The sequence below is a fragment of the Macaca mulatta genome, chromosome 15, assembly GCF_049350105.2.
Source record: "Macaca mulatta isolate MMU2019108-1 chromosome 15, T2T-MMU8v2.0, whole genome shotgun sequence".
Classification (NCBI taxonomy): Eukaryota; Metazoa; Chordata; class Mammalia; order Primates; family Cercopithecidae; genus Macaca; species Macaca mulatta.
The window spans coordinates 10,663,808-10,807,986 of NC_133420.1; the positions used below are offsets into that span (position 1 = coordinate 10,663,808).

The 144,179-nt window shown below is 47.6% G+C and overlaps 2 protein-coding genes across 2 annotated transcripts; one reads left to right on the forward strand and one right to left on the reverse strand.

Annotated features, from left to right (window-relative positions):
* Positions 1–45,481: 45,481 nt before the first annotated feature.
* Positions 45,482–86,801, reverse strand: LOC114675726 (SH3 domain and tetratricopeptide repeat-containing protein 1-like). The gene is given in 13 exon segments (XM_077966396.1): positions 45,482–45,807; positions 49,051–49,247; positions 50,211–50,367; positions 51,074–51,196; positions 55,388–55,538; positions 56,744–56,796; positions 56,798–56,925; positions 60,354–60,696; positions 60,698–62,010; positions 63,782–63,823; positions 73,085–73,229; positions 85,576–85,760; positions 86,774–86,801. Coding segments are annotated over 13 exon segments (3,123 nt in total). The 3' UTR covers positions 45,482–45,549.
* A 44,057-nt stretch (positions 86,802–130,858) lies between these two features.
* LOC144334828 (beta-defensin 109-like) lies at positions 130,859–136,314 on the forward strand. Its single transcript, XM_077966590.1, has 2 exons — positions 130,859–131,040; positions 135,966–136,314. Exons 1-2 carry the CDS (start codon positions 130,983–130,985, stop codon positions 136,169–136,171), a joined length of 264 nt encoding a protein of 87 aa, XP_077822716.1. The 5' UTR covers positions 130,859–130,982; the 3' UTR covers positions 136,172–136,314.
* The last annotated feature ends 7,865 nt before the right edge of the window (positions 136,315–144,179 follow it).

The window sequence follows — 144,179 nt, forward strand, 5'->3', positions numbered from 1 at the left end:
AATGAGGGTTAGTGTGCTATAGCCTTGTAGGGTGACTATAGTTTATAATTTATTGTATATTTTCAAGCAGCTAGAAGAGAGGATTTTAAATATTCCCAGCATTAAGAAATGACAAATGTTTGAGAAGACAGACATGCTAATTATCCTGACTTGCTAATTACACATGATAAACATGTATTGAAATATCACACTGTATCCCATGGATATGTACCATAATGTGTCCATTAAAAATAATAATTGTTAAAAACGCAAGGGCCATTTCTCATTTGTCCTATGTCAATGTCGTGGTCCATTGGTGGAGACCTAGCCATTTGCAAGTAAGACTATAGTCAGTTGAGCTGAAAACAAATGAATCGTCACAAAAACTACCACTGGCACCAAGTCTTCTTTCCAGAATTTCCTGGCCACAGCACTGTCACAGTCACTGTGGGCAGGAAAGACACACTATCAACCAAGTTTCAACCCCAGTACAGTTGATGCTTTTATTCCTCTGGTTTGGAAGAAGTGTGTGTTCATAACTTACATTTACTCCAACTGTCCCCTTGCTTAAATAGCTCCTTAAGGATGATTTCCTGTTACTAAATTCCAACAGCTTCTGAGCACCCATTATATTCTCCAAAGTAAATAAAAAGAGAAAATGTGTTGAAAGCCTGATAATGTTCACTGAAGAATCCAGCATGATGTACTGCTTGAAATGGCCACTCCACCTTGTCACTTTACATGACTTTTAAAGTAGCTCCAGTTATTACACATAACTGAAGCCACAATTTCTGCAATACCATTAGGTCCACAAAGGGTGGGGCCAGGGGACTTCAAAGTCTGTCTCTGATTTTTTTTTTTAAAAAGGAAAGCTTATGAGAGTAGGTAATGAAAATAAATATTCACACAACTCAGAACAGGGGATGGTGACACATAAAGCTCCAGCCTGGCACAGGTGTCCAGCCAGTGAGAGTGGGGACACAGACTCATATGGTCCCCACAATCCCCCAGAAGTGCCACAGATAGGTGGATGGCCTGAGGTAGAATCAGGCTCCGAATTCCAGGAGCTGTCTGGCTCATGTGCACCGCTTGTGGTCCACAGTGCACGAGGATGCCCCACGTCAACAGTCCCGATGCAGAGCACAAGAATGCCCCATGTCACGAGCCCCCGCTGCAGAGCATAGCCTGAAGGTGCCAGCCCAGCCTCCTACACACACTGGCCACCAAGGCACTGCCCTCCAGGAAGAAGGACCCCAGAGGTCGTGGCAGGATGAGGTTCTGCTCTTCATCATCCCCGAGCAGAGGGGAAAGTCCCAGCAGACATTTGGAGAGCCTCTACAGGTGGCTCTGGGACTCTGAATGGAGGTTCAAAGTTGTCCCCAGATACGCTAGACTCAAACCTAAAACAGGTCATTCTTCCAGATATGCCCAGACTGGGACCTATATAGGCCATCCTTCCTAGCTTTCCTCTGGAAAAGCAGGCTTAAAAGAGTATCGACTAAACGGGGCCACCAGGAAGAGGGAAGTCCTATCTTTAAAAAAAGAAATAATTTTTCTAAAAAAGAGGCACTGAGGCTCTGACCCATCTGATCACTGAGTACGTGCTCAGCAGCATCTGTCAGAGCAGAGCAAGTACACACATGCTCTCCATACCCTGTGCTCCGGGTCCCCGTGCTCCCCGCTCCCATGCTCCCCGCACCCGAGCTCCCCACACCTGTGCTCCGGGCACCCGTGCTCCCCGCACCCGTCCTCACCACGCCCATGCTCCCCACACCTATCTGTGCTCCCCATGCCTATGTTCCCTGCACCCGTGCTCCCCGCACTGTGTTCCCTGCACCCATGTCTGCTCCTCGAGCTCTCTTCCACTGATTTCCTCTGTACATCCCTCTTGATAGTCACTGTCACCTCGAATAACCTGGCTAAATGGAGGTAAAGCAAAAGTCTAGAGTAGCACATTGGAGGACAGAGTGGAAGTGGCTGTTTACCGAGCAGGGCTATGAGATGAGCGCATCTGATCCCCATTAATCCTGACGGTCAGTTGATTAGCCCTGTTCAACAGCTGGGGACACTGAGGTGTGGAGGGACGGGCTTGCTTACCCTGGACGATGCTGACAGTGTGGGCCCAGCCCGGTCCCACAGTCACCAGGAGGAAGCTCCTGAGTGGGCAGGCACCGAGGTGCAGCGCAGAGAACGCCTGGGACCCTGGCATAGACTCCTCAGGAAGGAAACAGAGAAAGGTCCACAGAGACTCAAGCAGCACAGAAGAAGGTCACCCACAAGTTAAAAGTAGATGTTTGTGCTCTATCGTCCCAGCGTGCTAAACATCCAGCTCGCTCACACGCACGGCCTGACGTGAGCCTGGCCCCCTTCAGCACTTGGCTAAGGGAGAGAGGCACCTGCCCCTCTCCTGACAATAGCAGGCTCGGCAGCTATTCTTCAATGTACTTGACACCCCTCCGTGAGGATTAGGCTACACTCTGTCGACACTGGGTAAGTTTAATCCCGACACAGCTAACCGTGTCGATCTGCAGTGAACAAACAACTTACTTTGGATGACTCTGTCACTGACAAAGACCCTGAATCTCCCAGCAAAGCTTAGTGACACGACTTACCTTTCTGTTTTCATTTCAGGTACACTGGCCCATACGGTCTAGTTTACCTGCTGATAATGCCTTGGAAAGACCACCAGGGGGCCCCATACCATTTTCGGCTTTATAGGGATGTGAATTTCCCTTTGATGACAAAGGTAATGGGGAAATAAAACAAGGATCCAAAACAGATGCCTGTGTGTTTCCTGGGAATGATAAGGTCAGGAACTGCCGCTCTGTGTCAGGTGAGGGAGTAACAGAGAGAATGACACCAACTCCTGAGACAGGACCTGATGCATGGTGCAGCCACCGCCTGTGGCCATGGAAATTCCAGGGAATGCAGGCCCCAGTTGCATGGTACAGCCACCATCTGCGACCACAGAAATTCCAGGGAATGCAGACCCTCAGTCACATGGTACAGTTACCATCTGTGGCCACAAAAATTCCAGGGAAGGCAGACCCTCAGACACATGGTACAGTCACCATCTATAGCCATGGAAATTCCAGGGAACACAGACCCTCATTCACATGGTACAGTCACCACCTTTGGCCACGGAAATTCCAGGGAACATAGACACCAGTTGCATGGTGCAGACACCACCTGCAGCCACAGAAATTCTGGGGAACGCAGACTCCAGTCGCACGGTGCAGCCACCACCTGTGGCCATGGAAATTCCGGGGGATGCAGGCCCCAGTCTCTAAAGTGTTATTTGTTTCAGGAACTTCACCGCAGTGAATGTGGAAGAGTTTCTCTCTGTGCAGAGCTCAGTATCCAGAAGGGAAGTCGGCCCCAGGAATGCCTTCCTCCTCTTCAGAGCTCAGGGCCCAGGGCTGACGCCCTTGGGAGGGGTCCTTGTTCGGCAACTGTGCCTGTGGAGGGTTCCCCAACACTCACCGTGCACCTCCTAGGAGCGGAGGCTACAACAGGGAGCCAGAGACCAAGCTCTGCTCAGACAACAGTGAGCTGATGGCCCTCCACTCTAAGTTCCAACTGCATGGAGTGTGTATTCCATGAATGCTTGCTAAATGAATGATTCATAGAAGGTCGTCTGTGCTGACCTTTGCTGGTCTGCTGACTGTGGGTGTCAGAGCATAGACCTCATTCCTGGAGCAGCCAGTCCTTCCCAGAGTGATGGCTGCTGGAGGACAAAGCCCAGGGCTTCTGTCCTGCAGCAACGCGCTCAGGACCCTGCGCTGTGCACGCTGGGGGCCTCTCCAGCAGGAGATCCCCAGTCCTGACCTTGCAATATCAGTGAACCCCAGGGGAGTCCCAAGTGCTCAAAATCAAGTAAATGTCCATTGTGATTCAATATATCAATTATAGAAGAAAGGGCAGATTGCCGCCTCCCTCCTCAAACTAGGGACCATAAATCGATCCGCGGACCTAACTGAGGTTCTGCCTTAAATCCTGCTAAAACTACCAGCCAAATACTCAAATTTACATTAGAGTTAAAGGGAAAAAAAAAAAAAAAAAAAACCTAAACCAAACACCTGTAAGAAATGATCAAGCAACCTGTGATACATCAACCTAAAGATTAAACATTAAAACAATGAAGTAGCAAGATATTAAAAGAGTATAAACTCTGTGTACATCGTGGTTCACGGTTCTAAAATTACACAGACAAAGACTGGAATGGAAGGGGGATAGGTTTACAGATACATTTTTTATTTTTAGTTTTTTAATTTTAAATATTACTTCTCTAATGTATGATTTGACTATCCAGATAATTCGACCAAAAAAAAAATCAATTATGCCTATAGATAAATATGCACAGAATCCTTCTCTCTGATGCCAATGGAATTAGTTTGGATCTGGCCCACAGTCTTCAATCTTTTAATTAAGACACAAAAACCAGGGCCGGGCGCGGTGACTCAAGCCTGTAATCCCAGCACTTTGGGAGGCCGAGACGGGCGGATCACGAGGTCAGGAGATCGAGACCATCCTGGCTAACACAGTGAAACCCCGTCTCTACTAAAAATTACAAAAAAAATAGCCGGGCGAGGTGGCGGGCGCCTGTAGTCCCAGCTACTCGGGAGACTGAGGCAGGAGAATGGCGTAAACCCGGGAGGCGGAGCTTGCAGTGAGCTGAGATCTGGCCACTGCACTCCAGCCCGGGCGGCAGAGCCAGACTCCGTCTCAAAAAAAAAAAAAAAAAAAAAAAAAAGACACAAAAACCATCTGTCAGGCTAATAGAAAAAAAAAAAAGATTTATAACCAGGAGCCCAGAAGAAAAGGACCTGCTATGTATCACAGCGTCTCTCCACGCCTCTCCACCCCGGACAGTGCTCCCTCTTTCCCCATTTTCATACCTACAGCACAAAGCACTTAGTAAGGAACTATCTCAATTCATGAGTCGCACAGCACAAAGGTCCGATGTCGGTGCCAAACATACCCTGCAGCCCCAAAACGAAGCGGCAACCCCCAGTGAAGGAAGAATGAGAGGCTGCTGGTTGTAATTTTAAATCTCGCAACTCAATGTCTTTGCACTTTCCTGCTTTGTTGGTTTCAAGGGCTTATTAAAATTAACCCCCCTACTGGATATTGAAGAAAGAAAGCAGGATGGTTGTGCAGGCTCTGAAGAGGCAGAGCCCTCGCTCCGCGGCCACCGCTGTCTTTCTACCAGAAGCAGACGGGTTGACCAATTAGTCTCCCTTAGAGGGCACTGTTTATGATCATCGCGAACAAATGGATGCAATTGCTTCTTTTGAGATGTAGCAAGTTCTGGGACCTCCGCAGGAAAAAAAATAAATAAATAAGGGCACTGGCGCAATAGTCGTAACCCCTGCGTGACACACACACAGAAAGAAAATTAAAGCCCTGGAGGCGGAGACGTTTGGAAAGGGAAGGTGGAAGCAGGAAGGACGCCCACAGAATAGAGTGGTCAGAAACGGACCACGTCACTAAAGGGCGCCTTAGACGGTCCAGAGGACAAAATGTCCCTCTTTCCAGGGTAAACACCCATTTGCCAAACAGCCAGTGACGGCAAGCAGGAGTTTGGTTTTTTTTTTTTGAGGCGTCGAAGAGCAAGAAATAAGCTTAATAATGGGACTGACAGGGCCCTGGGCTGCTGACTCAGCTGATGTGCACAGCATCAAAACCCACGTTCCTCAGTGCGCTCCCTCTGCAGTTCAGGACAGCACTACAACTCACCCCATCAATCACTGCTTTAAAAAGCAGTTCTAAAAAAAGAGACGACCCATTTGAAAGCAGCTGGAGGAGGAAGACAGAGAGCGACTCGCAGAATCCAACCGCTTGTAGCTTCGGAACCATAACAAGAATATGAAACTAGCCGGTCCAGTGTGAGGCAGAACGGAGACGCCGTCACGGCTCTCAAGAGGCTGACGCCGTCACGGCTCTCAAGAGGCTGAACGGGAAGCCCACGGCTCAGGCCCCGCAACGCCCTAATGGTGCCTGGAGCAGCCCACAGGTCTGTGTCCTTCGTGTGGGTTCACCTTCCTAGTTTCCTGGGTAAATTCAATGTACAGCATTTATTCGCCAAGAAAAGAACATTCAGATCAAACTACTGTCATAACTCTGAAGGACTCTTAACACTCCAGTCCACACGTTCAAAAGCCCACAAATATCAGTGCTGCCACTGTGCAGGTAACAATGTTTTGGATGCATCATGCACGTAACCAGTAACGATGTTTTCATGTTTTCCGTAGCCATCTCATTCAGGATACATAAATATCTGTGACGACTTGATACTTAGTTATCTGTGACTTTCAGATAGATTTAACAAGGCTACCTGACGGAGAAGGCCTCACCCTCCTGATCCCGGGCACAGGCGCCCCTACGTGCACCGGGGGCCTGGGGAGCGCACTCTCCATCACCTTCCGCTCTTCAATGTTAAATGTCCTCCCGGCGCGCCCGCGTCGTGGGCCCAGGCTCGGGCCCCTCCTGGAGAGTCGCTTCCACATTGCAGGGCAGGGGAAGCCCAGAGCCCGCGCCGCGGCGCCGCTGACGTCCCGGAGTCCCCGCTTCCTGGTCCTTCCGGTCCGCGGAGGCTGGCGGGGAGGGTCTGGGACCCACTTTAGTTTTCAGTTTTGTCACGAGCCGGAAGGCGACAGCACATGCGAGGACAAGAAACCCTTTTTGTAAATCTTCCAGCGGAAACGCGAGGGGCTGCCGGACCGCCTCGGAGACGCCAGGCGGGAACCCAGAGCACCCCCGCCGCGTCCTGCATTGCAGCAGCCGGGACCCCGCCCACACCGCGCGGGACACGAGGCTACAGGAGGCGTGCGGGGACCCGGCCGTTTGTTCCTCGACATGCTGGGTGGTGGCGTGGGGCGGAGTTGGGGGGCGGGGGGCCACTTAGGAAGTGATCGCGCTGTACCCTCGCTTCGGAGGGGAAGCCCGGCCCAGTCCTACAGCTCAGAGGCAGAACGACCCCCAAGGGCGCTCCAGGCGACCGCTCTGCCAGGTTCAATTTAAAACATAAACCGGACGGGATGGAAAGCTCCCTATCTTTCGGATGGAGGTTCCTACTGCCATGTCCCTTCCTCCTCCGCCCCACCCGGCAAGGACCCCGGGGCTGCCTTGACGGTTCACGCTGCCCCGTAGGTACCCCTGCCCTGCCGCTCCCGGGCACCGGCTTCGACCCAGTTCTCCCGATCGCTTCCCCGCTCTTCTCCCCGGTTCTTCCCATCGCTTCCCCATCTTTCCCCGGGTCCTCCCATCGCTCCCCCACTCTTCTGCCCTATCCCCCCATCCCCTTCGCCCTGTTCTCCCTCTCTCCGTCCGTCCCGACCTCGTCGCCTGGAGGGGGGCGCGCACCTTGAGCATCCCCGCCACTGGTCAGCGCGCCGATGGCCTTGCCGGCCCCGGAGAGGTGCTCCAGGAACTTCCGCAAAGAGCCCTTGGGGGCCCGGGAGTCGTCTGCGTCCGTGGAGAGGAGGCCGAGGGTAGTCGCTAGTCCGGGTGCGCTGCAGGCAATGGGGACCCTGCCCGCGCGCGCCGGACTCGGAACTGCTGCCCCGCCCGCGCCCCCGCCTGGCGCCAGCGCCAATGGGCAGTGACGGGCGGGGCCCGATCGCACCGGAGGGCCTGCGGGGGCGGGGGCGCGGCTAGGGGCAGGAGCAGGGAAAGGGGCAGGGAAAGGGCAGGGGCTGGCAGGGAGGGGGCGTGTGTAGGCAGGAGCACCTACGCGGGGGTCGTCGTAGGTAGAGGCCGCGCTAGCGATGGGGGAGGTCGCAGGTGCGGGGGTACCGCCACAGGTGGGCGGGGTCCCTGGGGGTGGGGTCGCGTTGCTGGTGCGCGAGCCTCGCGGGTGGGTTGGAGGACTCTGGTTGGGGGCTTTAGAGATGCCCGGAGAGCCACAGGTGGGGGCAGGGGCAGCGTCCGGGGAGGGGGAGACCGCAGGGGGGCGAGGTCACAACGTTTGCTGGGCGCGCCAAGGAGGGGCGGAATAGAACGCGGGGAGCATCTCCCGGGGGGGCAAGGGAGACCGTGAGTGGGCGCGAACGCCGGGGCGGGTGGAAACCCCGCACTTGCTGGGAGCGCCGATGGCGGGGCGGGATGGAATTGGGGCGCGGAGACCCTACCTGGACGCGGAGGCTCGTGGCAGGCCCGGCCGCTCCTGCTGTTGTCGGCGCCTAGCCCGGCCGCTCGCACAGCTTGTTGTTGCCCGCAGGATTCCTCTGGGGGCTGCGCTGGGAGCCCCGGGGCGCGGCTTCCTCGACCCCCGCCCCCAAGTTTTCTCTGCAGCCTGAGGTCGGGAAGGACGCACGGAGAGTGGATCATTCAGGTGGCGAGAAAAGCTGAGCGCGGCGGGCTTAGCTATGACGAAGCTGCGATTTCCCGGGCCCCCGGGGGCTGTGGCGCTCCTGAGCCACCAGCCCGGCCCTTTGGGAGAAGAAGCCTTGGGGTGGAGGAGGGTATCGGGGCGCGACCCTCAGAGACGCCTGGGCGCGCGGAAGTCAGAGTGGGGCAGTAGGAGGAGCAACAGGACTGGCCTGAAGGGGAGGTGGGACGACCCTTCCTCCCCACGGACACGCGCGCTGCTGTACACTGTGCTGACCTCGGCTGACTTCACTGGCCAACTCCACGTACTGAAATACGCACACCCGATGGGATGTGCGGTTGTCCATCCACAGCTTAACAGCCTGGTGCCGGTTACCCTGCGACGGGAGAGGGGGCAGCCCCCACAAAAGCACGGGCTTATGGGGCCCCGGTTCCTTCAGTGCTCACCCCACGAAGTAGGGCTGCCAAACGGCCCCACTCGAGGGCTTACCGAGGGATGGTCCTGCGCAGTGGGTGTTTGTTGAACAGATAAGAGACAACAAAAGAGACTAAGAAGAGGTTTGTTCTATGAACCGGGGAATACGAAGCAATCGCAAAGGAGACTCTCGCCAAAGGGCAATCCTGGGGAACAGATGGAGAGGCATGGATTTTTCTTGGATGTGTGTCTCATCCTGGGGCTCATCCCGCTGAGCATCAAATATTCATTGCAAAAGAGGAAAAAAAAATATGCTGCGGACAATGCTGGATGGTCTGATCTCTCCCTTGGCCAGAATTAACGGGGAAATTCCTAACCCCTGGTGGTCCTCAGAATCACCTGTCCTATGCACACCCCCACTAAACCACTGAAGTCCAGTTTCTGCCAGCGCAGCCAGGGAATGTATATTTTTAGACAAACCACCTAGGTTACTCTGATGAATGCAAAGTCAGAGAGCGCTGCCCTCATGCACTGAGCCTGAGCATTATTCTATTAATAAAAAAGGAGAGGAGAATCCTGGGTGTCTTAAGGTGGCAGTTGAGTGGCCTTTGCCTTCTGGCGGGCAGAAGAGCAGACCGAGGCTCTGAGCACCTGCACCCACCGCTGGACTCAGGATCTGTGCTGGAGAATAGAAGGGCTAATTTAATTATTCGTGCCTTTTTAGAGCATATTACATGTGGAGAAGGTAGGGCACACTGAATTTTATTTCAGCCAAATACCCCTTATCTCCTTATACAATTGACATTTTTATATTGAACATTAGGGGATGGGTCATTTGTCATCAAATTGTCTATAACACAGAAAACCATAGACACAACCTAACAGTTCAAACATGATGAGTTAAATAAATGATGGTAAAAATAGACGCTGCAATAATATTTAGTTGCTGTTACCGCTACGAAGATAAGTGTCTACTGAAATGGAAATATGTTCAGGACATACAAATAAGTGAAAAGGCAGGCCTAGACACAGTGCGAGCCTGTGTGTGTGTGCGTGCGTGTGTGTGTGTGTGTGTGTGTGTGTGTGTGTCTGCATATATATGTAAATGTTTCTGAGCATTTTATTTCCTTTCTTTTGCTTAGTATAGGTAATGCCATTTTTTCTCTCCGATGAACAGGTATTGCTTAGGGAATAGAAATAGTTAATTAAACATAATAAAATTTAGAGTGTCAAGACCCCCAAGGCTACAGATTATGTTCAAAAGTTTGTCTGTGTATAAGGGCTGGGGTCAGGGTGGTCACTGACGGTCCTCACACATCTGTTCTTATGAGTTTGGCCCATTGCTCAGTCAGTCAGGGAATTAACATATATTAATATATACCTGTAGGTAAGATGGAAAAGAATGGCTATGGCTCTTTTTTTTCTTTTTCTTTTTTTTTTTTTTTGCAAGTCATGTATTTTAATGGTGCTACAATTAGAGGTTCTCTTTTTTAAAAAAATCTTTGGCCTTAACAATGAATCTTCTAATTCAACTGGAAGATATTGTCATGCTCGTCCCTGCGAAGAGACCACCAAAGAGGTTTTGTGTGAGCAACATGGCTGTTTATTTCACCAGGGCGCAGGTGGGCTGAGTCCGAAAAGAGAGTCAGCAAAGGGAGATAAGGGTGGGACCGTTTTATAGGATTTGGGTAAGTAAAGGAAAATTACAGTCAAAGGGGGGTTGTTCTCTGGCTGGCAGGAGTGGGGGTCACAAGGTGCTCAGTGGGGAAGCTTTTTGAACCAGGATGAGCCAGGAAAAGGAATTTCACAAGATAATATCATGGCTTAAGGCAAGGACCGGCCATTTTCACTTCTTTTGTGGTGGAATGTCATCGGTTAAGGCGAGGCAGGCCATTTGCACTTCTTTTGTGATTCTTCAGTTACTTCAGGCCATCTGGGCCTATACCTGCAAGTCACAGGGGATGCGATGGCTTGGCTTGGGCTCAGAGGCCTGACAGATATTACATGCCGTGCTGACCGTACAGCTTCCACCCAGTAGGACCTGAGGTGTGTGTTTGTTCTTCATTGTCCCTTGACAGGTTACTCCAAACTGTGACCCACACCAGCACACAGTTATACCCCAGGAATGATTACTCCTTGGGCAGGGAGTTCAGGCTTCACTGGGCCCTCTGCCCCAGGGGCTCTCCGCGGCTGCAGCAGATGTCTGCCCAGGGCTGCTGTGTCTTCTGAAGGCTCAGGCTCATCAGGGAAGGAGCTGCTTCCACGCTCGCTTCTGTGTTGCTGGCAGGATTCTATTGCTTGCAGGCTGTTGGACTGAAGGCCCCAGTCTCTCCGTGGCATCAGCTTAAGGCCTCCCTCTGCCCTGGGCAGGTGACTGGCTATGCCAGAAGTAGCACCTATGAAGACCCAGGGGGAGAGTACCAGTGGATGGAACCTGCAGCCCTCCCAATCCAATCTCAGGAGAGATCGCCATCTCTTTTGCCTGGTTCTATTCATTAGAAGTGAGCCGCTGAGTCCAGCCCTCTTCTAGGGTCTGGCTGTGAACACTAGAGGCAGGGGCCAAGGTGAGCCACTTGGGAGGGGAGGTGCTGCCTGGGACCTGTCTAGGACCAGGTGAAGGAGAACATGCATAGGGACAGATGTCCTTCCCGCTTCCCCTCTGTGGTGAGCGCAGGAGATGCCGATGTGCTCTAAAGGAGTTGTGGCATCCCAGGAGGGAAGCAGCTCCCAGCCATGAGGGCACCATGACCCAGTGCCCCAGGATGTCGGGCTGCACGTTCCAGGGCTACCTGAGCTGCAGCCTCTTCCCCTTCCCTGCCGTCTCCGCCTGTGCATGGAGTGGGCATGTCAAATCTGCAGGGGCCAAACTGAGCTCAGGCCTCTGCACCCCCGCACAACCCCCCACCACTCAGTCTTCCTCACCTCAGCTCCTGGTGACTCCATCCTCCCAGGGACTCAGGCTGAAGCCTTGCAGTGCTCCTCCGCCCCGGCATCTAAGTCCCTCAGGAAAGTCCCTCTTGGCTCTTCATTGAATCTGGAGCCACTGGGGCCAAGTCACTTCCTCTGACCTGGACCGGAACAGGCTCCCTCCCCATCCCCTGCTCTGCCCTCACATCCACCCCACCTCCATGCCTCGGGTGTGCTCAACTTCAAAGTCATGGTGCACCTATCAGGAGGTAATTCAGGCATCTTCTCTGCTGACTTGGAGTCACAGGCCCCACACATGGCACACTGGCCTGTCCTCTGGTCCCTTCAGATCCTGGTGTTGCCCAGAGGCCGATGCAGGCACCCGACAACCTCAGGCCCAGCCTGCTCTTTCCTCAGCCCAGGCCCTCCTCTCCCTACCCACTCTGCCCACCTTCCTCAAGTCTGTCCTGCAAGGTCTTCTGCAGTGGTGAGGCGTCCCCAGATCACCCTCTTAGAAATTCTGGGCTCCATGCACACTCCTGTTCCCTCCCTGCTTCTCTTAAAACATCCTCATCATTGTCACACATGGGGCATTTCACCTATCTACTGGGCTTCTCCAGAGGTCCCCCTGCTGAACTCTGAATGCCATGGATTCAGAGATCTTTGACTATTCCCTGCTGCAGGCCCGGGGCAACAGCAGAGCCCACGACAGAGTGAACCTGTCATGGATGCTGCTGAATGAATGAATGAAGGAGTGAGTGAGTGAGTGAAGGAGTAAATGAGAGAGTAAATGAGTGGATGGGTGAGTGAGTCAGTCAGTCAGTGAATGAGTGAGTGAGTGGATGAGGGAAGGAGTAAATGAGTGAGTGAGTGGGTACATGAGTGAATGAGTGAACGTGAGTGAGTGAGTGAATTGCTAAGTGAGTGAATGAGTGAAAGAGTGAGTGAGTGAATGGGTGAGTGAATAAGTAAGTGAATGAATGAGCGACTTAGTGAATGAGTGAGTGAATGAGTGAGTGACTGAGGGAATGAGTGATGAGCGAGTGAGTGAGTGAATGAATGACTGAGTGAATGAATGAGTGAGTGAATGGGTGAGTGGGTGAATGAGTGAGTGAACAAACGAGGGGGTGAGTGAGTGAATGGGTGAGGGAAAGAGTGAGTGAATGAGTCAGTGAGTGAACAAGTGAATGAGTGAGTGAAGAAGTGAGTGAGTGAATGAACGAATGAGTGAGTGAATGAGTCAGTAAATGAGTGAGTGTGTGAGTAAAGGGTGAGTGAATGAGTGAGTGAGTGAGTGAATGAATGAAGAGGTGAATGAGTGAGTGAATGATTGAGTGAGTGAATGATTGAGTGAATGAATGAGGAAATGAGTGAGTAAATGAATGAGTGAGCGAATGAGTGAATGGCTGAGTGAGTGAATGAGGGTATGAATGAGTGAGTGAATGGGTGAGTGAATGAGTCAGTGATTGGCTTAGTGAATGAGTGAATGAGTGAGTGAATGGGTTAGTGAATAAGTGAATGAGTGAGTGAATGGGTTAGTTAATGAGCGAGTGAATGGGTGAGTGAGTGAATGGGTGAGTGAGTGAATGGGTGAGTGAGTGAATGGGTGAGTGAGTAAGTGAATGGGTTAGTGAATGGGTGATTGAATGAGTAAATGAATGAGCGAGTGAGTAAAACGGTGAGTGAATGAATAAAGGACTGAGTGAGTGAATGAGTGAGTGAGCGAGTGAAGCAGTGAATGAGTGAGTGAGTGAGTGAATGAGTTAACGAGTGAGTGAATGAGTGAGTGGGTCGCTCAGCGGAGATGAGGACCGGAGCTGCCTTCTGACTGCTACAGTAGACAGGAGCTGAGGGAGGAGTCTGAATGGTGGGATGTGCCCACTCAGTACATATACCCTACTCCACACATCCCCAAGAAACCCAATCTCACCAGAGTGGTCTCTTGAGAATTATTAGTAATAACCTTTTTTCCCAATGTTTCATATATGCAGGATGATTTCTTACTTTCCTTAAAATGCCAATCGTTTTTTGGACTTGGAATTCTCCACTGCTGGTCCATGCCACTGTATTCTCCCAGAGGGGCATCCCCCGAGTTGGAGAAAGAGTCATTCCCAGGAATGGATAAAAGCCAGAAGGGCATCATCAGATGGGGCACCTTCTCCTATCATCCTCTCCTTCCTGCTTGGGTAACCCTGAGTGACTTGGTTTGGAGGTCTACAAAATGCGGACATACCAAATTTGGATAAAAGCCTAAGCAGTTTAAGAGGTTGCAATGCTAGCAGGAAGGTCTTTGGCTCCCGGCACCCTCCTCCCCTCCAGTCTCTGCTGGACCCAGGACCCTGTCTCTACCTTCGGGCTTGGGAATTTCCTTCCTTCTTTCCCAGCCACTGAGCCGCCTTGGGCTAATCTGCAACCTCAGAGGCGCAGCCCTCCTCCTTTCCTCCCGCCTCTTCCTCCCTTCTCACTTGCCTTCTGCTTCTTTCGGGACTTTGGAAAGTCCAAGAATAAGCAAAACCGTAGACCAAAAAACGCTGCCTTCAGCCCATTCCCCTCCCACAAGCTTCCCTTCAGATTCCTTGATCTTTAAACGTTATTTTGCTTTGTATCTGGATGCTAAACTTTATACAGAAAACAGGTGGAGCTGATTTCTTGGCCAGGTACAGTGGCTCACACCTATAATCCCACCGATTTGGAGGCCAAGGCGGAACGATTGCTTGAGGTCACATGTTTGAGACTAGCCTGGGCAACACAGGGAGACCTCGTCTCTACAAAATTAAAAAAAAAAAAAATTAGCCTGGAGCGATGGCACATCTGTAGTCCCAGCTACTTGGGAGGCTGAGGCAGGAGGATCACTTGAACTCAGGAGTTTGAGATTACAGTGAGTTATGCTTATATCACTGCACTCCAGCTTGAGTAAGAGAGTGAGACACTATCTCTTAGAAAATAAAAATAAAAAGTGCTGGAGTTCATATCCAAGCCCACAGTCAATTGCGACATGTGGATCTTTTATTTTTATAATCCGCCTCTCTTGTCTAAGTGCCAAATGACACTCACATGGTGTGTAACTACTTCCACCTTTGTCTGGCTTCTATTTCCTTATGTATTAAGAATCAGGTCGCATAGTTCTGAGAAAATAAATAAATAAATCAGCTGTGTGCCGTGGCTCATGTCTATAATCTCAGCGCATTAGGAGGCTGACATAAGTATTGTTTGAGACCAGGAGTTTGAGACCGGCTTTGGCCACATAACAAGATCCTGACTCTACACAAAATAAAACAATAAAAATAAAACATTAGCAGGACATGGTGGCACACCTGCAGTCCCAGCTGCTCAGGTGGTGGAGGCCTGAGGATTGGCTTGAGCCTGGGAGGTTGAGACTGCAGTGAGCTGTGATCACACCACTACACTTTGGCCTGAGTGACAGTGAGACTGTATTTCTAAATAAATAAAATAAAATAAAATAAAATAAAATAAAAACAGGTGGAAGCTTCCCAAGACTTTGATGCAGAAACAGGTTGCCCTGAACCAATTAATAGTAATATCTAAAAACTGGAAAGAAACGAAAGAAGAAAGTTGCATTATTTCTGTAAAGTATGAGGCCATTACAAGTTTTACTTTCTCTAGGACATTTTCTCAGTGGTGTTAACTGAAGTCCACTTCACAGAATGACTTCATCTCCTGAGCACCTTGGAGAACGATGATTAAAGAGACTTCCTGGCACTCCTGATACTTTTAGTGTCACATGGAAGCAGCAAGAGTCATATGTGTGAAATGGGTGGTATTACAGCGGAAGACATTGGTTTGTTCTTTCACGAACATCATCGGAACATTTCCCTAATGACTAGCGTTATGTCAGAAAATGGAGGAGAGAGATGGTTCTTTATTGGCAAATCAGTTACATAAATTTCCCAGTTAGAAAAACAATCATGATTTTAGCCATGTCAGATGAGGTCAGATATGCCCTATGCTTCAGTTATGGAATGTTACCTCTGAATATTGATTGACAGGCATCTTCCACAGACCTGTGACCTGTCGCTGTGTACAAGCTTGAATTCGTAACTACCAGTCCTTGACGCTCCCTTGCTGCCCACGCTGAACTGAAGTGGCTCCCGACAGAGGCATTCAAGGGAGAACTCACTGAAATATTTGAAACCGCCGCCATGAACAAGAATACTCTTCCTGTGTGCCAGGATGTACACCCACAGTGTTATCTTGTTAGCTGTATATGCCAGCATCCTGCAGGAGCTTTTACCTTTTTTTGGGTGTCAGCATTGAGATTCTCAAGTAAGCCCCACACCTCTTCCTCTGCCTGCAAGCACGCCCACCCACAACCACGTGTTGCCTGGGTTAGAGAACTCCTGAGCCTGTGGCCGCGGCCGCCTACAGGAGGAGGAGTGAAGCCCAGACCAGGGACAGGGTCAGAGCTGCGGTCACTCATCCAGGAATGGACAGCTCTGCATTCTTGGGAGGACCCAGATACCTCTTCTCTTGGAAGGCCAAGCCCAGAGCCTAGGTGATCTTTGAACCCAAATAGACTTTGTGGTCTAGGGAATGAGAGCCCCACTCACCAGGTGAAGAAATTGGGGATCTTGGTCCTGAGTTTGTGGGGCAGACTTTTGCCATTTTCCGCCCCCTTTCCCTGCCATGCCCTATTTGAAAAGAAGTCACTTCCATTTCAGTGAGCCAAGATCAAGCCACTGCAGTCCAACCTGGGCAACAGAGTGAGACTCTGTCTCAAGAAAAAAAAGAGGTCACTTCAAAACTTCCCTGTTCAAACAGTTGACCCTTGAACAACAGGGTTGAAACCGCGTGGGTCACTTACTTACACTTGGACTTTCTTTCACTTCTGTCACCCCTTAGACAGCAAGACCAATCCTTCCTCCTCTCCTGCCACCTCCTCCTCCTCAGCCTACTCAATGCAAAAATGAGGAGAAGAAACTCTATGATGAGCCACTTAATGAATAGTAAACACATTTTTCCTATGATTTCCTCTAGCTTACTTTACTGTAAGAATACACTATACAATACATACAACACACAAAATGTGTGTTAACCGACTCTCTGCGTGATCACTGAGGCTTCCACCCAAGAATAGGCTATTAGTAAATTCCTTTTGGTATAGCCAAAAGTTATTGTAGAAATTTCAACTGTGTGGCGGCTTGGTGCCGGAATCTCTGCATTGTTCACGGGTCAATTGTATTGCTTAAGAGGTGGTCATTGGAACACTCCTTAGGGGCTATTTTTTTTTTTTTTTTTGAGACGGAGTCTGGCTTTGTCGCCCAGGCTGGAGTGCAGTGGCCGGATCTCAGCGCACTGCAAGCTCCGCTCCTGGGTTTACACCATTCTCCTGCCTCAGCCTCCCGAGTAGCAGGGACTACAGGCGCCTGCCACCTCGCCCGGCTAGTTTTTTGTATTTTTTTAGTAGAGACGGGGTTTCACCGTGTTAGCCAGGATGGTCTCGATCTCCTGATCTCGTGATCTGCCCGTCTCGGCCTCCCAAAGTGCTGGGATTACAGGCCTGAGACACCGCGCGTGGCCCAAGGGGCTATATTTTTTTGTTAAAAAAGTTTTTGCCACAATGAGCCACTCATTTAAGGCCCTAGGATTCCTCACTTCTGAGCTCCTGCTGCCATAGACCAAGTGCTGGTCATTTTTGTTGCTCAACATACTTGTCACTTCCATCCATCACAGGACCCACTCTGACCTTCCAGGACTGCTCCTTCCACTGCCTGTGATCCTGAGGGTCAGCACGTCCAGCCAGGCCAAGTAGCGAGATCAGTCCTCTCCTCTGCCCCAGTTCATGGATGGGTACAGGATGCGGGTGGTGGGGGTAGTCCACCCGGTTCCTGCTAATACTACTGGATCATCAGGTGGGGAAAGTCAGCTTGCATAGTGAAACCAAAGAGAGCTGCGAGATGGAGAGTGAGAGTGAGAAACCAAGAGAGTGAGACACACACACACGCAGAGAGAGAAAGAAAGAAAGAAAGAAAGAAAGAAAGAAAGAAAGAAAGAAAGAAAGAAAGAAAGAGAGAGAGAGAGAGAGAGAGAGAAAGAAAGAAAGAAAGAAAGAAAGAAAGAAAGAAAGAAAGAAAGAAAGAAAGAAAGAAAGAAAGGAAGAGAGTGAGAGAGACAGAGAGAGAGAGACAGAAAAAGTCAGAGAAGCAGGGACACAGAGAGACATGGAAAGATGGAGAAAGAAATGAGGGGAAGAGAGAGACCCAGACACACACAGAGTCTTGAAAAGAGACAAAGAGAGACAGAGCAACCAGGAGAGAGGCACAGAGAGGGAGAAACAGAGACAGACAAAGTGAGAGGCATAGAGAGATGGAAAGAGAGATGGGGAGAGGGACAGAAAGAGGGAAGCAAAAGCACAACATTCCTTGAATTGCTTCTGCCTGAAGTCATCATTCTATTTCTGCACTTCCAGTTGCCACCAAGAATCTTTCTAAGTCACCTGTCCTCCTTCCTTGCCCATCTTCCTCACACATTCTTACGAAAGCCTCCTGAAATCTGCCTTCCCAATGACAACTCCTCCTTGAAATGTCACCACTGACTTCCAAACAACCAACAAATAAAAAAGGTTTTTAAAACAATTACTTCCACCAGTTTCTCAGTTTAACTAAAGTTATGGTGCTGTTTCTTAATACCTCTCTCAAAAATCTTTCTCTTTGTTTTTTATTTCTTTGCATAAAGTAACATGAAAATAGAGCACAACATATTATAGTGAATATAGACTATAAATGATGTTTTGTGCATATCTTATTATTAGTGATAAACACTGTCTAAGTAATTTATTTTTGCCATTTCTTTCTTACTATGGCTTGAAAGTGTCCCCCAAATTTCAAGTGTTGGAAACTGAATCCCCCATGCAGTAGTGCTGAGGGGAGGGATGTTTAAGGGGTGATCAGGTCATGAGGGTTTCGCCCTGGTGAGTGGACTAATGTTGTTATTGGGGGAGTGGGTTCCTTATCACAAGAATTGGTCTGTTACAAAGGTGAGTTTGACCCCTCTTACTCCTTCATGCTCTCTTGCCCTTCCACCTTCCTGTGGGATGACACAGCACAAAGGTCCTTGCCAGATGCCCACCACCCCTTCACCTTGTACTTCCCACTTCCAGGACTGTGAGAAGTGAATCTCTGTTTTTGTAAATTACCCAGTCTCAGGCACTCTGCTAAGAGAAGCAGAAAACAGGCTAAGACAAAATGTTTTAGGATTCTCTTCCCTCACAGTTGCAGTGAGAAGTTTATAGCTTTGTTCTGCTTTGTGGAAGATAAAATGCTATATAAATAGCATTTTTATATAGCTTTGAGGAAGCTATAAAATCCTTTGTGGAAGATAAAATCCTATAATAATAGGCATCATTTTGAAGGTTTCTCCTTCCATCCAAATATTTTATTCATTTTAAAATTTCTATTACACTGAGTTGTTGACCTTTGCTTCTGATGCCTCAGAGATGTCTGGAAGAAAACCACGGAGGAAACCTTGAATGCCATGTAATCCGTCTTATCTAAGTGCCCTCTGGACTTCAAGAAGGCTCTTTCTGTGAAGCAGAGAGCTAACAATGTAGCCCAGCTCAAGACAGTTTCCTGGAAACGCTTTCAGAACGCAGCCATTCCTGGGGAGCATCACAGCTTTTAGACTTCACAACAGGCACCAGAGAGCAATCAGAAGACCATGGGATATTTTGTCTGAATTCCTTCCAGCATTTTGTTCCAGGAACCTTGAAACTCCCTCCCTCTGCACTTGGGTCTTAGGTTTCTCTTTCCCAACCCAAACGGACTAGTGTTTAAACAATCCCCAAGAAGACGACGTCTCAGCGTTACATATAATTGAATTGTAAATCTTCTAAATTCAGAAAGAAAAAGTATGGAAATAATTCAGAAGCCCTTGAGTTTTTAGCAAGAAGAATCTGCAGTGAGGGGGAGACTCTTTTTATCCTCCGAATTCCCAGCGTGCTTCTTCCACACACGATCCTTGCTTGTGTCTCTCTCCAAGCCTGTCTGTGAATAATCCACTCATCCTTCCAAGCTCAACTAAAACGCCATGTGACAGAAACAGTTGGTTCAACATCCATTTCTTCCTCCTCTTCTGACCAAGGCTCTGCACTAAATGCTTCGTTTCCCAGCTGTCTTTGTGCACCCATGTGGCCATGTTGGTGCATTCTGGCCCATGTGATATAAGTGGAATTGTTGAGTAAGACATCCAAAAGGACTTAAAAGAAGCCAAACTACTGAGTACGACATTGTTTTATTTTTTCTTTTTCCTGCTGCTTTGAATGCAGCTGTGATTGCAGGAACAAAGCTGCTCTCTTGGGGTGTGAGGTGATCTAGAAGATACAACCACCTTCAGTCAAAGTGCCTGAGGGAATGATAGGAGAAACTGGGCTCTCTGATAAGATCACAGATCCAGTGCACAGGGGAGGACTGCCTGCCTTCAGATTCCTTTCATGTGAAGAGACAGACCTTTCTATGTGTGAGCCTCTGTTAGCTTGTGTCTTCTGTTTTATGCAGCCAAACTTAAGCCTAACTGCCACACACCGTCTACTTCTATTTTAGGATTCTCTCTCTAATCTCTTAGGTAATTGTGTCCCCCCAGAAACCTATGGAGAGCTGAAGGGGTTTTAGGATCATGGAATTCACCCTCCTCCTTTGGTAAAAGAGGACAAAAGCCAGGGAGTTATGTGATGGCTGAGGCATGCGATTGTAAACCAAAAGGTACCTGAGACCAATCTCAATCCATTTAAAAGGTAATTCTGCCAAGGTTAAGGACATGCTTGGAAGAAAAAAACACGGAATCACAGAAACAGTCTGTGGTCTGTGCCTTCCTCCCAAGATGATTTTGAGGGCTCCAGTAGTTAAAGGGGAAGGGTGGGCTGGAGGGAAGGGTGGGCTGGAGGAAAAGGGTGGGCTGGAGGGAAGGGTGGTCTGGAGGGAAGGGTGGGCTGGAGAGGAAGGGTGGGCTGGAGGGAAGGGTGGGCTGGAGGGAAGGGTGGGCTGGAGAGGAAGGGTGGGCTGGAGGGGAAAGAGGGAGCCTGTGGTCGTCCTCAGGTTGCAAGAGAAAGAGAGCAGGTGGGGAATGGTCAGTTATGTCTTCATCTCACATGCAGTAAATCAGTCCTTTACATAAGATAAGGTGAACATAGAACAGCTTCCTGTGGAGATACGTAACCCTTTATCTGTAGCTATCCGCTTAGGAACAAAAGGAAAGGCAGTTTCTTGCATGATTCAGCTTCCAGCTTAATGCTTTTTTCTTTTTGGCTGTGAATTGGGGTCCTGAGGCTTCATTTTTCCCTGCACACTATATTGTATGTGAAAATTGTTGTCCAGGACCTAAAATTGTTTACTTACTCTAGCTACATCCCTTAGCTCAATTTCCATTTGGAGTGGCTTCTGGAAGGCTGGAATTGAAATCCACCAGTGCCCATTTCAAGGTGTTCCCAACACCGCCTGGAAAAAAGGAGCCCAGATACGCTTCCCTGTGGATGCAGGTCAGTCATCATAATGCACAGAAAGAGCATTGACCTCAGCCTGGAGCCATTGTCCTGAAAGGGGATTCTTCCCAGCTCAGGCCTGAGACTGATCCCTGAGAAGCGGCCGCTCCATCCCTGAACCCTTCCTGCTTGTGTCTCCTCACTTCCTAGTGATCACGGCATTCAGGTTCAGAATGCCACAAGCCCATCCCACTGGAAGCTGCCGAGGTACCTCCTACCACACAGGACACCCGGCACGGCAGCAGCATCAAGGGACGAGCAGGGAAGAGGCTGCAGTGATTTTGGGGAACAGCCTGAAAATCACCTGGAGCCTGGTGGCAGGTGGTCCCACCTCCTCCCCAATATTGGTTCCCAGAGAAAATGGCAATATGAGCAGCTCATGTCATCATTATTAGCAGAGTCTTTTTATTCTTTCCTTAAATTTTGCCATTAAATTGAGCTCTATAATAGGCCCATTTTCTTTTCTTTTCTTTTCTTTTTCTTTTTTTCTTTTTAAGACAGAGTTTGTTCTGTTGCCCAGGCTGGAGTGCAGTGAGACAATCTCAGCTCATGGCAAGCTCTGCCTCCTGGGTTCACGCCATTCTCCTGCCTCAGCCTCCTGAGTAGCTGGAACTACAGGCGTCCGCCACCATGCCTGGCTAATTTTTTGTATTTTTAGTAGAGACGGGGTTTCACCGTGTTAGCCAGGATGGTCTCGATCTCCTGACCCCGTGATCCTCCCCCCTCGGCCTCCCAAAGTGCTGGGATTACAGGCGTGAGCCACTCCACCACGCCTATAGGCCCATTTTCTGCTTTTGATGCCACCAATACATGAAATTCCAGAGCTGCTTCTGTAAAAAAAGTTTCATTTTCATTATTTTATAATTCATTACATTAATTATATTCTTTTATTCTCTTTGTTTTTTTTAGAAGAACTTCAGCGAGAGAGGGGCTATCCCTGCTGCCTTGTGGCTGCAGAAGGAGAGAGAAGGAGCCTCTCCAAAAAAGGGTTTCATGAAAGCCCTGAGGCGAGATACTCACTTCAGAGGGTTCAGGACAAGGACACTCACTTTGTTCTGTGCGGTGTGGAGACACGGGTGAGCGTTCCTCAGTGGCACCAACTGGTTCCCTCTCGTCCTCAGCTGCCAGTGCCCTGGGGCATGTCATTTGGACAGAACACTTTTCCATGTCCTGCCATCCATTCCACGGAGGCCGGAGAAAAGGGTCTGGTGGCAGGAACGTAAGGCTGATTCACCCTGACTTCGGAGAACCAAATCAAATGGAAACTCTTGAGCTATGACAGGAAATATCCTCTCCATTTACACAGGACATACACCGAGTACATGTCATTGTAATTGTACTTCCTCCTCTTCATTTACATAGGGTGCACACCAAGTAACCAATGGAAACCTCTAGAGGGGATTCCAACCCCAGAGACTTCAGTAACGGGCTCCCTGTGCTCAGGCGCTCCCACCCTGTGGAGTGTGCTTTCATTTTCTGTCAATCTCTGCTTTGCTGCTTCATTCTTTCCTTGCTCCATTTTTGCGTTGTGTCCAAGTCTTGGTTCAAGGCACCAAGAACCTGGACACCTTCAACCAGTAACATTATCTTAATATCTTGTTTGAAAACTGAATTCTGTTTTTCATCTGTTCACCTAGTTTTCAGAAAATGACAGTGAAATACAATTTGGAACTTACCACAGCTTAATACGAGGGTCACTATGAGCTATACAACAGGTTTGATGTTTAAAAGTTTGCAACATTTTTGTTGCTCTTTCATTTACAAACTACAGTAAATATTTTATTTTTTATGTTTAATTATGAAATATATGACACGTAAGAGTCTATAAAATTTGGGTGGGCACGGTGGCTCATGCCTGTAATCCCAGCACTTTCGGAGGCTGAAGCAGGTGGATCATTTGAGGTCAAGTGTTCAAGACCAGCCTGGCCAACACGGTGAAACCCGTCTCTACTAAAAAAATACAAAAAGTTGGCTGAGCATCATGGCAGGCACCTGTGATCTCAGCTACTCGGGAGGCTGAGGTGGGAGAGTTGTTTGAACCCAGGAGAGAGGAGTTGCAGTGAGCTGAGATCATACCATTACACTCTAGCCTGGGCTACATGAGCAAAACTCTGCCTCAAAAACCAACCAACAAACAAAACTGAATGCATAATACCAAAGATTAATAATTGCACTGATGTCATCATCCATTAGCATCAACTGTCTTGAAAGGCTACAATATGCCCTTCCTTGATCACCTGGGTCTCCCTTCTTCACCCAGACATAGGACTAATGTGTTAATGTTTGTCTTGCTTTTCATAAGGTTTATCATTTCTGTGTATATTATTAAGCAATGTCATATGTTATGGTTTGTGAACTGTATATGGAATAGCAGTGTATTTTTCAGTAATTTCCTTTGTTTACTCTAATTTTTCATTGTTGATGCTTCTAACTGCAGTTCATTCTCATAGCTGTATCATATTCCACAATATGACTATGCCAGCTTTTTTCCTTGATAGAGGTGTGTTTGGATGGCTTTCAGGTGTTTTCTATTTCTACAATCACTGCCTAAATATTCTTGCCCCGTACGTGTCTCTTGGAGAAGACAGTGCAAGGGCATTTCTGGGGCAGACATACTTGAGAAGGCAAGTGTGAGGCCACAGAGGGGCGTGTTTACTTTTTTATGAAATACAGTCTCTTAACAGGAGCAACAGCAGTGGATCCTTTGCCAGCAGTTGATCTTTTCCACCTTTTGGATTTTTGCGGCTCTGCTGAATTTGTTTCTTGAATTATTGGATGTATCCACAGTACTTTGTTGACTTATATTTTGTAACTTTTTGCACACGGACTTATCTTCCTTGGAATTTTATGTGGGGAGATGTTTTGAGGACAAGGTTGGATTGTTTCAGAAAAGATGTTCACTCACATGGGGTAGAGGTGAAGTGAGCAGCCGTCTGGTGCCACGTCGATTTCACCCATGTTCTCCAGGTCTTCCAGCATGAACTCCTGGAGGACTGTTTCTCGTCGGTTCTCAGGGTCAGGGTTTTCCCTCCACCCAACAGCAATGCAGGGACAGCTGCTCTCCTCGCTGCTCCTGCTCTGAGGTGGGATTTTATTTGAAGTCTAAGATGTCAGATTTCTGACCTCATTTTGGAGAGACATACAGTTTTGTTTCTGATACCCCATCCTCTGTGCAACTGTCTAAACAGAAAAAAAAATGCCACTTTGGTTTCTGCCAGTTCTTTATTGACTGCTGTGGATTCCATCCTTCAATGCCAGCTCAGTAATGCACTTACAAAGATTCATTTTGGTAGGTTTTACCCAACATCTCAGTTGTTTTCGTTGGGAAAGCTATTTAGTGTCCCTTATGTTGAAAGTTGGAAGCACCTGGCAACACCATAGGTGAGAGAACTGCTCTTACCCCTTTTCATCATCTTCGTGCTGGGTCCGGGCCTTCTTTTCCTCTGTGATTACGCTGCCACAATGGGCCGGGTACTGTGGCTCATGCCTGTAATCTTAGCACTTTAGGAGGGCAAGGTGGGTGAATCACCCGAGGCCAGGGGTTCAAGACCAACCTTGCCCACGTGGTGACAGTCCGTCTCTACTAAAAGTACACAAAATTAGCCCGGCATGGGGGTGCATGTCTGTAATCTCAGCTATTCGGGAGGCTGAGGAAGGACAATTGCTTGAACCAGGACCCGGCCGGTGGAGGTTGTAGTGAGCCGAGATCATGCCACTGCCCTCCAACGTGAGATACAGAGTGAGACTCTGCCTAAAAAATATATATATATATGTATATGTATATGTATATTTATGTATACATATATATTTGAAGTATTATCCAATGAGAGCAAGTGTTCTGGAAGACCTCATCTAAATACAGAATCTGAATGGGGGCCCATGTCACACATGCCAATTTTTTATCTTTGCAGCTGGGCTCTTCTCCTCTTCTCTGCTGGACTCTGCTGTTTCTCACAAGGTGTTCAGAGAGTCTGCCCTGAATCCTACAACCAGGAGATGAGAAGCACAGAGTGACACCAGCAGGAGAACATCAAGATGTGGTGACAGTTGTCCTCCTCCTGCAGAGTCCAGAGCAGTGCACTCCTACTGCTGGTGACCTAGCTAAGCCTGGGGGCCAACATGCCCGATGATAGTCTGAGAGTGCTGCAGTCAGGGTCCCCAAAATGGGCACCCAGCCTGTGCCCTTGCACTCTGCATGAGCGTGACCATTGTCACCTCAGAGCCCCAGTGTACAGATCAATGCATCCTACCAGAGCTGCATGTGAGGAAGGACCACGTGAGTCCTGGGAGAGAGCTGAGGCCCTGCAGGGGGAGGTGGCCAGGACCGAGACCTGATGCCTGTCTGCAGAATCGTCTGTGGATGTGAGTGGTACTGTGGGGTCAGTGCCCGGGTTCTGCTGCTCCCCCTCCTCAAAGATCAGGACCCAAGCAGGGGCTGGCGTGTGTGTGGCACCTGGAACTGCAGGGCCACCACCCATGTATGAAGCCGTCACGGGGACCTGAACACGGTGTCGCGTGCAGACCCCACCCATCCACTGGCCCCAATTCCTGGCCAGCTTCTGCCAAGGTGAGAGGGTGGAATTTGGAAGGTGGGTGCAAGCTGAAGCCTGTCCCCCGGTGGCTGACGTACAGTGGTGACACTCTCTGTGTGGGGGAAAGAAAGAGAGATCAGACTGTTATTGTGTCTATAGAGAAAGACAAAGACATAAGAAAGTCCATTTTGATCTGTACTGAGAAAAATTCTTCTGCCTTGAGATGCTGTTAATCTGTAACCCTAGCCCCAACCCTGTGCTCACAGAAGCATGTGCTGTATTGACTCAAGGTTGAATGGATTTAGGGCTGTGCAGGACGTGCCTTAGTGAAAATGTGTTTGCACCTCCTGGGCTCCAGGCTGCCAGCTGTCTGCCCAGGGTCTGAATGTCCTACTGTGACCTGTTTCCTCACCTGGCCCAAAGGACAGATAGGGAAGGCTTGTTTTGAGGATTAGGCAGGGTAATCCCAGTCAGTCCTCATTAGCTTGCCTATCCTCCAGGTCTTTTTGATTTCTTTTTTCTCTTCTTTGTTAGGAAACTCTGGAGAACTGTCCGGCAGCCTGTCTTCAGCTGGGGAGGTGGAAAGACTGGACCATGCCCTTGACTTCAGGGCCCCTTCTAGGTGCCCCCTCCTCCTAGGGCTTTTAAAAACATATACTTAGCAACATACGCTATACCTGAGAGAGTTACAGAGAACCTCCTGCGTGTCCAAACCAGAACACTTTGTTCCCTGACCCCAGGCCCTCATCACACCCCAAAGCCCAAATACTTTCAGGTGGCCAACTTCAGACAAGAGTCTGAATTCAATGCTTGTTTTCTGGGGTCTACACAGGCCTGTATGATGGGGCTACCTCCATTCTACCCCTGTGCTTCCCCCAATCCATTAGGGACCTCAACTCCAGTGATCCCTAACTGGGAGCAAGGTTCCCCAGGCAACGAATGCAGCCCTCCCCAGGATGCTGGCCTGGCCATGTCCCAATGGACATCAGTCCTGGAGCAAGAGGTCCAAGACAGGGAGTTTCACCGCCCATTTCACCAGGTGTGGTGACCTTTCTGGGTTCTTAGTCTTCAAGATGGGATTTTTACATTGTGCCACAGTGGGGGAAACCGAGACACAGGGCCGGTGAGCGATAAAGAAAGAAAACCTCTGTGACTAGGAAATGTGTCCCTTGCCCAGCACAGCCACTCCAGGATAGCACCCTTTGGGATGTACCGCTGAGCTGTTCCTGGCACGTGGCATGGCACTGTGGTGGAGGTCAGCAGCTTGTGGAGTTGGGGGTGGGGGTGCTGGCAGGAACAGGTAATTTTGGACCCACCATGGGAAGGAAGGGGACATTGCCCCTTTCCCCACACCTTGCACACAGCAGCAATTTTCTTCTCTGATGTGTGTGGGCACCAATGCCTATGTGGGTGTGGGTGCGTCCTCTCCTTTTATTGATGAAGAACCTTCCTGCAGCCATTGGGGTGGGTATGGGCACCACACATGCCTGGCAGCAGGGTGGTGCCTGTGGAGGCTTGGCTACTCTATGTCTCACTGCCACCTCCCCAGGGGAAGCAGACCCTGTGCCCTAGTGCCCCTCATACCCAGTCCCTCACAGTCTTCACTTGGCATCTCCCTGCCTGATTCTCCCAACTCAGCCCCTGCCAGGTTTCTCCAGGCCCTGTGGGCCCTGGGATGGGATCAAAGGAGGCAGCAACTGTGCTGTCTGCCTTTGCCTGAAGTCAGGGATCCCTGGCCGCTACTGACATCTGGTGGGCAGGGTAGGTGGGGAGGTCAGGGGTCAGCTTTTCCACTCCCCAGCCTGCACTGGCTAAGTCACCAGGTGTAACTGGTCTGGAGGCTGATCTGTGTCCTCCACAGTCCCTTGATGCATTATATGGAAGCCAATCCTTGTGTGAATGACTTTCCCTGTTGTTACCGCCCAGATCAAACCAGAACCGGAAGACTGTTGCACTTGGGCCCGGAGTCTGGGACAGAGACTGCCATGACCGCTCTGTTCTCTTCCTTCTGTTGCGCTTGGGCGCAGAGCCTGGGGCTGAGGCTGCCATGGCCACCCTGTTGTCTTCATTTTGGGGTCCCCAGGAGGCTCCCAGGACTGAATGATTCCCATAAAACACAGTGGCCAGGATGGGAGGGCTAGAGGTCAACACCCCCCCACCCCTGCCACCACAAGCAAGAAAACCCCATGGAGGTTGGCCCCGAGATGTGGGTCCCTGTGGGATGCAGGCTCCCACAGATACTTCAGGGGATGAGCACGGGTCCTCCTGGCTGACAGGAGCCTGGTGGGCACTGGGTGTGTGGGACCTGTTTAGGTGGGTTGGACAGCACTGGGTCTAACCAGGGAGCCAGGGACTGGTGTGGCCAAAGAGGGCAGCAATATGTTGCCAGGACCAAAACTACAGTGCCGCCAGCCCAGCTGGTAGGGAGAAGGAGGCCTGGCTAGCAGGACCACCCACCCCTATCCTGGCCCCAAGCCCAGACTGCCTGCCTGTACTGGACATTGCCTGGTCCAGGAGGCCTGGGCATAAGGGTCAGGTGGTGTGTCCCTGGGTTCCAGGCCTTGGTGGTCCCTTGGGAGCTGAGCATCCTCTGGGCAGGAGGAGGGCCCGAGGTCCACTGTTTGCATCGGCCCCTGGGGGTGTGCCCCCACCCCAGCTTCTCAGCGCACATGGGGACGTAGCCAGGGCTCCTCACCTGCTCTGTGGCTCCAGCTCTGAGCAGCTCACTGGGTGACTCTGACAGCTTCCTCCCCAAAGCTTGGGTCCTCCTCTGTGGGAATGGGGTGTCCCAGGCCCCCTGCAGGCAGGAACCCACCCCCAACGCCTCTGGTGAGCCCTCCTGGGCTTTCTTACCTACTGGCTTGTGAGACCCGGTTGACCAAACTTGGTGTCCTATTTTTATTTTGGCCTTTTTCTTAGTGTGTGTTTTCTGGAACTACTGCTGTGTAGATCTTCTATTTGACTTTTAGGTAGAGAATCTTGCCCACCCAGAGGTCCCCCACCAGAGAGCCTCCACTTCGGTCCCCCGGGCTGGTCCTGCCTGTGCTCCGCTTGGTGTGAATGTTGAGTGTGATGGATCCACATGGCTGCTTGACCCTGCATCTCCTTCCTTCTTGTTGCTGAGGCCGGTTCTGTTCTCTTTCTCCACCTGAACTGCACTTGAAGCCAAGACGAAGGATGAGAAGTGGTTGCTACGAAGGACCCTCCTGCAGCGAATCCCCTGTGAGTAGGCTGCGCTGGCCCAGCCTGTCCATTCCTTCTCTAAGCTCATTCCAGAGGTCGGCAAGGGGCAGCCTGTCCCTGCCTGTTCTTGTGGCCCATGAATCAAGAACAGATTTTCCATTTCCAAATGGTTGAACAAATAAAAAACTAACACTTCATGACACTGAGAAATTTCCATGTCCGTAAGTAAAGTTTGATGGGGGTGCAGTCATGCCCATCTCTTCACAGGCCACCTGCAGAAGGCAGCTGTCGTGCAGCCATGGCAGAGTTGCATCCTGGAGGCAAAGATCAGTTGGCAAAGCTGAAAATACTGACTCCTGGCTCTTTAGGGAAACAGTTTCCAGTCCCTGGTTTAAGGGCTGTGTGGCAGGACCCCAGGATCTTGGTCAGATTGTTCCTCTCTCAGGGCCTGCTGTGGCCTTTGCTAGTATGTCTGCAAAGTCTGCGTGCTATGGTGCCTCTCATGGGGCGTTGAGCTCTGTCGTGCTAGATTTCAGGGTGTCTGCCTCATGGTCATCTGTCTCACCAACAGAGACCCTGTATCCAGATTCAAACTAGCAGGAGCAGTTGGTCTTTGGCAGCAAGGATACCTTTGAGCTGAGCTGCCACCCACCCTGAGGTGGTCCCATGACACCCACTGTCTGGGTCAAGTTTGGGGCAGGGCTGGTGTCCTGAATTGCCCTGCGATGTGGATCGTAAGAGCCAGTGGGGAGAGGGGGTTGATATTACTCCCCATATAGTGAGGAGTTCCTCACCCCTTGCGATGTGGATCGTAATAGCCAATTACTCCCCCCTGCAATGTGTGTCCATTACGAGCAGTTTCTTTTGTTCAGGATATTAGGAAGAATTTCACAGGTTGTGTGTACACAGCCTGCGACAGGAGAACGAATACCATCCTCTACACCTCCGGATATTAGCAACCATATCACACAATGGGTGTACGCTATTTGGGAGATTTGGGGTAATGTCCTCCTGTGTTTCCCTGAATATTCGGAGACATATCACAGGGCGGCTGTACACCCACTACTCTCTTGGCAGGAACATTGTACTTTACCTACTGGAAATTGGGAGCAATATCACAGACTGGGTGTCAAGCCACTGTCATACTGGAAGTAATATCATGCTCTCCCCCAAAGGTTATGAGGAACAATATTACAGGGGGGTATGTACCTCCTCCGGTAGTGGGAGTAGTATCATCATCTCTTCCTTTAGATGACAGGAACAATATCACAAGGTGGGTGTACACCCCGTGAGTTTTTGGAAGCAATGTCATTCTCTCTTCTTCTAGGTTTTACGATTCACATCACAGGCGGGGTGTACACCCCTTGTTACATTGGATGGTATCTCATCCTCCTTCAACCTGTATCTTTAGAACAATATCCCATGGGGGCTGTCCATCCCTTCAATATTGGTAGTAATACCATCTTCTCCTCTCCTGGATATAAAAAACAATATCACAGGAGGGGTGTACACCCCTTGCAATGTTGGTAGTAATATCACCTCTCCCCTGTGCTTATTAAGGACAAAATCCCAGGGTAGCTGTACGGTTCCTACTTTTTTGGGAGTAATATCCATTCACTCCCTGGATATCAGGAACCATATCACGGAAGAAGTGTCCACCCCCTTCGATATTGTCAGCCATGTCATCTTCTTCCCGCTTGGATATTAGGAACGATACCCCGGGGTTGGGGGCGGTGTACACCCACTGCGATATCGAAAGTAAAATCAGCCTCTTTCCCGCTGGATATTAGGAACTCTATCACAGGTGTGTGTGCACCTTCTGGGATATTGGGAGTACTATCAGCCTCTACCCCGCTGCATATGAGGAACAACATACAGGGGGCAGGGTGGTTACACCCCCTGCGATATTGACAGCAATATTCTTCTCTTTCCCCTGTACATTAGGAACTACATCACAGGGGTCTGTACACCTTCAGTGATATTGGGATTCAGGTTATCCTCTCCCCAACTGAATGTCAAAAACGATATCACAGAAGGGTGTTCACCCCCTGCAATATGGCCAGTAACATCATCGTCTCTACCTTTGGATACTAGGAACAACATCACAGAGGGTGTGACACTGCCCCGCGGTATTGGGCATAATGTTATCCTCTCTTCCTCTGGATATTAGGAACGATATACCTGGTGGTGGGAGGTGCAGTACATTAAGAACAATATCAGGCCGGGCGCGGTGGCTCAAGCCTGTAATCCCAGCACTTTGGGAGGCCGAGACGGGCGGATCACGAGGTCAGGAGATCGAGACCATCCTGGCTAACATGGTGAAACCCCGTCTCTACTAAGAAATACAAAAAACTAGCCGGGCGAGGTGGCAGGCGCCTGTAGTCCCAGCTACTCGGGAGGCTGAGGCCGGAGAATGGCGTGAACCCAGGAGGCGGAGCTTGCAGTGAGCTGAGATCCGGCCACTGCACTCCAGCCTGGGCTACAGAGCTAGACGCCGTCTCAAAAAAAAAAAAAAAAAAAGAACAATATCACTGGGTGGGTGTACTCCCCCTGCAATATTGGGTGTAGTATCATCCTCTCGTCCCTAGCATATTAAGAACAGTATCACAGGAGGGGTGTACAGCCACAGTCTCTGCGCTATTGCGAGCAATAGCATCTTCTCCCCCTCTCTATATAAGGGACAATATCCCAGTGTGGGTGTACATCCCCTGAGATATTGGGCATAGTGCCATCGTCTCCCAAAGTGGATATTAGGCATAGTGTCCTGGGGGGTGTATGCCTTCTTCGATATTAGGAGCAATATCATCCCCTCCCCTCAAGATTACAGGCAAAATATCAAAGGGGTTTTACAACTCGAGCGGTATGGGCAGTAATATCATCCTCTCCCCACCCAGATGTTAGGAACTATATCACAGGTGGCTGTACACTTCTTGCGATATTGGGAGTCATATCATCCTCTCCCATCGTGGAAATTAAGAAAAATATTACAAAGTAGGTGTACACCCCCTACGATGTTGAGAGAAATATTATGCTCTCCCCTTCGGGATATTAGGAACAATATCGCAGGAGGTGTGTGCAACCGCTGCCATATTGGCAGTCATATCATCCTCTCCCCCTGAATATAAGAAACAATATCACAGGAAGATGTACACCCCCTGTGATATTGGGAGTCATATCATTTTCTTTCCCTCTGGATATTCGGAACAATATCACAGTGGGTGTGTACACCCCCTGCCATATTGCCACTGGCATCATCGTCTCCCTCCCAGGATATAGGAAACAATATCACAAGGTGGTGTACACCCCCTACAATATTGGGAGTAATGTCTTCCTCTCCCCTGCTGGCTATCAGGAACAATGTCACAGAAGGAGTGAACACCCCCTGCTCTATAGGGGGTGATATCCTCTCCATCCCTGAATATTACGAAAAATATCACCCGGCAGTGTACACCTCCTGCAATATTGAGACAATTTCTCTCGCTGGATGTTAGGAATCATATCACAGGGGTGGTGTACACCCACTGCGAAATGGGAAGAAATATCATCTTCTCCACCTTTGGATGTTAGGGAGAATATCACGGGGGAGGTCTACACCCACTGCGATATTGGGAGTCATATCATCCTCTCCCACTCAGAATATAAGAAACAAGACCACTGAGGGGGTAGACACCCACTGTGATAGTTTCAAAAATGTTATCCTATACCTCCTGGCTATTGGGAATAACATCATAGAGGGGTGTACACTTTCTTCGATGTTGGGAGTAATATCATCTTCTTCCCGCCGGATATCAGGAATAAGTCTATTAATTATTGATATTAATAAATATAAAAATTAATAATAATTATGGATATTAATAATCATAATAAAGATATTAAAAATTAACACTCATCACAAACTTTAATTATTAATATTAATAATTAATACTAATATCATTATTAATAAAATAATGATATCAGCAATTAATGTCGTTGAAATAATTACTAAGAGATGTTGGTAATAAAATAATGATTCTTATTAAGAATTAATAATATTGTTAAATGACATTAATATTAATAATTAATTTTAAGCATGCATAATCATATATATAAAATAGTTATCCATAATTAATAATGGTATCTTATTAATTAATAGTGTCATTGATAATTATTAAAATCGATCATTGAAGTTTAATAATTAACCATATTATTACTGCTAATACCGCAAGGGGTATACACCTACCTGTGATGTCGTTCCTAATATCAAGGGACGGAGATTATGATATTAGTTTTAATATCGCAGTAGGTGTACACTAACGCTGTGATAATAATCCAAATAACTAAGGGGAAAGAGTATGACATGACACCCAACATGACAACGAACGGACAGCCACCTGGTGATATTCATCCTAATATTCATGGAAGAAGCGTATGATATTACTCGCAATAGCACAGGGAGGGTACAACTCTTCTGTGATATGGTTCCTAGTATCCGGAGGGGGAGAAGATGATAATAATTCCAGTATCACAGGCTGTGTTCACCCGACCTGTGATATTGTTATTAATACCCTGGAAGGGAGAGGATGATATGACTCCCGATAGAGCAGGAGGTGTACACCCAGCCTGGGATAGTGTTCTTAATATTCATGGAGAGGAGAAGCTGACATTACTCCCAGTATGGCAGGGGGGTGAGCCACCCCCCGCGAGGTGGGGACCAATAGCCACCCCCTCTCCCCCCTTGGCTATTGGGAGCCACCTCGCAGGGGGGTGAGCCACCCCCCGCGAGGTGGGGACCAATAGCCACCCCCTCTCCCCCCCTTGGCTATTGGGAGCCACCTCGCAGGGGGGTGAGCCACCCCCCGCGAGGTGGGGACCAATAGCCACCCCCTCTCCCCCCTTGGCTATTGGGAGCCACCTCGCAGGGGGGTGAGCCACCCCCCGCGAGGTGGGGACCAATAGCCACCCCCTCTCCCCCCCTTGGCAATTGGGAGCCACCTCGCAGGGGGGTGAGCCACCCCCCGCGAGGTGGGGACCAATAGCCACCCCCTCTCCCCCCCTTGGCTATTGGGAGCCACCTCGCAGGGGGGTGAGCCACCCCCCGCGAGGTGGGGACCAATAGCCACCCCCTCTCCCCCCTTGGCTATTGGGAGCCACCTCGCAGGGGGGTGAGCCACCCCCCGCGAGGTGGGGACCAATAGCCACCCCCTCTCCCCCCTTGGCTATTGGGAGCCACCTCGCAGGGGGGTGAGCCACCCCCCGCGAGGTGGGGACCAATAGCCACCCCCTCTCCCCCCTTGGCTATTGGGAGCCACCTCGCAGGGGGGTGAGCCACCCCCCGCGAGGTGGGGACCAATAGCCACCCCCTCTCCCCCCTTGGCTATTGGGAGCCACCTCGCAGGGGGGTGAGCCACCCCCCGCGAGGTGGGGACCAATAGCCACCCCCTCTCCCCCCCTTGGCTATTGGGAGCCACCTCGCAGGGGGGTGAGCCACCCCCCGCGAGGTGGGGACCAATAGCCACCCCCTCTCCCCCCCTTGGCTATTGGGAGCCACCTCGCAGGGGGGTGAGCCACCCCCCGCGAGGTGGGGACCAATAGCCACCCCCTCTCCCCCCCTTGGCTATTGGGAGCCACCTCGCAGGGGGGTGAGCCACCCCCCGCGAGGTGGGGACCAATAGCCACCCCCTCTCCCCCCTTGGCTATTGGGAGCCACCTCGCAGGGGGGTGAGCCACCCCCCGCGAGGTGGGGACCAATAGCCACCCCCTCTCCCCCCCTTGGCTATTGGGAGCCACCTCGCAGGGGGGTGAGCCACCCCCCGCGAGGTGGGGACCAATAGCCACCCCCTCTCCCCCCCTTGGCTATTGGGAGCCACCTCGCAGGGGGGTGAGCCACCCCCCGCGAGGTGGGGACCAATAGCCACCCCCTCTCCCCCCTTGGCTATTGGGAGCCACCTCGCAGGGGGGTGAGCCACCCCCCGCGAGGTGGGGACCAATAGCCACCCCCCTCCCCCCCTTGGCTATTGGGAGCCACCTCGCAGGGGGGTGAGCCACCCCCCGCGAGGTGGGGACCAATAGCCACCCCCTCTCCCCCCCTTGGCTATTGGGAGCCACCTCGCAGGGGGGTGAGCCACCCCCCGCGAGGTGGGGACCAATAGCCACCCCCTCTCCCCCCCTTGGCTATTGGGAGCCACCTCGCAGGGGGGTGAGCCACCCCCCGCGAGGTGGGGACCAATAGCCACCCCCTCTCCCCCCCTTGGCTATTGGGAGCCACCTCGCAGGGGGGTGAGCCACCCCCCGCGAGGTGGGGACCAATAGCCACCCCCTCTCCCCCCTTGGCTATTGGGAGCCACCTCGCAGGGGGGTGAGCCACCCCCCGCGAGGTGGGGACCAATAGCCACCCCCTCTCCCCCCTTGGCTATTGGGAGCCACCTCGCAGGGGGGTGAGCCACCCCCCGCGAGGTGGGGACCAATAGCCACCCCCTCTCCCCCCTTGGCTATTGGGAGCCACCTCGCAGGGGGGTGAGCCACCCCCCGCGAGGTGGGGACCAATAGCCACCCCCTCTCCCCCCCTTGGCTATTGGGAGCCACCCCCTCTCCCCCCCTTGGCTATTGGGAGCCACCTCGCAGGGGGGTGAGCCACCCCCCGCGAGGTGGGGACCAATAGCCACCCCCTCTCCCCCCTTGGCTATTGGGAGCCACCTCGCAGGGGGGTGAGCCACCCCCCGCGAGGTGGGGACCAATAGCCACCCCCTCTCCCCCCTTGGCTATTGGGAGCCACCTCGCAGGGGGGTGAGCCACCCCCCGCGAGGTGGGGACCAATAGCCACCCCCTCTCCCCCCCTTGGCTATTGGGAGCCACCTCGCAGGGGGGTGAGCCACCCCCCGCGAGGTGGGGACCAATAGCCACCCCCTCTCCCCCCCTTGGCTATTGGGAGCCACCTCGCAGGGGGGTGAGCCACCCCCCGCGAGGTGGGGACCAATAGCCACCCCCTCTCCCCCCCTTGGCTATTGGGAGCCACCTCGCAGGGGGGTGAGCCACCCCCCGCGAGGTGGGGACCAATAGCCACCCCCTCTCCCCCCTTGGCTATTGGGAGCCACCTCGCAGGGGGGTGAGCCACCCCCCGCGAGGTGGGGACCAATAGCCACCCCCTCTCCCCCCCTTGGCTATTGGGAGCCACCTCGCAGGGGGGTGAGCCACCCCCCGCGAGGTGGGGACCAATAGCCACCCCCTCTCCCCCCCTTGGCTATTGGGAGCCACCTCGCAGGGGGGTGAGCCACCCCCCGCGAGGTGGGGACCAATAGCCACCCCCTCTCCCCCCCTTGGCTATTGGGAGCCACCTCGCAGGGGGGTGAGCCACCCCCCGCGAGGTGGGGACCAATAGCCACCCCCTCTCCCCCCCTTGGCTATTGGGAGCCACCTCGCAGGGGGGTGAGCCACCCCCCGCGAGGTGGGGACCAATAGCCACCCCCTCTCCCCCCTTGGCTATTGGGAGCCACCTCGCAGGGGGGTGAGCCACCCCCCGCGAGGTGGGGACCAATAGCCACCCCCTCTCCCCCCCTTGGCTATTGGGAGCCACCTCGCAGGGGGGTGAGCCACCCCCCGCGAGGTGGGGACCAATAGCCACCCCCTCTCCCCCCTTGGCTATTGGGAGCCACCTCGCAGGGGGGTGAGCCACCCCCCGCGAGGTGGGGACCAATAGCCACCCCCTCTCCCCCCCTTGGCTATTGGGAGCCACCTCGCAGGGGGGTGAGCCACCCCCCGCGAGGTGGGGACCAATAGCCACCCCCTCTCCCCCCCTTGGCTATTGGGAGCCACCTCGCAGGGGGGTGAGCCACCCCCCGCGAGGTGGGGACCAATAGCCACCCCCTCTCCCCCCTTGGCTATTGGGAGCCACCTCGCAGGGGGGTGAGCCACCCCCCGCGAGGTGGGGACCAATAGCCACCCCCTCTCCCCCCCTTGGCTATTGGGAGCCACCTCGCAGGGGGGTGAGCCACCCCCCGCGAGGTGGGGACCAATAGCCACCCCCTCTCCCCCCTTGGCTATTGGGAGCCACCTCGCAGGGGGGTGAGCCACCCCCCGCGAGGTGGGGACCAATAGCCACCCCCTCTCCCCCCTTGGCTATTGGGAGCCACCTCGCAGGGGGGTGAGCCACCCCCCGCGAGGTGGGGACCAATAGCCACCCCCTCTCCCCCCTTGGCTATTGGGAGCCACCTCGCAGGGGGGTGAGCCACCCCCCGCGAGGTGGGGACCAATAGCCACCCCCTCTCCCCCCTTGGCTATTGGGAGCCACCTCGCAGGGGGGTGAGCCACCCCCCGCGAGGTGGGGACCAATAGCCACCCCCTCTCCCCCCCTTGGCTATTGGGAGCCACCTCGCAGGGGGGTGAGCCACCCCCCGCGAGGTGGGGACCAATAGCCACCCCCTCTCCCCCCCTTGGCTATTGGGAGCCACCTCGCAGGGGGGTGAGCCACCCCCCGCGAGGTGGGGACCAATAGCCACCCCCTCTCCCCCCCTTGGCTATTGGGAGCCACCTCGCAGGGGGGTGAGCCACCCCCCGCGAGGTGGGGACCAATAGCCACCCCCTCTCCCCCCCTTGGCTATTGGGAGCCACCTCGCAGGGGGGTGAGCCACCCCCCGCGAGGTGGGGACCAATAGCCACCCCCTCTCCCCCCCTTGGCTATTGGGAGCCACCTCGCAGGGGGGTGAGCCACCCCCCGCGAGGTGGGGACCAATAGCCACCCCCTCTCCCCCCCTTGGCTATTGGGAGCCACCTCGCAGGGGGGTGAGCCACCCCCCGCGAGGTGGGGACCAATAGCCACCCCCTCTCCCCCCCTTGGCTATTGGGAGCCACCTCGCAGGGGGGTGAGCCACCCCCCGCGAGGTGGGGACCAATAGCCACCCCCTCTCCCCCCCTTGGCTATTGGGAGCCACCTCGCAGGGGGGTGAGCCACCCCCCGCGAGGTGGGGACCAATAGCCACCCCCTCTCCCCCCTTGGCTATTGGGAGCCACCTCGCAGGGGGGTGAGCCACCCCCCGCGAGGTGGGGACCAATAGCCACCCCCTCTCCCCCCCTTGGCTATTGGGAGCCACCTCGCAGGGGGGTGAGCCACCCCCCGCGAGGTGGGGACCAATAGCCACCCCCTCTCCCCCCCTTGGCTATTGGGAGCCACCTCGCAGGGGGGTGAGCCACCCCCCGCGAGGTGGGGACCAATAGCCACCCCCTCTCCCCCCCTTGGCTATTGGGAGCCACCTCGCAGGGGGGTGAGCCACCCCCCGCGAGGTGGGGACCAATAGCCACCCCCTCTCCCCCCCTTGGCTATTGGGAGCCACCTCGCAGGGGGGTGAGCCACCCCCCGCGAGGTGGGGACCAATAGCCACCCCCTCTCCCCCCCTTGGCTATTGGGAGCCACCTCGCAGGGGGGTGAGCCACCCCCCGCGAGGTGGGGACCAATAGCCACCCCCTCTCCCCCCCTTGGCTATTGGGAGCCACCTCGCAGGGGGGTGAGCCACCCCCCGCGAGGTGGGGACCAATAGCCACCCCCTCTCCCCCCCTTGGCTATTGGGAGCCACCTCGCAGGGGGGTGAGCCACCCCCCGCGAGGTGGGGACCAATAGCCACCCCCTCTCCCCCCCTTGGCTATTGGGAGCCACCTCGCAGGGGGGTGAGCCACCCCCCGCGAGGTGGGGACCAATAGCCACCCCCTCTCCCCCCCTTGGCTATTGGGAGCCACCTCGCAGGGGGGTGAGCCACCCCCCGCGAGGTGGGGACCAATAGCCACCCCCTCTCCCCCCCTTGGCTATTGGGAGCCACCTCGCAGGGGGGTGAGCCACCCCCCGCGAGGTGGGGACCAATAGCCACCCCCTCTCCCCCCCTTGGCTATTGGGAGCCACCTCGCAGGGGGGTGAGCCACCCCCCGCGAGGTGGGGACCAATAGCCACCCCCTCTCCCCCCCTTGGCTATTGGGAGCCACCTCGCAGGGGGGTGAGCCACCCCCCGCGAGGTGGGGACCAATAGCCACCCCCTCTCCCCCCCTTGGCTATTGGGAGCCACCTCGCAGGGGGGTGAGCCACCCCCCGCGAGGTGGGGACCAATAGCCACCCCCTCTCCCCCCCTTGGCTATTGGGAGCCACCTCGCAGGGGGGTGAGCCACCCCCCGCGAGGTGGGGACCAATAGCCACCCCCTCTCCCCCCCTTGGCTATTGGGAGCCACCTCGCAGGGGGGTGAGCCACCCCCCGCGAGGTGGGGACCAATAGCCACCCCCTCTCCCCCCCTTGGCTATTGGGAGCCACCTCGCAGGGGGGTGAGCCACCCCCCGCGAGGTGGGGACCAATAGCCACCCCCTCTCCCCCCCTTGGCTATTGGGAGCCACCTCGCAGGGGGGTGAGCCACCCCCCGCGAGGTGGGGACCAATAGCCACCCCCTCTCCCCCCCTTGGCTATTGGGAGCCACCTCGCAGGGGGGTGAGCCACCCCCCGCGAGGTGGGGACCAATAGCCACCCCCTCTCCCCCCCTTGGCTATTGGGAGCCACCTCGCAGGGGGGTGAGCCACCCCCCGCGAGGTGGGGACCAATAGCCACCCCCTCTCCCCCCTTGGCTATTGGGAGCCACCTCGCAGGGGGGTGAGCCACCCCCCGCGAGGTGGGGACCAATAGCCACCCCCTCTCCCCCCCTTGGCTATTGGGAGCCACCTCGCAGGGGGGTGAGCCACCCCCCGCGAGGTGGGGACCAATAGCCACCCCCTCTCCCCCCCTTGGCTATTGGGAGCCACCTCGCAGGGGGGTGAGCCACCCCCCGCGAGGTGGGGACCAATAGCCACCCCCTCTCCCCCCTTGGCTATTGGGAGCCACCTCGCAGGGGGGTGAGCCACCCCCCGCGAGGTGGGGACCAATAGCCACCCCCTCTCCCCCCCTTGGCTATTGGGAGCCACCTCGCAGGGGGGTGAGCCACCCCCCGCGAGGTGGGGACCAATAGCCACCCCCTCTCCCCCCCTTGGCTATTGGGAGCCACCTCGCAGGGGGGTGAGCCACCCCCCGCGAGGTGGGGACCAATAGCCACCCCCTCTCCCCCCCTTGGCTATTGGGAGCCACCTCGCAGGGGGGTGAGCCACCCCCCGCGAGGTGGGGACCAATAGCCACCCCCTCTCCCCCCCTTGGCTATTGGGAGCCACCTCGCAGGGGGGTGAGCCACCCCCCGCGAGGTGGGGACCAATAGCCACCCCCTCTCCCCCCCTTGGCTATTGGGAGCCACCTCGCAGGGGGGTGAGCCACCCCCCGCGAGGTGGGGACCAATAGCCACCCCCTCTCCCCCCCTTGGCTATTGGGAGCCACCTCGCAGGGGGGTGAGCCACCCCCCGCGAGGTGGGGACCAATAGCCACCCCCTCTCCCCCCCTTGGCTATTGGGAGCCACCTCGCAGGGGGGTGAGCCACCCCCCGCGAGGTGGGGACCAATAGCCACCCCCTCTCCCCCCCTTGGCTATTGGGAGTCATTGTGGTCTCAGAGCCTGTTTTGCATAATGTGAGTAGTATCGTCTCCTCCTGTGGAAATAGTAAACTCTTTCTCAGATGGGTTTGCACCTTCATTGTATTGCTCAGGTAACAATGATATAATTAATTATTAAACATCAAGAGTCGATTGTAATAATTATCAATAATACTGTCAATTAATATTTTCTCATAATATTGATAATTAGTTTAAGTAGATTATGATGTATGGCAAAAATTAATTTTTAATAATTATGTCATTTATTAATATTAATTTTTAATATTAATGATTGCTTTTCTGCCAGCATCAGTTAGTATTGTTTTAAGTAACATTAATTGTTGATATCATTATTTTATTAATAGTGTTATTATTATTTATACTAATCATTAACTTTTTAAAGCAGTGTTTATGTTTAGTATCTGTATTGTCATTGTTAATGTCTATTATTAATATTAATTATTATTATATATATTAATATTAATAATTAATAGACTCATTCCTGATATCCCGTGTGGAGAAAATGATATTCCTCCCAATATAGCAGAAAGTATACGTTCCTCTGTGATGTTATTCCTCATAACCAGGCGGTAGAGGACGACATAATGGAAACTACCGCAGTGTGTGTACATCCTTTCGATCATCTTGTTCCTTCCATCCAAAGTGCGAGAGGATGATATTACTCCCAATATCGCAAGGGGCGTCGACCTCCACTGTGATATTTTCCCTCACATCCAGCCGGGAAGAGGAAGATATTATCCCCAAGATCACAGGGTTGTACATCCCCTTGTGATACTGTTCCTTATATCCTGGGATGGGGAAGATAATACTAGTGGCCACATCGCTGGGGTTTTACACACCCACTGTGCTATTGTTCCAAATAACACGATATGACGCCCAGTATCACAGGGGTGGCACATCCTCCTGTGATATTGTTTCTTATATTCAAGGAGAGAGAATGCTATTACTCCCATTATTTCAGGGGTTGTACACACGTCCTGTGATATTGTTCCTAATATCCCGAAGAGGAGAGCATATTACTCTCAATATCTCAGCGGGTGTACACCTCGTTTCTAATATTTTTCATAATATCCAAGATGGGAGAGGATGATAAGACTCCCAATATGCCAAGATGTGTACAGCCGCCTGTGATATAGTTCCTAACATCCAGGTGGGGATAGGATGATATTACTGCCCATATCGATATTTAGCCTACGATCCTGAGGGGAGTGAATATTACTCCCAATATCGAAGAAGGTGTACACCCCCCTGAGACACTACACCCAATATCCACGTTAGTACTCCCAATATCCCAGAAGGTGCACACACACCTGTGATAGAGTTCCTAATATCCAGCGGGAAAGAGGCTGATTTTACTTTCGATATCGCAGTGGGTGTACACCGCCCCCAACCCTGGGGTATCGTTCCTAATATCCAGGCGGGAAGAAGATGACATGGATGACAATATCGAAGGGGGTGGACAACTCTTCTGTGATATGGTTCCTGATATCCAGGGGGTGAATGGATGTTATTACTCCCAATAACGTAGGAACCGTACAGCCACCCTGGGATTTTGTCCTTAATAACCACAGGGGAGAGGTGAGATTAATACCAACATTGCAAGGGGTGTACACCCTCCTGTGATATTGTTTCTTATATCCAGGAAAGGAGAAGATGGTATTCCTACCAATATTGAATAGATATACAACCCCCATGGGATATTGTTCTAAAGATACAGGTTGAAAGAGGATGAGACTCCATCCAATATAACAAGGGGTGTACATCCCACCTGTGATGTGAATCGTAAAACCTAGAAGAAGAATGACATTGCTTCCAAAAACTCACGGGGTGTACACCCACCCTGTGACATCGTTTCTGTCATCTAAAGGTAGAGATGGTGATACTACTCCCACCACCAGAGAAGGTACACACCCCCCTGTGATATTGTTTCTCATAACTTGGGGGAGAGCATGATATTACTTCCAGTATGACAGTGGCTTGACACCCAGTCTGTGATATTGGTTCTGCACATCAACTCTGTGCCCCTCGTTTCCCATGCGTTCTCCCCACACTTTCGGAACCTCGGGGAAGGCTTTGTCTTTGGGTACAGATGAAGAGACGAAGGGTCTGAGAGGTGAAGCAAGTTTGTTACTGGAAAGTGGTTCCGATCCAGACCCCAAGAGAGGTTTCTTGGATCTCACAGAAGAAAGAATTCGGGGCGAGTCCATAAAGTGAAAGCAAGTTTATTAGGAAAGAAAAGGAATAAAAGCATGGCTACTCTGGCCGGGCGCAGCGGCTCACTCCTGCAATCCTATAACTTTGGGATGCCGAGGCAGGTGGATCACCTGACGTGGTAAGTTCGAGACCAGCCTGGTCCAACATGGCAAAACCGTGTCGCCACTAAAATACAAAAGATTAACTGGGCGTGGTGGCAGGTGTCTGTAATCCCAGCTACTAGGAAGGCTGAGGCAGGAGAATCGCTTGAACCCAGGAGGTGGAGGTTGTAGTGAGCCAAGATCACGCCACTGCATTCCATTTCGGCCAACAGAGCGAGACTCCATCTCAAAAAAAAAAAAAAAAAAAAAAAAGAAAATAAAGAATGGCTGCTCCATAGGCAGAAAGGCACCAAAGGTCGCTGGTTGCCCATTTTCATGGTTATTTCTTGATCATACGCTAAACAAGGGTTGGACTATTCATGAGTGTTCTAGGAAAGGGATGGGCAATTCCCGGAAATGAGAGTTTCTGCCCTCCCTTCTTCTGAGACCATGTAGGGAAACCTCCAGATGTTGCCATGGCATCTGTAAACTGTCGCGGTGCTGGTGGGAGTGTCTTGTAGTAGCTAATTCGTTATAATTAGCACATAATGAGCCGTGAGGACAATCAGAGGTCACTCTCGTGGCCATCTTGGGTTTGGTAGGCTTTGGCTAACTTTACTGCAACCCGCTTTATCAGTAAGGTCTTTAGGACCTGTATCTTGTACCGACCTCCTATCTCATCCTGTGACTAAGAATGCCCAGCCTCCTGGGAATGCGGCCCAGCAGGTCTCAGCCTCCCTTTACCCAGCCCCCATTCAAGATGGAGTCGCTCTGGTTCTCGTGCCTCTGACAAGTTGGCCTGGGTTGAGTGTTCCCTAGTGTGGTGGTTGGAGCTCTTCCTAGGAGTAAGAGGTATTGTCAGTAGGAAACAGGCCTCTGTTAGCCCGGGGGCTGGCACTCTGCCCCATTATATCGGCCTCATTTTAGTGGTGACAAAACTGGGGCTCAGAGATATCAACTCCCTCATCCCGAACCCCCAGACTGTCAGTGGTGGGCTGGGGTTTGAATGTGGGGCTTGAAGACCCATCATCTCCTCTGGTCCCCCAGACTCTGCTGCCCAAGAGGAACAGGATCCCAGGATCCAGGCCCCTCATGGCACCAGCCAGGGTGGGCGTAGATGGGGAGGCAGAGGTCCAAAGCCCCCCGGACTCTGAAGCAGGTCAGGGACCAAGAGCAACCCGGACCTACGGGCCCCACCCCGAGAAGAATGGCTGCAGGCCCGGCCCAGCGGACAGGAGGTCTGTGTCCTCAGTCAACGTGACGGCGCTTCCGGCTGCTCCAGCCAGGCCATGCTGTCTTCACGTTTCCAATCATGCGGCCTCCTCTCCAATTTCAAGCCCAACCCACAGAGACAGCGATCTGGGGTCCACGTGAGGTTTGTCAGCAGCTCTGACCCGCTGCTTCCCGCCAGCCCCGCGGCCAGTTCTGGAAAGCTCTCTGCTGCCCCCTGGTGGGGAGGCTTAGGGTAGGGCTCTGGCTGCAAGCATGGGGTCCCAGAACCTCCTGGCTCTGTCACTTCTGCTGGGTGGAAAACCAACCCAGGGCTGAACCAGTGACACCTGTGGCGCTCCCAGAACCTCCTGGCTCTGTCACCTCTGCTGGGTGGAAAACCAACCCAGGGCTGAAGCAGCAGATGGGTGCCTGATTCCTTATTATCAGAGCTCCGTCCACTGGCAAGTCTCTCTCCGGGCCTCAGCTTCCCCTTCCATTAAACGAGGGGCTTGGGGGATACCAAGGAGGGGTAACTGCTTAGTGAGGATGGGAGGTTTCTTCTGGGGAGATGAATACATTTTGAAACTAGATGGCGGGGGTGGTTGCACAGGACTGTGAATGTACAAATGCCATCACATTATTTGCGTTGAAATAGTTAATTGCATGCGATGTGAAAATCACCTCATTTAAAGTGTTTAAAAGAGGGGTCTGGGAGAGTGCAGTGTATGTGAGAATCACGTGGGACACCCACAGTCTCTGAACGTCAGTTTCCTTGCGTAAACTGGCAAAGAGACTGTGTGAACTGTATTCCCTGGGGCCAAGAGATTCCAAGAAGGAAAACCTGGGATTCCTGGGACTGGAATGACGGCCGGAGGCCGGAAGGGGAGGGGGTTGGTGGGGACAGCTGGGGGGCAGCCCAGATAAGGCTTTCAATACTGGGTAGCAGCGTCTACACAGGCGGAGATCCCTGCATATCCCTTCCCGCAGGGCTGACCAGTGGCCAGAGGTGGGACTGGCCAGGCTCGGCCCAACCAAGTCTGGGAGCAAAGGACACTGAGTGAGGGATCCCCGGGGCCACCCTCACTGGCCTTCGGCTCTCCTGACACCACGAGAGAGCTCCAGGAGCTGACCTTGGGTCCTAATGGGGGACACCTTCCTGGCTCCAGGCTGGCAGGGTGGTGTGGTGGTCAGTGTACTGGGCTCTGCGTGTCCGCCTCTACCTGCTGTGTGACGGTGGGCCAGTCTCCTAACCTCTCTGTGCCTCTATTTCTTCAATGGCGAACAGGGACACGAGCAGCCCCCACATCCGGGCACAGTGGCCTGAGGGTTAAAGGCAAGGGCGGCACGAGATCTACAGCAAGAACTCTGAGCAGGGAGAGCAGGGAGCTGCCCAGAGTTCAATCACCATCTCCCCTTTGGCCGCCAAGAAAACCGAGGCTCATGGTGACCTGGCCCAGGTCTGTTGGACTCACGGTCCTTCTCATCCCCAAGATCAGAGGGCTGCCACCAGGGAAGGAGCTGTCCCCTAGACACAGCCCAGGAAGCACACAGGGAAGGATGCCATGGGGACTTCGGTATGTTTTTGCAAAAAAAAAAAAAAAAAAAAAAAACATTTATTGCTATTTGAACCCTGCTTTTATGCTTCCATTACCCAGAAAATGAGCTACGGGAGACACCAGGAGAGGCAGGAGATCATCCTCCTTGCACAATACCCACTCCCTCGGATACTGTCCTCAGCGAGGGTGGCTGGAGGCCAACCAGGGGGCCCACCCGCAGAGTGGCAGAGGAGGTAGGTTGACCCTGTGGACGCTGAGCTCTGTGGCGAAGGTCCTGGCCTTCTGGTAGAAGAAGAGCCACTTCTCGCAGTCCAGGAGGAAGTTGTGGGAGATGGTGATCGGCCGCGTGTAGATCTTCAGCTGTACCTTCTTGTTGCCCAGGTCCACGGCGGCTGCCAGTGCCAGCTGGTAGTACCCGGCTGCATCAAACGGATCCTGAAGGGGACAGGTCATGGTCAGCAAAAGGGGGACTCGGAGCCCGTCTACCCAGAGGCCGTTCCTGTCTCCAGGTCATTCCACATGTCCATCCGATGCTGGCTCACCCCATGAGCCCCGAAGCCTGTGACACTGCTGTGGTCTCAGCTGCAGGAGGTGGGGACGACCCTGACACCCCTGGAAGCCTTCCTGACTGTCCCTACGCCCCACTCACCCCAAGCCTCCTGACCCAGTGCCACCCTCTCTGCAGGCAGTGGCTGCTTTCCCCATGGGCTGAGGTCAGGGCAGATCCTGCCTGCTCTGAGAGTTCCATGCAGGACCCGTGGCTCCAAGCCACAGCAGGGCCACTGCGTTGAGTGACCCAGGCTCCCTTCTGGCCCCTGTCCATGCTGACCATTTCCAGGCCCTCCACGGGCCAGGCCAGGTACAAAACCATGTCACAGGTGTCCTCTCTGGCAATGTTCCCTGAAATATTGACGGAGTGTGACTCCCCAGACATCCACTCCCATTTTCAATGCGTCTTTGGCTCAAACTCACCATCCCTGGGTTGGGATGCCGCCTCCCAGACCTCCTCCTTGACCCTCCCATCCCCCACCCGGCTTCTCCCCAGGCACCTCCTCCACATGGGGGTCACCCAAGGGACCTCTCTAAGACCCATGCCTGGCCTGTCCCTCTTTACCATCTCAAGATGGCTCCCAGGGCCAATGACAAAGTCCAAGATGCAGCAGTCCATTCCCTCACTGCCCCGTCCCACACACGGAGCAGGGGCGTGAGAAGGCCCCGAGTCACCGCCACCGCTCATCCAATGCCCCCTGGCCCAGCCGAACACTGGACTCTGTACTGGGTGCATGGTTGAGCCTAACGTCCTTGCTTCCAGTCTGAGGGACCTGGGAGTGAACACTGACCACACAGGGTGGCCCGGGCTGTGGCAGAGGGAAGCCCAGGAGGCCCCAGACTCAGCCGGGGGTGGAAGGCAAAGGCTTCCTGAAGGGGTGGGGGCTTCCCAACTAAACAGGAAGGAGCCAGCCAATGCATATGTCTCTGTGTCTGCCTGTGCATGTGAATGTGCGTGTTTGTGTTCCTGTGCGTGCATGTCCCTGTGTGTGTGCCTGTGTGCATGCCTGTGTGTCCATGTCTGTGTGTGCGCGCCTGTGTCTGCGTGTGCCTGTGCCTGTATTTGCGTGTGCATTTCCATGTGCCTGTAGTGAGTGACAGCCTGAGCCAGTAAACACCTAATCCACCCTATTCCAGGGCTCACTCTCATGTGTAGACTAAAGGGGACCCCATTTTAGAGGAAATTGGCAAAGATGCCCATTTACCCCTGCTTCTCTGCCAGCCTTCCAGGTCCCATCCAGCCTGGCTTTTTCTCCCACTCCTCTGGGCCCTGGGTCCAGAGCCTCCTATACGAGGAGGAGGGTGCAGCCTTGCAAAGACAGCCGCCCTTGGGGAATTCCAAGGGGGCCTCCCTGTGGGAAGCTGGCCTGTGCTGACAGCATAGTCACGATGAGGCCCGGAGGCCTGTGCATGGCAAGGAGGACTGTGCATGGGAAGGAGGACTGTGCATGGGAAGGAGGGCTGTGCATGGGAAGGAGGACTGTGCACGGGAAGGAGGACTGTGCACGGGAAGGAGGACTGTGCACGGGAAGCAGGGCTGTGCACGGGAAGGAGGGCTGTGCACGGGAAGGAGGGCTGTGCACGGGAAGGAGGGCTGTGCACGGGAAGGATGACTGTGCACGGGAAGGAGGGCTGTGCACGGGAAGGAGGACTGTGCACGGGAAGCAGGGCTGTGCACGGGAAGGAGGACTGTGCACGGGAAGGAGGACTGTGCACGGGAAGGAGGACTGTGCACGGGAAGGAGGACTGTGCACGGGAAGGAGGACTGTGCACGGGAAGGAGGACTGTGCACGGGAAGCAGGGCTGTGCACGGGAAGGAGGACTGTGCATGGGAAGGAGGACTGTGCATGGGAAGGAGGACTGTGCATGGGAAGGAGGGCTGTGCATGGGAAGGAGGACTGTGCATGGGAAGGAGGTGAAGGAGGCCTCTGCCCCTCGACCCCAACCGTGGACTTTGGCCTCTCGGGTACTATTTGGCGCTTTCCTTTCTCCTGGACAGGCGGAGTGGGCGACAGGCTTGACCAAGAGAGATAAAGGCCTCTTCTGGGAGGCCCGTCCCCCTGGGTCCCAGGCGAACCCCTGAGCGGTGAGCAGCGTCCCCCTGGGCCTGACACCTGGCACCTCCCTGTCTGGCTGGGACTTGGGAGGCCACAGAAACCAAGTCTGACCACCAGGTGTCACCAGTACTGGGCGGGGGCCTCCCGGGCAGCCCCAGGCCTGCGGTGGGGTATACGGGGCAGGGTCTTAGGGCTGCCCCAGCTCCTCATGTTGTTCTAAGGCCCCCAAGATCTCGGCCCCTGGACTGGAGTGCCCTGGCCCCTCAGCCCGTAAGGAGCACTGACACGAGGCTGGTGTGATGCTAAGGAGGGGCGGTGCCCGCTGGGCAGATGGGTGGAGACACCACAGGTCTCAGTCTGCCAATCCCAGCTCTCCACCCCTGCAGGGCTGGGGGCAGAGGGAGCACAGCACCTCCCCTCGAGACACACCCGACCTAACAAGGCCTCAGCCTGGCTGTATGGGGCCCCGCCCCACTGCACCTGCCCTGAGCTGGGGTTTCCCTGTCTGTGAACTCAATGGTAAGACACTGGTCCCACCCCACCCTTCCTGGGTGATGTGAAGATTCAAGGTGTCTCCGGACTCCAGGAAGGAATTGCTCAGTGCAGGCTGGCACCCTGGGCAGGCTTCCTAGAGGAGGCGCCAAGATTTGGGTTGGATCTTGCAACGTGGATTCAATGTGAGGATGATGCCGTCCTCTGAAATGTCACTCTCCCGACCCTGTTTTCTTTGTTAAATGCACCTTGACACTTGACTGTCAAGACTCAGCTTTGGTGTCACCTACTCCAGGAGGGCCCCCTGACTACAATCCCCCTTCTTTACCCAGAGGCCACCATTGCCCACTCATGTGTCAGCCTCCCTGGCTGAGACTGAGTTCTTGAGGGTGGGACCCGGCCATCTGGGGAGCTGGGTTTTACCTGCTAACCTTGCCGGCTCCTCCAGCTGGGTGTAGAGCTCCAGGGAGGCCACTGGGCCATTCCTAAGAAAGGCTGGAACCCAGGCCTCTGGGGTCCGGGTGGAGATCCCACTCCAAGGGGGCCAGGAACACCCCGAGCCCTGTCCCTCCCCACCCACCTTCAGGCCGTAGAAGATGATGTCACCGAGCACCAGGTACACCTTCACGTAGTAGAGGGTGTCCTCGTCGAACTCCAGCGGCGAGTTGCAGAGCTAAACGGCCTTGAGGTAGAAGTGCTCCGCCAGCTTGCCATGGCCCAGCCGGTGGTGCAGGGCGGCCAGCCGGTGGTAGGCCACGCGCTCGTTCAGCCGGTCCCCTGGGGTGCAGGCCAAAGGGGCAGGTGTGAGGATGTGGCTCCCTGGGGCAGGGAGGGAACATGCCCCTCAGGAGCAGGTATACAGACCCCAGACAGCACACCTGGCTTGTCTCCAGGCACCTGTGGTCACCTGGGCAGCTCTGGCCATTCCCTTCCAAGTTCCCAGACTCACTTTCCCATCTGCAAAGCAGAACTAATAAGGCCTGCTCCTGTCTACTGAGAGGCTTTGGCAAAGTCGGACTTGGATGGCCCAGTTCTGTGCCTACACATAGCCACCTGCCTTTGCTCACTGGTTTTAACCAGGGGAGCCCAAAAGCCATGCAGTGCAGGTGCTCCCGGGCTCCCCGGCTCCAGGCAACCCACAGACGTGACATCCGACTCCTCCTGGGTGTGTCAGGATCAGAGCCCCCTACCTTGGGGAGTCAGCTGCACACCTACTGTGTACTGGGCTACGGGGCACAAGGCGCTGGGACATGTGGCCTGCCTAGGGTTCCCTGTCTCTGGAGGGGGACAGACGACCCTGGCACAGCACCAGGGGATGCACGGCCTTAAGGGGCAGACTGCTGGAAGGGGAACTGGGATTTTATCAGCCAGAGAGCCATGTGGTTGGTGAGGGTGGGAAGGGCATAAGAGAAAGGGAATGTGCCACTCAGCCTGACACATACAGGGACCAACGAGATGCCTGGGATGTCTGGAAGGCAGAGGGCACACTGGGCGGCCCTTGTGGTCAGCAGCGGGAACAGGCAGAGGAAGCAGAGCTCAGTCAGGCAGGGAGCTCTGCACTGCGTGAGAGACCTCGGGCTGTGCCCCACAGCCGGACGGGGAAGCCAGTTGGGCAGAGCTGCCTGCCTGGACAGGAGACCAGGAAAATCCAGCAGCTGTTTCAGCTCCTGGCCTGCAGACCTGGAGGCTGGGCTCTGGCAAAGTGTGGGTCCTGGCAGGGCGGGGGCTCAGGGGACTTACCCAGAGTGATGCTGAGTGCTAGGACGATGTGGGCAACCTCCAAGTCCTCCTGGGGCTCCTCCAGTGTGGCCAGCAGTGACACCAGCTTGTGGCACAGCTGTAGCTGCAGCTCCACCTTGCGGTTGCCCGTAGTCACTGCCAGGGGCAGGGCCCGGTCCTACCACACAGGCAGGTGGGGTCAGGTTTCCCGCAGCACCCACCTTGCCCAGCGCCCTCCTCAGAGCTCAAACATGTGCTTGGAGCTTCCCACACCCCAGCTACCCCTGCACCTCGACACAGCTCTGTGCTCTGGGATAACACACAGTTCAGACATCCAAGTTGGGGGCTGAAGAGTCACCTGAGGCCCATCCAGCTACACCCGATAGCCGCAGACCAGCCTCTCCCACCTGGGCACCGGAGGTCTGACTGGGGGGAGCCAGCACTCCTCTCTGCTCTAAAATCCCCACATTGATCTGTGCCCGGGGCTGAGCCACACCGTGAGCTCAGAGGAATGGAGAAGCCATCCCACTTCGGGGTGCATGCAGACCTGGGCCTCCCACTGATATGCTGTGTGTCCTTCGACATGTCCCTGTGCCTCTCTGAGCCTCAGTTTCCTCATCTGGAAGATGGGGACAGGACTTCCCACTCATGGTTGCTTGAGGTCATCAGGTACAAGGGTAGAGCCATTGTCACGTCCAGGCCTCGAGCGTTTGTCCCAGGCAGGGGCATGGTCAATATCATTCCAGGTGAGACCACTTGGAAACTAATCATGTGCATGGGTGGCCCTGCCTCCATTTGGGAGGCCTCTACCCTGCCACACCTGTGCCTCAGCCCTCCAGGTGCCCCACTGAGGCCCACCCACATCAGCCCACAGGCCAGCTCACCCGGTAGAAGGACAGGCCTTCCTCCCGCTCCCAGGCCCCATTGAAGAAGGTGTCTCCAGCTGCCTCAAACAGCTCCAGCCCCAGGTTGGGGTCGCCTGTGTACAGGGCCACATTCTGTGCCACCTGAAAGGAGACAGAAGTTCCCTCAAGGCCCACACCTAGCGAGGTGGCTATGCGCACCTTTGCCAGGCTCCTTCCTCTCACACACTACAGGTACACTTGAGCATTTTTCAGACCCTGTGCATGAGGGCTGCCCCCACCACTGGCATGAGGACAATGAACTGATGCTCCTGAGTGCCAGGAGGTGACTGAGCAGCTGCAGCCCAGGAGCCCGACACCTGTGAATCCTACCAACAGGGCTAGCCCTAGCCCACTCCCCCTGCACTCAAACCAATCTCCGTGGCCCCTAGATTGCTGGGAGCCCAGCCCCTGGCTCCTTTCTGCGTTGCCACATCCCTGCCACATCAGCAGTGTTTGTGGGTGGGCCTGGTCCCCTCTTGGCCATGAGCTCTTCATCCCTCTCCTCAGCTCAAGGAGGTATACAGCAGGTGCTCAATAATGAAAGCTTCATCAGTCTCGTGGGCTTCACAATTTGTTCCAGATCACACTGTGTTTGGAGAAGCCTCTGAAAACAGCCACTATGATAGATTCATTTTATAAGGAGATGTGCCACATGTGGCTTGGAGCAAGTTCTTCTGTGTGTTAATTGAGTGGTCACATTATTTGAGCATGTGGTGTATACCAGCAGGTGCTGTGCACTGTGAGGGGCCGCGCCTCTGCCCTCAGGGAGAAGATGCTGGCCACCGGCGGAGGATGTGAGGGAACCAGTTGGAGGGAGGGAAAAGGCACACAACAGGTGCTCAGCAGTGGCTTAGGAATGAGTGGATGGATGGATGAATGGATGAGGATATGTAGACACATGGATGGATGGAAGGGTATGTGGATAGATGAATGCTTGGATGGATGGATGGATGGATGGATGGATGGATGGATGGATGGATGGATGGATGAGTGGGTGGGTGGGTGGGTGGAATGATGTGTGTATGTCTGTATGTATGTATGCGTTGGTAGATAATGTATGGATGGGTGGAGGGTAGATGATGTATGTACATGTGGATGGATAGATGGTGGATAGACGAATGTATGGATAAACAAATGGACAGAAAGATGAATGGAGGGATGGATTAATAGGTAGATTGGTGGGTAGATGGATGAATGACGGATGGATGGAAGGACGAACAGGTGAATGGATGGATGGGTGAAAGGATGGATGATGGATGGATGGATGATGGATGGATGGATGAATGGATGGGTGGATGGATGATGGATGGGTAGATGAATGGATGGGTGGATGAATGGATGGATGATGGATGGATGGAAGGATAAACAGGTGAATGGATGGATGATGGAAGTATGGATGGATGATGGATGGATGGATAAATGGATGGATGATGGATGAATGGATGGATGTTGGATGGATGGATGGATAAATGGATGGATGATGGATGATGGATGGATGGATAGATGATTGATGGATGGAAGGATGAACAGGTGAATGGACGGATGATGGAAGGATGAATGGACGGATGGATGGATGAACAGATGAATGGATGGATAGACGGGTGAATGGGTGGATGATAAAAGGATGGATGAATGATGGATGGATGAATGGATAGATGGATGAACGACGGATGGATCGAAGGATGAACAGGAGGTGAGTGGATGGATGATGGAAGGAGCGATGGATGATGGCTGAATGGATATATGGATGAATGGATAGATGGATGGATGGAAGGATGAACAGGAGGCAAGTGGATGGATGATGGAAGTATGGATGATGGATGCATGGATAATGGATGGATGGATGGATGGATGGATGGATGGATGAATGGATGGATGGATGGAAGGATGGATGGATGATGGAAGGATGGATGGATGATGGAAGGATGGATGGATGGATGATGGAAGGATGAATGGATAGATGGATGTACAGATGAAAAAGTGAATGGATGGATACACGGGTGAATGGATGGATGATAAAAGGATGGATGAGTGATGGATGGAAGAATGGACACTTGAATGGATGATGGATGATGGATGAATGGATGGATAAATGGATGGATGGATAAATGGATGGATGGATTGATGGAAGGATGAACAGATGAATGCATGGATGATGGAAGAATGGATGGATGGATGGATGATGGAAGGATGGATGGATGGATGGATGAAAAAGTGAATGGATGGATACATGGGTGAATGCATGGATGATAAAAGGATGGATGAATGATGGATGGATGAATGGACAGTTGGATGATGGATGATGGATGGATGGATAAATGGATGGATGGATAAATGGATTTATGGATAAATGGATGGATGGATAAATGGAAGGATGAACAGATGAATGCATGGATGATGGAAGAATGGATGGATGGATGATGGAAGGATGGATGGATGGATGGATGGATGGATGAAAAAGTGAATGGATGGATACACGGGTGAATGGATGTATGATAAAAGGATGGATGAATGATGGATGGATGAATGGACAGTTGGATGATGGATGATGGGTGGATGGATGGATAAATGGATGGATGGATGAATGGATGGATAAATAAATGGATGGATGGATGGATGGAAGGATGAACAGATGAATGCATGGATGATGGAAGAACGGATGGATGGATGATGGAAGGATGGATGGATGGATGGATGGATAAATGGATGGATGGATGAATGATTTATAGATGAATGATGGATGGATGGAAGGATGAACAGGAGGTGAGTAGATGGATGAGGGAAGGATGTATGGATGATAGATTGATGGATATATGGATGAATGGATAAATGGATGGATGAATGATGGATGGATGAATGATGGATGGATGGAAGGACGAACAGGTGAATGGATGGATGATGGAAGGATGGATGGATGAAAGGATGGACGGATGAACAGGTGGATGGATGGAGGCTGAATGGATGAACAATAAAAGAATGGATGAATGATGGATGGATGAATGGATGATGGATGGATGAATGGAAGGATGAACAGGTGAATGGAAGGATGAACAGGTGAATGGATGGATGATAGAAGGATGGATGGATGATGGATGGATGGATGGAAGGATGAGCAGGCAAGTGGATAGATGGTGGAAGGATGGATGGTGGAAGGATGGATGGTGGAAGGATGGATGATGGAAGAATGAACAGGTAAATGGATGGATGAGGGAAGGATGGATGTAGGGATGGATGAACAGGTGAATGGATAGATAATGGAAGGATGGATGGATGATGGATGGATGGATGGAAGGATGAGCAGGCGAGTGGATGGATGATGAAAGGATGGATGGATGGAAGAATGAAGAGGTGAATGGATGGATGATGGAAGGATGGATGGAGGCATGGATGAACAGATGAATGGATGGATGGACGGGTGAATGAATGGATGGATGGATGGGTGAATGGATGGATGATAAAAAGATGAATGATGAATGAATAGATGGACAGGTGAATGGATGGATCATGGATGGATGGAAGATGGTTGGATGGATAGAAGGATGAACAGCTGAATGGATGGATAATGGAAAGATGGATGGAAAGATGGATGAAAGGATGGATGGATGGAAGGATGGAAGGATAGATGGAAGGATGGAAGGATGGATGGATGAATGGATGGACGAACAGGTGAATGGATGGATAAAAAGATGGATGGATGATGGATGATGGATGGATGGATGATGGATGGGTGGAAAGACGAACAGATGGATGGATGATGGAAGGATGGATGGATGGATGGATGGATGGATGGACCCACAGGTGTATGGGAAGATGATGGAAGAATGGATGGATGGATGGATGGAAGGATGAAGAGGTGGATGGATGATGGATGGATGGATGGACAGATGGATGGATGATGGAGGGATGGATGGACGAAGGGATGGATGGATAGATGATGGATGGATGGACGGAAGGATGGATGATGGATGGATGGATGATGGATGGGTGAATGGAAGCACCCACAGGTGTATGGGAAGATGATGGAAGAATGGATGGATGGAAGGATGAACAGGTAAATAGATAGATGATGGAAGCATGAATGGATGGGTGGATGGAGAGGTGAATGGATGGATAGACGGGTGAATGGATGATAAAAGGATGGATGAACGATAGATGGATGGATGATGAATGGATGGATGATGGATGGATGGATGGAAGGATGAACAGGTAAATAGATGATGGAAGGATGAATGGATGGGTGGATGGACAGAGAGTGAACAGCACAGGGGTCCTCCTGCATCCCTTGCCACTCACCTGGATGTACAGGTCCACCAGCTCGCTCTGCTGCAGGATGTAATAGATCTTCCCTGCTTGCAGCCAGGCATGTGCCTCCTTCTCTTTCTTCTGGAGGTCAATGAAAATTCCCAGACTTCGTTTGGTGTAGTCCAGAGCGGATTTGTAGGCCCTGGAATCACTGGAATCAGACACAGGTGTCAGAACAAGGGCTCTCATCCTCCTGGAACCAGTCTGCCTCCTCTCGTGGGTCTGGTGACAGATGAATCTGGAATGTGGGGACTGGGAACGGCCCTCTTGTGTGTGCAGTGTTCTGCCCTTCCCAGGCTGCTGGGAGAGCCAGGGTGAACACACACGGCATGGAAAAGATGAAGGACATCCTTCTGAGGGAATCGAGCATCATGCTGCCCTGTGGCAGGAGGAATGTGCTAGTCCATCTCCCCTGCCTCCCAGACATGGCCGGTGTCTTCTCCAGACGCACCAGGAGCCGTTAGTGTTCAGAGGCTATCTAGGCCGATGGTTCTCAAGGTGTGCAGGCATCACAGTCACCCGGAGGCCTGTCCTTATAGCTTGCTGGCCCTGCCCCCAGAGCTTCTGGCTCCACAGGCCTGGGGCAGACCCTAGAACTCCCACTTGCCACAGGCTCCTAGGTGACATGGATGCTGCTCTACTTGTCCGGGGACTACACTTTGAGAAGCATGGCTCTAGCACACTGGCCCATTTTCCTTCTGTGAACCTGAGGCCAAGACTGGAACCAGTCTCCCGGGTCCCCATGGAATCTGGCTCCTTCCCTGCTCTCTCAGTAAGTCTGACACTTGAGGGGCTGTGACTGCAGAAATGTCACCAGGCCCTGTGGGTGGGGTGGCCAGGGCCATGGTTACCCCACCAGGTCAGCATGCTCGGGGGAAGCCGAGTGGGCCACATATGAGACGTGAGACCTTGAAACCCTGCCCCAGGGAAGCAGGTGACACAATTGGCTCTGTCTTCTGTGGGAGAGAAGCCACAGATGGCTGCTGTGGTCACATTTAAGGGGACAGAGGAAGGCTAGGAGTGAAGACTCGGGGCAGGCACAGGTCAGATGACAAAAGCCACCATAGTAGGAAGAACAGCCCAGAGTGCACGTACTGCCTCTGCTGGGGTTGAGATGACCTTTGACCCAACAAGGGAGGCTCAAGCTGGGACTCACGAGCCAGCAGCAGCCCTGGGACGACCCCAGACCCACCAGCTCAAAGCATCTGATGCCAAGGAACCAAATGATCCAAAGGAAAGGGGCTGAGGAGGCCCCTGGGCCAGCTTCCCTGTGCCCCCCTCCCTACCCTGTCCCCCCAACCTTCTTGCCCCCCTCCACACCCCCACCACTGCAAAGCCAGCCCTCACCGCTCAGTGCCCAGGGACAGGTAGAGCTGACTGGTGGTCTCCAGGAGCTGCCCCCTCCAGCACCTTGTCGGCCACCTTGCGGGCAAGGGAGAGCTGGAACTCGTGGTAGATGACACGCTGGGTCTCGCTTGGCATGACGACACTGTAGAAGTAGCACAGCCGCTGGATGGCCGGCAGCTGGCCTGGGCAGAAGACAAAATGGAAGACGTCAGCCTCCCAGCATCGAAGCGAGTCTGGCTGTGCTCGGAGGCCCCTGCGCCGTGCTTGCCTCTTTCACACCTCTGTGAACCTGGGCCCCGTAGGCGGGGAGCCTGAGCTCAGACAGGCCATGCACCTGTGCAAGGGCAGACGCCGAGCACACCGTGACATGGGCACAGCTTGGTGCACATGCTCATGGTACAGGCCGGCCTTCTTTACAACTCCCAGGGCCGAGGTCCTGGCCAGGCTCGGCCCCTGCACCAGGCCATCTATTTCTGCTTCACAAAGCCCCTCTGGCCAGGACCAGGGCCGCCTTCAGCCTGAGATGATGAGGCCAGGGGCACAAGTAGCCCCTGTCGCAGATGGAACCCTGAGAGAGCAAAGCCAAGCGTCATGTCTGCCACACATGGCATCATGTTGGGGGAATGGGGTTCAAAGCCGGCCCCTGGCATTTCCACACATGCTTCTCTCATGCAACCAGGCTCCAAACCCACAAGCTCGCTGGCCTCTCCCAAAGCCAGGGCGCTGGGAACGGTGGAAAGCTTCTGATTTTCTAGTGTCAGAAACATTCCGAAGATTAACACTGGAAACCAGGTACGCCGAATGGACATCTGTCACACACGCCCCCCAACAACAGCTGAATACACAGTCCTCTTGAGCGCCCATGGGACATTCCCCATGACAGACCATGTGCCAGGCCACAAAATGAGCCTCAGTGAAGGGAGAAGGACTGAGACCAAAGCAGAGGTGTTCTTCAGCTGTACTGGCACGAAACTGGAAATCGACAGTGAAGGAAACGTGGGAAATTCAAAAATATGTGAAAACTACACACTCCTAAACAACCAGTGAGTCAAAGAAGAGACCATCAGGGAAACTGAAAATTAATTTGAAAAGAATACAAACAAATGCACAGCCCGGGCCAGCACGGTGGCTCACGCCTCTCATCCCAGCACTGTGGGAGGCCGAGGCGGGAGGATCGCTTGAGTCCAGGAGTTTGAGATCAGCCTGGGAAACACGGAGAAACCCTGTCTCTATAAAAAAAAAAAATACAAAAATTAGCCGGGTGTGGTGGTGCACATCTGTAATTCCAGCTACTCAGGAGGCTGAGGCATGAGAATGACTTGAACCTGGGTAGAAGTTGCAGTGAGCCAAGATTGCACCACTGCACCCCAGCCTGGGCAATAGAGCAAAACTTAAAAAAAAAAAAATAGCACAGTGTATCAAAAACACCAAGATGTAGCTAAGGCAGTGCTGAAAGGGAAATTTATAACTGTAAATGTCTACATTCAAAGAAAGAAGAAAAATCTCAAATCAAAAGCCTAACTTTCCACCTTGAGAAACTAGAAAATGAACTAAACCCAAAGTGAATAAAAGGAAGAAAATTACAAACATGAGAGTGGAAATGGGAAGTAAAAATACAGAGAATAGAAAGACAAAAGAGATAATCAACAGAACCAAAAGTGGGTTTTTTGAAAATAATAACAAAATTGACAAATCTTTCACCAGACTGACCAAGAAAACAAAGATGGGGCACAAACGACTAAAATCAGAGACTGAGCACCATGGCTCACGCCTGTCATCCCAGCACTTTGTGAGGCCGAGGGGGAAGGATCGCTGAGGCCAGCATTCAAGACCCCCCTGGGAGAACATGATGAGACCCCATCTCTAATAAAAATAAATAAACAATTACAAACCCAAGTTTCTAAAATCAGAAATGAAAGAGGAAACATGATTGCCGACCTGACAGAAATAAAAGGATTCCATGAAAACACTACGAACAATTGTACACCAAGAAGCCAGACCATCTAGACACAACAGCCAAACTCCTAGAAGGACACAAACTACTGAAAGTGACTCAAAAATGACCCCAAGGAAGCATGTGGGGTATCAGCCCCGCCCTCGGTCTCCCGGACCGTTCAGCTCAGGGTGGGGAGACAGGGAAGCATGATCCCCGTTCCCTGGCCTGCATTTCCAAGTCTGAATCCCCCAGCACCCAGGGGAGGGCCTCGTAGGAGGAGGTGCCACAGGCTATTGTGCCAGGAGCCACTGGAGGCTGCAGTGGGGGCTGGGGAGCTGGGTTCCTGGAGGGTCTCCTTCCATTCAGAGAATGTCCCTGGGGAAGAAGCCTGGGTCTGAACCCCCCAACCTTCCTTGGGCAGATGTGTGGGACCGGGGCCCCTTCACACGGTCCTTTCCAAAATCTCATCACTCCTAGGGCCAAGAGTGGGTGCCAGGCCTGTGCTGGGAAATGAGCAGATTCATATTTGGGCACAGCCCCTGGAGCTCTGGTCCAGGCCACAGGAGGCACCTCTGAGTGGTCTCACTATGCCATGACAAAGCACTGTAAGGCAGAGGGGACTCAATAGTATCCTCAACTTCCTCATCTATTCTCTGCGGCCTAGATTTCGGACAGCCCTGCCCAGCTACTGTCCATTCACTGCTCGGTCTGCACTGACTGTTCGATAGCACTCCATGGCTCCCCAGTGCTCTTGGGGAAAAGGCGAAGCCACAGCCTGAGGCCCCAGGCCCTGCTTAGCTCTCCAGAAGAGCTTCTCACCATCCAGCACTCAACCCACCCCCTCCCAACTCTGCACCTCCCTGCATAAGCCCTGTTCACTCACCCCCACTCACACTCCCACTCACTCACCACCACTCACACCCCACCCATCCTCGCTGACTCACCCCCACTCGCTCACCCCTGGGCCTTCACACAGGCTACACCACCAGCCCCTCATCCACACCTATTACTTGACTAAATCCTCTCAACCCTCTGGTCCCAGACTAAAGAGGCTTCCCTAACCCGGGGCCACGTTCTGCCCCGCCATCACGCCACTCACCCTTTTGTGGCTTCTCTGGCCTGAAGCTCACATTCCCACGCTCAGCACCTCCCTCCCGAGGACCCCACAAGCCCCTTTTGTGGGTGGGGCCTGGCACACTCAGCAGGAGGTGCTTTTGCGTGAACTGCTCTGTGGCTTTGGCCAATCACCCGCCCCTGTGTCCTCTGTGAAGTGGGATGACCGGTGCACAGGGTTCCCGAGATACCAAGCAAACACAGGCACAAGAACTGGCATTCAGGGCCTGGCTCATGGAGGGGCCCCAAGTCCTAGCTCAGCACAACATGCCTTGATCCCAGGGTTATGTCTAGGGATTCCCAGCACGCAGGACTTTCCGTGCTCAAGGCAGGATGGTCCCTGGGCAAACCAGGAAGAGCTGCCTGCCTCAGTAGGGTACAGAGGGGCTGGCCCTACATGGGAACGGCCTGTCTCCAGGGCGTTTGCCAACATCTGCTGCTGGCCATAACTCAGCGCTTTCGATGGTGGAAAAACCACCACTTGTTTCCGAATCACAAACCCCAGGTGTGCCCTGACCCAAGTGGCCCCAGAAGGCGCACAGGAGAAACTGGGGCACTCACTCTCCCCGTGGTCCATCTCCACGGCGACCAGAAGGGCCCACTCGTAGTAGCCCTTGCACTGCTGGGCCGGGCCCTGGCGGGTGAAGAGGTAGCCCAGGAGTATGTGGGTGAAGTCTCGGCCACACTCCCCACACGGAAGCCTCGAGAACAGACGTACAGCCTCCAGGAGGTAGTGCTGGGCCAGCCTGCTGGCACCCGCGTGCAGGCACAAGGTCCCAAAGCTGGCCAGCACCACTGCCTGGTTCCTCCGCTGGCCCAGGTGCCAAGCCACCCGTAGGGCGTGGTAGTAGCCCTCGGCTGCCTGCCTCGTCTGGCCCGTCCTCTTCAGAGCCACGGCCACCAATGTTGGCAATCACACCCTCCTGGTCCTCGCTGACCACCACTGCATCCTGGACAGACTGCAGGATGTTCAGGGCCACCAGGCTCTGCCTATGAAGCACATGCAGCCAGGCCAGGGCCACCAGGAAGTCCACGATGGCACGTACTCCGGCAACAGCACTGGCTTCCACCGCCTGCGTCATGAAGGTGATGGCTGGGCCATGGTAGCCATGGTGGCTGTACGGTTGGGCCAGGCTGGCGTGGAGAAGGCCGCGCAGCGCCTGGCCTGTGCCCGGGGTTAGGGAGGCCAGCGCTCGCCTGAGGTAGTGGGAAGTCTGGGTGGGGAGGCTCTGGGGCTGGAGGGCGTTCTGGAGCACCAGCTTCACGTTCCTCAGCGAACCAGCCAGCGAGTCCTGTGTCCTCAATGAGGCCACCTTGACACAGCTCAGCACCAGGTGGGGCAGGCACTCGCGGCTGTAGATGTCAGCCAGGAGTGGGCAGCAGTGTGAGAGCCACGCAGCGTCTGGGGCTCCCAAGTCCCTGTGCAAAAACAACAGCTGCTCTAGGAAGGGCAGGGCCTCCTCAGGCTGCTTGAGGTGCACGTGGTGCCTGGCCAGCAGGAAGCAGGCCCGGGCCTAGGCCTGCTGGCTCTGGCCACCCACCGCCCACTGCAGCACCAGCTGCAGGAGCTCCCCGTCCGCCTCGGTGCTACAGATGTGGCCAGGCGTCCCCAGGAGCAGGGCCATGGCTTTGGGAACCACCTGTGTACACTTCTCCTGGTTCTGCTTCCAGTAAATGCTGGCCAGGTTGGCGTACACAGCCACCACCAGGAACAGGTCCCCGAAGCTGCCCTCCAGGGCCCCCAGTGTTTCCTCCAAGTACACCCGGGCCTGGGACAGCTTGAGCCTCCTGCTGCACAGCCGCCCCAGAAGGAAGCAGAGCCTGGCCAGGGCCATGAGGAGGCCACCTTTCTTGGCCGCCCCTCGGGCCTGTGCCAGGCACCCAGTCAGCTCCTCCTCGTCGCTAAAGCTGCTGAACATGCTGCTCAGCCATGGCAGCGCCAGGTTGTACAGGCCACAGAAGCTGGCCTTGAATCCAGAGGTGTTCAGGAACAGCAGCAGTGAGCTCATGGCCTCTGGATCCTCCCAGTTGTCCTCAGCTTCCAAGCAGAAGGAGGGCTCCTCGGGGTCCTGCAAGCTCACGTTGCTGGATGCTACACAGAGACCCCAGGACGCTGGCTCCTGGGGGCAGCCTGGGCAGGTCTTGCATTGTTCCAGAACATTCTTCACCTTCGGCAGGGTCTCCTGTGGCTCCAGGCCCAGGCAAGGTGGAGGTATTTCTGCAAGTCACAAAAACACCTAGACAGATTAGAGTCCAACAGTGAGTCCTTGGTCCACTTGGGGCAGGATCCCCGCATTCCCGTCCTCTGTGTCCCTGGCGCAGCTTGCCATGAGCCCTTGAGAATTATGCGCAATGCAAACCCAGGGTCTGGAGCACGTATGAACTCCGGGGACACAGAGAACACGCAGGCCCGTGGCCCTGCTACAAAATCACCTACAAAATCACTCTCCTACAAAATTGACTCTCCTACAAAATCACCCTCCTGTCCTGCTTTGTCGCCCACATGATAGCATGGTTTTAGGAGACTATGCCAGCTCAGTGATCCCTCAGAGACGCCTTTCCCTTTAGATACAATCAAAGCCTTCTAACTGGACCCATGTATATGCAGCACTACAACTACAAATGTAACTTTTGTCAGCATATTGGGCCCCCCGGTGGGGTACAGGAATCCATGAAATCCTCAACAGTCAATCAGAGCTATTGATCAGCTCAAACGCTGCTATGCAAAATTGGTAAAGCCACCGACGGCACAGGACAGGGGTGTTGTACCCATGTACCCAGCTCCGTGCAGGGAAACGGACCATCCCTGCAGGAAGGATGGGAAAGCTTCTAGGCCCCTGTGACCACCTTCACCTTGGATGGTCTGAAAACCTGAAGCCCACGGTTCCTAAAGGGTTAACAAAGGCCAGACTGCTCAAGCAGCCCACTGGTGCCTGCTGGCTTTGGTGGATTCCTAGCCAAAGCCCCCTCCCAGAGGTGAGCAAACAAGCGCATTTCCTGTTGGAAAACCTGGGATGAAAGGAGGCATTAATGGGAAGGAAAAAACTAGATTTAAACAGACTCTCTGTTTCAAGCTCACATGTAAAAACTATTTTCAATACAAACTGTCTCCTTATTCAACTGTAAAGCCTTGGAATTAAAAAAATAAATAAATATGATTTAGAGGCTAATGTGACTTGACAACACTAGATTAGCTAAGAAATCTTCCCGACCCGGCAGAGGCACACAGCCCCTCCCAGCCACTACCCTGGCCTCCGGGGCAGCTGGAGAGCCACGTGCCTTTGCTCCAGAGACTTTGGCAGAGGGTGGAACCACCCCCTCCCCAAGGCAGACCTACAACAGCCTTCCCTTCCGCACTGGCTTCCCGGGCCTCCTCTGGGACCTTGTGCCTGCATCCCAAATGTACTGGGATGGATCCCATTCCCCGGGAACTTCCAAGGGCCCTTGGTGCATCCACATCACCAGGCTGTCCACATGCGGACCCTGTGTGAGGGGAAGAGACAGAGCCGCAGAGGGGAGACGGGAGGGCCTCCCTGAATCAGCCCCTCAGGAAGGAGCAGACCCTTCAGGGACCTCAGTTGAGGCCCCTGCAACCTAAGGCTCTGAATTCTGCTACCCGCTGAGGGCTGTGTGGCCTCCCATCTCTGAGGCAGAGCACAGGGTGAACTGCAGCTTCTCCAGGTCATGAAAAAGGAACCCACAGCTACATGTGGGCCCCAGCACTGGAAAGGATGCCCCACCTCGGTCGGGGACCAGGCGGGGGTCAGCACGTTCATTGGAAGAAGTGTGGGACCCCACAGCCTCCAGTGCCAGAGTGGACGGGAGGTTCAGGCCCACCTCAAGCAATGTCCCTCAAGTCCCCGGCCCACACCACAGAGGTGTGACAGCCGCATCCAATGCCCACTGTACTCACCTCTGTCCCCTCCCCCGGCGTTACTCCAAGTCCCAGCTCATAACCAGAGGAAGCCTGAGCCACTGGCAAAACCTACCTTGTTCCTGCGGCTGCTCGGTCTCAGTTTCCTCTACTGAGTCTGCCAAGGGAGAAAAGAGAAGCAATGAACACCCCCAGCCAGCACCTCTGGTCCTATGTCAGGTTGAGCTGGTGTCGGTGTTGCAGGGTGACAGCATTGCAGGGTGCAAGGGTTGAAAGGCATATCATCCTCTTTCCTCCTGGATCATGGGAACAACATCACTGTGTGGTGTACACTTTCTGTGATATTGGGAGTAACATCGTCTTCTGTGTCTTGGAATATTAAGGACAATATCATGGGGGGGGGGCGTGTACATCTTCTGCAATATTGGGAATAATATTATCCTCTCTCTCCCTGCATACTAGGAAAGATATGACAGAGTACATGTTCACCTCCTGCGATATGGGGATTAATACCATCTCCCCTTCCAGATATCAGGAAGAGTATCACACGGCGGTGTACGGTGTCTGCAATACTAGGAGTAATATCAACCTCTCAGCCTTGGAATATTAAGAAGAATATCACAGGGTGGATGTACACCCCCTGCCATATTGGGAGTAATATCAGCCTCTCCTCTCCATGGATATTAAGAACAATATCCCAGGCTGGGTGTAAGCCTCCTGCTCTATGGGGAGTCATATCATCCTCTCCCTTCCAGGATATTAATAACAATATCACAGGGTGGGTGAAGACAGCCTGCGATACTGGAATTATTATCATCCTCTCCCCCTCCAGATACTAGGAACCATATCACAGAAGAGCTGTACCCTCCCTGGGATATTGGGAGTAATATCATATGCTTCTTCTGTGAATATTAGGAGCAATATCACCGGGTGGCTGTCCATTCATTGTTATGTTGGGAGCCACGTCATATTCTACCCCTCTCAATACTAGGATCAGTGTCACAGGGTGAGTGTACACCTACTGTGGTATTAAAACTAAAATGCTCTCTGTCCCTAGATATTAGGAACAACATCACAGGTAGGTGTTCACCCCTGCAGTATTAGAAGCAATAATATGATTAATTAGTAAACATCAATCATCGATTTTAATAATTATCAGGCTAGTCTCGAACTCTTGACCTCAGGTGATCTGCCCGCCTCAGCCTCCCAAAGTGCTGGAATTACAGGCGTGAGCCACGGTGCCCAGCCAACACTTCTTCACATCCCTTTTTGGACCTCAAATTTAGCATGCCGAAAACACACTTTTGATTCCCCCTGCTATAACCCACTCCTCCCATAGTCTTCCCAATCCCAATAACAGCATCTCTAGTCTTCCAGTTACTCAGGCCAAAATCCTTGACATCATCCTTAAAACTTCTTTTTCTCTCTCTTGTCATCCAACCCATTTAAACTCTCCTTTCAAAATATATGCCAGACCTAACCACTTCCCACCTTCCTCATCATTTCCAACCAGGTCCAGCCCTCATCATAGCGCTCTGGGTTACTGCAAAAGCCTCCCAATCGCCAGGCACACTGGCTCACGCCTATAATCCCAGCACTTTGGTAGGCCAAGGCAGGTGGATCATCAGAGGTCAGGAGCTCAAGACCAGCCTGACCAACATGGTGAAACCCCTCTACTAAAAATATAAAAAATTAGCCGAGCATGGTGGTGGGCGCCTGTAATCCCAGCTATCCGGGAGACTGAAGCAGGAGAATCACTTGAACTCAGAAGGCAGAGGTTAGAGTGAGCCGAGATTGTGCCATTGCACTCCAGCTTGGATGACAAGAGCGAAATTCCATCTTAGAAGGTTAAAAAAAATAAAAAGCCTCCCAACCCACCTCTCTCCTTCCGCCTTTCACCCTGCTCTGCATTCTACCTTCCACTCTCAAACATTTCAGAAAAAAAAAAAAAATTATATCCACAGAGAGAGAAAGTACAAATGGGGTGAAATGTTTGGGGAATCTGAGGGAAGAGTATATGGGAATTCTCTATACTATTTTTACAACTTTTCCATAAGTCAGAATTATTTGGAATTCAAGAGTTAAACAAAGAAAAAAAAAACACACTATCTCCCTTTGTGAATCCATCCTGTCTTTCCCCTGGCAACTTAAGGACGCTCTCAACTAACACATCTATTTTTTCATGAACACTAAAAGAACTCTTGCCGAGTTTTGACTTTCTGTGCTTGGCAGTAGAAGTGTGTGTGTGTGTGTGTGTATATATATATATATGTGTATGGTGTGTATGTATAGAGAGGAAGAAATATATATGTGTGTACATATATAAATATATATTGTATATTTAAAATGGTAATGTGTATATATAAATATGTGTGTGTGTGTAGATATATATAATACATACGCCATAGCCTGTCCTTAACCAGTTCTAAACTTAGTCGGAAAAACACATACCTAAGCAGAGAATTTCAAAATAATATGATGAATATTTTGATAGAGGGATGTGTTGCTATGGAACACGCTGCTAAGACACAAAACCTCCTAGATGGGGCAATGAATGAACGAAGTTTTGCACCTATAGGCACCCCCTCTGATATCCCCTCAAATGTTTATAGTTATATGCATTTGCTTCCCCCAGGACCCCTATTTCATAAGGGTTAGTCCTAGAGCCTAGCAAGTTCCTACTACAGCTGGCACACATATGCCATTCAAGAAACAGTGGCGGAGTGAATGACGAGTTAAGAACCATTTGTCAGCCAGTGCTCAGTAATACAACATGCACTGGTATGCAAATTATATTTTTGTTGAAAACAACTGCAGGATCACAAATTATCTTTCCAGAGAAAGCAAACCTCAAAAGCTTCTTTACCCTAGTAAAGCACGTTATAAGAAGCTCCCCTTATATAAAAGAAAACCTCATTCTTTATCAATGGCATGTAAACCTAATAGGCCTCCGACTCTGATGACATCTCTTCCATCCCCAGGAGTAGATAAAGGAGGTTCCGGAAACCCTGGTAGTTGTGAAGGTGGCTCCCAGCTCTTACAGTCTTGAACCCTGCGGGCACGGAGGTCACACAGCAGAAGAACAACCGAGGCAAGCATCATCAGGCTTCGAGTATGTTTGAACCACAGATGACAAATAGGCTGCAGCCAACTGAAAACACCAGAGATTCATGGTGGCCACCTGAGGGGTTGTGCTCTTAAAAAAAATAATAAATAAATAAAAATTAAAAAATTAAAAAAGGAAGGGGTCAAGAATCCATCAGGTCTGACTGAGACGTGTATCAGTGACTAACACCCCGTATGGCAAAAGTACTCCGGTGCGCTTTGGGTACTCACAGCTTCAGCAGTATTCAAAGGCGTGTGCTCCCCTAAGACTAAGCCACGGGAATACCCACAGCAACACTGCCAGGAGAAACGTCTCCCATGGATTTGGCTAGAAACACAGTTATCTTTAACAAATTAACACTGAATAAATCCTGACTTATTAGAGCCTGTGAGAATGACATTCTCAATGATAACAGTTATCACTACAATCTCCAAACATCTGCGATCCTGCAGGGAGGAACTGTGACAGCGCAGGCCACATGTCCAGAATGCTTCCCAAACTGCCTGTTACAGAATAAAAGAAATAAACCCCCCCCCAAGAATGTCTTCACACACATTTAGCCAGTTGTTCCTTTGTGTGCATCTCTGTGCTAAAATGGCCATTCTTCCCCACAGCCTGAAGTCATATGCTAAAATAAATGAGACTCACATGAAGCCAGAACCATGCAGATGCCAAGGAAACCAACACAAATGAAATGGGCTAGAGAGTGTGGCCAGGAGGATGGTAGTTCCCAGGAAGCAATTACTTCATCTCTGCCCATGAAGCGGGCAGTTGTCACTGCCCCCAGGCCCACACCAGACACTCGAAGTAGGTTCTAACCAAGCTACCTCCAACAATCAACGTAAATACACCACACAATTGGCTTCTGAAAGGACACCTTGCAACCAACAAGAAACTGTAAGCACAACTTTGACAAACTGTGCAACTAAAAACCTTGGAAAAGGATAAACACTGCCACATTTTGACTCGTAAATACTGTTACGTGGTAGCACTGCAATAATTCACTGAAACAGAAGAATGAATGAGGAATACGTTTATATAGGAATCAGAGGAAGCATGACTAATCATTTAAAGAAATAGGTCAAGAAACTGTTAGGTTCAAATGCTACCGTGAGACACTGTTAGGGCCTTAGGCAAATTCACTTCTCTTGGTCCTGTTTCTAGGTTCATCAAAAATCAGCTTTGGACTAGGGAATCTGTTGCTTTCCAATGCCTTCCTTCTGCGATTCCAGCCCAGATTTTAGGACTGCTCTCCCACTTGGTATATGAAAGCACTTTCTATGTAGAATAGCAAGAGTACATTTCTGTGTTGAATGTGGTTTGGGACCTACTCTATGAGGCAGAATATCATCATGGAACTTTAAGCATGACGACAAGGCGCACTCTAGATAAGGATAACACATAAGATGTGGCCATACACCTGTGCGTGCCTGGCAGGGAGATGGAGAAGTCTCATTTAATGAAGCCGGGATGCCTGTTGCACCTGAACATCCTCAGTCCACCTCAAGTTCACAACGTCCTTCTGGCATCAAACCACAGGTGTCACATACTTTTCCATACTTTCCACCCAAGATTAAAATATGCAGAGCACCGTGATAAAGACGCCTCCATTCCCAGCATGTTGGCTCTCATTCTGTAGAATTACATACTTTCGGTGCAAAATGGTGACCAGGTTGCAGCGGCAAGCAAGACTGGGCTCCGTGGGAACAGCAGGCCCTGCAGGAGCCACCATGCCTGTCGCCACAGTCTGATGCAGCTGCAGAGAAGCTGTGGCTGAGGCCATTCACTTTGTGAGAGAACCGCACAGGAGGGAAAAGGTAGGGAAGGTCGGGAAGAGGACAATGTCATGCTTCTGAGACCAAGCCAAGCCATCGCATCCCCTGTGACTTGCATGTATACACCCAGATGACCTGAAGTAACTGAAGAATCACAAAAGAAGTGCAAATGCCCTGTCCCACCTTAACTGATGACATTCTACCACAAAAGAAGTGAAAATGACCGGTTCTTGCCTTAAGCGATTATATTATCTTGTGAAATTCCTTTTCCTGGCTCATCCTGGCTCAAAAAGCTCCCCCGCTGAGCACCTTGTGACCCCCACTCCTGCCCACCAAAGAACAACCCTCCTTTGACTGTAATTTTCGTTTACCTTCCCAAATCCTATCACACGGCCCCACCCTTATCTCCCTTCCCTGACTCTCTCGGACTCAGCCCGCCTGCACCCAGGTGATTAAAAAACTTTATTGTTCACACAAAGCCTGTTTGGTGGTCTCCTCACACGGACGTGCATGACAGGCAGGTGCAGAGCCAGGGAAGGACCTGTGATGAGAACAGAAAGGAATGCATCTCCCTGTACACACACTCGGATTTTATGACAATGTGCGCAGGGGGCTGAACTGGATGCCTGAGAACATTCCTCCAAGTCCTTTTGCAGATTTTCTAAATATTGGTGTAAAATCTGAACTCAGACAAAATTTTTTTAAATCACTTCAATCAACATCTTTGTCTAGTGCTCAGCATCATGTCTACAGGATCATCTAGAACACCAACTTCTGTTCTAAGGCTCACATCCTCCTATAAAGTCCCAGGGATTTTACAAGGGAATGCACCTCTCATTCGCATCAAGAACACACACAGCTACCATCCAAGAAATGCTTAATTTGCTTATATAATTTTTTAAACACCCAGATTTGAAATACAATAGAGAAGATAATTTTTTGATAGCTCTGCTTTCCAACTGCGAACTGCGGGTGGAGAAAATAACCTGCCATGATTTCTAACCAGTCAACAACCTGTCTTCCCTGGCTGCAGTAGGAGCAATCTTTCTGAGCTCAGGATGAAAAAGAACCCAGTTGGTTAGGGGACAGACAATCATCAGTTCTCAGCGGGCTTCCCCGGTCCCAAATCCCCATGTGATACGTGGAAGTAAAAAGCTATCCATGACCAAGCATCTGAACACTTATCCCACCTCGCCATCTGATTCTCCTGCCATGCAAATTTAAAATTAATAAGCCTGTTATTGGAGAACAGAGTTGGTGCTGCATCTGTCTTCCTAAAATTATGGATAATTACCAGCCCACAATAGCTTCTAATCAGATTTGAGTAGTCCCTTAGACAGGAAGCTAAAGTGCCTCAGCCCTAAACTGAGAAGAAAACAGAAACTGAAATGCTCTAGGTTTGATTATTTCCCCCTTGTTCTAAAGTTGCTGTTCCCGAATCTCCTTCTAATGTCTTGTTTATAAAATGTATGAGAAACAGGGAAATTTAAAGACATGATAGAAATGGCCACTTTTTCTAAGTACAAACTTTGTGAACATTATTTTCAGCTGCTGGGCTTTTTCTCCACATACTGTGAGCCTGGAGGACATTTTCTCCCTCGTGGTTACACATTCAGAGTCAGGGAAAGTGGCTTTAGCAGTAAAGAGGGGAGTGCAGTGAGAAGTGACCGGACACTGAGAAGGGCAGACAGGGACTCTATCTCGGTGGCCTGCAGCACTCCTGGGCCTTGGCCTTTATTTTTCTATCTGTACAAGGGATCTAAAGGCCCGTGATTCTAGGCCACGACAGCTCTTCATACACACATACGCGAACATCACTGTGAAAAGCTATGACACTTGGCTGATTTTCTGAAGAAATTATCTTGTATCATTTCTACTCAAGTACTCCACCTCTTTCCAGACAAGTATCTGAGGATCATGGGCTATCCCACAGCCATGTGTGTAACCTCTCCTGCTTATGATCCCTGTACACATAGCATTTTCCAAAAGCATTTGGTGTGAAGGGACAGAAGAAAGAAGAATAAGGTTCTTTCAGCCCATTCATTCATTCATTCAACAAATATTGACTATCTATGTGCCAGGCACTGGTGATATAACAGGGAACACATATTTTTCTAGGTAGAGACAGACTACCAAAAAGTATGTTAAAGATTAATACTGTAGAGGAAAATACACCAGGAAACAGGAAAGAAGAATACCCCTAGCCACCCTACACTGGGGTGATGCTAGCGTTACAAAATGGAAACAGCGGCCAGGCGCGGTGGCTAACACCTGTATTCTCAGCTCTTTGGGAGACTGAGACAGGCAGATCACCTGAGTTCAGGAGTTCAAGATCAGCGTGACCAACACGGAGAAACCCTGTCTCTATTAAAAACATAAAAATTAGCTGGACGTGGTGGCACACGCCTGTAATCCCAGTTACTCAGGAAGCTAAGGCACAGAATCACTTGAACCTGGGAGGCAGAGGTTGGAGTGAGCCGAGATCATGCCACTGCACTCCAGCCTGGGTGACAGAGGAAAGATCTGTCTCAAAATAAATAAATAAAAATAAAATGTAAACATAGAATAAGATACCAAAAGAAAGAACATGAACGATTAATTGTAACGAAAGCCTTTGTAAGCTGATACTTTCCTTCCTGGATCCTTGTCCCTTACAAATGGAAAAAAAGGGCAGGCAGGGGGTAGCATCAAAATGATGTTTTAAGATGGCTTCGGGTTTCAGATGTCTGACAGCCATACTCATGTACTTCAAGGAAAAAGTTCTAGCTCTAGAAGCCATCTGGGCGATGGTTTAATGTCTTTTTTCTTTTTTCCAGAGAGTTTTAAAATACAGGAAAACGTGTGTGTTTCTTTGGCTGCTCTGTGCCCGCACACGTGCAAACTGTGCTAACAGGTTTTTCCATGTTTTGCTGAATTTGCCAGCTTGCCATAAACAGGCTTCCATGTCTTAATTGTCTATAAAGAGCACAGACACACAAAAATGCAAATCAAGACTAGGACAGACACGTCCTTTGTTCTTTGAATAAATACTGCCAATGCCCAAAATACTTTCTCCATCACACTATCTATATGGAATTCAAGTTCCTTCCAATACCATGAGTAACGTCAGTGATAGACTATGTTTAGCCATAATGACCCATTAGCATTCTTTTTCCTCTAAAATGTTGAAATAATAACATTGAGTGTGCACTCACGAGGTGCCAGGCTCTGAGTTTGATCTCATTTGGTTCTCGTTGAAATCCTGTAAGATCAGTACCATATTCTCTCATTTTTCATAGATGAGGAAACTAAGGCAGAGAAAGGCTAAGTAAGTTGTCCATGGTCACAGGTATTTAGGAACTCTTCTCCAAACTTTCAAAAGTTAACTACTGCCACTATTACACATGGTTTTTGTTTGTTTTTGCTTTTTTTGAGACAAGGTCTTGCTCTGACCAGGCTGGAGTGCAGTGGCGTGATGATGGTTCACTGCAGCCTTGACTTCCCAGGCTCAAGTGATTCTCGCACCTCAGCCTCTCCAGTAGCTGGGATTACAGGCATGAGCCACCACACTTGGCTAATTTTTTAATTTTTATTTTTTGTAGGGATGGGCTTTCACCATTTGGCCCAGACTGGTTCCAAACTCTGGGCTCAAGAGATTCTCCCAGGTCGGCCTCCCAAAGTGCTGGGATTACAGGTGTAAGCCACTGTGCACAGCCCTACAAATGTGACTTATACAAAGTCAGAGCAGTGAGCAGGAAGAGAACAGAGACTTCAGCGAGTCTCCTGGCTGTGGCAACGCCATATCCCTCCTCCATACCGTAATGTGTCTACACCCACCAAGCTCCTAGACGTTGAAGGCAGGCCAGCTCAGAGACGAAACAGCAGTCAAGAAAGAGAAGATGCAGACATGCGTCTTGATTTCGGCTCGAGCGTGCCTCTCTGCCCTGCAGCTGCACAGGCAGAAACCAGGGGCCGTGAGTCTCAGGCAGTGTGTTTGGTTCCTGGCTGGTAATTTTTTGGGAGACCATCCCATACAATTAGTGTTACACTTCTCAAAAAGGAAGTGTGAGTTTTATAGAAAAATCGATTCCATTTGGGAGAAAGGCCTAATAAAACCACAAAAGGATAACACATTCATACAACAACAAATTCAATTCATCTGTCACAAACTGAAATCCCAAAGCCCTCTGGGCACACAGCTGTTTTTCTGAGCTGAAATTCAACTCCAGTTGAGAAACAGGTCAACTTTTCTAAAAAGATTCTTTTTCACATGCCTTCAATAAAAATTCCTTTCCCTCACTTGTCATTTTCCAGATTTAATGGCTCTGTTGGCCTTTCTCTCATTTAGGCCGTGAACACTGACTGCATGTCTGCTACGGCCAGGACTCCAAGGGAGGCACCCTAGGGAACACAGATGACCGCAGCACAGCGACAACCTCAAGGAGCACACACGGGGAAGGCAAGATGATACAATCGAAGACTTCACACAGAAAAGAACTTGGCATCCATACCCCGTCCCATTTCTAGAAAACAACGATGCTGACTTAGGAACATTTACCGAACAGCCTGCAGTGTGGAGGCAGCACGAGGGGGCTCCATGCGGGGAAGAGCACCTTCAGAAGGGGGCGTGCAAGCAACGTGGAGGCAGGAGACGCCCCCATGCACAAGGGCCAGCCTGGGGGCCTGCAGAAATGGCCATGCATCTGGGAAGAGGGAGAGAGGACAAGATACTTAAATGCTCCAAAACGAATAGAAGCCTCCCAAGAACCTCCCCCGAAATGGGGCAGGGATTTACGAAAGACCAAACCGAGCATGCGCAGTTACCTGACCATAGCGCCACCAGAGCGTGCTATCAAGGAAGAAATAGGGTCACTAGAAGCCTGAGCCTCTACTCCCAGCTCTGCGACTCATTCACCCGATGACCTTGGTGAAGGCTCTTAGCTTCTGTGAGCCACAAGAGAATCACAGGAAAACAGAAGATATGAAAGTGCTCTACCTTTTTCACAGAACTGCTGAGGGAATAAAATCAGATAACGGATTTTAAAATTCTCTGTGAATTACAAAGCAAAATGCAACCGTATGAAATCATTCTTACCATTAATAACAGCACTGTCAAATTAAGAGAAGAGTTAAGACCACAGCATTTTCCATCCCCCGACTCCCGAGAGAAATAGTGAGTCCAGCCAATGTATTTGGGCAACCCCAGTATCTAGGCTTTGAGAGTCTCAAACAGCTCATGAACTCTGACAGTATCACTCCAGCCCAGTGCTCATTAAGTTCTCCAAGACAGCCAACTGACATAAAATACTACAGCTTTTTCAGCTGGACTTGAAGCCCTCCAAGCTCACAGCACAGCTCAACAATGAAGAAGAGGTTTTCTGCCACTAGACTCAAAAGCTGGCTTTTGTAGATTCCCATAGAAAGAACATTCAAGGCCAGGCATGGCGGCGCATGCCTGTAATCCCAGCAATTTGGGAAGCCGAGGCAGGAAGATCACCTGAGGTCAGAAGTTCAAGAACAGCCTGGCCAATATGACAAAGCCCCATCTGTACTAAAAATACAAAAATTAGCCGGGCATGCTGGCGGGCACCTGTAATTCCAGCTACACAGGAGGCTGAGGCAGGAAAATCCCTTGAACTCAGGAGGTCGAGGTTGCAGTGAGCTGAGATCACGCCACTGGACTCCAGCCTGGGTGACAAGAGCGAAAGTCCATCTCAAAGAAAAAAAAAAAGAAAGAGCATTCTTTTTTGCTGATGTTAAATTTCCTGTGCTTAACACAGAGAAATCATACCACACTGAAATCCTGAAAAGCATATCATAAAAAGCATTTAGTGACTGAAAAGACATTCAATATAACCTGTAACAGTGAGTTCCCCTCCTCTTTCTAGCCTGCTCCACTAACGCTGTGACCCTTAACAATGCTTTCACGAACACAGAGGAAAATTAATAGGACCGCTTACCCCTCTCAGCTGACAGCTAAACCACTGTTTCTCCCTGGGCTCACTAAAGATGACCTTTACCCAAAACCAGGCTGCAACGACCCTGTAGATGTTGACTAACAATTTCAAAATTCCCATATTCTTTGTCCACTCCTAAGGAAGATGAACTGAAGCCAGGTGTCTCCAAGTCAGAACTAACAGAGGCCTTAAACATCAGATGGCCCATTCCTTTCTTTGACAACCGGGGGATCTAAAGCTGAGCTTATGGAAGAAAACAGCCTGTTTAGGAACAAAGCGAAAACCAAAGCCTAGTCACCCAACCTCTGGTCCGGAACTCCTGCAACAACCCAGCACCCATACAGGATGAGTCTCCCTAACCAGAAACTCCAAAATCCACAACTTTTGAGTGCCGACGTGACGCTCAACGAAATGTTCATTGGAACAGCTCAGACTGGATTTTTGAATTCAGGATGCTCAACCAGCAAGTATAATACAAATATTCAAAAATCCAAAAATGTAAAGAAATCTGAGACACTTCTGGTTCCAAGCAGTTTGGATGAGGGATATTCAACGTGCATTTTTTTTTTTTTCCTCTAATGAAGGAAATTAAAAACGAGGCCCAAGCAAAGTCATTCAATCCATACTAAAGTCATTCAATAGTTTAATTAGTACCCATTTAAAGTGAAGTTCTACCCGCAGATATTTAAAAGGATGAATACATACATGCCTATAATTCCAGAACTTTGGAAGGCCGAGGTGGGAGGATCACCTGATGTCAGGAGTCCAAGACCAGCCCGGTCAGCATGGTGAAACTCCATTGCTACTATAAATGCAAAAATTAGCCAGGCGTGGTGGCGCACACCTGTTATCCCAGCTACTCGGGAGGCTGAGGCACGAGAATCGCTTGAACCTGGGGGAAGCACGTTGCAGTGAGCCGAGATCACACCACTGTACTCCAGCCTGTACCACAGAGCAAGACTCTGTCTCAAAAAAAAAAAAAAAAAAAAAAAGAAAGAAAATTTAAATTGTGTTTTCACATGAAGCCCATGTTCCCAGAACACAAACCGTGCTCTGTGCTCCAAGGGCATGCAGGGTGCCCCTTTATCTTAATGCTCACCATATTCCATGGCAGCCATTGGCACGTGCCCTCCATCACACTAGACTTCCTGTGCATGAGGCAGGGATCATATATTATTACCTTTCTGTCCCCAATGTCTGGCTTAGAAGACACTCAGTAAATGATTCCTGAACTAAGTCAGTTACTAAGATATGTTAAACTTGTATTAACAAAATTGATTTAATAAGTTTGCCAATGCAGCGTTCATACCACACAGCTTAAATCTCAACCTGCGGATTTATCTTGTGTTCTGCTAGATTATCACCTATTAACATTCAGGAAGCACCTAGTATGTGCTAGGCATTACTAATTGCTGGGGACCTAGCAGTGACAAAACAACATTCCTTGTTCAAAGACAAGTTCTAGTATAAAGAGGAATAGAAGGAACAGGCTAGATTGATGAGAGAGCTAAGAAAAGAACAGGCTGCCATGGGAAGCACCTGGTCTTGTCTGGATGGTACACAGTTAACAAAGTCTGAGTGCTTCGTATAGCGTAAGATCATCTCCTCCAAAGAAGCGAATGAAGCTTTGATTCCCCAGTACCAGAAGTCACCATAAAGGTGTGCACAGCCACATGCTTAGTGTAGGAAGTGAAACCAAACGAACAAACAAAGCTCCAACTTCCAGAGGCAATCGTCCAATTATGAAATCCTCTGGCTACGTTCAATTGAAATTCAAGATATTCAAGAGGCCAATATTTAAGGGATAAATTAACCCAACCACTTAAAACTAAAGTAGTCAAGGGGTAAAGGTATAGTACCTTTTACCAATTTATTAGCTCTTAATATTTACATTTAAATATGACGACGATGGTATAATAACTTTATTAACTAGTTATTATGTGTTAGGCACGAAACTAAGCACTTTACACACACATTTGCACGATCCTGTGAGATGATAATGACCTTTTGTCATCCCATTTCATAGATGAAAGTTAGTTTTATATAAGCTTAAAAACTTGCCCCAAATGACACAACTACTTAGCAAAACCCAGGCAGCCTGGCTCCATAGGCCTTGTTTAAAGAAGTAATATTTATAAACTGTCCAGCACAGCAGTGGTACAAACAAGAGTTCAATAAATGCCTAAAGGGTACTTCATACCCAAAATCATTTCCCGCCAGTCAAACTAGACTTACTCTGGTTCTGCATAACCAACTGTCAAATTATTGTTCCATGAAGAAAAGGTGGAATCGGTAGAGATCAGGAAAGAGTGAATAACTGCTAAATATACTTGATGGCAGGTAGTAACAGGAGGTGGCATTTAGGCTGTTTCCACATTTGTTTGGGTAACGCTTTTTTTTCACAGTTCTAAAGCACAAGACCCATTCTAAGCTGGTGAAAGCGTAAGGCATGTCTATGATCCAGGCCTCCAATTCACTGTGGATCAGTGGATCTCAACCATTACGGTATATCAGAACCATCTGGGGGTTTTTAACAGCACTAGAGCTGCCCAGGCTCCATTCCTACAGATTCTATTTCAACTGGTCTGGAGTAAGCAAGCATGCTTTTTTCACAGCCCCCAGGAGCAGCTAGGTTTGCAAACCACTGTCCAAGATGCTCTCACACTTCCACTCAGTTCAACACACACTCACTGAGATTCTAAGCACTATGAATCGGGCTAAGTTAACAAGTCAGGCTCCACTCCCTAATAATATTGGCAAGGAAACCAACATCAGAGATATATTCCAGTCCAAACCAAACAAATTGCCGGGTGAAAAAAATGCCCTGGCATAGTTTGCCATACAGAGCAGCTTCCTGTATCTTCCCGGTCAGTAGCCTAGAGACTGACTCTGAGCCATGAGAATTCAGAGTCAGAGAAAAATGCCAGTCTGAGGCATCTGCCATACTTCTATCACACCCCCAAAAGCGCCCAGCTACATTTCACATCCACTGTCCTAACAGGGGTCGAAACAGGGAAGAGCAGTGCAATACAGAAAACAGAGCCTGCTGGGCATCAAAAGGCTGCAGAATTCCAGTCCTAGCCCTGCTATCAATCGGTCTGGTCACTTGTCTCTGGTCCTGGTGTGGCCAACAGTTACGTGAGAGGGTGAGGCATAAAAACAGATGTCAGGCAAGCTCCAGCATCCAAAATACATCGAAATTAAAAAGCATTAAGGTGATATCAAGGAATGTATGCCATCAACCAGAAAAGTAACGGAAATATTCCTTTTCACATTCTTAAGAAATCAAAAGTGGAAGCAGAAAATTGAGCAATCAGCCTACTAAGTTGACTGCGGCAACAGAATACACTCACGGATTCTGTTCACAAAAGGAGGGGTGACAGACCAAAGGAGAACGGCAGAGCGTCCCTCTCTCCTCTGTCCACCCATGACACCAGCACGTGAGTGCGTCCACACGCAGCGCCCAGTCTCCTGTCCCACTGGCGCCAGAGTCCACTTACCGCAAGCCTACTAAGTGCCACATGTGCTAGGATGCTCCCTCATCTCATCACCATAGACATCCCTGCTGGACGTGAGTATGTGACAGACGAAAATCACGGAGGCCTAGGGAAGTTGAGATCCGCATTCCCACTGCGGTGAGGGCGTGCTTGAGAGGGACCCCACGGCTGGGCCCTCCATGCCGCTCTCCTCAGTAATCACTCCCAGACCAGAGCAGCGAGGGGGAATTTTCTTCCTCTCACTATTTTCAGCCCCTTGGCTGACCCAGCATTCCCCAGAAAGCTATCGAGTTCTGGCAGCTCTGAGGCCACAAAGCCACAAAGGCACGGGACACACAGCCCATCTGTCTCTAACGGGTCTTTTACTTTGTCATGCTGATCATTTCTAAGAGCAGATGGGTTAAAAAAGACTTGGCAAGTTACCACGAAATGACCCCTCCACTCCTTCCTGGGGGAAGGCTGACTAGTTAGCAGTCAGGCCGGCTTTCTTCCCCCACTCCCTGCATTCCTGTCCCCAAGGAGCCACAGACAATCCCACCAAATAGAGGCAGGAGACAGCCACCTCCTTCCTACAGCTGGAGGGGGAAGGGTCCTCTCGGGCCTTTCTAACTGCATGAAAACCAAACTGTGAGCTGTACTGACCCGGGCCTCACCCATGTTGCAGGCATGTACAACACAGGTGCCCAGTGCTATCATCAGGCAGAACTACGAATGTGCTTTCCATCGTTTTCATACAATGATTCCAGAACCGTTATCCACACAGCTCCACTTCTCACACATACGACGTGCTTCACGGATTACACAGCATGGTCACCATGCCCCTCATCCGCTTCTCCCAGCAGCCTTGTGTGATCCCTTGGGTATGCTTCCTCATACTGAGGTTTGAAACCAAAATTTTCCCAACAACATCCAGCTAGTGTTAGAACCAGGATATGAGGGCTTCTGATTCTAGAACCGGTATTTGTGCCACTATTCCACATGGGCCCCTCCAGGGATTTCTGCCTGATCTGAAAATGCAGACAGCAAATCCGTCTCTCTACAGTCCTGGGGTTCCCTATAGACAAGAAGTCAAACTTCTAAAAGAAAGCTTATACTTATTTGGAAGGCTACCTGGGATATTTCTTTTAAGTTAGTTTGTTCATGTTTTGGAAAGATTTTTCCAATGGCAATGTGGGGCATGAAGTGTAGAAAGGATTCCATGATGAGACAGAGAAACAATTCGGTGGCTCTTACAACCGTTCAAATGAGGCATGAGGTGCAACCAGAAAGGACAGAGGGAAAATGCATTGGAAAGAAATGCAAAATGAAGTCCATTCAGACCCAGGATGGAAAAAAGGGGATTAAGCATGATGGTGGTTTCTAGTTTGAAAGACTGATGAACAAGGATGTCATTAACTACTGCAGAGTGGTATCTGGGGCCTGGGTGCACCAGTTTGTTTAACCATTCACCTGCTGAGCAGTCTCTGGGCTGTTTCCAGTTCCTAGCCTTTATAAATAATGCTGCGATGAACAGATACATATAGGCTTTTGTGTGAACATAAGTCCTCATTTCTCTGGGATAACAGCCCATGAATGTGAATGCTGCCTCCTACGGCAATTGCACATTTAGCTTTTTAAGAAACTGTCAAGCTGTTTTCCAGAATGGCCCTACCATCTTCCATTCCCACCAGCCAAGTGTGAGTGATCCGGTTTCCCTGCATCCTCACCAGCATTGGTCTTGTTACTACTTTTTATTTTAGACATTCTGATAGGTGTATAGTGACGTGGCTTTAGTGTGCATTTTTCTGATGGCTCATGATGTTGCACATCTTTTCATGTGCTTATATGTTATCTGAAATGTCTCTTCAGGTCTCCTATTCATTTTCAAACTAGATGATTTGGTTTCACTGCTGAATTTTGATAGTTCTTTATATATTATAGATATGAGTCCTTTATCAGACATGTGGTTTGCAAATAGTTTCTCCCAGTCTCTAGCTCCTCCTTTCATCTTTATTTTGTATTTCACGTTTTAATCCATGATCTATTTTGAGTTAATTTTTGTACGAGGTATGAGGTTTAGAGCAGAGTTCAGGGTTTTTTTCGTATGAATAATCAGGTAGTCAGTAACTTTTTTTAAGAGACAAGGTCTCACTCTGTCACCCAGGCTGGAATGCAATGACAAGATCAGAGCTCACTGCAGCCTCGACTCCTGGGCTCAAGTTATCCTCCTGCCTCAGTCTCCTGGAGTAGCTGGCACCACAGGCAGGTGCCACCGTAACCAGTTCATTTTTTTAGTTTTTGTAGAGACAGGGTCTTGAGCCATGTTACCCAGGCTGGTCTGGAACTCCTAGGCTCAAGTCATCATCCCACTTATATGGGGCCAGGCAGTGGCACATGCCTGTAATCACAGCACTTTGGGAGGATGAAGCAGAAGAATCACTTGAACCCATGAATTCCAGACCAGCCTGAGAAACAGAGGGAGGCCCTGTCTCTGCAAAAATTTTAAACATTAGCTGGGCATGGTGTTGTACACCTGTGGTCCCAGCTACGTGGAAGGATCTCTCGAGCCTATGAGGCTGAGGCTGCAGTGAGCCATGATCGGACCACTACACTCCAGCCTGGGAGAAAGTCAGACGCTGTCTCCAAAAAAAAAAAAAAAAAAAAAAAAAAAAAAAAAAAAATCCTAGAGCATCACCCATATTAAAGACAGGTATTGTCTTTTTCAAATTTAATTACTGTTATATAATGGACATGTAAAATGTCCAGTTTGAAAGTTTGAAAATATATAACTCTAAGTATTCTTACCTTAAAATTCTGATTCCTACCTAAGATATTGCATACTGTTTACATAAGTATCACAATGCCTGGACAACAACTAAAAATGTGTAAGAGTAAGAAAAATGAGCAGGTATGCCTATTAATTAAGGTATATTTCCCCCTTATTACATAAAAAAGTCATCACTGCAAACCCCTATGACCGTATCGAAAGTAAACCTACAGTTTTACTTCTCTATATTATAAAATGCAAGGTTAAAACTCAAATACTAAACATTTCCTGAAGCCAAGGGTAGTTTACTTAAAATAAATGCCTAGGGTCTATATCAAAAATATGAAAAAGCTAGCTACTTCATAGCCATTCCAATCTAAGTTCAGCTTTTTTTTAATTGACACATAATTGTGTACTGTACATATGTATGGAGTACACAGAGTGATGTTATAATACATGTTATGTATGTGATCAGCATAATTAGCATATCCACCATCTCAAACATTTATCATTTCTTTGTGTTGGTAACTTTCAATACCCTTCCTCCAATTATCTGGAACTATATATTCTTTTTTTTTTTTTTTTTGAGACAAAGTCTTGCTCTGTTGCCCAGGCTAGAGGGCAGTGGTGTGATCTCAGCTCACTGCAATCTCCTTCCCAGGTTCAAGCTATTCTCCTGCCTCGGCCTCCCTGGTAGCTGGGATTACAGGCACCCACCACTATGCCGGCTAATTTTTGTATTTTTAGTAGAGACGGGGTTTCACCACGTTGGCCAGACTGGTCTCAAACTCCTGACCTCAGGTGATCCACCCACCTCAGCCTCCCAAAGTGCTAGGATTACAGGCATGAGCCACCGCGCCCAGCCTGAAACTACATGTTCTTGTTGACTATAGTCATCCTATGTTATAGAACACTAGAACTTATTCCTATCCAGCTATAATTTTGTATCCTTTAACAAATTTCTATCTCCCTCTTCCCCCACCCTTCTCACCCTCTAGGATCCTCTGTCTACTTTCAACTTCAATGAGATCCACTCTTTTTTGCCTTCCACATAAGAGAACATGTGCTGTGTAACTTCCTGTCCCTGGCTTATTTCATAATATCTTCCAGTTCCATCCATGTTGCTGAGAATAACAGGACTTCATCCTGTGTTATGGCTGAATAGTACTCCATTGTGTATAAACACCACATTTTCTCTATCCATCATCTGCTGTTGGACACCGAGGCTGATTCCATATCTTGGCTATGGTGAACAGTGCTGGAGGAAACATAGAGGTGCGGATGCCCCTCTGACACTGATTTCCTTTTCTTTGGGTATCTACACTGTAGTGGGACTGCTGGATCACACTGTAATTTCATTTGCAGTTTTCTGAGGAACCTCCATACTGTTTGCCATAGTGGGTGCCCTAACTTACTCTTACTCTTTTTCTTTTTTCTCTTCGAGACAGAGTCTCACTGTGGCCCAGGCTGGAATACAGTGGTGCAATCTCGGCTTGCTTACTGTAGCAGCCGCCTCCCGGGTTCCAGTGGTTCTCACGCCTCAGCCTCCTGAGTAGCTGGGATTACGGGCACCCGCCACTACACCTGGCGAATTTTTGTATTTTTTAGTAGAGATGGGGTTTCACCACGTTGGCCAGGCTGGTCTTGAACTCCTGGGCTCAAGTGACCCGCCCACCTCAGCCGCCCAACAGTGCTGGGATTACAGGTATGATCCACCGCTCCCAGCTAATTTTTGTGTTTTTAGTAGAGACGGGGTTTCACCATGTTGGTCAGGCTGGTTTCCAACTCCTGATATCAGGTGATCTGCCCGCCTCGGCCTCCCAAAGTGCTGGGATGTCAGCGTGTGCCCCACGCCCAGCCAGCTGCTCTAGTGTATACCCCCCTACAGTGTGTAAGAGCTCCTTTGTCTCCATATCCTCTCCAGCACTTGTTACTTTTTGTCTTTTTGATAATACTCATCCTAACAGGTGAGATGATACCTCACTGCGGTTTTGATTTGCATTTCTCTGATTATAAGTGATGCTGAGCATTTTTTTCACATATTTTTTGGCCATTTGTTTGTCTTCTTTAAAGAAATGTCTGTTCGATTGGGTGTGGTGACACAAACCTGTAAGCCCAGCACTTAGAACGCTAAGGCAGGAGGACAGCTTGAGCCTTGACCAGCCTGGGCAGCATAACAAAACCCTAGCTCAAAAAAAAAAAAAAAAAAAAGGAAGAAGAAAAAAGAAATATCTGTGTTTGTTCAGCTATTTGACCTCCAAAAACTAAGAGCCCATTTTGGAATCTAACAACCTGCCTGATTCAGAGATAATCTGTGTTTGGTTCTACTCTGCTACTTCTTATGTGACTTTGGGAAGTTCCCTTAGCCACTTTGAGCTCAATTTTCTCAACATTAACCAGGAATAAGTACCACCTGCCTCTGCTGGTTAACGCTGAGGACTGAAAGGAGAACCCCCACAACGCCACATGACAATGCCGCCTGGCGGAAGCCCCTCAATGCGGGACTGGTAGGATCATCTGAAGCTAAGTACAACTTTCCTTTCCACTGTCCCAGGCTCACTCTGCATACGATTAGCAAGGAATAGAGAATAAAGGAAACAGAAATAATTGCTTAATTTTTAATAAGAAATTTTTAAAAAGTTGAGGTGGTGGAAAAATAGGAGGGAGAGGAGGGGAAGGAAAAGCAGTCGGTCACAAGTTTTAGTCCAGGGCTCATACCTGGCTTCCTCACTCAGGCAATCACCAGTCCCCACCCCCTGGGGAGGGGTACTTTCTCGGCTGGCTTCACCCACATGGAAGGCACTGCCACAGGTGTTCAGAAACCAGGAGCACCTTGAAATGGGCAATGTGCTTTGGGTAGGAGACCTACAATTTCCCCAAAGAAACCACAGCATAAAAGTGACCCACATAGGAGGCACCAAGGGCTGTAAATACTTGGTGGCAAAAACTGATGTCATACCTGCTGTACAGGAGACACACACCCAAATAAATCTTGCCAAAATAGCAGAGAAAAAAATACAGCAGACATCCAGTGCCATTCTGTTACAGAAATATTTATATCCCAAAGCCAGGGACCTCTCTGAAACACTGTGTTTATTTCCACGTTTCATGGAAGTTGTTTGAGTGCGCTCACGTGTGTGTCAACAAACTTCCAGTCCCTGCTCTAAACCCTGTGGCTCCTCAGCAAAACCCAAAAACAAATATCAGTTTTCCTTCCAAATGAGAAGTTTCCTGACTTAGCGAAACCAGCATCAAATCCACTTATTATGAGATAGCTGATTACAGGCGAAGCCCTCTAGTCCCAGGATGACTCCCCTCCTGCAGGAGCGGGAAGGATGGGCATAGCACTGGCCTGCCAGACCACATCTCCAGGCAGTTTGAAACCATTGCTGCTCAGGTGAACCATGATAAAAATCAAAACCTAGTATCTCTGAAAAATGTACATGTCAAGAACCAGACCTCGGACCAGACTCAGCAGAAATGGATGTTGCAAGGTTTGTTCAGAGACCTCCTCTCCATGCCCCCTTTCCCCGGGACCTCCCTCCTTGCACTAGGGGCCCAGGGCCAATGGACCTCTCCCTTATCTCTAGCCCAGTGCATTTTCAGGAACAGCTCCCAGACTCTACCAGACCCTGAAATGTATTCACTGAATGCACTATTTCTTCAAATGATCATAAATCATCTGACTATAACAATTGTTTTAAAAGTGTTTTCTCTCTCTCTCTCTCTCTCTCTCTCTCTCTCGGGAATTCTGTCATGAGTTTGAGCAAGCAGCTTTGCTTCTCTCTACTGCAATTCTATCATTTGCAACATGTTAACAATTACTGTGTTCACCCATAGCATTGTTGTAAAAAGCCTTAAGACCCACTTCATGTAGCCTGCCTGGAGCACAGACGCTGTCACATGGTAAATGCCCACTGAAGGTGAGTTATCTGTAGCTATTATTACCCGCCACTCCAGCGAACAAAAGGAGTCGATCAGGTCTCATCGTATCACCATGAAAGGATGTCCATGTAGACTGCGCAGTGGGAGTAGGGGGACTCAGTGTTTATCAGGTACTATTTTGTTTTTTACAAAGTGTACATATATATTTGTAGGTACACTGGAAAAGATCTGGAAGGAAATACACCCAGTGTTAATAGTGACTACCCCAAAGACACATTCATCCAAACACACAACAGAAAAACACTATCTTTCTGCCTTCCATATCATTTGAACTATTTTCAATAAGCATCTATGGCTTTTGTAAAGTTTTTGAAAGGAATTTATTGCAATTTTTTTCTGGAGAAACAAGCAGGAGCATGAAAAAGGTGGAAACAGAAGGTAAAATGGAATGGGACTTAATGGAATTGAGTCCAAGCCAGGCTCAGCAGGCACACGAAACACGCACCTCTCACTACAACTCAACACCAGCTCTCTCTTCTCTTGGTCCAATGGCCCAAGACTTAGAGATAAAATGTTTATTGTGATCACATCAATCACACCACGGAGCTTGGAACCACCCTTCCAAACTCCTCTGGTTCTGTGTACCTGCCCGGGGCTGTTAGTTTTTCTCCTGTGTCTTTGCTGGACTGTAATCCCCTAGTGGTGGAAATGCACCCTGACACTCAGCCATCATCCCCACAACACTCAGCACTGCATAGAGACCAGGGCAGTGATGTCCACTCGGACTGTGATTCCACTTATAAAGCAAAGGACCAGGGACCAGATGCGACTTGTCTTTGGTAACTCACCAGCTGTGGCTTGAACCAGAACAAAGCCAGGTCTCCTGATGCCCAGAAAAGAGCTAGTGCCTGTCCCACTAGAAACGCGGTAAAAATGTTTTGCTTGCTGTGAAAAGATGCACTACTGGAGAAGATGGGTGTAACTTCTCATGGAGGCATTCAGCCCAGATCACCAGGAAACAGAGCTGCCGGATGAGACACTCGGCACAGACCACCAGGAAACGGGCTGTCGGATGAGACACTCGGTCCAGATCACCAGGAAATAGGGCTGCCGGATGAGACACTCGGTCCAGGTCATTAGGAAACAGGGCTACCCGATGAGACACTCGGCCCAGGTCACCAGGAAACAGGGCTGCTGTAAGAGACACTCGGCCCAGGTCACCAGGAAACAGGGCTGCTGGATGAGACACTAAGCCCATCCACTGGAAAGGAAATCTGGCTGGGCAGTGGAGGGAAATTCACACAGCCCAATGGCAGCAACAACATGAACAAAAAATACCTGCCTGGAAAGCTATAGCCTGGCTAGCAAATTCGAAACAGAGCCACAATCCTAGCAGCACACATCACTGCAACACAGGGCTTCAGTCAGTGTGCGCACACTTTAAGTAGAAATGTAAAATGTCCATGTTTTATGGAACAAGGGGGCTATTTGTGTGTGTGTGATGTCAAAGAAAACAGCTGAGAAGAAACTGTTGGCAAGGAAATAGAAATAGGCGCCCTTACACATTGACAGTGAGACAACGGTATGGCCCTAACAGAAGGGAATCCAGCAACACCCATCAACATTTAAAATTCGCAGAACACTGGATCCCACAATTCCATTTCTAGCAATGCATCCTATGAACATATTCACGCAAATATGCAAGAATTATGTACAACTCAGCATTGATTAATCCAAACGGTTGGGAACAACCTAAATACTTACCGGTGGACAACCGTGTTTATCTTATGCCAACATCTGTGTTTTTAAAAACAAGACACATAGGCTGGGCACAGTGGCTCACTCGTGTAATCCCAGCACTTTGAGAGGCTGAGGCAGGTGGATCACTAGGCCAAGATATCCAGACCATCCTGGTCAACATGGTGAAACACCGTCTCTACTCAAAATACAAACATTATCTGGGCGTGGTGGAGCACACCTGTAGTCCCAGCTACTCAGGAGGTTGACGCAGGAGAATCGCTTGAAGCTGGGAGGCGGAGGTTGTAGAGAGCTGAGATCACGCCAGCCTGGTGACAGAGCAAGCCTCTGCCTTGGAAAAACAAACAAACAAAAACTGGCAAGAGTGGTCACAGAGCAGTGATGGGAGTAGGACTGCCTTTCACTCTCCAGGACCTTTTGAATGTCGCTCATATTACGTATTCAAAATATATGACTATAGCAAATATTTTCAAAGTAACTATGAAAAACTGGGAGAATAATAATATCTAACACACAGGACTGCTGTATAATTAAAGGATGAAAAACATTAAGCACTATCAGAGTTCAAAGGAAGAAGGATTAATTCTAGCTTGGATGTCACAGCGGGGATCATGTAAAGGAAGCGAGTATTTCAAGTCTTGAAGGATGGAGAAGATATAAAGAGGCAGAAGTGTGGAGACGATGTCCCAGATGGAGATAAGAACATAGGCGAAGACGATGGCCCAGATGGAGATAAGAACATAGGCGAAGACGATGAAGAGATGAGAAGCTACAAATTCTAAGTGCAGCTCTCAGGCTGCGCTTCAGAACAGGGCCTAGGAAACAAGCTGGAGCGCAAGGCTCATGGCGGGAATGGAAACACTGAAACCCAAACTTGCATATCACGACCTGATCATGAGCCTTGAATGCCAAGCCAGGGAACCTGTCCTTGATCTTAACAATGAAAAATCACTTGGCCGGGTGTGGCAGCTCAAGCCTGTAATCCGGTGCTTTGAGAGGCTGAGGCGAGAGGACTGCTTCAGGCCAGGAGTTTGAAACCACTCTGGACAACACGGCAAGACTCTATCCTTACAAAAAATTTAAAAATTAGCTAGGCAGGATAGCACACCTGTAGTCCCAGCTACTCAGGAGGCTGAGGCGGGAGGATCACTTGAGCCCAGGAATTTAGGGTTACAGTGAGCTGTCAGGGCACGCCTGCATTCCAGCCTGAGCAACAGAGCAAGGGCATGTCTCAAAAATCAAATAAAATGAAATAAAATCACTACAAGTTTGTATAGACATAAAGTATAAAATCATACCCTATATGATTTAATCCAGATATATAATATAAATTAGAGAGGGAGAAGAGAAATTAGGAAGCTATTATAAGAAAACGACACAACTAAGACACAAGCAAGGGCCCTGGGCTCACGGCGCTATCTTTATATAAAGGAATGAACTACCACGTTTATTTTCATGGCATCACCAACTTAGATACAGGATACAGTATTCTGGAACCATCTCTGTATCAGTCAAATCAGATGGCCATAATACCGTAGGCAAATACCATCAAAAACACCATAGGCTATGTGGTTTAAACATTAGTTTATTTCTCACAGCTCTGGAGGCTGGAAGTCCAAGATCAAAGTGTCGGCCAACTCAGTTCCAGGACAGGGACCTCTTCCTGGCTTGCAGACAGCCACCTTTCTTCTTGTTTCCTCACACCAGCGCAGTGGGAGCTCTCTGCTTTCTCCTCTTTTTTTTTTTTTTTTTTTTTTTTTTTTTGAGACAAAGTCTTGCTCTGTCACCAGGCTAGAGTGCTGTGGCACAATCTCAGCTCACTGCAACCTCCGACCCTCTGGTTCAAGCAACTCTCTGCCTCAGCCTCCCGAGTAGCTGGGATTACAGGCACGTGCCACCACACCCAACTAATTTTTGCATTTTTAGTAGAAACACGGTTTCAGGATGGTCTCAATCTCCTGACCTCATGATCTGCCCACTTCAGCTTCCCAAAGTGCTGGGATTACAGGTGTGAGCCACCACACCTGGCCTGGTTTCTCTTCTTCTAAGGGCACTAATCCTGTCAGACCAGGGCCCATGCTCATGACCTCATCTAACCCTAATCACCTCCCAAAGGTCCTACCCCCTAATACCATCACACTGGCAGTTAGGGCTCCAGTACAAGAATCTGGGGGAGACATAAACATTCAGTTTATAACAATGTCTTTTCAATCCTGTTGAAAAAAACAACCAAATGAGTAGGCGACAAAGTACCTTATATGTAAACAAGTCGGGACTTTTCATATTTCTGCTAACACATTAAGGTCAATTTAAAATGTCTTATAACAAGAGTCAGAAGCAGAGATAAATGAAAGTTAGTTACTCTGCATTTTAGGCGCACATTGAGCTGTCTTTCAATGACATTGTGGTACAAGGAACACTGCTTTCTATTCCTGGTTTTGTCACCAAAAAAGCTGGAACATTTCCCTGTATTTCCATTTATCTTGAAAATCACTGGGCTGACCTAGCAGACCTCCAAGGTCCCTTCCATTCACAAATTCCACAAATAACTTCCTACCAACAGATACTACACAAATAAACCACACTGACGAAGGGGAAAGCTAACACTAGCAAACAATGAGATGCACACAAGACAAGACGTATAGAGAAGTGGATCAACCACAAACTGGTGGACGATGAGCCGGCGGTGGATGAAAACACATTCCCTATCGATGGACAGACAGGCAAGGGCGCCGAGGTAGTATTGTTGAAGACTTCCTATTTTAGACCTTCAAGATAAATGGCCCAATTGTTTATATTCATTCTGATTAAGTGTGAACGTGAAAACTTCCTCCAGGGGACACAGACATCCCAATGTATCCAATTTGTCCTTTGATATTTTTACTGACAAGAAAAATGAGGGACTGAATATACAAACAGATCATGCCTGATCATATGTAGAAAGACAGAACTCAGACCACAACCTGTAGCTGCCCACCCAGGAAACCAATCCCCTATCTACAGTAAACAGCCAGGAGGCCAGCCAGGCTAGCACTTCAGACAGGAAGCCAGACTGCTCTCTATCCACAACCCAGAAACTAAGAAACGACTCTGTCCTAGGTGGCCAGGACTTGACTCAAAACTAACAGCCACCCTAACTTTGGCCCCTGTTTCCAGTTAGGATCATTCAGAGAAAGCCAAATATACCCCTAATCAACCAAGGACACTCCGCTTCTGCACAGCCGCCTCCAGCCCTCACAACAGCCTCCACTGGGAGCCGTTCTTTTCCATCCTGAAGCTTCCCCACTCCTCATCCGCCATTCACTTGCATATCAGTCTGTGCCACACGCAAGTGATGGTGCCAACTCCCTTGCCACAGCAGTTCTGAGAAAGTCGCCTCTGCCTGTCTCATGTGGGCAGCCTTCCATTACTTCCCCCAAAAAACAAGTCTTAAATGAGGGGCTTCTCTCTATATGGCCACGCTATACAATTCAGAAGCCCAGCATGGCAGATTCCAAGCCTGGAAAGACCATACACCCCTCAGGTCCTCTTTCCACAAAACACAGCTTCCTTAAGTTCTTCAGTCACTCCCACCAACCAGGGAAGGAACCACGTGTTATGGAAAGATCAAGGGCCTTGACGTCAAACTTCTGGGTTCATCAAGTACTTCATCTTTCCACTTAAGAAATTACATGGCCTCGGCCAGGCATGGTGGCTCACACCTGTAATCCCAGCACTTGGGGAGGCTGAGTCGGGTGGTTCAACCGAGGTTGGGAGTTCAAGACCAGCCTAACCAACATGGAAAAACTCCATCCCTACTAAAAATACAAAATCAGCCTGGCATGGTGGTGCATGCCTGTCATCCCAGCTACTCGGGAGACTGAGGCAGGAGAACCACTTGAACCTGGGAAGTAGAGGTTGTGGTGAACCGAGATCACGCCATTGCACTCCAGCCTGGGCAAGAGCAAAACTGAGTCTCAAAAAAATAAAAATAAAAATAAAAATAAAAAATTGACGTGACCTTGAACAATTTTCTTAACTTCTTTAAGCCTCTATCTTCATCTTCAATAAAATAATTTTACCTCCAAGATTGCATTAAATGGAATCCCACAGGAAAAACAGCTGACAAATTTAGGGGCCCAACAGCTGAGCACTCCTACTGTCGCCCCACTTTACTCCAAGAGAGAAGCGCAAGATGTCCAGAAAAAGCCTGTTGATCCCTACACCTCAGCATCCTGTGTTCACACAAGGCGCAGTGACATCCAGACTTACCGGGGTCACCCAAATACAAGACATGGTTTGATTTTTCAACTTAGGTACACATGGCTTCTAACGTTCACCATATATGATCCATAATTTAGAAGAGATTTTCCTACACTACCCCGTGGTTCTATTTTAGCAGACTTAGATATGCCATAATAGCTCACTCTCTTAAGCCCTCTTCAGTATCAAAAACAAAACTTTAATCTGTAACACAGTTATCAGCAGTGAAAGTGGAAAAGGTACCTACGAGTCAAAATGACCCTCTGCCCCGCCCCGCTGCACCCTACAAAAAGCTGTTCAGGAGGATTTGGGCTGCTTATGAGAATGCTGTCTGTATTCCCAGGGACAGACAAACGCCTACCCTGGTTAGAAGCTGCGCTGCTCAGCCTCCGGGCTAGAAAGCTCCCCACGCCCTCTACCCAAGGAGAAGAGAAGCAAATGGGGTGGCCAGGCTCCAGGATGTGCACTGTTTAGTGTGGTTTCTGCGGTCCAGGTCACCGCCATGGGTGAAGCTCTTCCTTCCTTCTTTTCCATCCAAGTGGCCAAGGTCCTACGGCTGCTGTGGGGCCTCTTCCCTATGAGTCAGCCTAGCCATTGTTCTTCTTCTTTTTTTTTTTTTTTTGAGACGGAGTCTCACTCTGTCACCCAAGCTGGAGTGCAGTGGCGTAATCTTAGCTCACTGCCACCTCTACCAACCGTGTTCAAGCAATTCTCCTGCCTCAGCCTCCCAAGTACCTGGGATTACAGGCACCTGCCACCACGCCCAGCTAATTTTTATATTTTTAGTAGAGACGGAGTTTCAACTTGTTGGTCAGGCTGCTGTCGAACTCACGACCTCAGGTGATCCACCTGCCTCGGCCTCTCAAAGTACTGGGATTACAGGCATGAGCCACTGCATCTGGCCGAGTCAGCCCAGCCATCCTGACTTTTTGTTCTGGTAAAATTACTGTCTTCCACGTCTACCTTCCAAGTAGCTAAATCAGAGATCTGGCCCTTGGAGCAGGCTTGAAGAATCCCTGTTTTTGGTCCTCAAGAGGTCCTACCAGGGTCTGCGACAATTCCAAGACTTGTGTTCTTAAAGAGGAAAGAAACCTCACATACATGGCTCTCGCAGAGCTCAGGCGAGCCCGTATCGGAGGCAAGGCTTGGGAGGCGGCCCTAAGGTTTGGGTGTGCCATCTATGATAACAGATAAGAGATCTGAAGCCAGCTGTCTGGGTTCAAACCTCAATTCCAACAGCACCGGCTGTGTGATGTTAGACGACGTCCCCAGCCTCTCTGTGGTTCAGTTTTCTCACTGTAAAAGGGCCACAGTAATAGAGCTGCTCTAAAAATTAAGTGAATTGGTGCATATAAGGTATTCAGAACAATGCTTGGTACATGGGGGAGTTCAATAGACACGTACTGAACAGAGTAACTTAGCAATTAGTAAATATACTCATGCAGGCCAGGCGCGGTGGCTTATGCCTGTAATTCCAAAACTTTGCGAAGTTGAGGCGAGACGGTCACTTGAGCCCAGGAGTTTGAGACTAGCATGGGCAACACAGCAATATTCCATCTCTAAAACTGTGTGTAACATACATGTCTATATACACTCAAATGTTCACAGTGTATTTATAGTATACAAAATAGCTGGAATACAGAGTTAACTATTCACAATGGTTACTTCTAGAGAAGGCGGAATGCAAATTTCAGCTTTTTACCCCACACGTATATTCTTGTATCATCTGAAATATTTAAGCAAATTGTATGTATAAATTTGCTCCGAAACACATAGCAGAATAATGTAGTTTTGACTCAAAAATCTTCATATCATGATGGAATTGTCCTGTGAAAGTAAAGTTAGAGAGATGAAAAGCCTGCCTCCAGCCTAAATGCTCGTTCATATGACCTATATTACACAAACCAATGCAGACGCCCCAATCCTTTCCCCACTGTCATAAGAATTTTTCAGTGAACTGCATTCCCCTTTACAAACTAGATGATAGTTAGAGTTACCAGGCAAGAACGTGGATCCAGTTCTGCTTTTTCAAAGCCCAATGTTCCTCCCATAATAGCAATGCATTCTTCAACCGGTCAACTGCCCCCAACACCTGAGCTCTCTGTTGTACACAACTCAACGAGGCCTGGGAGAAAACAGGTGCAAATTTCACTTACTCAGTAACAACACATCCCACCTGATTCCTCTGCTGGGCTAGTTCTCAAGTCATCTTTTTCTAAGCTTTCATTCGGCTCTACCACACGTACCTAGGCTGGGTAAAACACTTTACCAGGTTTTTTTTTTCGAGACGGAGTTTCACTCGGTCGCCCACGCTGGAGTGCAGTGACGTCATCTCGGCTCAGAAGCCAGCGCCCGGGTCCATGCAGTCCCCTCCGCGGCAGACGCGGGGAGCCGGGGAGCAGTGGGGACCGGCCCCCACCCGCAGGGCGACAGGGACCCCCGCGCAGGCCCACGCGGTATCGCAGCAGGCGCGAAGCCCCCGGTGCCACCCGAGGCCGAGACAAAGCCCAGGCGCAAGGACCTCGGATCCCGACTTCGGACCCTGTGGAATCCAACTCGGAGCCGCCACGCCCGGCGTAGAGAACCCCGCCCGGTCCGCAGACCCCGTCACCCGGTCTCACCTCAGGCCGCCCGCTCACAGCGCCCGCTCCTCGCCGCGGCGCCTGGGCCGACTGGAGCGCAGCTGAGCAGCCTACAGAGCGGAGGCAGCCTCAACAATGGAGTCCCGGGGCGGGGCCGCCGCCGCCGCTTCAGCGCGTGTTCCCCGCTCAGGATCCGGCTCGGAGCAAGGAGCTGCAGCTGGCGCGGGGCTGCGGCCGGGACACACACCCTGCAGGTGCACACGGCCCCGCCCGCCGCCCGCCACCCCGCCCCCAGCGGAGGCGGGCGCCCAGGGCCCGCCCCCCGGCCAACGGAGAGCGAGCTGCACCGAGAGGGCGGGGCCTGGGGGAACAAATGGAGGCTGGGCGGGGCGGCGCTGGGACTGGGCGTACCGGGTCCCGCGGGAGGACTGGACCCAAGAGCTGACCGGATCCTGGCCTTCTAGAAGACCCAGCTCAACGTCCACCTGCAGTCTGGTCTACAGGACGCGCTCATCTCAAGCCCAGAACTCAGGCTTTTAGGGCAGAGAGCGAGAGACAGGCTTGCTTTACAAAAAAGGAAACTGAGGTCCAAGGAATAGGATTGCCTGCTACCGGAAGTCACGTAGTCCCATTCACTCGTTCACCTTGTCATTCAGCAAACATTTGGAAGCACGTATGGTGGGCGTTAGGACTGAAGAAGGGCCGGGCGCGGTGGCTCGCGCCTGTAATCCCAGTACTTTGTGGGGCCGAGGCAGGTGGATCACTTGAGGCCAGGAGTTCGAAACCAGCCTGGCCAACAAGATGAAACCCCATCTCTGCTAAAAATACAAAAACTTAGCCGATCGTGGTGGCGTGTACCTGTGGTCCCGCTACTGGGAAAGCTGAGGCAGGAGAATCGTTTGAACCCGGGAGGTGGAGGTTGCAGTGAGCTTAGATCGTGCCACTGCATGTGCTCCAGCCTGGGCGACAGAGTGAGACTCTGTCTCCAAAAAAAAAAATTAATAGATGGGAAGTAGAAGCGAACTTAGGCCTTCCCTGAAGGAGCTCGGCCAAGGAGTACCTGAAATGTCTCTGCATCTCTTTAAGGTCTGATAAAGGAACCAGGAGCAAGCACTAATCACTTCCCTTTCCTGCCTCAGAGCTTTCATGTGTTTGCTGTTCCCCACCCGAAATGCCAAGTACCAATGGTATTTATTTATTTATAGAAATGGGGTCTCCCTATGTTGCCCAGGGTGGTCTCAAACTCCTGGCCTCAAGCTATCCTCTCGTCTCAGCCTCCCAAAGTGTTGGGATTACAGGCATGCACCACTGTCCCCGGCCCTGATCGTCTTTAAAACCTCTTTCCTCATCTTATTTGAGATTCCTGCTTCATGTGCCCCCACACCCTTGGTTTTTCTGTACCTCCATAGCTGCTCTGCCCAACTTGTATATGTCTGGGCTCAGGCCAAATGCCCTTCCATTTGCAGTGGGCACTGCCACAGGAAATCTCATGCCCTTCCGGGCTTCACAAACCATCCACATGCTCTGCTGCCAGCCAGAGACAGCCATCCCAGTCAGATGCCCAGCCCTGACCTTTCCCAAAGCCCCAGTTGGACACAGGGAAGCATCTCCAATTTTCCGCGGGCCAAAACAGAGTGCTTTATTAGTGCCCTAACCTGCTCATCCACATTCTTGTGATTCTCTGTAAACAGCCCCTCCATCCACCCAGCTGCTCAGGTGAAAATCTCAAATCCTCCTCCAGTCCTTCCTCCCTGAACCTCTCATGCAGCCCTCTGCCTTCCTAGGACACTGAGCACCCCTCACTCCCAGCACCAGTTGGGGTGCTGTCTGAGTCGCTGCCACCCACTTGGCATGAAGTGTGACCTCTCGCCCAGTGTGGTGGCTTACGCCTGTAGTCACAGCACTTTGGGAGGTTGTGGCGGGCAGATCGGTTGAGGCCAGGAGACTGGGACCAGCCTGGTCAATACAGTGAAACTAAAATACAACAATTAGCCAGGCATGGTAATGCGTGCCCATCGTCCCAGCTACCCTACCCAGGAGGCTGAGGCAGGAAAATTGCTTGAACCTGGGAGGCAGTGGTTGCAGTGAGCCAACATCACACCACTGCATTCCAGGCTGGGCAACAGAGTGAGACTCTGTTGCAAGTTAAAAAAAAACAAAAAACAAAAAAACCCAAAAAAACACACACCAAAAAACCACAAAAAAACAAAAAAAACAAAAAACGAAGAAGAAGAAGAAGTGTGACCTCTCTGAGGCAAGGCAGTGTCCCACTCTGATTCACTTCCATGTGCAAAACAGGACCTGCACCCTGAAGGCACTCACTCAGGGAGGCTGCTGGGATGGGTGGATGCACAGTTAAGGTCTTCATGGTGGCTGGGGCTGACCCCATCCCCATCGCTTTTCCCACAGACACCTGTACACTCATCACTCCCACACTCTGAAAGCCTGGCCCCTAATCTGATTTGCCTAACAAGCTCCCCAGATGAACAACACATGCTTCCCTACCTCTCCCCTGCTAGGGCCCCACCGTGTTCTGGGATGTACTCAGGGATCAGGAGAACAAAACCTCAGGGAGTGAAAGGACATTCCAGGATGCAGGCCTCTGCATCCCCCTCCATGCCCTCACCCCTGCCTGACACACCCTCACCCCTGTACCTGGCCAGCTCCTACCAACCCTTAAATTCTCACCAAGTTCAGTGGTGGCAGCCACACCCTAAAGTGACTGACTTCCCAATAACCTATGCCCTTGCATAGTCTTCCTGACCTTGGGTACGAGCAAAACCGGTGACTGGCTTCTAACCCATAGAGCCTGGCAAAAGCAATCGGATGTCACGGTGCATCACCTTCGCACACTAGAGAGGAAGGTTCCGCCTGCAGACGCTCCAGGAAGGAGATGCTGTGCTGAGAAAGGACCTTTGGAGGGGCTCCCGTAGGCAAGGAAGCAAAAAGCTGGGCCCTTGCCAAGCGGGTCTGAGGAAATGAATTCTGTCAGTAACCTCAGTGGACCTGGAAATGGATTCTGCCCTGGTGGAGCCTCAGATGAGGATGCCTCCCAGCTGCTTGGCGTGAGATCCCAAACACAGGATGCGCTAAAATGTGCTCAACTACTAGCTTGCCAAAATTGGCTTAAAGGTGTGTTTTGTTTTAAGCTTCTCAGTTTTTAGTTATTGCCTACAAAAGTGTTAAAATGTGAGACAATAACTTAGGTCCCCTCCCCATCACACATTCTTCTTTCTGGCATTCATCACAATTCTACTTATTGATTTAAAATCTCCCTCTTGACTGGGTGCAGTGGCTCAGGAGTTCCAGACCAGCCTGGCCAACATGGTGAAACCCCATCTCTACTAAAAATACAAAAATTAGCTAGACGTGGTGGTGCAATCCTGTAATCCCAGCTATTCTGAAGGCTGAGGCAGGAGAATTGCTTGAATCCAGGAGGCAGAGGTTGCAGTGAGCCGAGATGACACCATTGCACTCCAGCCTGAGTGACAAGAACAAAACTCTGTCTCAAAAAAAAAAAAAAATTGTCTCTTGCCACTAGCATGAAGGTCCCATGAGAATAAAAATGGAAACTCTTGCTCATAACAGTGTCCCAAATGCCCAGCACGGTGTAGTTCTAGGGCAGTGGGTCGATGGTGGACACTGCTGGTTGGAGGACCCAGCTGGCCCTCCCAGCTGCCTTCTCCCTGGTCAGGTTCCATTATAGAGAACAGAATAGTTTCTTGCCTTTCCAGAGTCCCTCTTAGTGGGGATCGGCCAAGTGACATTGTCTTGCCCCGGGACACATAATTGGAAGTTGGCTGAAAGGTTTCTAGCCGTGGTGTGCTGGGGTGATTTGAACCAGGACATGAAAGCTGACCATCCATTGTTCAGGAATTCTGCAAGTTGATTGTTCAACACATTCAGTACTTAAAAATATCAAATAATATGAACTCGCAAATTAAAAAATGCATTAGACCAGATGCAGTGGCCCACGTCTAACACATTGGAAGCCTGAGGCAGGAAGATCACTTGAGCCCAGGAGTTCAAGACCAGCTTAGGCAAAAAAGGAAGACCCTGTCTCCACAAAAAATTATAAAATTAGCTACGCATGGTGGTTTGTGCATCCAGTCCTAGCCACTCAGGAGGCTGACGTGGGAGGATCCCTTGAGCCATCTGTTCAAGGCTCCAATGAGCTATGATAGTGCCACTGCACTCCAGCCTGGGTGACAGAGCCAGACCCTATCTCAGAAATAAACATATTTCATACATTAATAAATTTATAATAAATGTATATTTATATACACATTTATGTATTGTAATTATATATTTAGACATAAATACATATTTCTTGCTTTATTTATTTATTTATTTATTTATTTTGAGACGGAGTTTAACCCTTGTCGCCCAGGCTGGAGTGCAATGACGCAATCTGGGCTCACCGTAACCTCCACCTCCGGGGTTCAAGTGATTTTCCTGCCTCAGTCTCCTGAGTAGCTGGGATTACAGGCACGCACCACCACGCCTGGCTAATTTTTGTATCTTTAGTAGAGATGGGGTTTCTCCATGTTCTCAGGCTAGTCTCAAACTCCTGACCTCAGGTGATCTGCCCATCTCGGCCTCCCAAATTGCTGGAACTACAGGTGTAAGCCACTGTGCCCAGTCTATACGATATATTTATATATTATAATTATGTATATTAATTTTATATAATTATATATAAATATACAAACTTCCTTCCCTTCTCTTGTTTCTACCTACAGTCAGTCCCATGACTTCAAATACTATCTACATGTAATAATTATAAATGTATATTATATATATACATATATATATTTTTTTTTTTTTTGAGACGGAGTCTCGCCCTGTCGCCAGGCTGGAGTACAATGGTGCAGTCTCAGATCACTGCAACCTCTGACTCCCGGGTTCAAGCGATTCTCCTGCCTCAGCCTCCCAAGTAGCTGGGCTTATAGGCACCCACTACCACGTCCAACTAATTTTTGTATTTTTAGTAGAGACAGGGTTTTGCCATGTTGGCTAGGTTGGTTTTGAACTCCTGACCTTAATTGATCTCCCGCCTCGGCCTCCTAAAGTGCTGGGAATACAGGCGTGGGCCACCTTGGCCAAAATATTTTTCTGTTTACAAGCATTTTACATGAGAGGAAAGTGGAGAATAAATCATCTGACACTCTACTGTAAAATAAATCTTTGTGCCTCTCTTCTTTTCATCTTTCCTAAGTGTACATATTACCAAAATGTCTTTAGGTTGAGGTCCCTCCGTGAAAACTTTACAGGGTGTTGTGTCCTCAGCCACCCTCCTGTCTTTCTCTAGTCCTGGAATTTTAAAACTGTCTGGGGATGACCCAGGATACCCACAGTGGCCATGTCTATTGGAGGGTCTAGTGACTATCAGCCCCGGGGTCATCTCATCGCCAAGGACAGCCTGAGGTAGGGGGTAGAGTCTCTCAGGGGAGCAGCTGGATGCTCTTGGCCTTGGAGGAATCTCTTGGTATAGTTTTATCTAAAATGGTGACCCCTTGGGATTATTAAAATTTTAGGACATTAAAATGAATGGACAATTCAACGTAATGTCATTAAAGTTAGGTCATTAAAACTGTTCCTCCAGCCGGAGCTTTTATTCCTCGGAGACACATTGATGGTCTGCCAATGGGATACTGATATTGAGAGGAAAAGGCAGAAATGATTTCTGCTCTCTAGATTGTCTCAGACTTGTGAAGAGAGAAAAACTGTCCCAAAGGACAAGGAAAACCCACCCCAGAGAGGATGTGCAACAACCTGAACATGAAAATGCACTGAAGGCGCACAGGAGGACAAAGAGCAGTGCCAGTGCCTCCTACGTGGTCACTGAGCACTTTACTGAACAGGATGGGTGTCCCGAGGGATAGAATGGCTGCCGTGAAACTTAGAAAGCTCTGTGTTGGAGTCAGCACTGCCTCTCCCTGAGTTTGTTACCTTGAAAAGGTTTGTCCGCTTATTTGTGTTTCAGTTTTTCATTGACTGTAAGATACATTTTATCAGTACAGCTTGAAAGATAAACATACTATTTCCAAAGAGGCAAGGTAAAATGGTGTATTTTATTTGCTAAAAATTCGTATTTATTTCTTCCCCAGAGTGAGTGTAGTAAGTTTTAAAGGTCTGTTCTTTTTAAGGGTAATTTCAAATGGAATTGTAGGACTTAGCTTTATCAATGTTACTGGTGAAATAAAAGTGTGATAGATAAATTGATGATTTACAAAGATTCACCAAAATGTCAGTTTCCCTCTTGTAGCATGGTGAAGAATTAATGACAGTGGACACATCTGTATCCTCTTATCTGGATATTCGAGGGTTTTGTTTTGTTTTGTTTTGTTTTGTTTTGTTTTGTTTTTGGAGACACCGTCTTGCTCTGTAGCCCGGCTGAAGTGCAGTGGCGCCATCTCTGCTTACTGCAACCGCCGCCTCCCAGGTTCAAGTGATTCTCCTATGTCAGCCTCCCGAGTAACTGGGATTATAGGCACCCACTACCACACCCAGCTAATTTTTGTATTTTTAGTAAACAGGGGGTTTTAGGCCTGACACAGTGGCTCAGGTCTGTAATCCCAGCCCTTTGGGAGGCCGAGGTGGGCCGATCATGAGGTCAGGAGTTCCAGAGCAGCCTGACCAACATGGTGAAACCCTGTCTCTACAAAATATACAAAAAAATTAGCTGAGCCTGGTGGCAGGCATCTGTAATCCCAGCTACTCGGGAGGCTGAGGCAAGAGAATTGCTTGAACCCGGGAGGTGGAGGTTGCAGTGAGCCAAGATGTTGCCACTGCACCCCAGCCCAAGCGACAATGTGAGACTCCGTCTCAAAAAACAAACAAACAAACAAACAACAGAAAGACGGGGTTTTGATATGTTGGCCAGGCTGATCTCAACCTCCTGACCTCAGGTGATCGCCCTCCTCAGCCTCCCAAGCTGCTGGGATTACAGGCATGAGCCACCATGCCCTGCCCATTGTATTTTCTTTTTATTCCCTAAATTTTAATATGTTTGAGTTTGTCTGTTCCTTTATCACTGTTTTCTTACATAAAAGAAATTCTGCCTAATCCTTCATAAAAAAAAATCTTCCTGTAACTTCTGAAAGTGTTCTGGTTTTATCTTTCATATTTGAATGTATAATAAGTTGATTATGGCTCACGGAATAGAGAAGAATGCAATGCATTTTCCCAAGTAGATGCCAGCCTGGTTTGCCTCATATTTTAAAGTGCATGTGATTTCTTTTTCTATTCTACAGTGCCTACTCTATCATTCCTTAACTTTCCATATAAATGCTGGGTCATTAAGACTTTCTTTTCTCTTGGTCTGCTTGCTCATCTCTCTGCTAATACTGTGCTGTCCTGAATATTTTCGTTTGAAAATCTTAGAAGTATGTTAGACAAGCCATCACTCTTTTTTTAGATGGCTAAAAATCATTAGACATTTGTCATTTTTACTACGTGTGAAAAAGTAGTTTTTCTTGCCTAAAAACAACCTGATTTGGGAATTTATGTGATTTCATAGGAATAGCATCTGGAAGTGATGACATTAATGTCATTTTAAAAAACATGTGTCGTATTTCCTCTTATTCTTTTCTGCCTTGACATTGTGCAATAGAAATTTTTAAAATTGTTCTATTAGTATTGTCAAATATCAATTATTGGTTTTATTTACTACTCAATTAAATTTAACGAGCCTACTCTGTCTTGGTGTAATCACATGGAATGGGCTCAACTCCCCAGTTAACAAGTGACAGCACGTGTAAAATATTGTCTACCAGGGAAACTCATTGAACACTTAGTGTTCAGACAGTGTTTTGGTGTCTGGTTCCCTAAGCACCACTGCAGTGACACAAAATAATAGACCTTCAGCAGAAAAAGTTTTGGCAAATACATTGCATAAGCCATTTACATGCAGTGAGTCATTCTTATTAGGGTTGGTGGAATCCCTTTCAAAATGTAAGTTACTAATATAAAGATGGAACTTTGCGAGCAGACGTTTTTAAGAATAAGTAGTCTCAGGACTGATAATATTAACTCCCTTATGCACATCAGGTAGGACTTTATTATGACAGATACTAGAAATGTACAAAGTGAAGTTAAAAGGTAACTCCTCGCAGCACATCTTACTCTCTGGATTCTCTAATAAGATGGGTGTTTCTACTTTGCTGTTGCCTTTTTGAATAGTTAGATTCTAGCATTAGTACTGCTGTATGGGAGGGAGTATGTGTGAACAGAGTAAGAGTTCTGACAATCAAGGCACAAAATAAATGCTTGGAAATTTTAGAATCGTGCAAACAGCTTATGGATTGAGTACAGATTCCCAGTGCTGTCAGTCTCACCCATCCTTCTATCCCCATGTGTGGAATGTTCTAGGACTCCATGGCTTTTGAGGATGTGGCTGTGAACTGTACCTAGGAGGAATGGGCTTTGCTAGATTCTTCTCAGAAGATTCTCTGCAGAGAAGTGATGCAGGAAACCTGCAGGAACCCGGTTTCTGTAGCTGAGAATGACAAAACATTTCACTTAATTACAGAAGTATTTCCCTATCATCAGTGCTATTTGTGATTTGGAATGTGGCAAGGGAATGATTTGGTGAAGAAATCAGGCATGGGCACTGTGTACAATGAACATTAAATCTAGTAATGTTTCTATAGTTTGTAATAATTCATGATAATTTTGTGGGTCTGTATTTTAGGAAACAAATGGAAAGACCAGAATATTGAAGATCACTTCGAAAAACCTGGGAAAGATATAAGATAACTTGCACTGAGAAGAGGAAATAAAGTCCTCTGAAGGAATCTTAGCTTGTCATGAACTTAAAAACAAGCAATCAAAACAAATGAGAGTCACTTGAAATTTATTTCTTTTTAGAAAAATTTCACCCGAAATGCAATGTACTTCAGTGTAGCAGTCAGTGTTTGGAAAACAGTTTACTTGAAAATAGTACTACAAAATTGTGTACATGAATGTTACTAATTTGGTCATAGCCATGCAAGTGGTAGCTGTGTTTTCAGTAGTAACCCATTTACTTTCAAATAATTCAGTCATGGCAAAAAAAAAAAAAAAAAAAAGCATTTTCCTTGGTATTGGTAGCAGTGTAAGTCCAAGACCTATTAGTAAGTAGAAAGTTATTAAACCAAGCAATAATTATGTGCTTTACATTTGTTTTTACAGAAATCATATGATACAGAGACTGTGTGAAAGCAAAGACGGTAGTCAGTATGGACTGTTGTCAGCCAAATTCCAATGCTTGATCTGAATGAGAACATTTCTGCTGGATTAAAACAATGTGAATGAAGTATTTGTGGAAAAGTCTTTGTACGTCATTCTCTCCTTAATAGGCACATCTTAGCTCACTCAGGATACAAACCATATGGAGAGAAGCACTATAAATGTGAACAGTGTGGGAAACTCTTCGTTTCTGTTCCAGGTGTTAGAAGACACATGATAATGCACAGTGGAAATCCAGTTATAAATGTACGATATGTGGGAAAGCTTTTTATTTTCTCAATTCATTTGAAAGACATCAGAGAACTCACACAGGAGAAAAACCCTATAAATGTAAACAATGTGGTAAAGCGTTCACTGTTTCCGGTTGTTGTCTAATACATGAACGAACTCACACTAGAGAGAAACCCTACGAATGTAAGGAATGTGGAAAACATTCAGATTTTCTTGTTATTTTAAGACGCGTGAAAGGACTCACACTGGAGAAAGACCCTATAAATGTACCAAATGTGATAAAGCCTTCAGCTGTTCCACTTCCCTTCGTGACCATGGAAGCATTCATACTGGAGAGAGACCCTATGAATGTAAACAATGTGGCAAAGTCTTTAGTCATTTGAGTTCCCTTTGTAACCATAGAAGTACTCATACTGGAGAGAAAGCCTATGAATGTAAACCATGTGACCAAGCCTTCAGTCGTCTCAGTTCCCTTCACCTCCACGAAAGAATTCATACTGGAGAAAAATCCTATGAATGTAAGAGATGCGGTAAAGCCTACATTCGTTCCAGTCATCTTACTCGCCATGAAAGAAGTCATGATATAGAGGCTGGGTGTAGTGACTCAGCCTATAATCCCAGCACTTTGGGAGGCCAAGGAATGTGTATTGCTTGAGCCCAGGAGTTCATAACCAGCCCGGATTAAAACAGCGTGAAACAACCTGGGCATCAAGGTGAAACCCTGTCTCTAGAAAAAATAAAATAATGCCAGGCACGGTGGCTAACACCAGTTACTCGGGAGACTGAGGCAGGAGAATGGCGCGAACCCAGGAGGCAGAGCTTGCAGTGAGCCGAGATCGCACCAGTGCACACCAGCTTGGGCGACAGAGCGAGACTCCGTCTCAAAACAAATAAATAAAAATAATTAGCTGGGCATGGTGGCACATTTCAGTTGTCTTAGTTCTTTTTCAAGGACATAAAAAGCAACGTTGGGTTGGGGAAAGCCCTGTGCATGCGGATCACGAGGTCAGGAGATCGAAACCATCCTGGCCAACATGGTGAAACCTCGTCTCTACTAAAAATACAAAAAGTAGCTGGGTGTGGTAGCATATGGTTGTAATCCCAGCTTCTCAGGAGGCTGAGGCAGGAGAATCACTTGAACTCAGGAGGCGGAGGTTTCAGTGAGCCGAGACTGTGCCACTGCACTCCAGCTTGGCGACAGAGTGAGAATCCATCTCAAAATAAACAAACAAATAAATAAAGCCCCTTGAATGTAAGAAATGTGGTAAAACATTTACTCTTTCCCATTCCCTCATAAACATGAAAAGGCTAACACTGCAGAGAAACCTTAAGAATGTAGGAAATGTGGCCAAGCCTTCAGATTTTCCTGTTTTTGAAGATTTGGGAGGACTCAGAGTGGAGAAAAGCCTTTTGAATCTAAATTTGTGGTAAGGCCTTCAGTTGTGTCAGTTCCATTTGAAGACATCAGCTCATTCCTGAGAAAACCCTATGAATGTCCAGAATCTGGGAATGTTTCATTTCTCTCATCCCCACTCAAGGACAAATGAAAATGCACACTATAGCTGGCTGGACCTTGTAAATACAAGAACGTACACAGGATTAAAACTCTAATAGTTTAGAAACTGCAAGAATATTTTCAGTTTTCACATTTACTTGAAACGTCATGTGAAAACTCCCACAGGAAAGAAGTTCTATAAGTGAAGCTTTTCTAATTTGGAAAGCCTGATGCAAATTAGTTATCGTGTAGTGCTTGAAAAAATGTATGAAATGTTACACAAGTTACAAGTATATTGTTTTTTCCGTGACTCATTCTTAAAGAGTCTTGAGAATGCATTTCACCTTGTTTTGCAGGGAAACCTTGAGGTGAGAGTTCTGTACATGCTCTTTAAGCAGTAGTACTTGAGTTTCATAGATAATGATATTAAGTTTGTTGGTAGAATTTTTGTCTATTCATTTGATAATGTGCTGGATTCATGGTTGAATTTTGATGTTTTTCTAACATGGAGGTAAGTTTAATTTTTTTATTTCATTATTATCTTTTTTTTGAGATGGAGTCTCACTCTGTTGCCCAGGTTGGAGTGCAGTGGTGCGATCTCAGCTCACTGCAACCTCCACCTCCTGGGTTTAAGCGATTCTCCTGTCTCAGCCTCCTGAGTACCTGGGACTACAAGCGCCCACCACTACGTCCAGCTAATTCTTTGTATTTTTAGTGGAGACAGGGTTTCGCCATGTTGGCTAGGCTGGTCTTGAACTCCTGACCTCATGATTTGCCCTCCTCGGCCGCCCAACATGCTGCGATTACAAGCATGAGCCACCACACCTGGCCAGGTAAGTTTCATTTGTATGTATTGCCCTGTGATTAATGGACCAGTGAATAATGATTGTCAATTGTTGGGATAGTCTTACTAGCCTCATTTGGAAAATTTTGATTATCCCTTGTTCATCATACACATTCCACCTTTCCTTGTTAAAGGAAAAACTACTCTTGATGTAAAGATGTTTATTTTTTGCTAATACTGAGTTGGTATTAATTCTTAAGTACATAAAGTTTACCATAGAGTATCATCTCGTGAGTTCTTTGCATCTGTTGCTCTTTATTCTTTATTATTTCTGTCTGTTATTTGGATCGTTCACTTTGAATGAAGGAGAGAGGACTGTGATAGGAGGATATGTTGTAACCAATCTGAGGGAGGAAGCATTCAGTCTCTCAGTCACATATGATAGTGTTGGGCTTTTCATCGATGCCTTTGGTATTGCAGTAGATCGTATTACACCATTATGGTATGATGGTTTATATATTGTATTTTAGAATATTACAGTCTTACCAGTCGGTGTATCATGATTCAGTTCCCTACCAGCCAACAGACAAACCAATCACATACTCCTGTAGGAACAAGGGAACATCCTCGGCCTGGCGCGGTGGCTCACGCCAGTAATCCCAGCACTTAGGGAGACCAAGGAGGGTGAATCACGAGGTCAGGAGATCGAGACCATCCTGGCTAACACGGTGAAACCCTGTAACCCTGTCGCTACTAAAAATACAAAAAATTAGCCGCACGTGGTGGTGGGTGCCTGTAGTCCCAGCTTCTAGGGAGGCTGAGGCAGGAGAAGGGCATGAACCCGGGAGACAGAGCTTGCAGCGAGCCGAGATCACACCACTGCACTCCAGCAAGGGTGATAGAGCGAGATTCTGTCTCAAAAAAAAAAAAAAAAAAAAAGGAAATTCCTCACTTTTTTAATGTGATACCACTCTCTGCTCCCAAGTTAATCCCTGTTTGGGCCTGTGGGAACTTACACCATTCTCCTATATGTAATTAATAACTGATGTCTGGTTTTTCTGTTTAGTAGGAGATGTTATGTGTTTAACGGTGCCAGTAAAAGTAGGGTGCGAATTCCTTCCTCACCAGTGGGGTGCATGAGACGGTATTGAAACAATTGACAACACAAATGGAATGGACCAGCCCTCATGAAGGACACCTGCTCAACTTGACCTACCTGCTGTCGGCTGATGGTTCCGTAACACATCAGCAGTCACCTGAGTCAGAACCGTGAGCTGATGATGGGCCTTCCGTTTGGTCTGCACAGTGTTTTGTTTTCTTCAGGTGTTGTCATCTTCTCCCACACTAAAACGCTCTCATCTCCTAGACATGAATGTTTAATTGCACCCCAGCATGACATTTGACCTGTGCTTAGCAGGCGGTTTTGAGGCCCTGGCTTATTAATGCACGGAAGCACAGCACATAAGCCGACACTTATGTCCTAATTAGCAAGAATCCGGCTGTATCTCTGTAGTCCCTGCATCTACTCTGGTCACCATCTCTGTATGCTGAGGGCAGCCATGTGAACATTATTAATTATTGTACACTCCAATCAATAGTTATTATGTAGGCAGAAGTAGTGGCCTTGTTTGTTTCTTGTGCTGCTGCTCCCCTTGCCGCTGTCCCCTACACCCTCCTGATCAGGTGTACATCCATGGTGCCTCATGGTTCAGTCACTGATGAGTAATGAAAATGGGAAGAAAGAGTTTGATATTAGCCACTATCGAAGCATATGAAGAAGCATCTCAGCTGCTTGCATTGAAAAATTCCTAGCCAGTGTGTGGGCTTTTCTTATCACTGCTGCTTATCAGCATGTCAAAAGTTGAATCTTCGGACTGCAAGTCTTGCTGGCCTTAGACATAATGGCCTTACTGCATGTGGAGCTAACCCCAGGAAGATGGAGTGACAGTCTCTGGAGGATTAGGTGGTCTCCTCCAATGTGGCTTGATGGGCTCCTGAACTCTTTCCTGTAACTATACAGAGAGTCTACACTGCCAGCGATCATGTGCCTCAACTCTGTAGATGTAGAAATTAAAAATATTCAAAATATTCTGAAACAGTTTCCATTGAAAGGAAAGAGAAAAGCAGTCAGGTGCCACGCTCTGGTCAAGAGAACTAGTAGATGGCTCACAAGAACACTCTGTCGCTACTGTCTGTGCCTCTGTCACAACAAATATCCTGATCCTTCAGTTTGAAGGGTGCAGGGCCATTTTCCTGCTTTTCCTACTGGTAGTTCTCAAGATAACTGTATGATATGCTGGGAATGCAATATCCTGATAATCAGGTGACATTGGTCAGAACAGCCCAGGCTCTGTTAGAGTCCCTGCTCGAAACAGAACGGCCTTTAACGCTTGTGTCCAGCAAACCACATCGTAGGAGAAAACCCAAGATGAGCTGCTTTCTGGGGTCCCTCAGTTGTAGTGCAAGTGAAGCATTTACAGTCAAAACTCCATCCATCTGCTCTGGATAGCCTTCCTGATCTTGTGGTAGCGGTTCATATTGAATCCTGGACTTCTGTTGTCTTTTGTTTGCTATTTGTAAGTAATAAATTCACTTCATGGAATTTATGTATGAATGTGTTTGGTCTCATTGTACTCAGAAAAGTTGGTAGCCATTGCACAGTGAACCCGCTTCATAATTGGTGAAAACACCTATGGCCCCCTTGTGCCACAGCAAGGAGGTTAATTCAGCCAAACATAAACTTCATGTTCGAAAAACCCTGTAGCACAATTATTACCATGTGGGAGGCCTTTAACAATGGTGATGCTGATTTGAAGAACTCTGAAAGAAGAAATTTACACAAATGGATTGGGTACACAGGAGCCCCTCCTAACTTAAAGCAAACCTTGCTCCCCTCTGCCTAAAAAGAGTGGAGAGGCCAAGCACGGTGGCTCAGGCCTGTAACCCGAGTACTCTGGGAGGCTGAGGGGGGCAGATCACAAGGTCAGGGATTCAAGACCAGCCTGACCAACATGGGGAAGCCACATCTCTATTAAAAATACAAAAATTAGCCGCGCATGGTGGTGGGCACCTGTAATCCCAGTCACTTGTGAGGCTGATGCAGGAGAATTGCTGGAACTTGGGAGGTGGAGGTTGAAGTGAGTCAAGACCATGCACTGCACTCCAGCCTGGGTGACAGGGCAAGACTCCGTCTCAGGGGGGAAAAAAAAAGTGGATAAGAACTGAAACAGGTTTAAAATTTCAACTAATTGGAAATACAAAGTTTACAAAAATAATATTTCAAATAAAATGCTAAATGAGTGCTCATTGAATTTTATGCCTCCACAAAGTAGGTTGTGAATTAACTTCTACATCTGTTGAAAGCCACCAAAGTTGGGCAGCCTCCGTGTCTGAAATTCACATGTGGCTCAAATAAGAATTATACCTGGGGATACCCCAAAGTTTAAATATGGTATCCACTGTGATATTATGAGGAATTACTGTACATAAAACAGATTGTCTTCCCTTAAATCTGAAAATCATATTATCTTGCCTAAATTCTCCAAAACGCATCGCTCTGCAGTATCCTATAGTGGACATAGGTTTCCTGACCAATGAGCAGTAAAAGTAAGTGTGTGCGACTGACCTATGTTCTTATCAAAATGGAAATCCCCGAATCCCACCAGTTAGAACAACATGACAGAATGTCAGATTTTTGGAATATATAGGTTTTCTGTAAGGTTATTAGGTACTGATTCCATTTTAAAAATAGATATCAATATATTTAGATGACCTATTTCTCCTGTGTTTTAGTATCAATAGGTTGTGTCTTTTAATTCATTTAGTTGGTCTAAGTTATAACTTTGTGGTTATGGAGATTGTAATATTCTTTATTATTTTATCATCCATGGGCTTTCTAATATAAAGGCCTCTTTTAATTCTTCTATTATTAGATTGGTGCCAAAGTAATTGTGGTTTTGGACCGTGAATTTTAAATTTTTATAATTAGACTGCAACATATCTTTATTAATCAAAATAGAACCCATTACAATGGACTGGGCACAGTGGCTCACGCCTGTAATCCCAGCACTTTGGGAGGCTGAGGCGGGCGGATCAGGAGGTCAGGAGTTTGAGACCAGCCTGACCAACACGGTGAAATCCCCTCTCTACTAAAAATACAAAAAGTAGCCGGGCGCGGTGGCATGTGCCTGTAATCCCAGCTACTCAAGAGGCTGAGGCAGGAGAATCTCTTGAACCCACGAGGCAGAGGTTACAGTGAGCTGAGATTGCACCTTTGCACTCTGGCCTGGGCAACAGAGTGAGACTAGGTCTTTAAAAAAAAAAAAAACAAAAAGAAACCATTACATTGAACACATTTTTGCCAAAGAGAAATAAACTTGTTTATTCCATGCTTTCAGGGTTCGATGAACTCTTGGAAAGCATTTTCTGCACCCTGCTGGTTGTGTAAGTGTTTTCCCTGCAAAAAGTTGTCAAGATGCTTAAAGAAGTGGTAGTTGGTTGGCGAGAGGTCAGATGAATATGGCAGATGAGACAAAACTTCACAGCCCAGTTTATTCAACTTTTGAAGTCCTGGTTGTATGACATGTGGTCACGCGTTGTGGAGAACCGGTCCCTTCATATTGACCAGTGCCAGCTCCAGGTGCTGCAGTTTTCCATGCATCGCATCGATTAACTTGGCATACTTCTCAGATGTAATGATTTCACCAGGATTCAAAAAGTGTAGTGGATCAGAAGACTGGCAGCTGACCACCAAACCGTGACCATGACATTTTTTTGGTACAAGTTTAACTTTGGGAAGTGGTTTGGAGCTTCTTCTCAGTCCAACCAGTGAGCTGGCTGTTGGATGAAATCCACTTTTCGTGGCATGTCACAATCTGATCAAGAAATGGTTCAATGTTGTTTCATAGAACAAGAGAAGATGACACTTCAAAAGGATGATTTTTAAAATATTTGCTCAGCTCATGAGGCACCCACTTATCAAGAGTTTTCAGCTTTCCAATTGGCTTCAAAAGCTGGATAACCATACAATGGTCGACATTCAGTTCTTCGCCAACTTCTCGGGTATGTGTAAGAGGATTGAATTCAGTGGTTGCTCTCAATTGGTCGTTATCAACTTCTGGCCCAGAGCCTGGAGCTGAGGCTGCCATGACCACCCTGTTCTCTTCCTTCTGGGGTCCCCAGGAAGCTCCCAGGACTGAATGATCCCCATAAAACACAGTGTACAGGATGGGAGGGCTGGAGGTCAATTACGCCCAACACCTACCACCACAACCAAGAGGCCCCCATAGAGGTTAGCCCTGAGCTGTGTGTCCCTGTGGGATGCAGGCTCCCACGGATACCTCAGGGGATGAGCATGGGTCCTCCTGGCTGACAGAGCCTGGTGGGCCCTGAGTGTGTGGGGACTGTATAGGTAGGTTGGACAGCACTGGACCTAGCCAGGGAGCCAGGGACTGGTGTGGCCAAGGTGGGCAACAATATGTTGCCAGAACCGAAACTACAGTGCAATCAGCCCAGCTGGTAGGGAGAAGGAGGCCTGCCTGCCTAGCAGGACCATCCACCCCTGTACTGGCCCCAAGTCCAGACTGCCTGCCTGTACTGGACATTGCCTGGTCCAGGAGGCCTGGGCATGATGGTCAGGTGGTGTGTCCCTGGGTTCCAGGCCTTGGTGGTCCCTTGGGAGCCGAGCATCCTCTGGGCAGGAGGAGGGCCCGCGGTCCACTGTTTGCATCGGCCCCTGGAGGTATGCCCCCACCCCAGCTCCTCAGTGCACATGGGGACGTGGCCAGGGCTCCTCACCTGCTCTGTGGCTCCAGCTCTGAGCAGCTCATTGGGTGACTCTGACAGCTTCCTCCCCAAAGCTTGGGTCCTCATCTGTGGGAATGGGGTGTCCCAGGCCCCCTGCAGGCAGGAACCCACCCCCAGCGCCTCTGGTGGGCCCTTCTGGGCTTTCTTACCTACTGGCTTGTGAGACCCGGTTGTCCAAACTTGGTGTCCTATTTTTATTTTGGCCTTTTTGTTAGTGTGTGTTTTCTGTAACTACTGCTGTGTAGATCTTCTATTTGAGTTTTAGGTAGAGAATCTTGCCCACCCAGAGGTCCCCCACCCCAGAGAGCCTTCACTTCTCCCCCCACCGGGCTGGCCCTGCCTGTGCTCCACTTGGTGTGAATGTTGAGTGTGATGGATCCACACGGCTGCTTGACCCTGCATCTCCCTTCTTCTTGCTGAGGCCGGTTCTGTTCTCTCTTTCTCCACCTGAACTGCACTTGAAGCCAAGACGAAGGATGAGAAGTGGTTGCTACGAAGGACCTTCCTGCAGCGAATCTGCTGTGAGGAGGCCGCGCTGGCCCAGCCTGTCATTTCCTTCTGTAAGCTCATTCCAGAGGTCGGCAAGGGGCGGCCTGTCCCTGCCTGCTCTTGTCGCCTGTGAATCAAGAATGGATTTTACATTTCCAACTGGTTGAACAAATAAAAAAATAACACTTCATGACACTGAGAAGTTTCCATGTCCATAAGTAAAGTTTGATGGGGGTGCAGTCATGCCCATCTCTTCACAGGCCACCTGCAGAAGGCTGCTGTTGTGCAGCCATGGCAGAGTTGCATCCTTGAGGTAAAGGTCAGCTGGCAAAGCTGAAAATACTGACTCCTAGCTCTTTAGGGAAACAGTTTCCAGTCCCTGGTTTAAGGGTTGTGTGGCAGAACCCCAGGATCTTGGTCAGCTTGTTCCTCACTCAGGGCCTGCTGTGGCCTTCGCTAGTATGTCTGCAAAGTCTGTGTGTTATGGTGCCTCTCATGGGGCGTTGAGCTCTGTCGTGCTAGATTTCAGGGTATCTGCCTCATAGTCACCTGTCTCACCAACAGAGACCCTGTGGCCAGATTGAAACTAGTAGGAACTGTTGGTCTTTGGCAGCAAGGATACCTTAGAGCTGAGCTTCCACCCACCCTGAGGTGGTCCCATGGCACTCAATGTCTGGGTCAAGTTTGGGGCAGGGCTGGTGTCCTGAACTGCCCTGCGATGTGGATCGTAATAGCCAGTGGGGAGAGGGGGATGCTAGTACTCCCCATATCGTGGGGAGTGCCTCACTCCCTGCGATGTGGATCGTAATTGCCAATTACTCCCCCCTGCAATGTGTGTCCATTCTTAGCAGTCTCTTTTTGTCAGGATATTACGAACAATTTCAAAGGTTGTGTGTAAACAGCCTGCGATAGGAGAACGAATACCATCCTCTGCACCTCCGGATATTAGGAACCATATCACACAATGAGTGTACACTTTTTGGGAGATTTGGGATAATGTCGTCCTGTGTTTCCCTGAATATTTGGAGAAATATCACAGGGTGGCTGTATAGCCACTACTTCTTGGCTGGAACATCATACTTTACCTACTGGAAATTAGGAGCAGTATCACAGACTGGGTGTCAAGCCACTGTCATACTGGAAGTAATATCATGCTCTCCCCCACAAGTCATGAGGAACAATATCACAGCGGGTGTGTACCTTCTCCGGTAGTGGGAGTAGTATCATCATCTCTTCCTTTAGATGATAGGAACAATATCACAGGGTGGGTGTACAATCTGTGTGTTTTTGGAAGCAATGTCATTCTCTCTTCTTCTAGGTTTTACTACTCATATCACAGGTGGGGTGTACACTCCTTGTTATATTGGATGGAATCTCATCCTCTTTCAACCTGTAACTTTAGAACAATATTCCATGGGGTGTGTCCATCCCTTCAATATTGGTACTAATACCATCTTCTCCTTTCCTGGATATGAGAAACAATATCACAGGAGGGTGTACACCCCTTGCAATGTTGGTAGTAATATCACCTCTCCCCTGTTGTTATTGAGGACAAAATCCCAGGGTGGCTGTACGGTTCCTACTTTATTGGGAGTAATATCAACAACTCACCCCCTGGATATCAGGAACCATATCAGACAAGAGGTGTCCACCCCCTTCGATATTGTCAGCCATATCATCTTCTTCCCGTCTGCATATTAGGAATGATACCCCGGCGCTGGGGGCGGTGTACACCCTCTGCGATATTGAAAGTAAAATCAGCCTCTTTCCCGCTAGATATTAGGAACTATATCACAGGTGTGTGTGCACCTTCTGGGATATTGGTAGTACTCTCAGCCTCCACCTTGCTGCATATTAGGAACAATATACGGGGGGCAGGGTGGTTACACGTCCTGCAACGTTGAGAGTAATATTCTTCCCTTTCCCCTGTACGTTAGGAACTACATAACAGGGGTCTGTATGCCTTCTGCGATATTGGGATTAATGTTATCCTCTCCCCCACTGAATGTCAAAAACAATATCACAAAAGGGTGTACACCCCCTGCGATATGGCCAGTAACATCATCGTATCTACCTTTGGATACTAGAAACAACATCACAGAGGGTGTGTATACTCCCCTGCGATATTGGGCATAATGTTATCCTCTCTTCCCCTGGATATTAGGAATGATATCCCTGGTGGTGGGATGTGGAGTACATTAAGAACAACATCACTGGGTGGGTGTACACACCCTGCGATATTGGGTGTAGTATCATCCTCTCTTCCGGATATTAAGAACAATAACACAGGAGGGGTGTACAGCCCCAGCCCCTGCTTTATTGGGAGCAATAGCATCTTCTCCCCCTCTCGATATAAGGAACAATATCCCAAGGTTGGTGTACATCCCCTGGGATATTGGGCGTAATGTCATCATCTCCCAAAGTGGATATTGGGCGTAGTGTCACAGGGGGGCGTACGCCTTCTTCGATATTGGGAGTAATATCATCCTCTCCCCTCAGGATCATAGGCAAAATATTGAAGGGGTTTCACCACTCCTGTGATATGGTCAGTAATATCATCCTCTCCCCACCTAGATGTTAGGAACTATATTACAGGCGGTTGTACACTTCTTGTGATATTGGGAGTCATATCATCCTCTCTCACTCAGGATATAAGGAACAAGATACTGAAGGGATGGACACCCACTGTGATAGTTACAATAATGTCATCCTCTATCCCCTGGCTATTAGGAATAACATCATAGATGGGTGTACACTTTCTTCAATATTGGGAATAATATCATCCTCTCCCATCTGGATATCAGGAACAAGTCTATTAATTATTAATATTAATAAATATAGTAAAAATTAATAGCAATCATCGATATTAATAATCACAATATAGTATAAATTAATACTGGTAAAAAATATTAACGATTAGTATAACCATCATAATATCACTATTAACAATAAAATGATGTCAGCAATTAATGTTACTTAAATCAATACTAAGTGATGTAGGTAATAAAATAATAATTAATATTAAGAACTAATAATATTGTTAAATGACATTAATATTACTAATTATTTTCAAGCGTCCATAATCATATATTTAAAATAATTATCCATAATTAATAATGGTATCCTATTAATAGTGTCATTGATAATTATTAAAATCGACATAGATGTTTAATAATTAATCATATTATTACTCTTAATACTGCAGGGGGTGTACACCTACCTGTGATGTTGTTCCTAATATCCAGGGACGGAGAGCATGATTTTAGTTTTAATATCATAGTAGGTGTGCACTCACCCTGTGCCACTGATGCTAATATCTAGGGGGTAGAGTATGACATGACTCCCAACATAGCAATGAATGGAAAGCCACCCAGTGATATTGCTCTTAATATTCACGGAAGAAGCCTATGATATTACTCCCAATATCGCAGGGAGGGTACAGCTCTTCTGTGATATGGTTCCTAGTATCCAGAAGGGGAGAGGATGATAATAATTCCAGTATCGCAGGCTGTGTTCACCCGCCCTGTGATATTGTTATTTATATCCTGGAAGGGAGAGGATGATATGACTCCCCGTAGAGCAGGAGGCTTACACCCAGCCTGGGATATTGTTCCTAATATCCATGGAGAGGAGAGGCTGATATTACTTCCAATATGGCAGAGGATGTACATCCACCCTGTGATATTCTTCTTAATATTCCAAGGCCGAGAGGTTGATATTACTCCCAGTATCGCAGACACTGTACACCTCCGTGTGATACTCTTCCTGATATCCAGAACAGGAGAAGATGGTTTTAATGCCCATATCGCAGGAGGTGAACACCCACTCTGTGATATCTTTCCTAGTATGCAGGGGGAGAGAGGATAATATTATTCCCAATATTGCAGAAGATGTACACATGTCCACCCGTGATATTGTCCTTAATAATCCAAGGCACAGATAATGATGTTACTCCCAATATCACAGAAAGTGTACACCCCCCAGTGATGTTGTTCCTATGATCCAGGATGGGAGAGGATGATATTACTTTCAATATCGCATGGAGTGTACACGCCCCTGGTGATACTGTTCCTAATTTCCACCAGGGAGAGGATGATACTAGTCCCAATATCACAGGGATTAAAAACATGGGGGTATACAGTGTCTGTGATACTAGGAGTAATATCAACCTCTCGGCCTTGGAATATAAAGAAGAATATCACAGGGTGGATGTACACCCCCTGCCACATTGGGAGTAATATCTTCTCCCTTCCAAGATATTAATAACAATGTCACAGGGCCGGTGAACACAGCCTGCAACACTGGAATTATTATCATCCTCTCCCCCTCCGGATATTAAGAATCATAACACAGAAGAGCTGTACCCTCCCGGCGATACTGGGAGTAATATCATACGCATATTCCGTGAATATTAGGAGCTATATCACCGGGAGGCTATCTATTCATTGGTATGTTGGGAGTCATGTCATACTCTACTACACTGAATATTACTGTAGCATCACAGGGTGAGTGTACACTTATTGCGATATTAAAACTAAAACCATGCTCTCCCTCTCTGATATTAGGAAAGACATCACAGGTAGCTGTATACACACTGCAGTATTAAGAGTAATAATATGATTAATTATTAAACATCAATGACTGATTTTAACAATTATTGATGATACTAATAATTAATAGGATACCATTACTAATTATGGATAATTATTTTAAATATATGTTTATGCATGCTTAAAATTAATTATTAATATTAATGTCACTTAGCAATGCTAGTAGTTCATAAAATTAATCATTATTTTATAACCAACATCACTTAGTATTGACTTAAGTAACATTAATTGCTGATATCATTATTTAATTACTAACAGTGATATTGCTATTAATTATTAATACTAATCATTAACATTTCTAACCAGTATTAATTTTTACTATCTTTATTGTGATTATTATTGGTGATTCCTATTAATTTCTATTATATTTAATAATAATAATAATTAACAGACTTGTTCCTGATATCGAGCTGCAGGAGGACGATGTCAGGTGGGGAAGCTTCGTGCAGGTTCCCCATGACAGGGGGGAAAGCAACGGAATCCAAATACTCGTCCTTACTTGGGAAGCCAAGAAGGCCACTGGGAGGATGGGAAGGTTGGCACATGAGGGAAGGTGCAGAGGCGGAAAGGGCATAAGAGTTCCATTTATTTATCACAAAACACAGAACAGGACTGGGCCAGAGACTGAATTCTTCCTGTCTCCTGGGGAAAACCGGATACATGGCCTGAACTTTTTCTCTTCTGCAGGCAACAAGACCCGCAGAGGAAGGCTCCCTTCCAGACCTTTTCTGGGAAACCTTTGGAGAAGCCGCTGCCAAATCGAAAAGAATCCATGGAATCTTGGATTTATCTGAGGGTGAGTGTCACCATGGGTCCCTGTTCTTTGCTCCACTAGGTCACTCTGGTTGATTTTCTTTCAGGTTCTCGTGTGTGTGAGGGGATCGGGGAACCCTTCTTCCCTGCCTTCTTGGGGTCAGGGACTCCACGATCCTTCCAGGTCCATTTGATTCCAGGTGAAGGCATCTGAAGATACCATATTTCTTGTTGCTTTCATTCTGTGCAATGATGGCAAGCCTGTCAACAACATCTTCCTAGCGGCGTGAGGAAATTAGTCCCTCAGGGGCCCCAAACATGGAGGAGGCTCACCCTAGGAACATGCATGTTTTCAGAAAAGGCGTCCTGGGAACCCTTGAGCCACCAACCTGCCTTCAGAAGGGCATTAGTCCGTCCCACTTCATGGAAGGCTGAGTGGAGGCACTTTGATCCAGTGAATGCCCAAGACACAGTCTTTAGAAAAATGGTATTCTTAGATCATAGCTCAAGAGTGCATTTTTCATGGGTCTTGTCCCGATCAGCACTCACGTTAAGGATCTGTCCCTACTTCCAAGGACCGCCTGTCCATACCGTATTAAGAATTTCCTGCTGTGTGCACCTTGTCTTTGGATGTGGTTGATTTCCATATTGGCTCGATGCTGACAAACTTCTAACGTGTGTGGTCTCCTTTCTTTCAGGTTGTAAGCAGGCCAATGCCGGTCCACACAACCAATAAGAGGCCACGCGTGGACCCTGCCCTCACTGATGGCTCAGCTACGAAAATGTCTGACACGGTATCCGTCTTGGCTTCACTGTCTCCCCTCAGAAAAGCCAGTCCGAGCTCCTCGTCAAGTCTCCGACCAAAGGAACGACAGACAGGGGCTGTGGCCGACATCCCTCAGCCTGGAGTCAGGCAGCAGGGTCCGGAGCCTCTCGTCGTGGTGAAGCCGACACACAGCAGGCCTCAGGGTGGCAGTCGAGAAGTTCCCCAGGCTGCCTCCAAGCCCCACGGCCTGATCCGGGTCATCAGCCCCCAGGCACAAGACAAACGTGCTGCGGTGACCTCACAGCCCTGCCCACCAGCTGACACACACAGCTTGGGCCTCGGCTCCAATCTCAGTTTCAGGCCAGGAGCCAAGAGAGCTGCCCAGACTCCGACTCAGGCTTGCCTGAACTTCCCCAAGAAACCGAGAATGGGTTCCTTCCAGATGCCCGAAAATGCCATCCAGGGAGGTGAGCTGGGGGTCCCGGAGACTCTCCAACCTCCGCCAGGTGCAACGGAACTCAGACCAAGTCCGTCGCCCCAGATGAGCAGGGGGACACCCGCCCAGGTGCCCAGCACCAACCGGCAGCCTCTGCACAGCAGACCTTGCCTGCCTACTGCCTAGGCCTGCACCATGTCCCATCACCCAGCGGCCAGCCACGATGGGGCCCAGCCTCTCAGAATGCTCTTCTGGAGACTGGAAAACGGATGGTGGAGCTCCAGCCTCCTGACAGCTCCCTCGTTTCCCTCTCCTGAGAAGCCGGGAGCCTTCCTCGCTCACAGCCCTCATGTCTCAGAGAAGTCTGAGGCTCCCTGTGTTGCTGTCCCCCTGAGTGTCCTCTATGAGTACCTTCAGGTTTCCTCCTCCTCAGAGAACAGCGATTCTGACCTGGAGTGAGACTACAGGTGGCCGGGGCTCCATTGCATCCAGCTCCCGTGATTTGGAGGGGTCTGTGGGACTGAGGAGCACAGAGCAGAGAGCAGACTGTGTGTGGTGACTCCCAAGCTCCCCGGCTGTGGTGCTTCTGTGGATGTTGGAGCCCAGGCCAGGCAGGGACCAGATGCAGAGACTCTGCCTCATCAAATTCTGGTGAGGGACATTGTAGTTCGCCGGGATCTCCGGAAACCCGCCACCAGAAGCTTCTGTGCCAGTGACTCGTTGCCTCAGAAACTGGGTGACGGTGACGCGCGGGATTCAGACTTCCGCTGTGATGTCAGTAGGAAACTGGGGAATGACTGTGTGTTTGCTCTCTAGATGACTGAATCAGGGAACAGTTAGGCAACCCTGAGAGATGCAGGCCTTCAGCTGTGCCCCGCCCTGACAGCAGTGTTTTGGACGCTGTGAAGCGTTCTGCGCAATGCGTTCTTGGGGTGTTTCCTCAGCCTCGATAATTGGGCTCTGGAATGCCATTAGAAATAGGTGTGTTTAATTTGTTTTGAAGTGAATAAAATTCTCAAAAAAGATGACGTACTCTCTTTGGACTTTCATTCCGTGTTTGTGTGTAACTGATTTTCCAAGGGCTTGAAAATTTCTTGACTTGTCAGCAATCCAAGTCATTATGTCTCCGAAACAGAGTTGATTGAAGGGACCACAGGTCTTCGCAGGACCTGTGACTTCTTAAACATCCACAGGGGCAAGAGAACCTCAGCCCCACTCTACCAACACGCACCTAGTCAAATTCTGCCAAGTGAATCTCACGCACGCTAACACGTGGGGAGGGTTGCTTGCACCATGAGTCCCCATTTGGCTCACGGCGATGCCACGTGTCGGGTTTCACACGTATGTGTTGCACCGCAGTCCATTTCACAGTGGTAGAATAAATGTATTGGCTTTCTGTCGGTTTGTTGGAGGCAAAAACCTGTGATGTTCTTGGTTTTTGGTGGGAGAGTTTCACTCTGGAAAAGAAAATATTCTGAAAATGGAGGTTGTCCTAGATTGTATTTCAAGGTGAGTCTACTTGATGCCAGTGAAGCATATTTTGGCATATAATACATATGGTTGTATTATATTTTGTCTCTATTACCTCATTTTAAAAAACCATTTTGTGAAAAATGTCAGAGTTAGATATACCAATGTTAAATTTCTGATCACGTGTGCAGAAGCACTGGAAAATGCGGCCTAGAATGCAAAATTCCCAGCCACTTCTTTGTTGAACTCTCTGCAGAGCGGCATTACATCCAGGGGTTTTCAAGGTGCACTAGTGTGGCACGAGCTGGTCTTTGGCTTCCTGTTGTAGTTGGAATCGTGCAGATTGTTTAGGGGTGGTGTCTGCTTGTCCCATCTTTCCAAGTCATCATTAACCTTTCCTCAGCACCCACGTGGACTCAGAACTTACCTGGAGTCACAGGCAGGTCTGGGAAGCTGCCCTTGAGCCTTTGTGCAGTCCATGATGGTTCCATCCTCTGATCCGCTGGGGCACATTCTGCAGAGGGATAGGCTGGCATAAGCTGTCCCTGCCTTTCTGAAAATCATGGAGATTCCTGGTACCTGAAGCCACATAGAAATATCTGTGGAGTCTCAGGCAGGCCATGGATGCCATTCACAGGCTCCTGTTCTTCCACTTAATGGCAGCAAGAGTGATTCCTGAATTTTCTAATTGACGTCAAAACATTTTGGTGACTTTGTTGTGTCAATGACCACTCCTGTTTCTGTGGCATCCAGTTCACCTGTAAGGTTTTTGGGGATTATGTGGAAATTCATGCATTTTTTCAGAGCCTCACTTCATCCTGGATGCTCTCAGGCATGCACAAGCAGATTCCTGCCTTGGTGGCATCTTGGAGCATTGCAGGAGACCCCTTAGGTCTAGGAGGCACTAGGAGGTCCATCAGGAATTGGGAGGGCATGTGTCTGCCCATCTGTAGTGTGATCTTCTATTCACCTTCAGAATGCAGATTCTTCCTGAACTAATAAATTATCTTCATCTTGGTGTAAGTAGCCACAAAAGAATAATTCATACTAACTCCATTAATAAAAATAACTGAAAATCAACAATGAAGTTAATAATGACAATGTTAATTATTATAATATTGATAGTAATAATAAAACAAAGGCATTAGAGATTAGAGATTCCCTTAAGTGAAGGACAATGTGAAGATATAGGGATACATGAGCTGTTTGGACTCAGAGTCCAATGAAACATGTTCCTCAAAGGCAAAGACAAGAAGCATAAGGAAAATATAAAGTTCATGGATGACCACCTGGGCTACTTTGGAACCCATGTGGGAAAACTGCAGGCAAAGTGTACCTTGTCCTGGGACTGCCCACCACCCAGCCCCCACTCACCTTCATGAGGTAGGACAGCAGGATAACGGGGAAGGAGTCCATGCAAGGGATGCAAGACTTGTGTCACACCTGATTCAAAGAAGCACTGCTTATGACAGATGTTTCTCTCCTAACACTGTGTCACCTCTAACTGCCTGGCGGTATGTCTGCCATCTGTTCTTCTTAGGTCACAGGAGGGACAGACATTACTGTCCACCTATCTGCATACAGAGCCGTTGGAGGACATTACCCTTGTTGCTTCCTCTTTGAAAAAGGGCAACATACACGGCAGATGCCATTCTCTGTCTCTTTGGAAAACTTTGCCACCACATTTAAGGTTTTCTTCAGCCACAGAAAGCCACCTGCTTCAAAGTCTCACCCTCCACAAGTGGCAAGCACACAATTATTAATGGAGGCAAGGGATGCATAGGTTTTGCCATTTGATTCAATTGGGACAAATAGGGGAGGTCTTCTTAGCTGAACAGCTCTGTCTGTGCGGCCAGTTGACAAAGTCAGGCTGCGTTGCCATTAGACTTGTCCCTTTGCACATAAGGCTTCCCTCCAATCCTTTCCACAGATGTGGATCCTGACATTACTTCCTAATAAACATCCTGCACACTAAACTTCATCTATATCCAGCTCTCTGGGAACCAAACCTGTGACAAAAGTGAAAAGTTTCTAGGGAAAATATGGTTTCCTTATCAGACAGGGATCAAATTCTGCTGAGCTAGAAAATAAGGTAAAGTCTGATGCCATCTCATGATTTTTTTTATTAGGACATTACCACTGCCAGCAAGAATTATGTGTATCAATTCATGGGGACAAAAAACATATTGGAGTGGGATGAGGTTGTTGTGAATTGAGGAGAAATTTTGACGAATGAATTTTACCCTCAACTTGAGTTCAGGAGAGGAGATGAAGATGAAAACAGCTGGAAATAAAAGGTGTCCAAAAATATTTTTCTGGTTTTTCAAAAATCAAATTTCAGGTTGGGAGACACTATGTTTAAATTCTAAAACGATGTAGCATACTGAGAGGAAATGACTATAGATAAATTGTCCTTTTTGTAAATAATACACTTCATGATATGACAGGAGACCAAGGAACACAACACAAATTTGGAGCTAAAGAAATGAACAGACATTCTCGATATTCAGCTGTTATGGCAGAGATGCCAGAATGATGGATGTCCATGTAGCAGTAATTTTTTTTTTTTTTTTTTTTTTGAGACGGAATCTTGAACTGTAACCAGGCTGGGGTGCAATAGTGTGATCTCAGCTCACTGCAACCTCCGCCTCCTTGGTTCAAGAAATCCTCCTGCCTCAGCCTCCCAAGTAGCCAGGACTACAGGTGCGCACCACCACACTCAGCTAATTTTTGTATTTTTAGTAGAGATGGGGTTTCACCATGTTGGCTAGGATGGTCTCCATCTCCTGATCTTGTGATCTGCCCCCCTTGGCCTCCCAAAGGGTTGTGATTAGAGGTATGAGCCACTATGCCCAGCTCATGTAGCAGTACTTTTGAACTTAATGGCTGAAAGCATCCACCTCCAATTATTATATTTGCAAAAGAGTACAAACCATGTAATGAATTTTAAAGGGAACACAAGCCTGTGGGGGCTCAACAGCCATGGCAATGTTTTGAACTTCTTTTTATTAAACACGTAAGAAGTAAGTGAAGTTCAAAACCTAACAGAATTGCCGGGAATTATTTGAAGAACTACCAAGATGACTTAGACACTATGAAATCCTTACGATACCCTCTGGTGGAGTTTCCTCCTGGAGCCAGTGATTTTAAGCCAGAGGCAAATGTCTCTGCAGGCATAAGAATTCGACCCAAATGTACTATTCAATTTTAAATGAGATGACAATAAAATTATCTGCTATATAGTAACAACTTTTTTTTTTTTTCTTTCGGACAGAGTCTTTCTCTGTTGCCTAGGCTGGAGTGCAGTGGGGCACTCTTGGCTCACTGCAATCTCTGCCTCCTGGGTTCAAGTGATTTTCCCACCTCATCCTACTAAGTAGCTGGGATTATAAGCATGTGCCACCATGTCTGACTGATTTTTGTATCAGCAAAATTATTTCTGGGGTGGAGAGTTAGGGACCTTTATTCTCCCACATCCAAAAACATGTTCTCCAAATGATCGGTCAATAGAAATAACTGATACCTATATTTGCTAACCTATCTTTTTCTTTCTTTAAATTCAGAACTAGAGTGTGGAAAAGTTATATTAAGAAGGTTCTCTCAATTTTCAACACAAGTGATGGGCTAGGCACTATTCTAGGTGCTACAGATACACATTCACATACCCACAATAGTTTTGCCTTATTACCTCCTACATTCTAATAATGCATCAAAAGAAAAGTATAGATTAGCTTTTTATTTTTTTGAGATGAAGGTTAATTCTGTCACCCAGGATGGAATGCAGAGGCAGGATCTCAGCTCACTGCAACCTCTGCCTCCTGCGTTCAAGCGATTCTCCTGCCTCAGCCTCCTGAGTAGCTGGGATTACAGGCACGTGCCACCATGCCCAGAAAATTTTTGTATTTTTCAGAAAGACAGCTTTCATTATGTTGGCCAGGCTGGTCTCAAACCCCTGACCTCAAGTGATCCATGCACCTCGACCTTCCAAAGTGCTGGGATTATAAGCATGAGCCATAGTTCCCAGTCAAAGAGAATAGCTTTAAATAGAAAGCATGAAACCAAAAGAAATGTATGTCCATCAATTTTATACTGTATTTGGCCAGGTGCAGAAGATCGCCTTGTAGTATTGTAAGGGAATAAGGTCAGTTCACATCTAATTGTTAGGACAAGTCGCCAGAAACCAAAAGTTGGAGGAGTTGTATCTTTTGAGGTGGGTTGCACAGGCAAGCAGCAAGTTGCTATCTCTCCAAAGTCCTAAGCTGTTCTATTTCTCCTACTGTGGAAAAATACATCTCCTACTTGATTTCAATTTATATAGGAAAATGCTTAATAAAACTAATAAGGGCTACATTCTAGGGACACAGCTAGACCACACATATATAGAATCTTGATTCTGGAAACACATCTTGTTCAATGTAATTGGATTTTCATGACAACAAAAATGTAACCCTGACACAATATTGGAGAGTCAAAAGGAAAGGATATTTTGGATTGAAATTTTTTATTTTAAAAATATGTCCTTGAGTTCTATTAACAATAGCCAAAACCTGGGAACAACTCAAATGTCTATCGAGAGGAAATCAAGAAACAAATTATATGCATATTATAGAGCAATATTGGGCAATAACGGGGGATAATCCACTCTATTAATCAATAACTTGGATCAATATAATCTTTCTCACCCTGAGTGGGGAAAGCTAAGCTATAAAGTGTCCTGTAATATAAATAAATGTACACAAAATTCTAGAACAGACAAACCTAATATAAGCTAAAAAAAAAATTAGAAAAGCCAGGTGCAGTGGCTCATGCCTGCTATGCCAGCACTTTGTGAGGTGGGTGGATCACATGAGCTCAGGATTTTGAGACCAGCCTGGCCAACATGCTGAAGCTACTCCGTCTTTACCAAAAATACAAAAATTAGCCCAGTGTGGTATTGTGCGCAGGAATAGAAAACCAAATACTACATATTCTCCATTGTAAGTGATAGCCAAACATTGGGTTATATGTTGTTTAGCTCTCACTTATGTGGAAACAATAGACACTGGAGATTCTTAGAGGGAGGAGGGAGGGTTGAGTACAAGGACTTAAAAACTGTCTATTGAGTATTATGTTCACTAGGTGTGTGATGAGATCATTCATACTCTAAACCTCAGCGTCACACAATACATCCATGTAACAAACCTGCACATGTATCCTCTGTGTATAAAATTAAAATTAAAAAACTAAAATGAACAAACAGATACGAGTAGGAATTTCTCAAAAGAGGAGATACAAATGGACGACATATATATAAACAATTCTTACCCTCTCTAGTCATCACGGGAATGCAAATGAAAATTACCATGAAATATCACTTCACACCTGTTAGAATAGCTATTATCAAAAAGATGGATGATAACAAGTGTTGGTAAGGATGTGGAGAAAAGGGAGCCTTTGTATACTGGTGGTGGGAATGTAAATTAGTATGGCCATCTTGGAAAATAGTATGGAGGTTTCTCAAAAAATTCACAATAAAAATACCACTTTGTTCCAACAATCCCACTTATTTTATTTATATACATACACATATATATATATATATTTATATAATGGTATTTTTATATGAAGTGGTATATATATATATATATATATATATATGAAGTCATTGAAATCAGTATGTGAAAGAGATATCTGCACTCGTATATTCTTTTCAGCACTGTTCACAACAGTCAAGATATATGAAAACACATATGTTATCATTCATTCATGGACGGATGAATTAACGTTTTATATATATACATATATATGTATGCACAATGGAATATTATTCAGTATTATACAATAATGAAACCCTGTCATTTGTGACAGCATTGATGGATCTGAAGGGCATGAAGTCATGTGAAATAAACCAAACACAGAATGACAAATATTGTATGATTTCACTTGTATTTGAAATCTCAAATAAACTCAGAAGCAGAGAGTAGACTGGAGGTTGCCAGGAGCTGTGGTGCAGGCAAATGAGTAGGTGTGATTATAGTACAAAGTTTTAGATATACAAACATAAATAAGTCCAGGAGGTCTAATTTACAGCATAGTGCTTTTAGCTATGAATGCTGTATTGCATACGTAAAATAAAATAGGAGGGTGAAATTTTTGTTAATTGTTCTTACTAATAGAAATAATAATTAGAATGGGAGGGAGAACTTCAGGAGGTGATGATTATGTTTATAATCTTGATGGTAGTGATGCGTTCACAACGTATCCTTATCCTCAAACTCACTGAGATATACACATTAAATAGGTACAGCTTTTTAATGTAATCATATCTCAACAAAGTGTTTTTAAGGGAGGTTGGTTAAAAAATGTAAAAAGGAAAAGTAGATGTTCCTTTGCCCTTCTCCCACGCCTTTTTTTCTCCCTGATGTCTAGAATTCAGAAATAATAGGTGGAAATTTAGCAGCCAAACTAGGGTATTTTCTAAAGTATAGCAGAGCAGATACCTGGAAGGGACCTGCATCCCTCATGATATTAGAAAGAATCTGTACTAGCCCTGAATGGTGTAACTACAGGATAATTTTGAGTGAAAAAGAAATCAACTTCTGTCTTGTTTAAGTAACTTCATTCAGGCATTAATTTTATAAACATGTAGAGAATACATACTCCTTATGAGTAGAAACAATGTTTATAAATAAAACAATGGTGATAAATAAAAGAAAATAAAAAGCCTTGAAACAAAGTGGTTTAATAGCTATACATAGTTATTTTGTTGAAAGATTCTGCTGCTAATATTATTCAATATTTTTGTATGCTGGTGCAAGTAAGGAAATTTACATTGTCTAATAAAAATTATTTATCAATTTATAAAACAGTAAACATTTCATAGAATGGGGCTAACAATCTGCATTGCAAAATAACTTTCAGTTGATTTTATGCACAGTAATTATTGAGAATCCCAACAGATCTGGACCTACATAGGTGCTATCAAGACTTAAGGAAGAAAATTTTCCTGACTCTATCCCTACCTCCAGTTATTAACAGATCTAGAGATTCAGAACTCAAATCCAGACCTCCTGCTTCCATGTGCAGTGGCCTTTCACTGTCCTGTTTCGCTTCACTTGTTGAAGAGGATTTGAGAATAAATGACCACGTGATTCAACTCTCTCCTCAGCTCTGAGGAATATAGCCCTGTCCTGGCAAACAAGAAGCTCACACAGTAGTAGAGGAGGCAAATAGACATTCACTAATCTAGCATACAAGCAGTAGGCACTGTACCATAAACAAGGCACTGTAGGGGTTCAGACCAGGAGCAAAGCAGGGATTAGCAGGGCTAGTAAAGTCTGGGAAGTGTTCACTAACAAAATGTCTAATCATTAACTAAACCAAATTATTTCTCAACATGGCCTAATTAATTGTAACTTAATATAAATGGTTGGTTGCTCATAAACCTTAATCTTTTGCCAAAATATTTGTAGCTTATGTTCCCATTTAACAAGGTTTTCTGGTCAAAACTATGCACCCACATCCTTCTAATGAACTTAGTGTCCAATAAAACATGGACTTTCAGTCATCCCATGAAGGTGATTTTATGTGCATAGTACATCTCTGTCTGCGAATATGCCTAATGAGGTATGGAAGGACACTTATTATCCAAACAAAGACATTCCACTGGTGCTAGAGAGCTACAGACGGAAGTTTTTTCTGCCTACTGGAAATAAAGGCAAGCTTTCTTCCTCCTTCAGCAGTGAGGATTGCTGTCCTCCTCTTTATCGTTCTCTCTCTCTCTTTTTTTTTTTAATGGGCCAAACTCTACCAAATAACAAGATAAACTTTGTGTAAGCCTTGGTAAGAGCAGAGTGTCTGATACCTTATGACCTTATGGTGCTATAATACTCAAAGCAAAAGCAAAATCACCTATGACCAGAAAAGGGAGTCACAGGAACTCTAGAAGACTTATTGGCCAAGAGACCTGCAGCCTCATAGTTCATTAGTTCTCCAGAAGAACTCTCATGTGAAATGAAGTCAGTGGTGTTTCAAGTGCTTGAAACCCTCGTTACTCTACCTCTAAATGTGAATTAATTAGGCAAGTTTACTAGCAGTTACTAGACCTCAAAAGCAAGATAATCAGGCATTATTTTACTAAATATTGGTCTCCATAACTCCTCTATTTTCTTTAGGAAAAGTTAGTTAGCCTAAGACATTTGGCATAAGGCCTATGCCAAAGCTATGTTGGGGTCAGCCAGGAAGGATTCCTGGGGGTCTCCTTGAAAATATTACAGTAATCGAAGAAATCTTCAACCTATTGCCCCTCAGTACTGTTGGTCCCTTGTACTTGATTTTTCCCCTTAAGTTTTATTCCAATTTCTAACATTACCATTCCCTCTTCCTTCTCAGCAACTAGTCCTTCAAAGTACAACTTAAACAATGACCAGACATGGCCCTGCAACAGAGCATATCCTTCTACATTTAGCATGCAATCATGAATCACAGGTATAAGAACCCTTGAACAGACGTGGTTTTGGTGACTACATGTAGGACTTACTGCTTTTACCCAAGAAGAGGATCAGACATCCTAAGTAGCTCAGAAATTTTTCTGGAGCTCTTGAATGTGTAGAGGCAAGAAAGATTAAGCAACCTGTTGCCTTACATGAGGCATATTATCTTCTTATGTTTTCTTTTGAATTCAGGATTTCAAGGTTGGGGAAGGAGTGGGAAAGTAGCCATGGACATGTGAGAATGTGGATGATCCTTTTACATAGTCAGGAATGGTAAAATTCTATGCTTTATGTTGTTTGCTAAAAGACACTTTCCAAAGCTTTCAACAGAAAATGTAATGGCACACATGCCTATTCTTGGTGAACCCAGAGTTTTTGTCTAGTCTGTGATAGTCAATTTTGAAGGACTGCTTAGGGTAATGAATCCTTCAAGTTGTAAAGATGAAGGGCAGTTTTTGGACAATTCCCATTTTGCTGTAGGAAAACTAATCTGGAAGAAGTAAAAGGGAGAGATTGAAGTGGGAGAGAACGGAGGTGGAAAATGAGTTCAGTTGATCAAATATTTGTTAAGCACCCACTGTATGTCGGACCCTTACAAGGAAGCAAGCAAAGAACAAAAGCATGTGACGGCCTTGCTCCTAAGAAGCTAGAGACCAGTAACTTGGATTGCTATAGAGCAGAAAAACGTCCACAAGCCCCTACAATACAGCACTGGCATAGGATGAAGAAGAAGTTCCTTTCTATGAGATCAATAGCATACAACCAAATAAGAAAGTCAAAAGTTACACAAAGTTCAAAAACCTAAGGCACCAACCTTTAAGAGATCTGAGTGTTGGTGGTGACTTTGGAAGGAAAGTTATTATTAGGATTATTTTAGTACTAAGAGTTTTGAGCTGTCTATCCAATATTTTCATCTGCACCTCTGCTTTGGTAATACTGTGTGTATGTGTGCGTGCGTGCGTGTGTGTGTACGTGTGCCTTTTCATGTGTTTGAAATATATTATCTATCCCACACTCCACATTGGTTTGGGGGTTAATTACATACAGGCTGATCTGAATATATACTCTTAGGAACGGGGTTAAGCTACTCTACCACATTGTGAAGAGTTGATATGTAAGAGAATCTGAACATCTTATAAATTATCTTTAAAATGTTTCCTTTTTCGTGAAGGGAAGAATAAGTATTTGTAAACAAATGCAAAAATTTCTTTAACTAAGTGAAAGAACAGTTAGTTAACCTTGTTGTGATTAGCAGAGAGGATAGCTGCAGACACTATAAAATCACTCAGCAACAAGATTTGACAAAACGTTAAAGATGGCTCTATTTTTCCTGTTTTATACAGGAAAATATTAAGGCCCTGGGAAATGAAGTACTTTTCCCAACAGTGGAGTAAATGTCAGAGTCAAGGCTGTGTTTTACATCTCGGTTTCCCCACACATCCCACCCTATGGTTCTGTTGTGCTGTTCCTTTGTGTGACTCCTCAAAGCCTGGTTAAAGGTGATACCGTATCAAATTGTATTAACTCAGTAGCAAAAAACACCAGGGAATTGATTTATAAGAGTATTAGCCTTGTGGCATTACTGAAGACCCATCTGATTAGTAGTTATCGAGTAGTCACCCTGGCTAAATATATGGGTTTGATTTTTAATTTTGAAAATGAAAAATATTTTAAAATCTATGTCTTACATCCATATCCCCAGGAAATTTTAATCAAGTTTTAAAACTTCCAAATTTAGATAAACTCATGTTTTTTGTTGTTTTAATTTTCACTCAATGAAAATAGAAAAAAAACTAATTGGATAGAACAGCACAGCAGAAGCATTACTTATCGCCAAAAATGGGATGCAACAAGACTGAAGAAGAAAATGCAGGACAGTGCTTAAAAAAGCAGTCTAATGAAAAGTGGGGTCTCCTCAGGGTGTCCTTAGGTAGACATTGCAGCAGAACTGCAAAGTTTTCTTTAGAAGGCTAGGGAAGAGAGGAGGAAACAGAGAAGGGGCAAGAGTAGAAAATAGAATGAGGCTCAGAATACCAAGCGTTAGTGCCGTCCCTATCACCTTCCTCACTTGATCACTGGGTGATCTTGGGCAAGTTTCTTCCTTTCCCTCAGCTCATTTCCTCATCTGGAAGGTAAGTCACTAGACAAGATAGTCTTTGATGTTCATTGTAACTCTAACTGATCTTCCCCAAGCAAATAGCTGGGAAAGACACTGTGCCCACAATATGCAAGACACAAGGTTTACAAGCAAAGAACAAATCAAAACAAAAGATGATTTAAAACCCATAATGTCACTTGAATTCTTACAAATAAGCAATGGTACATCATACTTTTACAAAGTCCTTCTGTGATTTCATTTTTAAAATCATTTTAAGTTTTATTTTACTTCATATTAAGATAATGGGAGATAAAGTGTTACATGGGTTCATGCAGGAATATATGTAAGAGACACAAAAATCCAAAATAGGTAATTGTTATGTTAGTAGTTCCCTTTACTGAGGGGGAGCAGACAAAAGAATGTTAGAAAAAGCTTCATAAAGTGGATTATATAGAAAGTGCTTTAAAAGAGTTTGGTATTTTATTGAGTGGGAAAGAGAAATACGAGGAGTTATTGTTCAAGGGTTAAAGCTATGCAAAATGAGTCAATTACAGAGATAGGCTCTAAAACATAGTACCTATAGTTATTACTGAGGTATTTTGTATTTAACAATTTGTTAAGAAGGTCGATCTTAGGGGTTCTGACAACAACAACAACAACAATAAAGGGACATAGGAAACATTTGGAGGTGATGGATATATTATTACCTGGATATTGGTTGTGGTAACAAGAGTAATATCTATGTGCAAATTTGCCAAACTGTATGCATTAATTACGTACAGTGTTTGTATAACAATTTTACTTCAGTTCCTACTATATTACCTGGCAAACAATACTTTATACTTAAAGTAAGAGCAATGATTATTGCATGTGCATGTTGAAAATAATAAAGAAAGCAGGTGACAGTAAGACATCCTGAGTCTTTTGGAAATAAATAGCATTCACCTGCTTTCTCATCCATTGAGATATCACCAGATTTATGTACTTGTGTGTCCCTGGAAGTTTCTTGTGGGAGATTTAGTTATTCTCTTTTCGTTAGGCTCTACTAACCAAGAACAAATCACAGACTCAGAGAGCATCATAAAAAGGCCCAGACCCACGATGGCCAGAGACTCCAGGCTCAACCCACATTGATGCTGGCCCTTCAGCCATGAGACTCCATTTGCTTCTTCTTATTCTCCTTCTTTTTTCAATTCTTTTATCCCCAGGTAAGTTGGTAGCTGATTACTACAAGGTTCTGCAGATTAGAAGGCTATATCCCTGGCCAGACAAGATCCTAGAATCAGTCCTGTGGGTTCAAGAACCTAATATTTACAGCTTCACTAGGACAATAATAGGGAAAAATAGAAAAGAGACTCATTTAGCAGTAGTTCCTGTTGATAAGATTCCATCCATGTTTTTTGATCTAGTGAGTGGATATAATAATGGATGCTGCTGAAATTCAATCCTGTCAGATCAAACTGCCTACATGTAAATTTCCATGTCCCACCAAGACATCTCAAGATACAAAGTAAGAATACAACAGAATGTGACCTCAATGAGATGTCTTTGCGGGAACTGGAAATTTATATGCAGGCAGTTAGACCTGACAGGATTGAATTTCAGCAGCATTTATTATTATATTTGCAGAGGTTGCAGTGAGACAAGATCGCGCCATTGCACTCCAGCCTAGGAGACAGAGTGAGACTCCAGAGAGAGAGAGAGAGAGAGAGAGAGAGAAAGAGAGAGAGAGAGAAAGGAAGGGAGGGAGGGAGGGAGGGAGAGAGGAAGGAAGGAAGGAAGGAAGGAAGGAAGGAAGGAAGGAAGGAAGGAAGGAAGGAAGGAAGGAAGGAAGGGGAGAGAAAGAAAGAAAGAGAAAGAAAGGAAAGAAAGAAAGAAAGAAAGAAAGAAAGAAAGAAAGAAAGAAAAAGAAAGAAAGAAAGAAAGGAAAGCAAGCAAGCAAGCAAACAAGCAAGCAAGCATTAGTGAGGGAGAGTGAGTGAGAGTGAGTGTGTTTGGGCCCCTACTGATGATGCTAAACTATCACAAGCCCACACTCAGCCTTTCAACATTTGCTGGAGATTCACTTGTTTCCTTGTTATCTCCACCAAGGGCAGCTTCCTCCTGCTTCTGCTGCTGCAACTCAGCTAGGCACAAAGCATCTGTGGATCCGTTCTTTTTTCAGCAGGGCTTCATCACTTTGAATTTAAGTTAATTAGCTTTTTTTGAGACCTCAGTTCTGTGTTTTAAAATGAAATCTATGATCTATAGATTATCCAGCTTATTCTCTTTGTCAGGGCAAGAGTATTTTTCTATAACTTTCTAAATTCTAAACAAAAGTAAAAGTTCACTTCTTTTCAGAATCCCCACGTGTCAGAAAGTGTTACTATTATCATCAGTTTAGTGATATTTATGGAATACCAAGTTGACTCTAATATCAGCTTTTGGGTTAAATTCTTTCTTTCTGATATGTAGCCTTTGAAATTTTATTTGCTGCAGATCTCTTGGTAGTGAACAATTTTCATTTTTATCTGTCAATTTCATATTGTGATTTTTGATCTGGAAAGACAGCATTACTGAGTACCCAATTCTATATTAACAGTTATTTGCTCTCAACATTTGTTGATACTAGTTTACTCATTTTTAGTTTTTGCTTTACTATAATAATCAGATAAATATTATTTCATTATAAATTATCCTTTTTTCAATGTTTGTATGGTCTGGTGTTTGGTTTTAATGTTTTATAATTTAACTAAAGTGAGTTTATTTTTATATCATCTGTTAGAAATATATTCTTTGAATCAATGGATTTATACCTTTTCTTAATTTCTTTTTGAGAATCTCTTGAAATGGTGAATCCTTTTACACTTCTCTCCCCCCATATTTGAATTAAATAAATGTTAGACCTTGTGTTTCCATGTTACATTCTGGGTATATCATTTAAACATTTTTTTCTTCACTAGTTATCCTCTTACCTGTGTCTAATATATCATTAATAACTTGCATTTATTTTTAAATTATTTTTTGTTTCAGACCTGCCTTTATTTTTATTTTATTTTTTTTTGGAGATGGAGTCTCGTTCTGTTGTCCAGGCTGGAGTGCAGTGGTGCGATCTTGGCTCACTGCAACCTCCACCTCCCGGGTTCAAGCGATTCTTCTATCTCAGCCTCCTGAGTAGCTGGGACTACAGGCACCTGCCACCATGCTCGGCTAATTTTTATATATATATTTTTTAGTAGAGACAAGATTTCACCATCTTGGGCATGCTGGTCTTGAACTCCTGACCTCGTGATCCACCCATCTTAGCCTCCCAAAATGCTGGGATTACAGGCATGAGTCACCACGCCCAGCCAGACCTGCCCGTTTTTTCTGTCATCTATATTGTTTTACTATTGTTTTTACATCTTTGTAATAGTAGATTGTTTCTTTAAACAATTGATACATACCTGCTTAATTATTTCTCCACATTGACGATTTCAATACATCTAGTTTTAAAGGGTTTAGATATGCTATTCATTTCATTAACTTTTATTCGTGGTGTCTTGCTTACCTGATCATTTTTAATACTGAACTCATTGTTCATCCTTAACCTGACATCATTTTATGGTCTGAAATGAGAATGCTATTATCCAGACTTCCTCTGTGAAGCTGACTCAATGCTTTAACTCAATATAGAAGTTTCAGCATTAACAAACTGGAACTTCTGATGGCCCAAGAGTCAGTAGTACCATCATTAGCATTACTGATCATAGCAGATCTTCCCAGAAGATCTGGGAAACCCTCACCCCCCTCCATCAGCTATCCAATACAAAGTGCCCACTGCTCAAGCTCCAGTTCACAGACTATTTTTGTGTTTGAAAGAGGAGATATTTTAAGAACTTGCCTAACCATTTTCAGGGATAGAAATGTTTCAAAGAGATCCTCTACTATATATATGTTCTATAGCAGCAGTCACTTGAGAGCAGCTCACTTGCAGTCATGGCCAAAAGCCTAAATCTTTCTTTCATTCTAGTCACACCTATTTTGTATCTTTTGGGGATATCTCAGATTCAGATGCATTCATAGTATTCTATGATTTGCGACACTACTATAGATTCTTCAAAATGTTACAACATTCCAATGGTATGTTGGGAGGTATAGAAGGAGAGGAAAAACAATGGGCTCAAATGTCCTCTGACTTCTCTTCTTACAATATGTTTCATTGTTCAAAACTTTTAGAACTATATTAATACAGCATTGACAGTGGGCATTCTTCTTTTCCTTCTGACTTTAATAGGATTGAAGGAAGGGTTTTGCTATGAAATTGCTATATGGGTTGTATTCAGATAAATTTTGACTTTATAAAGCCAATATTCTCCTCATTATTTTTAAATGCTTACCAGGATTCACAGTATTATTTTCAGTTCTCCCTGTTTAAAGGCATATTTAAATAACTTGATGACTTGGGTATAGTATATATGTTACTCTGCTACAGAAACAGAAAAACCACCACCATATTATATTCTAAGATACTTGGTACACCAATTGCACCATCTTTTTTTTACCTAAGACATTCAATTCTTCCACAGGTGGGAGCACATGAATTAGCATCATTTACTACTCGTAGCTTTCACTACAGACTTTCAGACTTATGGTGCCCAAAAGAAATAGAATACTTCTAGCTGGGTTTAAAAGCTACAAATAAACATAGGAAATATACACTATTTTGAAAGTATCACTTGAGTGTTATGCATGTATTTCAATATTATATTGCTAATTTTAATTGTTCAAAGTTAAAGAGCTTCAACCTCCCCCTCATGCATTCCTGAATCACCCATTATTCCCACACATACATTGTTTGATACAGCATAAACCTAAGTAAATAAAGATGTGGCAAAATGAAAAAAATAAAATAACGTTATACCATTCTCATCTGTGAATGTCATCAGTAGACAGATGTGAATAAAAGTAATGTGATTATAATTTTAAAAATCATATTTAATAGGATCCATTTATTATTAAATGAACATTAGGCTACTTAATGAATAATAAATCTTTGACACAATGAAAACTCTTAATGCAGAGTGAGACCAAAATGAAAGTAATAACTGTTTTTCTCCTAACCCTTGCTTTAGTTGGTCTTTCCACCAGACTGTCACTTTAAGGATATTATAATAGCACAAAGCCACCAGCTTTACCATTAGAGAGATCTTCATTAAATTATCTTTGTTGTAATAAAGGTTATCTGGAGGAAATACTGGTCTGGACACAATAATAAATGTCAAGCTTTCTAATATTTTCCACTTTTAGACACAAATTGAAAGGATCATTTATAATGTCAAAAATATACTTTTTTCTAACTAATCTATCCTATGACTAAGACGCTATTAGCAATTAAAGTAGATAGAGCAAATCTAAATGTGGAGAGAAAAAGTAATTTCCACTTGTTTGAACAGATGAAAGCACGAATAAATTGAAAGCCTGAAATATTAGCTTGGGGGAATAAAATCACTCGGGGGAGCAAAAGCAGGATATACCAGCCTTTAACTCTACACTTCCCCCAAGAAAAAATTTATAGATAGCTATGTACAAACCAAAATAGCGCTGGGAGGGTTCAAGGGACCACTTAAGAAACTATAGCAACACAGTGAAGCCAAAAAAAAAAAAAAAAAAAAAAAGAGAGAGTGAAAGAAAAAAAAAAAAAAAAACAAAAACGAATAGCCATATAGAAAAAACAACTCCTGAAATCAGCATACCTGAGACAGCAGAAACATCTTTTTTGGCTAGGAACGAAAAAAGCAGAAAGGGATATCAGTATCAGCCACAAGGTGGAACCACTATGGCCCTCAGTAACCCTCTCTGGCAGAAGACACTGGCATTTTTGCCCTGCAGTAAGCAACAGCCATTTCTGAGAGAAAATCCAGAGGAAAAGATGAAGATGTACCATCCCCGCCCACATCCCTTTTCCCCCACCAAAAATACCGTGACTGTTGTGCCAAACCAGGATCGGAACTACTACCTTTCTTAATCTGCATGTGTCCCTGACATATGAGCAGCAACCATTTCAAAAGCTCCCACATAGAAATGCTCATACTAAATTTATTCTGTTACTTAAGACTGTTTATGGATTTACATTCCATTGGTGGACTATCTCACTGGATCTTCTTTCCTGCAGTAAGAGGTGGTTTGGGTGCTGCTGAAGGTCATTGTCTCAATTTGTCTGGTGTTTGCAGAAGAGATGTCTGCAAAGTAGTAGAAGATCAAATTGGTGCCTGCCGAAGAAGGATGAAGTGCTGTAGAGCATGGTGGATTCTAATGCCAATTCCAACACCACTTATCATGTCAGATTATCAAGAACCCCTTAAACCTAAGTTGAAATGAAACTGATGTAAAATAAAAATACATCAAAAGTGAAGTTATTTGCATCTAAGAATATTGAAATATACATATTAAGTACTTCCATCTTGATAACCATCTTGTGTTTTCACTTATCAACATAAATGAATAAATACTAATTTCAAATATACCCAATACTATTCCTTTGTGAGTCATTAACATATCTTAACAAAACCTTTAAAAATGAGAAAACTGTTACTTTTGTTTTCCAAGATGGTGGATTGAAGGCATTGTTAGCCTGCCTCTTGCACTTGGAAAGACAAAATGGTGTGTAGAGATTCACACTGAACTTTCTTTCAAGAAGCAACACAGGAACTTAACAGGAAAATTGAAATAAGCCACAGACCATTTGAAAGAAGCAGCAGGATGCAGCTTACACCATAAGCTAGGCAGAAAATTTTGAGTTTCCAGGGTGTGAGATGGGGATAAACTGACTGTAAGATATACACTTCCATTGGGAAACCTATCAATCTAGGCCATGGGGGAAGGCCTTAATCGTACTCAGGGCTGGAGTTGATTCAGTGAAGAGTGACGAGTATATGAAGAGTGGCATTGGGATGTGCTTTGAGTCTCCAGCACGTTCCCAGTTTCTGGCAGGATGGAGGGAAGCCATTTCTGATTCTACCTCAGAGAGGACCTCCCAGAAGTCTGCCAGCTAACACAAATGGTGGTCACAGGTTGAGAGAACCTCCCAACTGAAATGTTTGATATAATTTTCTGTGGGGACAAACTCCCCAGGCCAGAACTGAGAGGTGAGTGGGACGTGTGATGCAGCAGCAAGCACAGGAGCTGGATGCCCCTGCTCTGCAGGTGGATCAGGAGGGGTTTGGCCTGAAGGCTGCAGTTACTGTCTCAATAGGAGAGGCTTATGGTATGGGTCAGTTTTGAGCTCTGAGTTTAGACTTCTTGAAACTTAGCTAACTACTCCCAGTGGAACACTGTGGGTGTGAGACCTGCCTCGCCAAGGATGTGGGAGCTGGATGGGGCTTACTGCCAAGCTGCTACTCCCCATTCTTCATATGGACTCTCCTTGTACAGAGGCAGAGGCAGCTTCACTTCTCTCTGGAAAATTACCCCAGTGGCCTAAGAACTGCCTTCCAATTCCCACTGGAGCCACTGCTTGTCCCACACGTAGAGAGCCAGAGCATCACTTTACCTGACCTAGTTCCCACTTGGTTTTGCTCAACCACCTACCCTGGTAGATTAACACAAATAACAGAAGAAACTTTTAGAAGCCCTTTGGCTCTACCCGTTCCCTGAGACACCAGAGTACCTCCCATGGGTAACATAAGGCAAGTCCAAATCTCACCACTACCACCACAGCTGGCAGTCTTTTGCAAGCACCACCTCCTGGCTGAAGGCCAACTGACACAGTCCATTAGAGCATCTTGAATTCAGAACATACAATGTCATGACAGGCCGGGGAGCCTCCTCTGCCCTAATTTGGCTCTCTATCACACATTCTCACACACACACACACACACACACACAAACACACACACACACACACACACACACACACACACACGTCACACACACACATCAACCTACTGGCAAACCGAGGTAAAAACACACACACACACACACCTGCTCAATTCAGGCCATTATCCCTGATGAACATCGATGCAAAAATTCTCAATAAAATACTGGCAAACCGAATCCAGCAGCACATCAAAAAGCTTATCCACCACGATCAAGTGGGCTGCATCTTTGGGGTGAAAGGCTGATTCAACGTACACAAATCAATAAATGTAATTGATCACATAAACAGAACCAAAGGCAAACACCAGACAATTATTTTGATACACGCAAAAATGCCTCTGATAAAATTCAACATCCCTTCCTGTTAAAAACTCTCAATAAACTACATATTGATGGAACATACCTTAAAATAATAAGAGCTATTTCATACAGCCAATATCATAAAGAATAGACAAAAGCTGGAAGCATTCCATGTGAAAACCGGTACAAGACAAGGAAGCCCTCTGTAACCACTTCTATTCAACATAGTATTGGAAGTTCTTGCCAGGGCAATCAGGCAATAGAAAGAAATAAAGGGTATTCCAATAGGAAGAGAGAAAGTCAACTTGTCTCTGTTTGCAGATGACATGACTTCCTATTTAGAAAACCCCATCATCTCAACTGAAAAACTTCTTGAACTGATAAGCAACTTCACCAAGGTCTCAAGATACAAAATCATTGTGCAAAAATCACAAGCATTCCATTACACCAACAATAGTCAAGCAGAGAGCCAAATCAACAATGAACTCCCATTCACAATTGCTACAAAGAGTAAAATACCTAGGAATACAATTAGGAGTACAACGGATGTGAAAGACCTCTTCAAGGACAACTGGAAACCACTGCTCAAGGTAATAAGAGAGGACACAGACGAATGGAAAAACATTCCATCCTCATGAATAGGAAGAATCAATATTGTGAAAATGGCCATACTGCCCAAACGTTATAGATTCAATGCTATACCCATCAAAATACCGTTGACATTTTTCACAGAATTAGAAAGAACTATTTGAAATGTCATATGGAATCAAAGAATACCCCATATAGCCAAGACAATCATAAACAAAAATAACAAAGCTGGAGGCATTACGCTAACTTCAAACTGTACTAGAAGGCTACGGTACCAAAACAGCAGGCTACTGTTGCCAAAACAGACATATAGACCAATGGAGCAGAGCAAAGACCTCAGAAATAACACCACACATCTATGACCACCTGATCTTTGACAAACCTGACAAAAACAAGCAAGGGAGAAAGGATCTCCTATTCAGTAAATGATGCTGGGAAAACTGGCTTGCCATATACAGAAAACCAAAACTTGACCCCTTCCTTACACCTTATACAATAATTAACTCAAGCTGGATTAAAGATTTAAATGTAAAATCCAAAACCATAAAAACCCTAGAAGAAAACCTAGGCAATATCATTCAGGACACAGGCAAGGACAAAGATTTCATGACAAAAATGTCAAAAGCAATTGCAACAAAAGCCAAAATTGGCAAATCGGATCTAATTAAACTAAAGACCTTCTGCACAGCAAAGAAACTATCATCAGCATGAGCAATCAACCTACAGGATGGGAGAAAATTATTGCAACCTACCCATCTGACAAAGGTCTAATAACAAAAATTGACAAGGAACTTAAACATATTTACAAGCAAAAAAAAACAAACAACCCCATCAAAAGTGAGCAAAGGATATGAACAGAAACTTATCAAAAGAAGACATTTATCTAACCAACAAATATATTTTTTAACAGCTCAACAATACTGATCATCAGAGAAGTGAAAATCAAAACTACAATGAGATACCATCTCACACCCATCAGAATGGTGATTATTAAAAAGTTAAGAAACAATAGATGCTGGTGAGGCTGAGAAGAAAGAGGAACGCTTTTACACTGTTGGGGAAACTGTAAATTAGTTCAACCATTGTGGAAGACAGTATGGTGATTCCTCAAGGATCTAGAACCAGAAACACCATTTGACCCAGTAATCCCATTAGTGGCTATATACCCAAAGGAATATAAATCATTCCACTATAAAGACACATGCACATGTAAGTTTATTGCAGCACTATATACAATAGCAAAGACATGAAACCAACCCAAATGCGCTTCAGTGCTAGACTGGATAAAGAAAATGTGGTACCTATACACCATAAAATACTATACAGTCATAAAAAGGAATGAGATCATGTCTTTTGCAGGCACATGGATGAAGCCATCATACTGAGCAAACTAACACAGTAACAAAAAATCAAACACCGCATGTTCTCACTAATAAGTGAAAGTTGAACATTAAGAAAACAAGGACACACTGAGGTGAACAATACACAACACGGCCCGCTGGGGACTGGGGGTGAGGGAAGAGAACTTAGAGGATGAGTCAATAGGTGCAACAAACCATCATGGCAAAGGATACCTATATAACAAACCTGTACGTTCTGCACATGTATCCCGTATTTTTTAAATTTAAAAACAGGAAATACTTATGTACATACATACATACATACATACACACACACTTTCTTCCCGGATCTTCATTCCTGGTAAGCCAAGGAACCTGGAGAAACACCAGAATTCTGTCCCTCTGAAAATGCAGGACAGGTCTACCTTCATCAGCATAAAATTTTGGACCAAATGTGGTAACTGCAGGTCCACCCCACAATGAGTAACTGAAAATTGAGGCAGTATTTCAGATCCAAAAAAACTGATGAAGCAATTCGTGACACATTTGGGTTGTTTTTGCCTTTTCCTACTATGAAGAATGCTAGTAGGAGGAAGGAAGAACGGTGTACAAATATCTGTTTCATTCTCTGCTTTCAGAATCCTTTGCTTGTTTGTGTGTTTGTTTGTTCTTTCTTGAGACAGGACATCACTCCAGTCAGCCAGGCTTTTCCAGTCTGTAATTTTTGTTCTTTCCTTTTGTCAAGTTTTAGAAGATTTTATTTAATTTCTATTGAATTTTAAGGCATTTTTAGATGTGTATTAAAACATTATCTCACATGCTGTGTGTTACATTTCATTTATTTTCATCGTCCCTTTTTTATTTTATTATTTTATTTTATTATAGTTTATATTCTAGGGAATATATGCACAAAGTACAGGTTTGTTACATATGTATACATGTGCCATGTTGGTGTGCTGCACCCATTAACTCGTCATATACATTAGGCGTATCTCCTAATGCTATCCTTCCCTCCTCCCCGCACCCCACAACAGGCCCTGGTGTGTGATATTCCCCTTCCTGTGTCCAGGTGTTCTCATTGTTCAATTCCCATCCATGAGTGAGAACATGTGGTGTTTGGTTTTCTGTTCTTGCAGTAGTTTGCTGAGAATGATGGTTTCCAGCTGCATCCATGTCCCTACAAAGGACATGAACTTATCCTCTTTTATGGCTGCATAGTACTCCCTGGTGTATATGCGCCACATTTTCTTAATCCAGTCTATCATTGATGAACATTTGGGTTGGTTCCAAGTCTTTACTGTTGTGAATAGTGACGCAACAAACATATGTGTGCATGTCTTTATAGCAGCATGATTTATAATCCTTTGGGGATATAGCCAGTAATGGGATGTCTGGGTCAAATGGTATTTCTAGTTCTAGATCCTTAAGGAATCGCCATGCTGTTTTCCACAATGGTTGAACTAGTTGATAGTTGACAGTTCCACCAACAGTGTAAAAGTGTTCCTATTTCTCCACATCCTCTCCAGCACCTGTTGTTTCCTGACTTTTTAATGATCACCATTCTAACTGGTGTGAGACGGTATCTCATTGTGGTCTTGATTTGCATTTCTTTGATGGCTAGTGATGATGAGCATTTTTTCATGTGTCTGTTGACTGCATAAATGTCTTCTTTTGAGAAGTGTCTGTTCATATCCTTTGCCCACTTTTTGATGGGATTGTTTTTGTTTTTGTTTTTTCTTGTAAATTTCTTTGAGTTCTTTGTAGGTTCTGGATATTAGCCCTTTGTCAGATGAGTAGATTGCAAAAATTTTCTCCCATTCTGTAGGTTGCCTGTTTATACTGATGGTAGTTTCTTCTGCTGTGCAGAAGCTCTTTAGTTTAATTAGATCCCATTTGTCAATTTTGGCTTTTGTTGCCATTGCTTTTGTTGTTTTAGACATGAAGTCCTTGCCCATGCTTGTGTCCTGAATGGTATCGCCTAGGTTTTCTTCTAGGGTTTTTATGGTTTTAGGTCTAACATTTAAGTCTGTAATGCATCTTGAATTAATTTTGTATAAGGTGTAAGGAAAGGATACAGTTTCAGCTTTCTACTTATGGCTAGCCACTTTTCCCAGCAGTATTTATTAAATAGGGAATCCTTTCTCCATTTCTTGTTTTTGTCAGGTTTGTCAAAGATCAGATAGCTGTAGAAGTGTGGTATTATTTCTGAGGGCTCTGTTCTGTTCCATTGGTCTATAGCTCTGTTTTGGTACCAGTACCATGCTGTTTTGGTTACTGTAGCCTTGTTGTATAGTTTGAAGTCAGGTAGTGTGATGACTCCAGCTTTGTTCTTTTGACTTAGGATTGTCTTGGCAATGCGGGCTCTTTTTTGGTTCCATATGAACTTTAAAGTAGTTTTTTCCAATTCTGTGAAGAAAGTCACTGGTAGCTTAATGGGGATGGCATTGAATCTATAAATTACCTTGCACAGTATGGCCATTTTCACTATATTGATTCTTGATTCTTCCTATCCATGAGCATGGAATGTATGGAATGTTCTCCCATTTGTTTCTGTCCTCTTTTATTTCATTGAGCAGTGGTTTGTAGTTCTCCTTGAAGAGCTCCTTCACATCCCTTGTAAGTTAGATTCCTAGATATTTTATTCTCTTTGAAGCAATTGTGAATGGGAGTTCACTTATGATTTGGTTCTCTGTTTGTCTGTCATTGGTGTATAAGAAAGCTTGTGATTTTTACAAATTGATTTTGTATCCTGAGACTTTGCTGAAGTTGCTTATCAGCTTAAGGAGATTTTGGGCTGAGAGGATGAGGTTTTCTAAATATACAATCATGTCATCTGCAAACAGGGACAATTTGACTTCCTCTTTTCCTAATTGAATACCCTTTATTTCTTTCTCTTGCCTGGTTGCCCTGGCCAGAAGTTCAACACTATGTTGAACAGGAGTGGTGAAAGAGGGCATCCCTGTCTTGTGCTAGCTTTCAAGGGGAATGCTTCCAGTTTTTGCCTATTCAATATGATATAGGCTGTGGGTTTGTCATAAATAGCTCTTATTATTTTGAGATATGTTCCATCAATTCTGAATTTATTAAGTTTTTAGCATGAAGAGCTGTTGAATTTTGTCAAAGGCCTTTTCTGCATCTATTGAGATAATCATGTGGTTTTTGTCTTTGGTTCTGTTTATATGCTGGATTACGTTTATTGATTTGTGTATGTTGAACCAGTCTTGCATCCCAGGGATGAAGCCCACTTGATCATGGTGGATAAGCTTTTTGAAGTGCTGTGGATTTGGTTTACCGGTATTTTATTGAGGATTTTTGCATGGATGTTCATCAGGGATATTGGTCTAAAATTCTCTTTTTTTGTGTGTGTCTCTGCCAGGCTTTGGTATCAGGATGGTGTTGGCCTTATAAAATGAGTTAGGGAGGATTCCCTCTTTTTCTATTGATTAGAATAGTTTCAGAAGGAATGGTACCAGCTCCTCCTTGCACCTCTGGTAGAATTCGGCTATGAATCTTTCTGGTCCTGGACTTTTTTGTTGGTAGGCTATTAATTATTGCCTCAATTTCAGAGCCTGTTATTGGTCTACTCAGGGATTCAACTTCTTCCTGGTTTAGTCATGGGAGAATATATGTGTCCAGGAATTTATCCATTTACTCTAGGTTTTCTAGCTTATTTATGTAGAGGTGTTTTTAATATTCTCTGATGGTACTTTGTATTTCTGTGGGGTCGGTGGTGGTATCCCCTTTATCATTTTTTATTGCATCTATTTGATTCTTCTCTCTTTTCTTCTTTATTAGTCTTGCTAGCTGCCTATCAATTTTGTTAATCTTTTCAAAAAATCAGCTTCTGGATTCATTGACTTTTTGAAGGGTTTTTTTGTATCTCTGTCTCCTTCAGTTCTGCTCTGATCTTAGTTATTTCTTACCTTCTGCTAGCTTTTGAATGTGTTTGCTCTTGCTTCTCTAGTTCTTTTAGTTGTGATATTAGGATGTCAATTTTAGATCTTTCCTGCTTTCTCTTGTGAAAATTTAGTGCTATAAATTTCCCTCTACACACTGCTTTAAATGTGTCCAGAGATTCTGGTATGATGTATCTTTGTTCTCATTGGTTTCAAAGAACATCTTTATTTCTGCCTTCATTTCGTTATGTAACCAGTAGTCATTCAGGAGCAGGTTGTTTAGTTTCCATTTAGTTGAGCAGTTTTGATTCAGTTTCTTAATCCTGAGTTCTTGTTTGATTGCACTGTGGTCTGAGAGACAGTTTGTTATAGTTTCTGTTCTTTTAT

Excerpts from the sequence above, each read along its gene's own strand:
- LOC144334828 (XM_077966590.1), top strand. The coding sequence starts at position 130,983 with ATGAGACTCCATTTGCTTCTTCTTATTCTCCTTCTTTTTTCAATTCTT. Across the intron at positions 131,041-135,965 it reads TTCAATTCTTTTATCCCCAG|TAAGAGGTGGTTTGGGTGCT; the intron begins GTAAGTTGGTAG and ends TCTTTCCTGCAG.